This window comes from Leptopilina boulardi, unplaced genomic scaffold (assembly GCF_019393585.1).
Source record: "Leptopilina boulardi isolate dan_hultmark-lab unplaced genomic scaffold, ZJU_Lbou_2.1 LbouV2_352, whole genome shotgun sequence".
In the NCBI taxonomy this organism is placed as follows: domain Eukaryota; kingdom Metazoa; phylum Arthropoda; class Insecta; order Hymenoptera; family Figitidae; genus Leptopilina; species Leptopilina boulardi.
The window spans coordinates 865,460-1,009,638 of NW_026137921.1; the positions used below are offsets into that span (position 1 = coordinate 865,460).

General features: G+C 26.5%; 4 protein-coding genes across 5 annotated transcripts; 1 reads left to right on the forward strand and 3 right to left on the reverse strand.

Moving 5' to 3' along the window:
* Nucleotides 1–5,554: 5,554 nt before the first annotated feature.
* LOC127286304 (eclosion hormone) lies at nucleotides 5,555–11,579 on the reverse strand. 2 transcript variants are annotated; one of them, XM_051312689.1, is made up of 3 exons: nucleotides 11,518–11,579; nucleotides 7,809–7,898; nucleotides 5,555–5,848 (listed from the first exon to the last, which is right to left on the reverse strand). In XM_051312689.1, exons 2-3 carry the CDS (start codon nucleotides 7,894–7,896, stop codon nucleotides 5,685–5,687), a joined length of 252 nt encoding a protein of 83 aa, XP_051168646.1. In that variant the 5' UTR covers nucleotides 7,897–7,898; nucleotides 11,518–11,579; the 3' UTR covers nucleotides 5,555–5,684. The 2 variants fall into 2 exon arrangements, with proteins under 2 accessions (XP_051168646.1, XP_051168645.1); XM_051312688.1 differs by lacking the exon at nucleotides 11,518–11,579 and adding an exon at nucleotides 8,437–8,951.
* Nucleotides 11,580–12,856: 1,277 nt separating this feature from the next.
* Nucleotides 12,857–17,304, reverse strand: LOC127286318 (myb-like protein X). The gene is made up of 2 exons (XM_051312704.1): nucleotides 16,370–17,304; nucleotides 12,857–13,650 (listed from the first exon to the last, which is right to left on the reverse strand). Exons 1-2 carry the CDS (start codon nucleotides 17,181–17,183, stop codon nucleotides 12,857–12,859), a joined length of 1,608 nt encoding a protein of 535 aa, XP_051168661.1. The 5' UTR covers nucleotides 17,184–17,304.
* A 739-nt stretch (nucleotides 17,305–18,043) lies between these two features.
* On the reverse strand, nucleotides 18,044–72,082 carry LOC127286291 (peroxidase). The gene is made up of 16 exons (XM_051312671.1): nucleotides 71,760–72,082; nucleotides 59,150–59,344; nucleotides 44,318–44,397; nucleotides 41,366–41,459; nucleotides 37,631–37,822; nucleotides 33,965–34,161; nucleotides 31,499–31,751; nucleotides 30,549–30,694; nucleotides 28,227–28,468; nucleotides 27,158–27,290; nucleotides 26,946–27,073; nucleotides 25,472–25,581; nucleotides 25,297–25,389; nucleotides 24,603–24,772; nucleotides 24,333–24,441; nucleotides 18,044–23,222 (listed from the first exon to the last, which is right to left on the reverse strand). Exons 1-16 carry the CDS (start codon nucleotides 71,768–71,770, stop codon nucleotides 23,093–23,095), a joined length of 2,283 nt encoding a protein of 760 aa, XP_051168628.1. The 5' UTR covers nucleotides 71,771–72,082; the 3' UTR covers nucleotides 18,044–23,092.
* Nucleotides 72,083–87,044: 14,962 nt separating this feature from the next.
* On the forward strand, nucleotides 87,045–89,240 carry LOC127286300 (uncharacterized). Its single transcript, XM_051312684.1, has 4 exons — nucleotides 87,045–87,371; nucleotides 88,522–88,778; nucleotides 88,857–89,034; nucleotides 89,116–89,240. The coding sequence occupies exons 2-4, from the start codon at nucleotides 88,527–88,529 to the stop codon at nucleotides 89,238–89,240; spliced, it is 555 nt and encodes a 184-aa protein (XP_051168641.1). The 5' UTR covers nucleotides 87,045–87,371; nucleotides 88,522–88,526.
* Nucleotides 89,241–144,179: the final 54,939 nt, after the last annotated feature.

Here is a 144,179-nt window from a genome sequence, read left to right on the forward strand (position 1 = left end):
TGGAAAAATTAAGTTTGCGAGATATCTGCTCCTGAATACCACCAATAAAATAGGGAAAAAGTCTCGAACAAAAAATGTATGGCGCACTTTTTGATTGGTCCAGCGGATGCTGAGCTACACTCGAATCAATTTCGGAAAAAATTTTGAAAAATTAAATTTTTGAGATAATTGCTCCGGAATATCTCTAAAGTAGTTAGAAGAAAGTTCTGAATGAAAAATGTATGGGGCACATTTGATTGGTCCAGCGGATGCTGAGCTACAGTAAAAAACAAATTTGGAAAAAATTACAAAAAATTAAATTTGCGAGATTATCGGTCGGGAATACCGCCAATAAAATAGGGAAAAAGTTTCGATCAAAAAATGTATGGCGCACTTTTTGATTGGTCCAGCGGATGCTGAGCTACAGTAAAAAACAAATTTGGAAAAATTAAATTTGCGAGATAACTGCTCCTGAATACCACCAATAAAATAGGGAAAAAGTTTCGAACCAAAAATGTATGGCGCACTTTTTGATTGGTCCAGCGGATGCTGAGCTACAGTAAAAAACAAATTTGGAAAAATTAAATTTGCGAGATAACTGCTCCGGAATACCGCCAATAAAATAGGGAAAAAGTTTCGAACAAAAAATGTATGGCGCACTTTTTGATTGGTCCAGCGGATGCTGAGCTACAGTAAAAAACAAATTTGGAAAAATTAAATTTGCGAGATATCTGCTCCTGAATACCACCAATAAAATAGGGAAAAAGTTTCGAACAAAAAATGTATGGCGCACTTTTTGATTGGTCCCGCGAATGCTGAGCTAAACTAGAAAACAAATTCGGAAAAATTTTCGAAAAATTAAATTCGCGAGATAATCTTTTGGGAATACCGCCAAAAAAAATTTTTGGAAAAAAGACGATAAAAATTTTTTTTTGAGGTATTTTTAAAAATCCTTTGGTCAGATTTGAGATATTAATATGATAAATGAGACTACGAAATTTTATCTAAATCCATTAAAACCTGTTAAAGTTATCTTCTAAACAAAAAAGGGATCTTCACACACACACACACACACATACATACATCCGGACAATTAATCAGGATCTCATATAACATGTTTCTATAAAGAAAAAAATTTGTTTCCGCCACTTTGAAAAGTTTTATAAACGAAAGGACTACAAAGCTCCCTCCACGAGGAACCAAAAAATTCAATTTTTCTTAGGCGGACGATTTTATTGCATATTCTTGCACAAAATACACCGAAAAGTGTAGAAAAAAATTTATACCCTGATCCGAGTAGAGGAAGACACTTTTTATGACCAAAAACGCATCCAAAAGCATGAAAAACTTTCCTAAAAATTCAATTTTTCTTAGGCGGACGATTTTATTGCATATTCATGCACAGAATACACCTAAAAGGGGCAGACCACTTTTCGCCGCCAACTCATCCCCGTGTACCTGCTCAGCGGCAAATTTTCGTCCCCGTATGTTCCCCCACTACCGGCCGTACTGTACCCCTCCGTTCAGTTCATTTTGGGTAACAATTGAATTTTATTTGATTTTAAATTGAAAATTTTAATAAAATACATTTTTTTAGTATAAAATGTAGATCTTCTTCAGATCTTCTTCAATTCAATTATTTAACAAATTTTGAACTAAAATAATTCTTCATTAAATTAATTATTTTTAATAATTTTAATGAAATTCATCACAAATTCAATTATTTCAAAATTATTTTTCAAAAAAAATTTTTATAAAATTTAACAATTGTTTATAATTTTTAAAAAATATCGCAATAAAATTGAATTATTTTCAAAAATTCCATTTCAAAATAAACTAAAATTAAATTATTACCCAAAATTTCAATTAAAATTTAATTATTATCCAAAATTTCAATTCAAAATCAAAGAAAATTCAATTATTTTCAAAAATTTTCAATTTAAAATCAAATAAAATTCAATTGTTACCCAAAATGAACTGAACGGAGGGGTACAGTACGGCCGGTAGTGGGGGAACAAACGGGGACGAAAATTTACCGCTGAGCAGGTACACGGGAGACCAAGGAACTATGCAGGGGCCATGCTTTCTCTGCATCCTCCTTCCTGTCCTTCAGTCTGAAAAAAGAAACATTTAAAAATTAAAGACAAAATTAAAAATTACAATTTTTCATACAATTATGTTTTTTCAATTATTATAATTATAAAATATAAAAATCTTACCGTGGACACCCTTCGCCCATGCCCTATCTCCATCCCGGAGCGGCACTCGAACGGTGGTTTCCAAATTAGTAAAAAAAATCACTCACACGCGGTTTTAGGAATTTCGCACACTCCCGGACCGCGTGTTAACTTAAAAAAACTTTCATTTAATACGATCGCGGTTTTAAATATTGCGAACACTCCCACCAATTAAAAAATTATTTTATTTTAAACAAAAGTTGAAGGAAAAAAAATTACTTCCTTAATAACTCGATCGCGGGTTTAAAGAAATTGCGAACACTCCCGGAAGCTAACACTGACTTGAAAGAATTAAAAATTTTAATAATAGCTTCATGGTGATTCTTTCAAACTAAATAGCCCTCGGAGATCCCTACTTTCAAGTTAAATTTCCATTCAAAAAATGTGAAAAATAACTGTAAAAATAGACCAAGTTCTAAAAAGTCTGAAAGAATTTTGTGTAATTCAAAGTTAAGATACCCTTTTTAACTTTCGCCCTTATCTTTGAAATGAGTAACACCACAAACCATCGAGGAAAAGACGTTGTCACGTCAAAAAATTCAACCCATAAATATTACTTGATCGCGGATTTAATAAAATACGAAACACTCCCATAAGCTAAAACACTGATTTTATAGAATTAAAAATGTTAATTTTCACAAACACGTGGTCATCAAAAATCGAAACGCCCGATGATAACTTGAGATTTTGAACAGATATATATGACCGACGCTAGAGAAATGATCCCCCACCCCATGAAATTGATGAAGCACAAAAGTGAATTTGAAACCACGTGATCATACTAAATTTAGGCGCGCGTGATAATTTTGATTTTTGCACCAATCACGTTAAAGCCAATGTTGGGGATGTAAAAATGAGAGGGTAGAAACGCGTCTATTGTTTTTTCTCTCACTCTTATTTATCTAATATGTAATTTTAGATTAAATATTGTAATATTTAACATTAAATATATAAACTATGCAACAAAAAAATATTTATTTTTTCAATTAGAATGTATATATATATAATAATATTACAATATAAGAATCAAAAAAATATATATTTTGAAAAAAAATTTATCCCCACCATTTCAAATTAATTAAGAGGGACAAAGATAGAAGAGAAGCACGCCTGAATTTCTTGCGACCACGTGACAAAATTGACGCAATTTGATTTTAATTAACTTTAAATGTGACGTATTGAAATTTTTTTTTACTACAATAAAAATTAATATAATGCAATAACAATACTAGAAATAAAATTTTATAATTTTCATGAAATTTCTTCGAATTAATTTTTTTCAAATTTTTTTTATAATAATGCGCGAGATTTGACTGTGTCAGTTCATCGAGATATTTCGAGTTCAAGATATGACGTCAGAGACCTGGAGGGACAACAAACAGACGACACAAACACAATGTCATTCTTATAGGGAAGAAAATTTGTTTCCACTTTCATCGATTTTATTCATATTTTAAACATGGAAAACGCTTGTTGACATATAATAAAATTAAAATGTGTGTTGATAATTAACTTTGTTATATATTTGATTCAATTGCATTGATAGATTCTCTCAATTCGTGATAAAATATAAATTTTGAGGTTAGGGGTGTTTGTTTACTATAATCACATTTTACATTTTAACAACATTATTAAACAATATCCAGTATGCATGTTATTAAAAAAGATATAAAATATATATTTTAAGTGAGAATTACCGCAGCAGTAAAAGATTTAAAGTTAGTAAAGAAACACCCCTAACCTCAAAATTTATATTTTATCACGAATTCAGAGAATCTATCATTGCAATTGAATCAAATATTTATAACAAAATTAATTATCAACACACATTTTAATTTTATTATATGTCAACAAGCGTTTTCCATGTTTAAAGTATGAATAAAATTGATGAAAGTGGAAACTAATTTTCTTCTCCATAAGAATAACATTGTGTCGTCTGTTTGTTGTCCCTCCAGACCTCTGACGTCACACCTAGAATCGACTCTTACGTCACAAGTGACAGAGCCTAATACAGAGTGTTCTAAAGACGGAAAATTACGTCAAGAAGAGAAAGAAGATTGCGGTAATTTACCGGTAAATTACCGCTTCGTTTTTTCTCCGAGAATTTACAAATTCTTTAAATTACTAATATTTCCAATTACAAGGACCAAAGTTATTGAAAAAGCAATGCAAAGTGGATTCATTCGAGGAGAGCAATATTGATTCCGATTTAGACCTTTAAAAAGGTTATTTTTTATTTCGATTGTTTTAATTTTATTCTAAAGTTTTTCAAACTATTTAAAGATTTTAATTTAAAAATTTCGATATTTTGAAATACTGAGATTGCGTTTAAAAGTATATGTTTAAAGAGGTTAAATATTAAACAAAGTTACTATTTTAAATCACTAAAATTGTTAGGTAGGTAGAATTTGGTACACGTGATACAGACTTTTGAACGGCTATGTAAATGAAGTTTTATTTTTTAAACAAATTTTCTAGTCAAATAATTTGACAACCAAAGATATGGTTATTTAAAAGATTTATTTTATTGATTTTAATTCTTCAGGAAGGCCATCGTGGTAAGATTTTTACAAGATAAATTTTTTTGTATTTTTACATTTTTAATCTTTATGTACATTCACATAATAACACAAATTTTTTCAGGTTGCTAATAATTGTTAATAATGAACATTTTTCTGCTTCAGATCGATAATAATGATTTTTTTTTCTTTTTCTGGTTTCTAGAAATCTTCATAAATGAGGAATTTAAGAGGTTTTAAAGGGTTAAATTAAATAACAATATAGTAAAAAAAAAATTGTTTCCAACGTAAATGACAATTGAAACAACAGTCAATTCACTTCTCTCAGATTTTTTTGAAATGAATTCAATTATTATTAAACTAAATTAAATGAAAGAAAACCAATATATGTTTAAAGGAATGTTATTTTGAGAATGAAAATAAAATAGTCCATTTATCAGTTACATAATACAATCAATTCTTTAATCTATACTTTTTTATTTTCTCTTGCGATTCATGTTACAATATAATAAATTAGTTATTATAATTATTTATATAAATTTTTTTTTAAGAATTGCTAGCCTCAAATTGTACCCTGTTTTAGAAAACCCTTAATCTCTGTTTTTTTGTTTAAATCATTAAAATTTCGAAAATTATACAAAAAATTGTAAAATTTAAATAAAAATTAAATTACCCACTTTTTATTTTTTTTTTTTGAAATAAAAATTTGTCAAACTTAAAATTTTACATATCAATAAAATATATATAAAAAATAAATTAAAATATTATAAAATAGTATAAAAACATATTTACAATTTTTAAAATACTAAGAATTGTATGGCAGTTTTTTTTTCATTGCATATGCAGTTTAAAAAAAAATATGATCTTAGCGAAAACAATTTTCAAAAAATTTTGTATCAAATACTTTTTTTCTAATATGCATTTTTATATATATATATGTTATAAATAATTAATCTTCATCTGGCCTGGTTATAAATGGTTCAATAGAGTTGACATCCTCACAGTCGGGAATAATTTTACCTTTTAATTTCACACAAGTATCGGCGCATAAACTACCCTCAAAGTATGGTCCAAGCATTTTGGTGCACTGCGCACAATTTCTCAAGCATGTACCTAAACATAAAAATTTTTGTTTGTTTTTAAAAACAAAATAATTAAATTAAAATCAGAAAATAAAATAAATGTAATTCTCAGTATATATGCAAAAATATATTTTAAAGTTACAAGCAAAAATTTTGAATATAATTTTTAGGGTAAATGCACTAATTACGGCGCGATTCGAGTCAATACACCCTTGAAATAGAAAATTTGACATTTTTATTGTATAAAGCCAATTATGGCTTATTAAGACTTATGTTATTTAGATATTAAAAAAAATTTTAACTTTATAAAAATCGATTATTTAACCTTCGCCGGACTGGATACTTTTTATATACACGGTTGACAAGATCCCACCCAGGGTGGGCCAAATGTTTTCTTCTTTGTATATTGCAATAAAAACTTAGAATCATTCAGTTTTTTTCCAAAATTGTTATATGTTACCAAATAATATATTTTATTAATGTTTTGTTGATTTTTTATTTGTTTAAACAATTTATTATTAATAATTTATAACTTTTTCAAATATACATACGACAGTAGAAGAATTTTATAAATTTGTTACCTTTTCTTCGTAGTTATTAATTCAAAGGTTATAAATAAAATAAAATATATAATTCAATTTGCAACAACTATTATTATAAATTGTTTAAACAAATAATTGTTGCTATTTATTAACTTTCTTTATAATGTTCCAAGAAAGTTGCAATTTTTTTCTAATTTTGCAACTTAACGAGCTCAACATAATAACACAAAGATTTTATATGAATTTACTATTTAACCAATTGTTTAAACAATTTATTGTTGTTATTTATTAACTTTCTTGTAGTGTACCTAGAAAGATGCAGTTTTTTCCTAATTTTGCAATTTATCAAACCGAATATAATATAGCCAGACAGATTTAACATAAATTTACTAATTTAACAATTGTTTAAACAATTGTTGAATTTACAATTTTACATCAAATCTATCTTTTATTATATTCGGCTTGATGAGTTGCAAAATTAGAAAAAAACGGCAACTTTCCAGGTGCAGAACAAAAAAAGTTAGTAAATAACAACAATAAATTGTTTAAACAATTGTTGAATTAATAATTTTATATCAAATCTATCTTTTATTATATTCGGCTTGATAAATTGCAAAATTAGAAAAAAACTGCATCTTTCTAGGTGCAGAACAAAAAAAGTTAATAAATAATAACAATAAATTGTTTAAACAAATGAAAAATGCAATATAATATTTTTTATATCTATTATTTGACATCATAAAACACTCACAGTGAAAAGTCTGCATGATTTCAAGTCTTTTTGTAAAATAGAATTAAAAAAATATCTGAATCATCCCGGTTATCTCCGTACATACATTGATAAAAGTTATAAATAATCAAGAAGAAATTTTTTTTAAAAATTTGTTTTTACATTTTTTGAAAGTTCTTAAGATTTTGTTCAGTGACTTAAAATCGCAATTCAATTAAGGCAAAACTTTAGAAGATATGGCAATTTCAATTTGTCTGGCCCACCCTGGGTGGGCATCTTGTCAAGCGAAGGTTAAACAAATATGAGAAATTAAAACTATTACCGTAATTTTCTATTACGGCGCGTTTGTATCAGTTTCGGTGTATCAATTACGGTGGACCATAATTACGTATATTTTGAAAATACTTTCCCCGCCGTAATTGAAGCCAATGGAAATCTTAAAAATGTTTCAATTACGGGCCAGGAAAAAAATTTGATCTCAAATAATTAAATTAATAATTTAAATGTGCATCTTTATTTAGTAATTGTATCAAAAAAAGATTAAAGTAAGTTTTTTAAATCATTTTCCAGCAGATTTATTAAATATAATAATAATAATAATAATAGTTATTTTTTATGAACGCGCCGTAATTGGTGCACTTACCCTACATTTTTTAAAAAAGAATGGAAAATAATAAAAATTAATTAACGGGAAATTTTGTGTTTTTTTTTGTACTAACCAACATGAGCCAAACTTGCTGTCGTTGTTAAAATTAGTGAAGTGAAAGCGATGATACATATCAGTAAGATCTTTGCCGAAATTTTCATAACTGTAAAATCAATTAAATTAATAGAAAAATAATAATGTATTATTTAGGTAGATACTTTTTTTTTACATAGCCTTAGACAATAATGAAATTTTTAATTATAAATTAAAATTAAATTTCCTTCTCTATCATAATTTTCCTCACTTCATAAAATTTCGTAACTATTTCCTCTTAATGTGCAAATATATATAACATTTTCCTTATACAAACAAGGAAATGATTTTCAATATTTACTTTACAACTTCAATGGCATTTCCTATCGTAAGGACACCAAGTCGAAGACATTGACTTTTTGTGTATCATCAATAACTGTCAAATGCAACTCACATTAAAATTATCTCACTATATATAGACAATTATTCTTGTTGTAAAATAATTACTTTGAATAATTAACTTATCATCTTAATTTAATTTTAATGACAATTTGAGAAATTAATTTTTCAATTTCAAAAGAAACAGGATTTCCTTCTTTACATCGTAAAGAAGTATAATAATAAATAACAAAAAAAAAAAATATATAAAATATAATAAAATAACTCACTTATTTTGGTTTTTGATTTTCTGTATTCAGATGAAAATTTTCAATAAAATCAGTTCACAATTTTCCAAATCGTTTTCACATTTTTTTTTCAATTAAAAAAAGGAGAATTTTTCTTAAATTATAGAGGAAAAAAAAATTAAGAATCGAAGAAATTGACGAACTAAAAAAATTCCATAAATAAAAAAAAAGAGCAACAAATTTTTTTTTTTTTGATTCAATGGTACATTTTTCATTCACGTATTGAACTACAAATTGAACTTGATTTCTCTCTCTCTTTCTCTGTCGTTGGACTCAAGCACATACACTTGAGTCTTCCCGAAGAGACACAAAACGATATTGGAATATATATAAAAGCGAATGTTGAATTAATAGTTTGAATGTAACTGCTTGGGAGGATCATCTGAAGGCTGTTTACCTGCTCACACTTATATCGGTAATGGTCACCTCCCTTTTTTTTTTACATAAATACTTATATGCCGTTTATAACCGGAATTCCATGTATTTCCGTGTTCACCTTATCGGCCATTGTAAAGACATTAAAAAGATATTGAACATAAATGAAGAATACACCAAAAATTTTATGTATGTGCAAAATGTCAAAATCTTAAATTTTGTCGTAATGTGAATATTGTCTACTTCCCATTTTTGTGATGTGTTAAAAAAATAATCAAAAAAAAAAAAAATCGAAAATAACCGAAAGCAGTAAAATATATATATGTTAATTTGATAATGAAAAAATTTGTTTACAAAAAACTATGAGCCATTTTTAATTTGGTGGGAAATAGAATTTTATTTATAGTATTTGCCATTTCAGTGAGTTAAATTAAGATACCGTCTAACCGGGGTAATTATTACCATCCCCAGGGGCTATTATACCCATCAACAGTTTTGCATAAAAACAAATTTTATTTAAAAATATTTAACCTTTAAATTACTAGGTGCTAAATAATTATGCTAAATACTTTTCCCAGTCTGTCAGACCGCTATTCCTTTTTTTCGTTTTTCTATAGTGATTTGAAATTATAAATAATTTCATTTAGGGTCAGCCGGGGTAAATCCAAACGCTTTTAGTAAGTTTCAACAATAACATAAGTTTTTTCTTTTAAAAGACAATACTTCCAGTATTCTGGTGCATGAAGTTGTTACTTTACTTCCATAGAACAATTTTATGGGGTAGCAAAAATTTTTGATAAATTACAATCGCAGGAAACTTAGCGTTCGTATTTACCTCGATACTTTGCAACTTTCCTAAAATACCGGGGTAAATACGAACGCCACTGTATTACAGAAAAATCTTAGGGAAAATAAATTTAAAGTATTGCAATTGTTAAACTTATATAAAAACTCAAAAAAAAATACGATAATAAACCTATTATGTAATAATGCATCATATATAAATACAAAAATCAAACAGGTTAAAAATTAAAATGCATTACACAATTAAAACCTTCAATAACTTTATCAAATCATAACGGATTTTTGCAAAACTTGGTACAGAAAGTATTTTGGAGTGATTGAATGTAAATACAAAAATAAAAGTCAAATTTTTTAAATTCAAAATGGCGGACTTTCCTAAAACTTATTTTTAAAAATGATCAAATTTGCTAACTCCAAATTCGTAATCAGCGACCCTAAAACACCCCGAGTAACAATTTTCGAGCGAATCCAATGAATTTTTTAATTCTCGTCCGCCATATTTGATCCGCCATTTTGAATTTTGAAAAACTGACTTCAAATTGCTAATCAGCGACCCCAAAAACCCTAGAATACCAAATTTTATTAAGATCCTGAAAAACTATTTTCAACAAACCATTTGGCAAAAAAAAGTGGAATACTCCTTCGAGAGAACAGAGATTAAGTTTCTGCTTATTAATTACTAACGAGGATACATATAGAAAGAAAAACTTTTTTCTATGTACTTTTATAATGTTAAAATAATAGTGTTATCAAATAAAAACAATTTTGTGTGCCTCTGATATAAGAAAAAATTATTGAAAATACCGTTCGGATTTACCCGGTTTTCCAATTTTCCGGGGTAAATACGAACGGTCTGATATTATTAATAAAATTTTACAGAAGGCAAAAATGAAAAATAGTTTCTGTTCTAGTATTCATAACAAACAATTATAAATAATAAAATGAATTTTTAGCTTCTTTTTCTTTAAATACGAGACAAAATACTGAAAGAGTGTCATCTTTGATTTTCAATCTTTTTTGCAATACTCGATATCTTTGTTTATGCTGTTGCTAATTAACAAACGAAAAATGGAATAATACTTAGAATCTCTTGAAGAGGATCTGAGGTAAAAATTCTCATGTCTAACTTTTTTTTTAAAATTTTAATTAAGCTGAAATAATTAGCGTTCGGATTTACCCCGGCTGACCCTATCATAATTATTTTTGAGCCAAATTTTTATTTGCTTGAATTTTCATTTAACATAATAGGCATTTTAAAGAATTTTTATTGGGTAGAATTTCATTGCATAGAATTTTCATTTCATTCTTTCAGATGAATTTTCATTTGTTCGAATTATTATTTCATATAATTTCCATATAACCGATTTTTCATACTACAGAATTTTTACTTAACCGAAAAATAATTTAACAGAATTTCTAATTGATAGAATTTTCATTTGTCCGAAATTGCAAATGACCGAACAAACAATCGATTTTGGCGCGATTTTTAAAATCAACCAATCACAATTTTATGGATAATTTTTGATTGGTTGATTTTAAAAATCGCGCCAAAATCGATTGTTTGTTCGGCCATTTGCAATTTCAGACAAATGAAAATTCTATCAATTAGAAATTCTGTTAAATGATTTTTAGGTTAAGTAAAAATTCTGTAGCATGAAAAATCGTTTATATGGAAATTATATGAAATAATAATACGAACAAATGAAAATTCATCTGAAAGAATAAAATGAAAATTCTATGCAATGAAATTTTACCCAATAAAAATTCTTTAAAATGCCTATTATGTTAAATGAAAATTCAAGCAAATAAAAATTCGGCTCTAAAATATATTGTGGCAAATTAAAATAAATGAAATTGAAAATATATAAATTGTCAAGTACTTACTGATTTTTGAATTTTTTTTTTTTTTTGTTCAATTCACACTGTCTTGAGCGATAAAATGACGAATAGTAATAGAATGGAGAAAACGAAATCTTATATACTATTTGAGAGGAAGTAACACAACGTGAACCCAACGGGTGATCCCATCGTCTTCATTAGATTTACTTCGTTTTCTTTATTTCCTACACTCACCGTTGTTGTTTCCTGGTTATTGTATTTAAAGAGAAATGAAATCGGATATTGGCTCTCTCTCTCTTTCTTTTTCTCTGCAGGTTTGCTGAAAAATCTCTAATAAAAATGAGAAGCTTTTTTGTTATAATTGTATAAATACAATTTATTTAATTTTGATTTAACAAGAAGAATTCAACAAATGTTTTCTTATTCATAAATTATAAGAAACAAAGAAAAATTATATACATATAGGTCTTAAAAATTTATTTCTTATTCATTAATTAATGAATTATGATTGTTCTTTTCTAAAACTTCATCCCCTAATTTCAAGTAATCTTATTTAAATTATCGATGAAAATGTAACAATTGAAAAAAGTTAGTAACTTCATTTTGTGGTTTTAAAAAAATATTTTTTTTTTACCAATCTGTGCTAATTTTGTGCTTAGTGCTGCAAAATTTTTGTTGTAAAAATAATAATTAGGGCTTAAATTTAAAAAAAATCTTTATGCTCACAAATGCTTAAAAATAAATAATTGTGCTAGGCCAGAACAAAAAAGAAATTCTTACAACAATTTTCAAAATTTTTAATAATAAATTATTCAAAATAATTCAAATTTAAATTTAGAAAGAAATATTCAAAAATTATTATTTTTTAAAAACGAATTATGTCCTGAATTATGCTATTTGAGCACAAAAAGAAACAATTAAAACATTTACGAAAAATTAATAAATTTTCAAAATAATTCAATTTTAAAATTCAAAAGAATACTTTTTTTTCTTAGAAATATTAAAAAATTATTATTTTTCAAAAATAAATTTTGTGCTTAGCTTATTTCTTTATTTTCCAAATAAAATAAATAAATTTTTCCAATTCATGATAATTCAGCACAAAATTTGTTATTGAAAAATAATAATTTTTAAATATTTCTAAGTAAAAAAAAACAAATTTTTAAATTTTACAATTGAATTAATTTCAAAAAAATTGGGAAAAAAATTATTTTTTTTTGAAAAAATAAAATGTCGGTGCTAACTTTTTACAGTTGTTATATTTTCATCAAATTTTAAAACAAAATAACAATATTAAATTTAATATTTAATATTATTCTTTATTATAAATTCACAATATATTAATTAATATCAAAACTATAATTACTATAAAATTTTTTCTAACTCAGATTCTTTTACCATGCTTCTTCTTTTTTTTTGTTTTCGACAAAATATCCGAATAAGTTCGTAACTTATTTCTCTTGTCCTTCAAACGTGATGTATATTTATTATCAAAAATTCCTCTACGATTAGGAATCTCACGCTTTCGATTCTCTTTTTTTTCATTATCATTATCATTAGAATAATATTCGTGTGAACTAATTTCCCGTGAATTCTCAAAGAAAGGTTTAAAAAAATCTTTATCCCCATATTTAAATTCCTCATCAGTAATTCTTATTAATTTTGCATCCTCATTTGTATGATCATCATCACCTACTTCGGTCGATTTTTCACGTTCATTATTATTGTCATTGAAATTTTCCCCTGAAGAATAAATTTCTGAACTTGAAGAAGATTCCTGAGATTCATTTTTATATTTATCAGAATAGTTTCCTTCAACATTGTCGCCTTTGTCGTTTTCATTTAATTCTTCTTTTTCTTCTTCTTCTTCTTCTTTTGTTTCATTAAAATCGTCCTCATTATATGGTAAATTTAATTCCTTGAATAATTCCTTGAAGCTAAATGGCCGTTTATCTTCAGCAGATGATTCCTTTGGTGTTTGTGTTTCTTGAGATAATTGTTTTTGAGATGTATCTTCAGATTCTTGAGTTTCATGAACCGGAATTTCTTCCGTCTTATCGAACTCATAAGCATCCTTGACAGGTCGATAGTCCTGAATATCAACGTACGGCGTCTGAGCACTGACTTTGGGTTTGTCTGTAGTTCCTTTCACTGCCTCAGCTTCATTAGTGTTGTCAACTGTAGAGGTTTAAAAATGGAAATAAAATAAAAATTTTATTCTCAGGGTTCACCTTTTTTTTGGAACTTAAACATAAATATAAACAAAGTAAAAAGACTTTAAAAGACCTCTAGTTTTGTTTTGAAAAAAACTACCCTTAAATATAAAGAGAATTAAACTATCGTGGAAAAATTGAAATAACAGATTTTATTCTAATACAACTATAATTTATTGCATTTTTTCTCCATGGAGAAAAAAAAGATGCTATAAAATTAATTATTATATTTCGTTAGTTAAATTTTTTTGAGACAGTCAAAAATCAAAAATGCCATTAAAAAAAATTGCTACTCGGGGGTTTTTGGGGTCGCTGATTACGAATATAAAGTCAGATTTTAAAAATGCAAAATGGCGGATCCAATATGGCGACCAAAATTTTTTAAAAATTATCAGATTTGCTTGAAACTTGTTACTCGGGGGTTTTTGGGGTCGCTGATTACGAATCTAAAGTCAGATTTTAAAAATTTTCAAAATTCAAAATGGTGGATCCAATATGGCGACCAAAATTTTTTTAAAATTATCAGATTTGCTTGAAACTTGTTACTCGGGGGTTTTTGGGGTCGCTGATTACGAATTTGAATCTCGATTTTATAAAATAAGATTGGTAGTTCCAAAATGGCTAATAAAGTATTTAAAAATTGGATGGATTCGCCACCCTTAACTCCATAAACCACCCCTTTCACATTATTCAATTAGTTGTTTTAAATTTTTCTTCCATACAAATTTAGGCTTCATTTAAAGGATCTTAAATATATCATAAAAGTAATTTTTCAAAATACTACCCTTAATCCCCAAAACTACCCCTTAATATAGAAATTTAATATTTTTTAAAATTTACTCTACATAAATCTTTTACAATTTTACCTAATTTGAGACTTTTAAATAGCCTTGAATTAAATTTTGAAAAATCTACCCTTAACTCCAATTTGTTCGACATATTGGATCCGCCATTTTGAATTTTGAAAAATTTTTAAATCTGACTTTAGATTCGTAATCAGCGACCCCAAAAACCCCCGAGTAGCAAGTTTCAAGCGAATCTGATCAAATTTTAATAAAAATGTCCGCCATTTTGGATCCGCCATCTTGAATTTTGAAAATTTTTAAAATCTGACCTTAGATTCGTATACAGCGACCCCAAAAACATAAGATTGACCCATTATCCAACAAGTTGCAATTATTTTCTCAAAGTAATTAATACATTTGTTTGCTGAGTTAGTAAAAAAATTTGCAAAACATGGTACAGTAAGGACGCCATTTAGAATTTTTTAATTCGCCACTTTTTATTCGATGCAGTATGAGCTGACAATTATTTTGAGCCGTAATAAGTTGATTTTCGTTGATTAGAATTTTGGATGGAGCTCTGGGCCGGTTGACGTGAAACGTCCCATATTAAATATTATTTAACTACAAATTTCAACTCAAAATAATTTTTTGGTTTCAGGTCAAAGAATTTGATTCAGATACTGCATGTTCCACAAATTTTAATGCAAATGAAACTGGTGCTATGACCTACGGAAATCTGATATCGATTATTTTAGAAGGCGAAGAAACTGAACAAATTGTATAAGACGGATCAAAGCTTTGTTAATACAACAAATTGTATTGCGGATTTAACAATTTAGTTTTGTTATTTCAACTGTTCCATAACAATTTTGCTTTGTTCATTAAACAATTCTGTTTGTTCACCGAACAATCCGAATAATTTTAATAACAATCCCATTTTAACAATTTTTTTGTCCCAAAAACAAATAGAACTGCTGGTTCTATATGGAATTTTTTTTTAAATTAAAAATTGCGAATTTTCTATGGAAACAGTATTTTTTTTAAATTTATCAAATTCATTTGAAATTGTTACTCGAAGGATTTTTGGTATCGCTAATTACGAATACGAAGTCAATTTTACAAATTTAAAAATGACAGATTCAACATGGTGAAAATTTTTTTTTAATTGATCAAATTCGCCTGAAACATGTTATTCAGAGGTTTTTGGAGCCGTTTCTTACGAATCTAACCTCAGTTTTTCAAAATTCAAAATGGCGGATCCAAAATGGAGGGAAACTTTCTTTAAATTGATCGAATTCCCTTGAAACATATTACTCGGGGGTTTTAGCGATCACTAATTATGAATCTGATGTTGATTTTTCAAAATTCAATATGGCAGATCGAAAATAACGAAAAAATATTTATTTGTATCAAATAATTATTATTTGAGTCAATTAAATGGTATTTGTTTCAAATACAGAAATTATTGGTTTAAATAAAATTTATTTAATTGAAATAAAAATTATTTGTTTCAAGTAAATTTGATAATAGTCAAGTAATCGAATGAAATAATTTTTTTTCAGTGTTCAAACTTTGTTACTCGGTGGTTTTCGGGGTCACTAATTACAAATTTAATATCGGATTTGTAATTAACAATACTGAAAACCCCCGAGTATCAAGGTTAAAGAAAATAAAACACTTTTAAAATTTCTTCGACGCCATATTGGATCCACCATTTTAAATTTTGAAAAACTTACCTTATATTCATAATTAGCTTTCCTATTACTATAAAAACAACTACAATATCTCCATTTTTTCCCCGTGTTTGAAAAAAGAGTTAAAGAATCATTTTTTTAAATTGACTCAAAAATCTTTGAATAAAAACATTAATGAGTGATTTTTTATTAGAATTTATCTCACCAGAAGAAGTTGGATCAATAAAATCCTGATTCTCATAATCCTTGAATTTTGTTCTTGAAATTTGTCCATCATTTTTATCGAGACTCTCTTCTCTTTGATCCGAATAATCAGGTACATGAACATAGGGTATAATATCTGGATTATATGGTGGAATATCAGCTGGATAACCTGGAACTGTTTGTCTCTCGATTTCTTTCAATAAATCCTTTCGATGATCCAATATATTTATATATGTCGCATTTGTAGCATCCTTAAGAAGAGGAGCATTTGGTTTTTTTAAAATTTCTCTTTGTTTCTTAATTTTCCACGTATTTGGTGATGTCGTGCTAATTATTGGATTATCTATTTTTGATGATGTTTTTATTCGTTTAATAATATAATTTGGCAATTGTGGTGAAATATTCAAATTGTCCACTTCAGTGGCAATTGTGTCATTGTAAGCTGAAATTGGTAATTGAAGAAATGAAAATGGATGTGGTACGGGAAGAGATTTTGTCTCAAAAACATTGATATTTTCATTTTGATCATAATTCAAAATGGGATTATTATTAATTTGACTGGTGATTAGTGGTTCCTCTGTTGTTGTTGTTGTTGTTCTTGGAAATCGATAAAAATTTCTCATTAAAATTGTCGATGGAGCATCGTTTGTTAAATTTTGTGGTTTTGCAACAATAGAAAGAGATCTTCTTGTTTCTCGTTTAGAGCGCAGTTTAGATTCTTTTGTTTTATTACGCATAAGTTCCACGACGGTAGTAATTTTTAACATTTGAATTGTTTCATTACTAGGTGTTTCCATTTTTATTTCTGTATTCATATTTATTGAATTTGGTTTTTGTATTTTGGTAGAAAAAATTTTTTCTTCTCTATTTGATTCTTTTTGTTGTTTCTCCTCAATGTTGTCGAGATTGTTTAGAGTAAATTTTGAATAAAGTGGCTTTTCCTTTAATTCCTGAAAGAAAAATAGCAAAGTAATTAGAAAAGAAAATTTAATATTAATATGGAATATTACATTTTTTTTAAATTTGATAAAAAATAATTTTACTTACCTAATGAAAAGTTGTTTTAAATAAAATTATTACTATATTTTTAATTATATTCATAGTTATAATATATTATAATATAAAAGTTACAATAATTGTTGTTGGAAATTTTTAAATTAATATTAATTCTTATTTTATTAAAATTCATAAAAAAAATTTTACCTTACGTGTGCAAATAATTATTACCGTGCTTGATAATACTTTTCATTCGACTGTAAACATTATTTGCTTGATTCAACAAATTATTAGCTATAAATATAAGTTTTGATCTAATTTCAAATTTTAATTTCTTTTTTATATTTTTCAAATTATTGATATTTTGTTGAATTACTCTCTAAATCTGAATTAGCTAAACATAATTATTATTAAAATCTTGGCTGATTATTTTGCTTTAGCGATCAATAAAAAATAACTAATTATTAGTAAAAAGTAAAGAATTTTCAGTTGTAAAAAAAACTGCAAAAATAGTCAAATTTGATTAATTGAATTATAGTTACCCTTTTTATTATAACATAACCTAAAAGTGAATTTAACAAATAATTAGTTATTTTCAACTAATTTAAATTTAGAGAGTAAGCGAATAATTTTTCTGGTGCTGCAAAAAGTGAAAAATACAACAATTATTACGCAGTGATTATTTATGAAACTGATTTATTTTACTTATTGAATTTATGTACATTTTTATATGATATTTATCGAAAAAATTATCTACTGCTTCAAGAAAACATGAAAATTTAAAAATTAAATATAAAATATCCAATTCAAAATTTTGTAGAAATTAACAAAGAAGAAAGGCACTCTTTTTGCTCTGAAGAAAGAGACATAATAGCAAAAAATTATAAGTTATGAATGTAATGAAATTTATCAATAAATTATAGGTTATGTCTACAAAGTATAGTTTTTTCTTAATTAAAACATTAAAAGTAATTTTCAATTATTATATAGAATTAAAATCCGTTTTTATTTTTGACGTAATAAAGATTTAAACATTTTTATTTTGATCGTCTTTGTGTATTTTTATTTTAAATTTCATAAACATAACCTATAAATTTTTGCCTCTTAGCTCGCCCTCTTCAGAGAGAACAAAGAATTTGATAATTTTAATTTTCTATCATGTTTTCTTTATTTATATTAAACATATTTACAATCTACATTCGGTAATACTTTAGTTAGGCAAATATATTTACTTAGCAATATATGTGAAGAACATACTTAAAATAAACAATAATTGCATTCATGTTTTCATTAAATTGCAATACGTGAATAATCAGTGTCGATAGTTGATTAACATTTGCTAAATAACTTAAGTTAAAATTGTTATATGTATGTATATTCGTCATCTTATAAAATAATGAGAAACATATAAAACCATTATAGTAGTACTTAACGTAAACTTTGATTGTGAAAAGGTTATAAAAGTTATAAAAACTTATTTTTATTTTTTAAATTAAGTTTCATTAGAAAAAAATTAAAATGATAATTTCCCTAATAAAAGGAGCTAAACTTAATGATGACTAAATAAGATAGCACTTTTTTTATAAACTAAAATCTAGATTACTTAACTACATAGAAAACACATAAGGTTGAAGTGAATTATTTTAAAAATAAAAATACAATAATAACTTTACTAATCTACCATTTTTGAGATTGCTGATTACGCATCTGAAGTCAGAATTTCAAAATTCAAAATAGTGCATACTGTTAGAACCGAAATTGATTTAGGCAACGGAAATAAATATGATTACGCGTATGTGCGATAAAAAGTAATTTATTATAAACATAATCTTCAAGAGATTATAAAAGATACAACAAATTTCATATTATCTGAAATATTCGTATGCACTGAGAAAAATAATATCGTAATAATAAGAAAATAATTTAGTTAAGCATTTTTAGTTGGCCTTACTAAAGTATGGTTGTCACAACAGAAAAGAAAGTGGCAATCAATCGAAAAATTTAGTTTGCTCTACCAAAAAATATTTTTGAAGGTTTCATGTCTACGAACTAAACAGTTTGGTTCTCCGTACTAAATCGCTGGCACGCAGAATTGCGCACGCGCTGTTCTCGAAAATGTGGCGTCGGTCGTAGGGCCTATAGTCAGTCGTGGACCTCTTCCGCGTTATGCTTATCCGATCATTTATGTCATGTGTTTTTATTGTTCGGCTGGTCTATTATCGTAGCAGTGTCATTAAAGTTTTATAAATATTTATTTTTTAAAAGTGTACTGAAAGTGTTTCTTTTATTTCGAAAGAATGGCTGACGAAGTGACAAAACGTTTGCTAAGAGAATGGGGGTTAGAATGCCTCGTGGCATTCTGTATCAACTTTTGAAAACTTGCTCCTCAATTTTATGCGATATCATTTTGAGATATTTCATGAAACGCGCGTAGTGTGTACTTACGGGAAGATAAATTATTTTTGTAATGTCTAAGCATAATGAATTTAATAAAGTTATATTATCAATCTCATCTCTCTTGAATTAAAATACCTTATTTTTTATACAAAATCGTAAAAATGACCAAATAAACTATTTTATATAAAATAAATTATTTAGTTATTTCTACAAAAAAATTTTTTTTAATCAACGAAAACAGTAAGTTGAAATAACTAAATTTTATTTACGCCAACAGAACATTTTTTTTCATTCTAATAAATGTATTTATTACGTAGACTAAATTATTTGGTTACACCTACTAAATAATTCAATTGAGCGAAATTTAACGGTTGGACAAATAAATTTAGTACTCCCAACCAAACTGGTTAGTTGCACATATATCAAATAAAAAATTTGGTAGGGACAACCAAACTTTGATACATGATACCAAACAGTTTTCTCAGTGAATTGATATGGTGCAAAAACTCCATTTCGTTACTATATGCATGAAACTTATTTTACTCAAAAAATAAATATTAGGTACTTTCAATTTCAAATCTAATTTTGTCATTTGTCTATCAATATTGATTAATCATTCGACACAAAGAAAACTCTATTCCGTGATCGCAGTAAATTTTGAATTTTATTAAGGGGTTATATACCTTTTCATGGGTCAAAAAATCGATTTTTTTTCATTGCATATATATGTCGTAGGCCGATAGACATTTCAGGCCGTTAGCCAAAATCCTGGCTTATTCTCTAATGGCCGGCCAGTAGAATACTGCGCTAATGGGCTACTAGACTGACATTCTTCAGGCCGTTAGAAGAAACTCTGTTTACATTATAATTCAACACACGTTAATTAATATAAATATTAGTAATTGCCTAATGAGGAAACGAGGTAGGTATTGTTCTTACATTTACCAAAGAGAATAATTTTGAAAATAAGTTTTAGTTTTCAAATAACTTTTGTTTAATTCAGTCACAATATGACCGAAAATATTGTAAATCGTGGCGCATTTGAAGCTAAATTGTTCACCTTTTATGACAAAAATGCAGCAAGTAATAGGTCAGTGTGGAATAAAATGCACGAGTTAAACGTTATTACATCTCTTATAGAATGTGAGGGAAAAAAACAAAAAAAAGTGCTTGTTTTAAGGCAAATATTTTGTGCAACTCACGATGCCATTTGAGTTCTTCGTGTTGCAATAAATAAAATTTAAAATAAAAATAGAAATTTGAACATGAAATCGTTAAATTATTATTGTTTCCTATAAATTGTTTCTTTTAATGGCCTAAAAATTGTCAGGCTAGTAGCCATCCAGCAAGTTATTCGGCTAATGGCCTATGCTATTGTCTACTGGCCGGCCATTAGAATATAAGCCAGGATTTTGACTAACGGCCTGAAATGTCTATCGGCCTACGACATATATAATTTTGAATTAGTGACTATTCGCTTATTCCCAGCTGCATAATCTGGGCTGATTAAAATAGTGACTATTCGCTAATTTTCACTATTTAAATTAGTGAAAATTCGCTAATTACTAGCGAATAGTCGCTATTTTGAATTAGTGACTATTAACTTAATCCCAGCTGCATACTCTGCGATAGGAATAAGCCAATAGTCACTAATTCAAATTTAGAGAGTAATATTGGAAATAAAATTTAGTTTGTCTCTGCCTGCTATTAAGTGACAGTCAAATTTTATCTTTTAAAAATGGAAAACGTTTCCGTAAATAGAGAAGAGTTTGAAATTAAATATAAAGAAGCACTTAATAACACTTCTCTTCAAAAATAAAAGTGCTATCTTATATCAGTCATATGTACCAGAATTTGAGCAAAGAAAAAAAAACTAAACAAATATTTTTTTCTCTCTTCTTTTTTTATTTCTTAGTTTAAAAGTTCTTTTCTCTAATTTTTATTGAAAAAACATCTTTTTATATTAGAGTATTCAGCAGGTGAAAAAAATTATATATTCATTTACTATATTTTTCTTATCTTGTTTAAAAACAAAAATTCTTAATTGTTAATTATATATTAAAAATATTATGATTCATTACATTCATTCTTAAAATGCATTTTATAAGTTTATCATAAATAATGAAGCATTATTAACAATTTTAGAATGATCATTTTCTAATTATACTTAAAATACTATCAATGTTTAAAAAAAAGAAGAAGAATCTATTTATACAATGGCGTAAAAATATAAATATTTATAATAATGGAATATAGTAATAAATAAACAAGTATAAAAATAAAAAAGTAAAAAAAAAATTAAGAGAAATGCCTATTAAAATTTTTTAGTTTGATTTTTCTACAGAAAGCTGTTTTATTTTAACTGTAACGAAATTGCCACAAAACAAGATATTAAAAGAAAAAGGAAATTATTCAATAATCTAAACTATAACTATGGCAAAAATAATTAAAAAAAAATAATCTTACACTTTATCATAAGTTCTAAATTGCTACTTAAATTACACATACATATATAGTAATTATCATTATATTTATAAACATTTATATGGCAAATCATTGATAATAAGACTTACAAAAGAAAATTACAAACTGAAGTTTGAATATAATATGTCAGTCATGTTTTTTTTTTTGATTAACAAGATTTGAAAAATTTTACTTGTATTTTTTTAAACATTTAAGAAAAAAAAATTGTGGCAATGCCCGTCAAGTATAAAACTGGCAACATTCTAGCCCACTTAATTATTAATTCACTAACTACAATAATCTAAATCTTAAATTTTTTTTGTTTCATAAAGTTGCAAATTTTAAAAAAAATTTATATATATATACAAATTTTTTTTATAAATTTTACATTTATTACTTGTAATAAAAAAAACAAAAAAATTGATTCTCAAAAAAGGATATATTACTTGTGAAATTTTTTTGTGTAGAAAAAAAAAATATAAAAATGATCATTGTGACTTGAAACTGATTTGCACACTGCTGTTTACTTGTCTTAAATTATTATTATTATAATAATAAAATAATGATTCTAAATTTTTATTAGTATAGGAAAATATTTCCTTTAGATTGTTAAACGAAATATGTATCCTATTTATATACTATTCTACTATATTTGTGGATTGACTTCATATTATATTTAACCATAAGAAGAAGTATATATATTCGTGAATAATTGAGTTTCTAGATAGATAAATAATTAATCTATAAAATTGATTCAGTTTAAAATTATTATTCATCTAGAAACTTAATTATTTTTAAACAAATTTATACTTAAATACATGATGAAAAGTGCTTATTATTTACCTACTATTGTGATAAATTTCTACAATTATTTGCCCAAAAAGCCATATTGTCCTGGTACATTACTCACGTATGCAGATGCTCTATTGGGAAATTCAGCCCATTTGGAAAAATCAATTCCAGGTAAAATACCAGTTCGACATGGAACTCGAGGATTTCTGTAAAAAAAAAAGTTAATACAAACAATCAATTATTATGAAACAAAATAAAATACATTCATAGAGGAATATTAATATTCCAATCGAATATAATGAACAAGAATTAAATGACAAAAATATTTTTCCCAAATAGTAATAAATTCTAACAATTTATTTGTTGAAAATAAAAAAATTTCTCCAGTTTAAACAAAAAATACATACAAATTTTAAGAATTTCCAAAAAACAATTATGTGCCTCACCTTCTGAACGTTCAATTGAACGAAATTAAAAAATTGTTTTTAACGCAAACAAAAATATAATAAATATGAATTTCAAACAATTTTAAAAGACCTAGATTTACTCCTTTCGAAAAAAATGATTTTTTTCCAAAATATTTTGTTAATAATTATTTTTTTAACATTTAGTTTTTTTTTCTTTTAAATCAGACAAAAATTGCAATTTTTAACTAATTTTTATAAACAAAAGCTCATTTTACTGAGTGAAACATTCTCTACAATTGTTACCTTTTTTATATTCTAATAAGTATGCGTTCTTAAAAAGTTATAAACAATTAAAATTTTATTTATTAAATAACTTTTTAAGAACATACTTATTACAATATAAAAAAGGTAACAATTGTAGAGAATGTTTCACTTAGTAAAATGAGCTTTTGTTTATAAAAATTGGTTAAAAATTGTAATTTTTGTCTGATTTAAAAGAAAAAAAAACTAAAAATTAAAAAAATAATTATTGACAAAATATTTTGGAAAAAAATAATTTTTTTCGAAAGGAGTAAATCTAGATCTTCTAAAATTGTTTGAAATTAATATTTATTATATTTTTGTTTGCGTTAAAAACAATTTTTTAGTTTTGACAGGTTTTTGAGGTTATGTTGACCCGCCACCCTCCTTAAACATTTAATAAATTTATAATTTATTTTTAAAAACAAAAAGTAATATTTTAGAATAAAATTTGAAGTTAAAAATGTAATAAACTACTTTTTTTGTTCAAATTTCAGTCACATAAAACAATTTTTTTAAAAAAAAGATAGATTTTGAGACGAAAAATCGCTTTAAAAAACAAAAATTTTTGAAAATTAAAAAAAATTCGTAATATCCTGAGTAGCTTACATTTCATGATCTGGCAATACCATGGGATAAATTTGAATGGTGTCAATAAGATCTGTATTATCGCAGATTAATCGAGCTAGTCTTGTTTTTCGAAGTTCAGTCAATTGTTCTGAAAAATAAAAATATCAAAATCTATTAAACACTCATACTGAAAAATATTCTTTCAATTCATGAAAACAAAAATTATAAATTAACTTTTTTTAGTCCTCAAAGGGTTAAATTATTTTTAAAAAATATATAAAATTATTGGTTTAAAAAATATAATCATACCAGGAGTAAAGGACGACGGTTGATTTGGAAGTTCATACCAAAATCGATCACCCCGCCTTGAGTTACTAAATTGTGTTGCAATAATGCATGCAAAAGTTGGTCCCAACATGCTACCTGGAAGAGGTCTTTCGGATACTCCTCCAGACCAAAGATCAACATCGTCTGGACTTCTGTAATTGCAAATTATATATATTTACATTTAATTTAAACTATTATATAGAAATTCAAATATAGGTGCTATAGAGGTGATAGAACTGATTTTTGTTTGTTTATTGCACCTACAGTCATAGCGGAGGCATTTTCATTGCATAAAAGGGGGACTATATAACATTAGTTTCAGGTAAAAGGTGCAGATGTCGCCGTTGTGGATCACGGTTATGCGCATGTGCAAATTTGAAAATTCAAATTATGCTTTTTATTTTCATGATTATAATTGTTTTATTAATCATTTTTGTGTCTTTATGTAAACCACATATGAGAATACAAAAAATTATTAATAAAACAATAATAATCATGAAAATAAAAAGGCATAATTTGAATTTTCAAATTTACACATGCGCATAACCGTGACATCTGTACCTTTTACCTGAAACTAAGGTATTACGATAGTATTACGATTTTTGAAATTATTAATTTTCTTTTTAAATTTAAATACTATGTATTCGTTCTTTTATATCAATTAAAATAATCTTACTCGAAAATGGAGCTGTATCGACGAATAGTTTCATTTGGCATTGATCCAAAAAGTTCTTCAAAAGAGCTTGCACCCGGAAGCCCACAGAATTTTCTATAAAAAATTAAATACCATATAATGTTTGAAAAAAGAACAATATTAATCTACATTAATTTTTTTTATTTAATTTATGTACCTGAATTCCATGTAACTTGGTATACCAAATTCACGACCTCGCTGCATATTAAATGAAACCAAATCCATGCCAAATTTAGCACCGACTTTTTTAAAAAGATGATTTGTTACCTGCAAGAAGAATCAGACATAATTAATTTTATTTATAAAAATTATTATTTTCTTCATGACATTTATATTAATAATTTTCAATTTTTTTTATGAATGATTTCAAATTGAAATTAAAAACATTGTGAAATGTATACTTTTTTGTACTGTTTTTAGAAATTTGCTACATACTATGAAAAAAAGTATATTTTTGCGCACTGTTTTTATAACTTTGCTGATTACTATCCAAAAAAGTATATTTTGCATTATTTTGATAACTTTGCTGCGTACTGTGCAGAAAAATATGCTTTTCTGAACTATTTTTATAACTTTATTGTATAGTGTGCATAAAGTATACTTTTCTACTCTACTTTGTTAACTTTAATACTCATTTTACAGAGAGGTAAATTATTATGCAATATTTTTATCTTTTGTTGCATACACTGAAAAAAAAAATTTATTTGATTCAAATAATCGATTACTTAACTGTTATCAAATAAATATTTATTTGTATCAAAGAATTATTTTTTGTCAATTAAATGGTATTTGTTTCAAAAACAGAATTTATTGTGTCAAATACAGTTTATTTAATTCAAATAAAATTGTTTGGTTCATAAGTAAATATTTATTTGATAATAGTCAAGTAATCGAATATTTGAATCAAATAAAATTTTTTTTTTTAGTGTACTGTGAAGAAAAGTATATTTTTTTGTACTGTTTCTTTTACTTTACTGTACACTGTGCAGAAAATTACATTTTTCTGCATTTGTTTTATAACTTTGCTGCGTATTACATAGCAAAATATACTTTTATATACTGTTTTTAAAATTTTGCTGTACAGTGTGAAAAAAATACTTTTCTGCACTGTTTTTAAAACTTTTTGTCGTACAGTGTGCAAAAAATATACTTCTCTGCATTGTTCCTTTAACTTTTCTGCGCACTATACAGAAAATTATACTTTTCCGCAATAATTTTTGTAAATTTTCTGAGCACTGTACAGAAAAATATATTTTTCTATGCTGTTTTTATAATTTTCCAGTACAATGTGAAGAAACATATACTTTTCCATACTATTGTGATTATACTTAAAGTAAAAAGAATTGGCTACAGTTTGTAATATAAATTTATGACTAATTAATTGTGCCGAAAAATTAATTTTGTCATAAAATTTCAAGTAATCTCTTATTCATCAAATAATATAACCAGATCTCTAATGTTGACGAAACAAATCAATAAATTCCCCGGAAGGAATCCCCCTAGAGACTTTGATAATAATTTCCGTTAGAATTCCAATGGAATACTAAGGGGAAATTTTTCAAAATCTTCCATTTATAATTTGTAGTTCTATACTGTATATATATATATATAAATGAGATTAAGTCACTTACTTCTTGTGTAATAGAATCGTCCATAGCCTGAGCAACTTGATTCATCAGTCCCATGAAATATTCATCGATAACACCGGCACGATAGAGATCATAAGGTCTCCTAATGAGATCTGACAATCTCTTTGAAGCTATTTTCAAACATTAAAATTATATCATTACATTTTTTTTTTTGGTAATTGAATTATAATGCTAATTTTTCAAATAAAACATACCGATGAATTTGTGTGCCTTACTCCATCTCTCAACAGCAGTTGGTAGTAGTGAATGTCCAAATCTAAAAGCTGCCGAAGCGAAGGCATCAATAACAGTGGGATTAACTTTTGAATCATATCCATTCCAATGTCCCTGTTGAAAAATGGTAAATAAAATTTTTATTATTTAAATTTTGAATCTATGTTTCCAAAAATTCAACATTTTTTTTTTATTTTAACTAAAGAATTTTTTAATTCATAAAAATAATAAGCTACCGTCGACCGGGGCTATTTTACTCACAGCTAGGGGCTATTATACTCAGCGCCAGTTTTTAATTAATAAAATATTTATATTGAAATGTTTAAACTTGGTGTAAATATTGTTTAATAGTTTTATTACAGAGGGCGCTAAATTTTGTTACTTAATTTTTTTTATCAGAATGCAGAAAAAAAATTCATGAAGTCGTGAAAGTCTGCAAAAAACTTTTTTTTCCTAAAATAACTGTAAAAGCTTGTTAGAAATTATATTGAGTTGTTTATTTAATGTTAATTTAAAAAAAAAAATTTACCTCTTTTAATAAATGTAGATTTTAGTAAAATTTCAATGTTTAACTTTATTTTATAAATAAACAAACTTTGCTGAGAATAATAGCCCTAACCGTGGGGCTAAATGTTAAACTTTAAAATTTGTTACAACAATTGTATACAAATTTTTTTTTAATTTTTTATCGTAATTTAGACTATTTGCAGAAAAAATTTTATATAAAAATAAATATAATAAAAATAAAATAAATAATAAATAAAATAAATATAATAAATAAATATAATAGCCTCAACCGCGGGGCTATTATACTCACCACTAAAAGTTTTCATGACTAGTAAAAAAAAAAATTTTTTCTCGTCTAACTTACAGGATACCTTCAGACAGATGTCCACAACATAACACAAGAGTTGAAATTTTTTTTTTTTAATTCTGAATTTTGGTGAAGCACTGAGTAAAAAAGTAGCGTTTTTTCGAGTATAATAGCCCCAGTTTTAACGATAATTATATTTCTTGTTTTCATTTAAAAAAAATAAAATAAACTCCTACATTTTTTTGTAGTAGTAATCCAAATTTCTCCATGACATCTTTGCCCAATAAAATAGGTAAAAATTCATTATATGTAACATGTTGTATTTCAGCAATGACAATACGTCGAGCTTCCTGGAAGAGAGTCTCATCATCCCAATGAGGATTTACTTTAGTCAAAGCTTTTGCAGCTCTATTGTGTTCTCTAGCCATGAGGGTATGCATACAAGCGAGTACCAATTGTTCGTTTACTCGAATTTCCCCTATTAAAAAATAAAAATTACTTTTTTCCATTCTTCGTATTATTCAGAATGATTTTTATGTTCCGGACCTTCGAAAAAAAATTTTTAATCTCTTTTTTTTCTTTTTTTAAACAAAAAAAAAATTTAAAAGGTCTCGAACATAAAAATCACTTTAAATAATAAAAATAAAATTTTGCTTTCAAAATTATAATTTCTAATTGACAGAAAGATAATAATTAAAAAAATAATAATAATAAATATAAAAGTAGATATAATAGAAATGATTTAAAATTTTAAAACGTTGACGGCAAACCTAAATAAAACAATGATATCTCTTATATAAATAATTGTGCGTTAGGTGATTGAAATCAAATATTTTCATCACGCATAAAGGTGTGTCTCGTGAACTGGGTTTCTAAATCATCGAAAGCAGTACCATTAAACAAACAAGAGCAAATCTGTCTTGGGGCTGAATTTCGAAAGAATCACAAGTCGCATAACGCAATTTTATATATCACGAGGAACCAATATCTAATGATCTCGTATTGATTATTGAATCACTGCGTTTTATATTATATTGACTGACAATTAATATTTAATCCAATTTCACAATTAAAAATTACAATTTATTTTAACAAATCTATTCAATTTGAAATTTTATTTTATTTTGTTTGAAAACAATTTTTCCAAATGTCAACCTTTTTCTTATGTTAAAAAGAAAGTTTCATTGGTTCTTCGTTTTATATAATTTTCTATATTATAATTTTATAGTTTTCTTTTTTATTAGTATTTAAAAATGATAATTAAATACTATGATTGATGCGAAATTAAAATAGTCAATGAATCTTAATAGAAAGAATCGGGAAACTTTCAAATCTGTTATATATTTAATTATGTCCTTAAAGTTTTTAGCGTTCAAATAAATTTTGTTACTTTTTGTAAGTTTGGATTTTAGTACATAATATTAATTTGCACATTAAAAAAAGAATTACTTTATTAATAAATGTTGAATTTATTTTTTAATTAATTTTATTAGAATGCAATAATTTTAGAAAATATCTAAACGGGAAAAATAATTTTCCTTCATTTTAACGTTCAAAACTTTAGAGAGACATATTTAACTATTTCACACACAGGTTTGTATTTTGCATATTAAACTTGTTACTCTGAGATTTTTTCATGATTGCTGATTATTATGAATATATCAGTTTTCAAATTAAAATTTGACAAAATTTATTTTTTAGTCGAATTTTTACTTAACATATTTTTTTGGGATCGAATTTTTAACAGTTAAAAATTAAAAAATTAAAAATTAAAAAATTAAAAATTAAAAAATTCTAATTTAACCAAATATTAATTTTAGCAGAATTCTCATTCAACAGAATTTTTAAATAACAGAATTTTCAATTCACCGAATTTTAATTTGTTCTAATTTTTATTTAACAGAATTCTTCCTAATATCGAATTTTTATTTATTTATATTTTTATTTGAACGAATTGAATTTTTTTTTTTTTTTGACAAATTTTCATTTATTCGAATTTGGTAGAAATTTTATTTTAAAGAATTTCTTCTTACACAACTTTTTGATTTAAAAGAATACTAATTTTAACGAATTTTAATTAAGCAGAATTTATAATTTAATATAATTTTAAGTGCTTGGGATTTTTTAATGCTAGAATTTTCAATTCATTGAATTTCCATTTGTTCAAATTTTTATTTCATAGAATTCTTAAAACGCCGAATTTTCATTTTGTTTGAAATTGCAAATAGCCGATAAACAATCGACAAAAAAAAACGGTACGAATTTAAAAATTAAATAAAAAATTAACACGAAAATTGTGATTGATCAATTTTAGAATTAGCACATTTTTTTTGTTGGCCATTTGCAGTTTCGAACAAATAGAAATTCGGCATTTTAAGAATTCTATTAAATAAAAATTCGTGCATATATAAAGATTCAGTGAATTGGAAATTTTGATATTTAAAAATTTGAATCGCATAAAATTCCATTGAATGAAAATTCAAAAGGGATGAAAATAAATGTTTTATTGATTTTTAGTTTTCTTTAATTTTAATTTAATTTAATTTTTAAAAACTCACCAGCCTCGAAGCAGAACATTGAATCATTTGGTCGTGTGCAGCCTTCATCGGGAATGTCTAACTTAAGGGGCAACAGGTCCTTCAGTCCATATTCAGAAAATACTGGATTCATCCTCAAAAGTCCTCCATAGCCAGTTCGAAGTTTTCTAATTAGAAATAATTAATAAAAAAATTTATAATAATTCAAAATAAATAAATATAAAGACATTAAAATCAAATTGTCAATCAAATAAATAAAATTAAATACTATTGTCACAATTATTATATTATAATAATTAAATTAAAAATAATTAAAATAATATAATTATTATTATATTTAAAATAATATTATTTTCTTTTGTAATGAAAAGAAAATAATCGCCTATGTATGCTAAATCATCGATGACTTTCAATTAACTGAATTATATGTTTCATTTATTAATATGTCTTGAGAAAATTATTATGAATTGTAAATCAATTATAACATTTATAACTATAAAGGTAATTCACTTTAACAACTATAATTGTTGATTTGACGTAAAACAAAAATTGTGTGGTCTCACTGAATAACTGTATAAGAGAGAAGATTATATATATATATATATATTGATTGAGTAACTCAATTCACATGACTTGCAGAATAGAAAGTGTTTAGCCCTGCTTTATAAATACGGGATTCACAATAGTGATTTATGGCCTCTTAATGGCGTAATATAGAACTCGCAATAAACTGGAGTACAGCGAACTTAATTTTCTCTCTCTTAACATTAATTTTATAAGACAAACATTTTTCTAATATAAAATAACAAAAAAAAAAATATATATATATTTCTGCTGGAAAAAAATGATGTGAAAGTTTTCCATTGAGCTGAATAAATTTTAATATATTGACAATTATTATTATATTTGTTTTTATAGAAAATTATTTAATAGAAAATTATTAAAACACTCGTAAATTTGTCTTTATATACCTGGCATGAAAGTCTGTTACTCCATAAACAGTATTCCCGTCGAGAACACCTGTAAGTAGATTGAAAGGAACTCTACTTCCAAGACGGCAGCCTGGACGTACTGATGGAAAAGCGCGAACAAAATCCATACAACGAACATTAAATAGACGATAAAAATAATCATCCTCGGGAATATGAATTTCATTGCAGTATGGATGCTTTTGATGTGGTGGTCGATTACAACATTCTTCCGGATCATTACGATTAAAAGGATCTGAAATAATTAATATTATTAAATCGCACTATTAATATCCATGAAGTTGGCGTCGACGCTCAGCGTCGAAATTTTAATTTTCACGAGACCAAAAATATCAAATGATTTTTAAAAAGATTTTGGGACCACATAATATCTTGAAAAGTATTTCTCAAGGCTTGAAAATCTTAAAAAAAATAATTTCATACTTTTGGTCCTGTGAAAAACAATTTTCGGCGTTGAGCGTCGACGCCAACTTCATGGAGGTCACTATTAATCATTTGTATATATAGGAGGTATTCTACGCCAAAATTAGTTACCATTTTTGCATTTACATTGCCGATTTCTTTTCTTTTCTTTTAGTACTAATTCAAACTAGCTTTCGTGATTTTTTTTCAATTTTTTTTTAGCAAACCAAACAAGATATGAATTTTTCAGAATTTTAATGCATCAATTTTAAAAGTTCTTTTTTTTTTTTTTTTGAAAAATTGTGTGTTTTTACGTAAACTTTTCAAAAATTCAAAGCAAAAAATTGTGGAAAAATAATTTTTATTACATTTTTTGCAATTTAAAAATTAAAATTTTATTTTTAAAACTGAACGGTTGCCATTTTTTTTTTTTTAATAAATTAACAGCCTTGTAGCATTATTCTTATTTGCTTCTGAAATTATTATAAAATTATTAATAACAATAAAAAATTTTTTTGGGTACCCATTTTTTTTTGCAAATTTCTTTGATATAGTGTTTTTTCATATAAAACAGAAAAACTATATTTCAACAAGAAATAAAATTCTTATTCAGTAGATTTTTTAAAATTTTTCAAAAAAAAATTCAAAAGATACAATTTTAAAAATAAAATTTTATTGCTTTAAATTGCAAAAAAATAGTAAATTATTTTTCTAGAATTGTTGCTTCGAATTTTCGAAAAATTCTCGTAAAAACACACAATTTCAACAAAAAAAGAATTTTTAAAATTGTTGCATTTTTAAGGAAGTTATGACCATTCAAAAGTAACAAATCATTAAAATTTAGAAAATTTAAAAACATTCATATCTCGTAAACAGATTGATAAAATTTTTTTTTTTTTTAAACCATTGAAACCATTGAAATCAGTCATTCAGTCATATTTCACTTAAAATTAGTAGAATTCTTTACTGCTTGAAACAGTCAAATCTGTTTTAGCGATTAATGATAATGTAGATTTGACTGTTTAAATCAGTTATAATTCTACTAATTTTTAGTGAAATATTCAGCGGAATTCCTACTGAAGTGATTCAGTTTCTAATTTTCAACTATTTCGTCAGTGAAATCTAACTGATTCAAATTTAGCCAAATCAAAAATGTCAAAATCAACTATATGTTGGAATGGCATAGATTATTTAACGTTTACCATTAATTTTTAAATAATTTTTTTTTCTATTTTATTAATAATTCTTTTTATTTGAATTTATATCTTCCTTTTCTTTCTATTATTTTTGCTGTTTACATTTTCATTATGTTACCTATGAATGTCTTCTCTCTCATTCTATTATTTCAAAAAATATATATCTCTAAATTCAAATTCAATATTTAATATTATTTTATGTTTAATATTTATTAATTTATAATTTTTATAATAATTTTATAAAATTAAAATTTTTGACTATTGAAATACGATTTCAATGCCCCCTTAAACGAATCAATTTCTTAATTTATAAATAAATTCATTTGTTTAATAAAAAAAAAAAAAAATTATTACCTATATACAAATTTTTTGGAAATTAACGTTATTTATTTTAAAAAAAACCACCTGGAACAAATAGAATTGTGAAAAAAAAAAATTTATGGAATCATAAAAAGAGTTTACTCTTACTAGCAAAGTGGAGGTGCAAAGATGAGACATATTTTATCAGCACATGTCATGCATATTGAGAATTGTGAAAAAAAAGAGGAAAAATAGATACTCTCTTCTCTTATGGAAAAGTTAATATATCTACATTTCATTACATAAGATCAAACGTTGTACTTTCGAAACACATTTTTCCTATATGTACGTATGTATATATATATATATATATATATATATATAAAAGATCCCCTCTTGTATGAATTCTGTCCTTTTCCTCGCACATATCGAATTATGTAATATGAAGAAAAAAAAAAAAAAAAAAATTCCGGCTACTTGATTAACCGGTACAGACACACGTATATTTTAAAAGAGAGGTGTCTCTGCGGGGTAAGTTATACACACTTACCGAGAGGAGTGGCAGTGAGGGTATAGTCGTGATCCATGAATTGGCCCCAAGCAATAACCATGACGGTTCCCGCGTGATCGTGAAAACCATCGTCAGGATGCATAGTACGTGAGACAATACGTGATAGTGGCAAATTACGACCAGATTTTGCTATTCTTGGCGCTGACATTCCATCCGCAAAACGAGGAGGCAGCAATCTGCAAAAAAAAAAAATTTTTTTATTATCATTTTCATTATCAGACAGATTCAATTTTTTTTTTTTTTGTTATTTTAAAGAATTTAATTCGATATAATTACTTTTTAGACGAATTTTCTTTTTTCGAATTTTAACAGAATTTCTTTTTAAAATAAATTTTTAATTAACAAAATTTTTAGGTGCCAAATTTTTATTTTACAAAATTTTACTTTACACAAAGTTTTATTTAAAAATTTTTCTAACTTAAATGAATATTAGTTTAACAGAATTTTCATTCATACAAAATTTTAAGTTATTGAATTTTTTAAATACCAGAATTTCAAATTCATTGAATCTTTATTTATTGGAATTTTTTTATTTTCATCAATTGTTATTTATGATAAAAATTCCTAAAATACTGTATTTTCATTTGACCTTAATTAAAAATCGCCAACCAACAATCGACAGAAAGATGATTCTAGAGTCGATTTAATTTGGTTTTAATCTCAAAAAATCGAATTTTTAAAAATTACAATAACCATAGGACCGAATTTTGAAAAATTCGAATTATCATAGTATAAAATATCTAAAAATTCGAATAATCAAAAGATCGAATTTTGTAAAAGTTCGAATTTCTAGAAGACTGAATTACAAAAAGGACAGAAATTTTAAAAATCCGAATTTTTACAAAATCAATTTTCTGAAAGTTTGAATTATTAAAGAATGAAATTTCTAAAAGATAAAATTTTTGAAATTTCAAATTACAAAAAGATCGCAATATTAAATGATATTTGCAGTTTCCAACAAATGAAAATTCGACGTTTTAAAAATTCAATTTAATAAAAATTCGGTGAATTGGAAATTTTGGCATGTAAAAATTCAGATCACTTAAAATTCTGTTCAATTAATATTCGGTTACATGAGAATTTTTATTATATAAAAAGTTGGGTAAAGAGAAACTTTGAAAAATAAAAATTCTGTCAATTAAAAATTCGATACCTAAAAAATCGGTTAAGTAAAAATTCATTTAATAAGAAATTACGAGCCAAAAGTTTTGAACGTTCAAATGAACAAAATGTATTTTGCAACTTCTTTAATTATGACTTTTATTATAAAATATTTGTTTTAAATATTTAAAAAGAAGTTATTAATTTAATATTTGTTTAATTTACTGCTTTATTTTACATTGACATTATAATTTTTAATAATTTATAGATTGAAAAAAATATTTTGTCCATTTGAACGTTCAGAACATTTGGCTCATAAGAATTTATCAAATGCTAATTAAAAAAAAGAAAATTCGTCCAAAAAATAATTATATTTAACCCATTAACGCCCAAATGTCAACAATTTTTAACTTAACTTCAATGAAAGAATTAAAACATTAAAAAACCAGATATTTTAATGCCCATAAGTTCTAGGGGGTATTGGGTATCGCTCTTTCAGATTTTGAGGTCAAAATAGAGATTGGTCGACCAGAAAATCCAATATGGAGAATAAAATAAAAAAAAACCCAAAAAATCATTGTTTTTTTTTAAACATTTTTTTTGAAGCCGAAAACATTTTTTCTAAGACATCTAACCTATCCTATTGGTGGATAAAATAGTTGTACTTTTAAACTATGTTCATGAGAACCTTCAATTTCAAGATGGCGGACTCAAAATGGCGGAAAAGTAAATGCAATTTAGTAGATATGAACAGAATATTGAACTAACAGTTAAAAAGTCATTAATTCTGCCTCAAAATGGTTACTCAGGGGTTCTCGGGGTCGCTGATTACGAATCTGAAGTCAGTTTTTCAAAATTCAAAATGGCGAATCCAATATGGCGGATTATTTTTTAAAAATTCATTGAATTTGCTTGAAACTTATTACTCGAGGGTTTTCGAGGTCGCTGATTACGAATCTGAAGTCAGTTTTTCAAAATTCAAAATGGCGGATCCAATATGGCGGACGATTTTTGAAAAAACTTCATATATTTGTCTGAAAATAATTACGCGGGGGTTTTTGGGGTCGCTGATTACGAATCCGACGTCAGTTTTTCAAAATTCAAAATGGCGGACGACTTTTGAAAAACTTATTAATTTAAATTAACCTGTTTATCAAAATTATGCGTGCAAAAAATGTTTCACTCCATACTTTTTCTTTTTAGAATTACCAGATTACGAGTTACAAGCCAGATTTTCAGAATTTGACTATTTTAAAGAAATATCTTAAAAATTGTAGAATTTTAAAAATTTTGACTTTAGATTAGTTTTCAATAATTCAAAAACTTCTGGAATTAAAATTTAATAAAAATCGAACAATTTTTTAAAAATTCGTTTAATAGATTAAATTCGCACATTTTCAATATGAAAAACTGACGTCGGAATCGTTATCAGTGACCTACAAAGTTACCAAGTAAGTAGTTTCCAGTGATTTTAAATATTTGTCGGCCATATTGGATCCGCCATTTTGAAATTTGAAAAATAGACTTCAGATTCGTAATCAGCGACCTCGAAAACCCTCGAGTAATAAGTTTCAAGCAAATTCACTGAATTTTTAAAAAATAATCCGCCATATTGGATTCGCCATTTTGAATTTTGAAAAACTGACTTCAGATTCGTAATCAGCGACCCCGAGAACCCCCGAGTAACCATTTTGAGGCAGAATTAATGACTTTTTAACTGTTAGTTCAATATTCTGTTCATATCTACTAAATTGCATTTACTTTTCCGCCATTTTGAGTCCGCCATCTTGAAATTGAAGGTTCTCATGAACATAGTTTAAAAGTACAACTATTTTATCCACCAATAGGATAGGTTAGATGTCTTAGAAAAAATGTTTTCGGCTTCAAAAAAAATGTTTAAAAAAAAACAATGATTTTTTGGGTTTTTTTTTTATTTTATTCGCCATATTGGATTTTCTGGTCGACCAATCTCTATTTTGACCTCAAAATCTGAAAGAGCGATACCCAATACCCCCTAGAACCCATGGGCATTAAAATATCTGGTTTTTTAATGTTTTAATTCTTTCATTGAAGTTAAGTTAAAAATTGTGGACATTTAGGCGTTAATGGGTTAATAAAATTCTTTAAAATGAAAATTTTAACTATTATGATATATATATATGATGACAAAAATGTTATATTTTATAAAAATGGCTCATTGATACTAACAAAAGATTTATCATCAATAATTCAAAATCTACGGCATACATTTTTGAAAAAAAAAAAAAAAATTAAAATGTATCTGACAAGAATGAAAAATGACTTGATTTTGTATTCAATAGTGTATTTTCGTATGAATATATAAGAACAATATTTATAACAGTTTTACTTATTACTATTTGTGTGTATATATTTATGTACATGAATTGTTCTTCGCATGAACTCAAACCCGTTCACCGTGAGACTTTACGAAGGCTGAAAAAAATTCTTTAGATGAAAAGAAATTTCTTTAAGAATACATTGCATGTAGATATAAATATTTTTTTTTTTTTTTGAACTTCTCACCTCGCAAATGGCGATAACGATGCACCCCATGTAGGGTTCTCCAAGTTTGTACAGAGACCATCGAAGCGACGATATTTACCAGCTCGACACTCTACATCTCTTAAGAAAGGTGGACACACCTCGTAAATAAGAGTCTTGGATGTATCGATCAGCGGAAGACGTGTTTCAATTTCTTCCCTTGTAAGACCGTACCTACAAATATTTCATATTTTTTTTTATGTAAAATATTTATTTTTAAATTTATATATTTAGAAGTAATAAAACAATGTTTAACACTTAAATCCTTCAAAAATATATGTATATTTTTATATCTTACAAAATTCATCATTGAATATTTTGTATATTAATATTATTATTATTATTATTTAATCTCATGATTATTATTTTTGAAAATTTGGAATAATTAAGGAGAGGGACCAGTGAAACTTCAGCCTATCGAAATTAATATTGTTAACTTTTTTTCTGGTATTATTTAGGATCAAAAAAAAGTATATAATTAATATTTTTTAAAAATTATTTTTACCGATTTTGGAAATTTTATTTTCTGCAAAAATTAAAATTTTTTAAACCCATACGATTGTTCAAAATCATGAAGAAAAAAAACGTATAAAAAATTCGGAGATGAAAAATAATCAAAATTGTGGAAGAAGTTGAATTTTTGCAGAATCACCAGTAAAATTTAAATTAATCAAAATTAGCCTTGTTTAGAGGGAAATAATTATTTTTGTTTTCTTGTTTTCAGAACCTGAAGTCACATTTCACTATGAAAAATGAAAACAGTAATTTTAAACTATTTAATCCTTTGAGGACCAGTATTAATTTCAAGAAACATTAACATTTCTTTGTTAACTGATGATTAACTTTTTGGAATTTTAAAAATGAATATTGAAACAAAGTATTTTATTTAATCTATTAAATTTCCTATTTCAAACACTGGTTTTTCGACAAAAAATTTTAATTAGTTTTGCTAGAACAAATTTTTTTTATTTTTCAAAATTTTCATTTTTTGAAACAATTAAAATTTTTCAAATTTATACGCTTGATTGTTTAAAATAATGAAAGAAACCTATGAAAAATCGTCAATGAAAAATAAGAAAAATTGTGAAAAAAATTCTATAATTTAAACTTTTTGGGAATTTTTATTTTTAAAAAATATATTAACAAATTAATTGTTTTTTTTAATTTTTCAAATTATATTATAATTTTAAATACTCAATATTGTCAGAAAAAAATTGACAGGCCTAAATAACATTAATTTTGATGGATTAAAATTCCACTGGTCCACAAAAATATAGAATTTGGAGAGCATGATTATCTCATAAAAATCACTAGTTAGAATTATTATTTTCAATAATTTTATTAAATATAATTATTATTTTTATAATAATAATTATTATTATTATTTTAGGTACCAAATTTTTATTTCACAGAATTCAACTTGAATTTTAAGTGATTCAAATTTTTAAATGTCAAAATTTCCAAATTACTAATTTACTAAATCGTCAAAGAAATAAAAATTCGTCGTTTTAAAAAGTCTATCAAATAAAAATTCATACAAACAAAAATTCGAACAAATGAAAATTCCGTGTATTAGAAATTTTAACATTTAAAAATTCGAATCACTTAAAATTCAACAGAATGAGAATTCTGCTAAATTAAAATTAAAAATGTTGCCAATTAAAAATTCGATACCTAAAAATTCTGTTAAATATCAATTATAAAAATCAAAATTTGTTTAAAAATTAATTATATCTAATAAAATTCTTAAAAATGAAATTTCTAATAGGGTCAGCCGGGGTAAATCCGAACGCTTTTAGTAAGTTTCAACAATAACATATAAGTTTTTTCTTTTAAAAGACAATACTTCCGGTATTCTGGTGCATGAAGTTGTTACTTTACTTCCATAGAACAATTTTATGGGGTAGCAAAAATTTTTGATAAATTACAATCGCAGAAAACTTAGCGTTCGTATTTACCTCGATACTTTGCAACTTTCCTAAAATACCGGGGTAAATACGAACGCCACTGTATTTCAGAAAAATCTTAGGGAAAATAAATTTAAAGTATTGCAATTGTTAAACTTATATAAAAACTCAAAAAAAATACGATAATAAACCTATTATGTAATAATGCATCATATATAAATACAAAAATCAAACAGGTTAAAAATTAAAATGCATTACACAATTAAAACCTTCAATAACTTTATCAAATCATAACGGATTTTTGCAAAACTTGCTACAGAAAGTATTTTGGAGTGATTGAATGTAAATACAAAAATAAAAGTCAAATTTTTTAAATTCAAAATGGCGGATTCAATATGGCGGACTTTCCTAAAACTTATTTTTAAAAATGATCAAATTTGCTAACTCCAAATTCGTAATCAGCGACCCGGAAACCCCCCGAGTAACAATTTTAGAGCGAATCTAATGAACTTTTTAATTCTCGTCCGCCATTTTGAATTTTGAAAAACTGACTTCAAATTGGTAATCAGCGACCCCAAAAACCCTAGAATACCAAATTTTATTAAGATCCTGAAAAACTTTTTTCAACAAACCATTTGGCAAAAAAAGTGGATCACTCCTTCGAGAGAACAGAGATTAAGTTTCTGCTTATTAATTACTAACGAGGATATACGTATAGAAAGAAAAACTTTTTTCTATGTACTTTTATAATGTTAAAATAATAGTGTAATGAAATAAAAACAATTTTGTGTGGCTCTGATGTAAAAAAAAATTATTGAAAATACCGTTCAGATTTACCCTGGTATTCAAATTTTCCGGGGTAAATACGAACGGTCTGATATTATTGATAAAATTTTACAGAAGGCAAAAATGAAAAATAGTTTCTGTTCTAGTATTCATAACAAACAATTATAAATAATAAAATGAATTTTTAGCTTCTTTTTCTTCAAATACGAGACAAAATACTGAAAGAGTGTCATCTTTGATTTTCAATCTTTTTCGCAATACTCGTTATCTTTGTTTATGCTGTTGCTAATTAACAAACGAAAAATGGGATAATACTTAGAATCTCTTCAAGAGGATCTGAGGTAAAAATTCTTATGTCTAACTTATTTTTTAAAATTTTAATTAAGCTGAAATAATTAGGTAGCGTTCGGATTTACCCCGGCTGACCCTAAATGATTTTTATGGAATAATCATGCGCCTCATTTTAATATAATAATTTAATGAAAAAATGTTGAATTTTAAAATACTTAATTTTTGTATAATTGTCTGGAGATAAAGACGGCTTAAAATTTTTTTTTACTTTTTTTTTTCTTAAGGTATTCAGCTTGACCGCAGACGATCGGCAAGTAGTCAGACAGTTGTGGTCAATACTCTTATAATTTTTTTTTTTTTTGACCTTCTGGAAAAGTGATCGTACAATCGTTCGAACGATTCGTCTCACTTTCATTAAAGTTATCACTTATACCATCACATTATTTCTCCTTCCGGAAAAAATGTGTATACTTAAGACTTGGATATAATTACTGTAACTCTAAACTTGAGAAAGTTAAAAAATATTGATGATATAATTTACAGAATAAAATTGTATTTAGAAAGTAATAAAACTCCCACTGCCACAAAAAATAAATAAATAAAAAAAAAAACATGTTCTGACAATATTAAATATATGGTAAATGCTATTTTTCTCCTCAGACTTGTATAAGTAATACCAACTAACGAAAAAAGAAAGAGAATAAATTTGTAGCAGTAAAAATATATTACTTACATTTGGGCAATTTGAGTCGAAATGTCCAAAAGTAGTTCACCAACTGTTGCCAATTCATCGGGTTTCCAAATATTTGTTTTGGGTTGAGCGACTCCTATTTAAATCGTAAAATGAAAAAATATAATTTTCTATTTTGTTAATATGCATAAATATTCTCCACATTAGACTTGTGGAAATTTTTGTCGAGTCGAATTAACCCTTCACTGGCACAATTCCGCATTCGAACGTAAATGGCACAATGGGTCTGCTGGACCCGACGTATTCAAACGTGTATTGTACAGTCGGTATTGAATAGTTTTGAACAAAAATTTAATCTGAGGTAGCTTATGATGTGTTTTATAAAATTTCATTAGTTTTACAGGGATCAATTTATTTTAAGTTAGTTAAAAAAAATTGTGAAAAATAAAAACGAAAAATTGCGTGTTTTTACTTAAAAATTCATGAGTTATTTAAATTTTAATATTAGTACTTAAAAAAATTTAAGGTTATGATGTATATTATTCTTTAAGGAAAAAATTACCACATGGTCTACTGGACCCATGTTAACCGTTAAGTGTTAAGAATTATCGAATTTTTATTTAGCAGGATTTTATAAATTGAATTTCATAATGAACCTAATTTTTATATTAAAAAATTCAGCTTGTAAGTAGAATTTCTCTTAAAAATGACAATTCGGTGAAATAAAAATTATTTTTTATGAAAATTTTGCTAGAAATAAATTCTGTTAAATGGAAATTGTATATTATTTGAAAATTGAATGTATGAGAAAATCTGCTATACAAAAATTCAGTAAAATGGAAATTAGTATAAAATCAGAATTTAGTTAAACAGAAATTCTGCGATTTAAAAATTAGGTTCATTATAATATCCATTTTATAAAATTCTGCTAAATAAAAATTCGATAATTTTTAATTCCACATCACACAAAAATTCCGACAGGTCTAATGTGGAGAATATTCGAGCGTCTCGTTAAAACTATGGAAAAGGTTAAGAATAGGTTAAAAAATTCACTGCAAAATAAAATTTCAAAAAAATTTTTAAATTGTTTTCATTCATTAGATGCACTTTTAATCTCCTTTGGAATACAATTTTTTGTTAGATTGTTTGGTTCCTACATTTATAAAATTCTTCTAGCTATTGTAGTTGAAAGTATAGGAACGTCTAATGAATGATAACAATTTAAAAAAATTTTAAATGTTACAATGTGAACTATTCTGTGATTTTAATAAATTAATTTTAATAGGTAAGAAAATACTTGAATCTGAAATTCTTGCGTTTTTTAAACTTTTTTAACGAATAAATTAAATTATAAAATGTACCTACAATATTTGAATATACATACAGGGTGTTCCAAAAGTATGGAAACTTACAAATATCTCGAAAAATACGAATTTTCGTAAAAAATGTTCAACACAAAAGTTGTTCCAAACAAAAAGATCTACATTTTTGAAACCAAAAAATTGGGCCCGGAGCCCAACGTTGGGCCCTACAATGAAATAAGTGGTTTTCTTAAATGAGACCACAAATTTTCAGTATCAAATTCGAAATCCCCATGAAATTCTGTGCTCAGACATGTGGTATAAGTGCCCAAAATATTGGGCCCAATCTAAGATAATGGGCCCAAAATTTTTCTACAGATAAATAAATTTTGAAAAATCAAACATTGGGGGTTTTTGGAGTCGCAGGATTAGAAATTCGAAGATAATTTTCAAATTGGGCACGGAGCTCAATGTAAGATTCCGCGGCCCAATTAAAAAAAGTTTCCTCAAATAAAACCATCTAATTTTCAGTATCCATTTCATAATCATAGTCTCATCCTCACATTTTTACTCTCCCTCCTCTTTTCATCAAATTCACAAACATAATACTAATTTTAGTGATGTCATTTAAAAAAAAAAAATTTTACTGTGGCCCCCAATTGGGGTAAAAAATTTTACATTTGGCTCTAAGACTAATTTGAAAATTAGCTTCAAAATTCTCATCATATAAGCCCAAAACCCCCCCCAATGTTTGATTTTTCAAAACTTATTTATCTGTAGAAAAATTTTGGGCCCATTATCTTAGATTGGGCCCAATATTTTGGGCACTTATACCACATGTCTGAGCGCAGAATTTCATGGGGATTACGAATTTGATACTGAAAAAAATGTAGATCTTTTTGTTTGGAACAACTTTTGTGTTGAACATTTTTTACGAAAATTCGTATTTTTCGAGATATTTGTAAGTTTCCATACTTTTGGAACACCCTGTATATTGTCAATTTCAAGTGAAATTTAAGTCGACCACTCAAAAATTCGATTGAATATATATTTTTCTATTTTTTAAAATTTTTCTTTTTTTTAAAAAAGTGCCCGAGTTGTCAATTTTTTCAATTTTGGTCTTTCAATGTTGACCTTCTTTCAAAGGCATATAACACTAAAAATATTGAATTTAGCAAATTTTTGACAAAAAAAGGAAAAGTTTCAATTTTTCTTCAACTTTTGAATAATGATCAAAAAAAATTTTTTTTTTCAATTTTTATTAAAGAATTAAATTAACAATTTTTTAGAAACAAATTGCTATTTAAAAAAAATTGAAACAAAAATTTTTTGTTAACATTATTCAAAAGTATTAATAATTGTATTTCAAACATTTAGGTACTTAAATATTATATATAATAATATAGCTTTTTAAAATTATAGTAGAACGTTACTGCAAAATATTTCAGTAATATTCAAAACAATATTACAGCAATATTAAAAGAAAAATATTCTATAACTTTGAAACAATTTTCTTTGAATATTTTTTTATAATATTTCTGGAATATTGCTTGGAAATATTACTTGAATCATTTGTGTAACAAAATCATATTTTTTAATTTCATATAAATCAATAGTAATTATAATAATAGTAATAATAATAAAAAAAAAAATAATAATAATAGTAATAAAAAATATTGATAAGAGGACTCACGAATTCGCTTCTTGGCTTCGAGGTAGGCATGGTTTATGGCCTCGTAAGTAATGCACGAGTGTCCACCAACATTCGGTGGGCTGTGGAAAAAAATAAAAAGGATGAAAATAAACTTGTGCGTTGAGATATCAGATTGCTGTTACAATTGCCATTCTCTTTCAATTTCATTATTATTTCCGCCTCACGTGTATACGAGAGGTCCATGATATACTTAAATATATACTGACATATATATATATATATATATATATATATATATACATATAAGAAATTTATTCATATTTAATTTATCCTGTCACATTTCTATATTATAAATATACCTATAACTAATAAAAAAAAATATTTTACTCTCTGGCATGTTCCATTAAAATAAGACAAGAAAAATATTGTCTATTGTTTACCCAAAAAAAATTTTACAATTCTATCTAGGTGTAGGGGAGAGTGACAAACAGTAGGACAGTTTAAACAATAGGACACTTTAATTTTCTGCAAACCTACTTAAAGATACTCGACCAAAATTTATATATGTAAACCATGTTTATGACAACACAGTATCTCAAAAAATTTTAGCCACATTGATTCATTATTTACAAAGAAAATTGAACAAAAAAACTGTTTTTGACGTACCCCCATGCAGAAATTGCCTGACTTTGCCCTATTTAAAGTAAGGCATTGATAAGGGCCTTATCAGTTTTCCCTGTTTGAGTAAAATGTGAAGAAATTAAATTTTTAAAGTTTTTCCTTCATAAAGTGTTATTAACAATAAAATAAAATCGTTTTACAATAATTTTAGATATTTTTTTATTTTAGTGTTTTGACCAGAATTCCCGACCAAAATCCCAACTAGGGTATTCCATATATGGCCCTGTCAAGGACCTTTTCAGTTTTCCCGGTTTAAAAAAAATTCAAACTAATTAAGTATTTAAAGTTAACATTTCGCAAAAATGTTATTGTAAATTAGTTAAATGATTTCGATTTTAAATAATAATTTATTTCTTATTACCAAAATTTTCTTATGGGTTCCTGTTAAATTCCCTAAGTATATAACTCTTCATAGTTACAACGGAATTGATACATTTTTCAGAACGATGGCGCAAAAAAAAAATTTTTATGTAAAGTTTGAGAAGTATTAATTAACAGAAGATAATAACTATTAAAAGTAGCAAATTACATTGGATAAAATAATAATTTATAATTTTTTAAATTTCCATTGGATAGTAAAATTAACTGGATAGTGACAAGAATGTCCTCAAATATCATGCAAGCCATCCTAGCGTGCGTGCGTGGTTAGTTGGTTAAGTTGTCGGCTTACGAATGTTAGGGTCGCGCGTTCAATCCCCAGCGTTTCGGGATTTTTCTCTGTTAGGTATATAAATTTAAATATTTTAGGCATGTACAAACGAAACTAGTAGGGGAGAGGATGAAAAAATGGATCTCAATACTAATACTTATAATAATAAATTTACTACATTGAATAGTTTTTTTTTTTACTAAATTTTACAGTTAATCTTACAATTTTTACATAGTTGTTTCAACTATTGTTTGTTATAGGCGCCCCCTGGAACTAGGAGAAATGTAGTCAATGTCAATTAAATGTAGTCAAATTTACCATGAATTTTTTTGAGTTTATATAATATAAAAAATAGGGTATGCGTATGGAAAACTGGTAAGGCCCTCACTAGTTTTCTTTACCTAGGGCATTGGTGAGGAAAATCATTACACCCTTGTGAGGCTCTGATCAGTTTTCCCGACAAGGCCCTTATTAGAGATCGGGAAAACTGGTAAGTACCTCATGAGGCCCACATCACGATTTCTGCACGGGCCAGAGTAAATTTTTTCTTGAAATACAATACTGATTTTTATTTAGATAGGACAGTTTTAAAAAAAAGTGTAATTGTTACTTCGTTTACTTATGTTTTTAAATATAATATCCAGTAATTTAAAATATTTTAAAATTTCACAAACAATTTTTATTTAAATAATTTCTTACGATTGCTTAATTTAAACAGTGGGACTATCAACACTGGGACAGGCAAAAATTTAAGTTTATGAAACGTGGATTTTGGCAACACTGATTATAAGTTGTGTCAGCTATACGCATGCGCATTTATACTTTACTTACACAGCGACTAAAAATGTGTTTTTTTATGCTAAAAAACAATAAAAAATTCAAAATTTATAATTAATAATTATTACATACAATTATTGTTCGGCAACATTTAAAAAGTAACACTTGATAAGAGAACGACTATTTAAATTTTCCTCCAAATTGTTTTTAGGTTATGACCAAATTATGACGTATATGATCAGCAGTACTGTAAACGTGAAAAAAAATAATAGCAATTTTTTATATGAAACTTGACATAGTATTATAAAAATGTAAAATATTATTAAATTATGAGTGTTTTGCAACATTTGTTAACGTTATTTAATGCAAAATATATATATTTACAAAGTATGAAGCAGCAGAATATTATTATTAAAATAATTATTCGGTTCTTAATAATAGGTGTCCTACTGTTAAACACAAACCGTCAAAACAAGAAAAATGAATCAAGACTCAAAAACTTTAAATTTTTTTATTTAATCACAATATAATCTTAATAAAATATGTGCATTGTGTAGAAAAGAGTTCAAATTTTATGGTAATACCAAAAAATGTTCAAAAATATATAAAATTGACATATTAATATGTCTTTGAAAAAAGTGTCCCACTGTTTGTCATTCTCCCCTAAATTTTTTTTTTTTAATTTCAAGTGAATGTGCAAGTAAAAATAATTTTCCACATGACAGAAAATTTTTTCTTTTTTGTAATGTAAAAACAATTATTCAACAATAACAAGTACACGGTTTAATTGTTACAATACATTCCAGAAGTGTTATTTGAAAAAACGTGTTGAAATTTTTTTTTCAAATTCAGACTAATTCAGAGCTGCACAAATGACAATTATTTAAAACCTTTTTTTCTTATTGTTATAAAGTGTTCCTAGAATTTCGAATAGTATATTAAAATATTTGCTGTTAAAATAAGATTTTTTTTTTAAATGTGAGTTTTTTAATAATAAATTTCTTAGTATAATTTTACATAGGTATGAGAAATGGGTCAATAATAATTTAAAATTGTTCTTAGAAGAAAAAAATATAATGGCAATAAATAATAATAATTTTTAACATGAATTGCTTATAGTTGAAAAATTAGATAAATTGCAACTTTTATTGTTTACAATCATACGTTACGACTAGTAATTATTCACTTTATGATTTAAATGCAACAATAATACAATTCCACATTAGTTACAATGACACGTAATAGAACAATGTGACAATAATAATAATTGATACGTATATGTCAATGGAGAGCATAGGTCTAAAAAAACATTAAGTTTTTCTTGCAATGTTAAGGAAAAATTTTTTTTTTCTCAATTTTATATAAAAAAATAACGACAAATTAATTTTTTTTTACTTTGGGCAATATTTTTTACTTTCTTAAAATTTTTACATACCTGGAAATATAAACTTTTTGCAAAATCTTCTTAGTAATTCCTGGAATGTAAAAATTCAAAAAATAGTAAAAAAAATCGTGCCCAAAGTAAAAAAAAAAGAAATAAATTTGTTATTTTTTATACAAAAATTGAAAAAAAAATTTTTTGTTAACATATTTTGAAAGTCGATGAAAACCAGAAAAATTTTTTTCTTTTGTCAAAAATTACTAAATTCAATATTTTTAGAGTTAGATGTCATTAAAATTTATTTATTTATTTATTATTATTATTATTATTATTATTTATCCAAATTTAAAATGTCAGGTAAATTTCAGGCGGAATCGTCCATTTATATTTTCACTTTTCTAGTGATTTTAATAGCAAAAAGTACGCTGATTTATAAATCAAATGTGAGTATTTAAAAATTTAAAAATTCAAAATGTCGAATCCAATATGGCGGAAGATTTTTTTTTTTTATTGATTGAATTCGTTTGAGACTCGTTACTCAAAGATTTAAGGCCATGTGAGAAACTCTCACGTGATCTACTATATGAGAAAATGTGTTTTGGCGAAAACCGAATTTTTTCTTAAATGAAGAAATATTTTGAGCTAAAATTTTTTAAAAATTAAGAAATTTATTTTCAAATATAAAGAAGGGTACAAAGAACATTGTTATTTTTCTGAAAAACATAAGATTGCGTTAAATTATTAAAAAATTAAGTTTAGAAAGTCAGAATTTTAAATAAAAATGTCAACAAACATTGCGGAGCATACACAGACGTTGCGCGTGAGTGTGTCAGTGCTCCAAGAGGCAGCGCCAATTCGAACTAGTGGCCGCTGATTAAACTGGAAAAAACTAGTTTACTATTTCCTGCTTTATTTTTATTATTTTTTCGTTAAATTATAGAAAATAAATAAAAGAGCGATGTTTCCTTACACCCTTGTCTATCATTCCACAAAAAATGTAACCTCAAATATTTTTTCATTTCGGAGAAAATTTCAGAGTTCTAAAAAATATCTTTTTTCCACATGGCCTTAACCCTCAACTAGCACAATTCCGCGTTCGGACGTAAATGGCACAATGGGTCTGTTGGACCCGACGTATTTAAACGTGTTATGTATAGTACAGCTGGTATTGAATATTTTTGCACAAAAATTTAATCTGAGGTACCTTTTGATGTAGTTTTTAAATAAATGTAATTAGTTTTACAGGGATTAATTTATTTTATACGTCAGTTAAAAAATTGTGAAAAATAAAAACGAAAAATTGCGTGTTTTTACTTAAAAATTCATGAGTTATTTAAATTTTAATATTATTACTTAAAACTTTAAGGTTATACTCTTGATGTACTATTATTTAAGAAAAAAATTACCACAACAGCAGGACTTACAAAAAAGGTATTTATTTTGTAGAATAGAATGTGACTTTTTAGGTTAAAATTAAAAATTTATAATTATTATTGTTTCAAACTAATTTATTCTTTTGTATCGAATTAGTTGTATCAAAAAACTTACAAAATTACTAAGAATATGTCAAAATATTTTATTAAAATATAAAAAATATTCAAAAGCTACACAATAAATTAATTTAATGGCGAAAAAATGCTCGGGTCTACTAGACCCATGGTACCAATTAAGGGTTAAGTTTAAATTTTTGAAATAAAAATTTTTTTCCACGTAATAATAAAAATTAAAAAAAAACAGATGTTTTGTGATATATACAGTGCGATATGTTCAACAATGTGATTACGCAAAATCGCGGAAGAAATGACGTATAAACCGTTACAATTAACCACCTTCTAGGAAGAGCACATATTATGAAATAGTCTCGTAAGATGTTAGCTGACACCAATTACGTAATACACACATATATATATACACAAACGCGTCTGTGATGAGTACAGAACCACGTGCTCCTCTTGTATACAATTTCCCACTTTATGTCAAGTAAAAGCATCTTACAATACCCTCACGTATGTGAAATGCGTAATTTAATGAACTTTCGGTCACTGTATATTTTTTTTTTCTTCTCGAGTTAAAACGCTCATACTCTTAAGGCAGTATGTAACAAAACTATAAATTTATATATATATATATATGAACACTATGTGTAACTCGTAATTTTTTTTTAGAAAAGTTGTTTTGATGACTAAATAAGGAAGGATCATAGTGTGCGGCGTGGTCGCAAAGATTGCGTGTTTTACCATGTATTTCTGGTAGCACTTTAATTTTCCCTTCAATTTAGGTTGAAATGTCTCCGCAATTTTTTTTACGATATATATATATGTGTCCTGACGCGGTGAAAGGGACCTTATGGTCCAATTGGAAATTGTACTTTAAATATTCCTAATAAAAAATGAATTGAACAAAATAATTTCTAATTTTTGGAAATCAAATTATTTGAGTTGCTCTTTCATTTCCAAAAACTAGAAATTATTTTGTTCAATTCATTTTTTATTATGAACATTCAAAAGTACAATTTGCTATTGTACCATAAGGTCCCTTTCACCGCGTCAGGACACATATATATATATACTGATCTCTTAAACGGTTAGAAAGTATTTACATGATTGACTGGTATACCATATATAGACAATATATGGATGATTCTTCAGAAACTGGTCATTTTCGAGGAAGAATTTTTTTTTTGTAAAAAGGAAATTCGATTTCTTCAATTACTATTTATTGGCATCAAATATAGTTATTAGGAGTGACTACAAAAGTATTTTCAAGGCAGTTAGAAGACTTTTACTGTCAAATTTTTTTTTACTTTCAGCTGTCAATAAATAAATCGGTAAACCAACCTCAATTAGTGACCAGACACGTAACATTAAGGGGTAACACCACTCTAGAATTTTCAAAAAAACGATTTATTTTTTTTTTGTTAAAATGTACTTTAGCATTGTAGAAACAATAGGCAGGTGATCCTATGACGAAAAAAAATTTATTAACCCTTTGAGTGTCACTAATGCATCATATAGGCACTGAACAACGCCTTTGAAAAAATCCATATTTTCAAAAAAAAAAAAAAAATTTCAAAATCTGACTACAGATTTGTAATAAGTGACCCCAAAAACTATAGAATTCGTCATGAAAAGCTTTAAATTTGTTGTACTCCGGAAATTATGAATTTTAGAACATTGTAAAGGTTTGCTGGCCCATTGTGTGTTAGTTCTACTTTAAACGCGTTTTTCTAGAAACCACTTTTTTCAAACTGGGAGGACGGATTACTCGAACACCGTTGCATGGATTGATCTGAAATTTTAACAGTAACTACACAATAACCTTCTTTATGGAACTACGTAGCCGTTTTTTGATTTAATGTAAACTTTTTTTTTTATAAACAATTTACTGCTTGTTTTTTGGCAAAAAATCGATTTTTTTTCAAAGTGCTACCATTTGTACAAATTTTGATTTAAAAAAAAACCCCTACGTAGTTCCATAGTCAATAGGGTATTAGAGATTCAGAAAATTCTTGGATTTTTGTTCTAGGTCTTACACCTTCCTAGAAAATCGTCCTCCCGTGTAGGTGTTTTAAAAATTCAAGATTTTTGAGCCGGACTCTATAGCCGCCATTTTATATTAAAATAATAATATTAAATTTATTTTTTATACTTGAATATGTGTTAAATAAACCTATCTGAAGAAAAATCCTATTCCTTTTATCCTACTGCAAATATAAATCGTCAAAGTTAGGCTATTTTTCTTACCGCTAGAGTGGTGTTACCCCTTAAGGGGTACTGATTTATCTTCTTCTAATAATGTATTATTAAATAAATTATTTGCTTCATTTTTATCGTTTTTTAAATTATATATAAATAAATATAGAAGGAGTAAAAAATATCACGTTTATTATTTATTTTAAAGAAATTTAAAGGGGGGAGGGGGTAAGGGTTTCAGCATAAAGAATAAAACATTTCTTTTGTGAATTTTTTTTTTAGAAATATGGATAAAGCAAATTTATCCAAACCTTTTGTACATTATTAAGTATCATTTGAACAATATTCTGTAATTTTTTTAAAAGAAAATATCAATAAAAAAGCCGTTGGTAGAGCTTTTCCAAGAACGTCTTTAAAAAAAACCGATTTGCGGTGTTCACTATGCCCTGTGCAGAAATCGTGATGTAGGCCTCATGAGGTACTTACCAGTTTTCCCGATCTCTAATAAGGGCCTTGTCGGGAAAACTGATCAGAGCCTCACAAGGGTGTAATGATTTTCCATACCAATGCCCTAGGTAAAGAAAACTAGTGAGGGCCTTACCAGTTTTCCATACGCATACCCTATTTTTTTTTATATTATATAAACACAAAAAAATTCATGGTAAATTTGACTACATTTGATTGATGCATTTAATTGACATTGACTACATTTCTTCTAGTTCTAGGGGGCAACTATGAAACTATGAAGCAACTATGTAAAAATTGTAAGATTAACTGTAAAATTTAGTAAAAAAAAATATTCAAAGCAGTAAATTTATTATTATAAGTATTAGTATTGAGATCCATTTTTTCATCCTCTCCCCTACTAGTTTCGTTTGTACATGCCTAAAATATTTAAATTTATATACCTAACAGAGAAAAATACCGAAACGCTGGGGATTGAACGCACGACCCTAACATTCGCAAGCCGATAACTTAACCAACTAACCACGCACGCACGCTAGGATGGCTTGGATGATATTTGAGGACATTCTTGTCACTATCCAGTTAATTTTACTATCCAATGGAAATTTAAAAAATAATAAATTATTATTTTATCCAATGTAATTTGCTACTTTTAATAGTTATTATCTTCTTTTAATTAATACTTCTCAAACTTTACATAAAAATTTTTTTTTTTGTGCCATCGTTCTGAAAAATGTATCAATTCCGTGGTAACTATGAAGAGTTCCATACTTAGTGAATTTAACAGAAACCCATAAGAAAATTTTGGTAATAAGAAATAAATTATTATTTCAAATCGAAATCATTGAACTAATTTACAATAATTTTTTTGCGAAATGTTAACTTTAAATACTTAATTAGTTTGAATTTTTTTTTAAACCAGGAAAACTGAAAAGGCCCTTGACAGGGCCATATATGGAAAACCCTAGTTGGGATTTTGGTCGGGAATTCTGGTCAAAACACTAAAATAAAAAAATATCTAAAATTATTGTAAAACGATTTTATTTTATTGTTAATAACACCACAGTAAACTTGGTTGTATCTTTTTCTATTGCAACGTTTTGATGCACATAAGTTATATCAAAAAGAGATCGTTTTGTTTATCATTTTTAGAAATGATACACGAAACGGTCTCATTTTTTGATGCAAAAAATTTAATCAATTTATATCAATCATGGCCGAATTGAATCGACTCAAAATTAAACGAATTTTTTTCAGTTATTTTGGTAATAGTACAATTGCGGAGACCATTTCACTATTTAATTTGAAAATGAAAATAACAGAAAATCAAAGACAATGTGCAATTCGATAATTAAAAAGTGACAGCTAATAAACATAACCTAAAATGCATGAGAAAAAATTTGTCGATAAAATCAATATAGCCGAGCTTTTTAGAAGGTAGATGGCAGCACTCATCTATTTTCTTTCTTTAAATTTTTTCTGAATCGTTTTTATAAAAAGCAAAACTGCCATCTACCTTCTAAAAAGCTCGGCTATATTGATTTTATCGACAAATTTTTTCTCATGCATTTTAGGTTATGTTTATTAGCTGTCACTTTTTAATTATCGAATTGCACATTGTCTTTGATTTTCTGTTATTTTCATTTTCAAATTAAATAGTGAAATGGTCTCCGCAATTGTACTATTACCAAAATATCTGAAAAAAATTCGTTTAATTTTGAGTCGATTCAATTCGGCCATGATTGATATAAATTGATTAAATATTTTGCATCAAAAAATGAGACCGTTTCGTGTATCATTTCTAAAAATGATACACAAAACGATCTCTTTTTGATATAACTTATGTGCATCAAAACGTTGCAAAGATTTTATGCAATTTTTGGTCTCAATTTGATACTTTTAGGAAAACTGTGACTTTATGAAGGAAAAACTTTAAAAATTTAATTTGTTCACATTTTACTCAAACAGGGAAAACTGATAAGGCCCTTATCAATGCCTTACTTTAAATACGGCAAAGTCAAGCAATTTCTGCATGGGTGTATCTCAGCTGGAAATTATTTTAAGTGAAAAATCTTTAAAATGTAGTCAATGTAGCAACAAAGCCCCCCCCCTACGATCTTCGATTTTAATTTTTTTCATTTGTAAATTTTTTTGTGGTCATTTGAAGTGAAAATTGATATTTTTGACGAAAAATTCCACTATTTTGTCATTGAAATACCCCTTTAATGTAAAAAAAAAAAAATTGAAAAACTCTTCGTAGGGGGCAGGTATTTTATGTGTAGAAAGTGTGTACCAAGTTTAGAATAAATCGGTAAAGTAGTTTTTAAATATCAGTGAACACGGAGTTTTAAAAAATGATTATGAGAAAAACACGTTTAAAGTGTTAAAGGCTAAAACAGAAGGAAAAAAATTATTTTTTCAGCTTACACGGAATCATTTATATTCTAGCTCCATAGAGTAGACTCTCTACAATAGTTTCGATGTCTTAAAGCCTCTTTTTTCAAGTATTTGCCTTATATTATATCACTGAGAACAAACGCTCGTTCCAACGTACATAACTAACTGACGGAAATACAGTTTTAAAAGCGAAGGAACTAACTTGTTAATAACTTTGTGAGTTTTGCTCTAATTGACTTCAAATTTTGGGAATATATTCTTGAGATATTTAACTACAAGAATATCAAAAAAGAAAAAATCGATTTTTTGAAACTGGAAACCCTTACCCCCCCCCCTTAAAGGCACGGGCGATATTTTTTTTTGCTCCGCGCCTGCTTCGTAAATTGATAATGAGAACTAGGTTATGATATCCAAAATTTGTACAAAAAAAATTTAAAATACAGCATTTGCAGGGGCTATTCCGGTACAACATTAAAAATAATTATTATACGAAAATTTATTTCCTAATGAGTAAAAAAAACTTCTGTGTTTCGATTTTATATACATAAATGACTTATTTTTGTGTCAGAAAATTGAAAATAAGTCAATTATAATTTTACAAAGTGTACAACATAACCTACAAAAAGTAACATTAATTTAACATGGTTTCAAGTTAATTAAAAAACTATTCGATTTGAAATATCTTAAAAAACAATTATGAGCCTTATTAAGTTATTATTTAAAATATCATTCCTAACCTAAAAAATTCAATAATTGTCATGAAATTCCTATAATAATAATAATTTTTCAGCTTTTTAAAATTTAGATACAGAATATATAGTTTGCATTTCCATATTCCACAAATGTTTCTATGTTAAGTTTTAATAATATAATAATAATTTCAATGATTCATTTGTAATTATTTAATTAATTTATTGACAATTTGAAAAAATTAATTTTTTAATTTTTTATATAAATTATTATTTAAAAGGATTATAACCTATCATTAGATAAAAATTTTTTTAAGTTATGTAGTTATTTTGTTATCACAGTCTTAATATATTTAAGAAGCAATATTAGGTAAAAGATTTGTAAGTGGCTGTGCGGTCAGAGTATCTGGCTCGCGTCTCAAGGGTCCTTGATTCGAACCCTATGCGCGTGGGATTTTTCAAAATTATTCTTGTGTTTTATATATACTGTATATATAATAATTTTATATTGATTATAAATTAGAAACAAAAAAAAATTGTAAAAAACAATCATTTATTTAAAAATAACTAAACCTAAAACTATATCGTATTAAAACTTTTTCAATCGTTAAATCAAATATTTTTATTTTATTTAATATTTTAATTTCAAATCTCAACATCTTAAATGACATTAAGACCAATACAACTTAATAAATTGCAATAAAAATGTTTGTTTAAACATAAAAATGTTCACTTGTAATATGTCATTAAATCAACAATTAGTCCCTCTGTCAAGCTATATATCATATATACACGAACATTATTGACTAAATAACCAATTTAAATAACATATCCAATGTCTAATAACACATCTCATATCTATACCCTATAACTATAATAAAACATCTAAATAATATCCCATAATCAACAAAAATGATTAATTGCATCAATTATATACAAACTTCACGAATTGAAACGCTTATAATTTTAATGTTTAGAAAATAAAATAATAATATACCCTTGAAAAATTGTGGAAAGTAAAATCATATTAATTATAAACAGACTCTAGTGAACTGTATGAAATTAGTTATGATACCCATCACGAGAAACAATTTTTAACTAAGCAATTATTTTTAAACCTAAGTAACTGAGAACTAACAATATATAAATAAAAAAAATATATATCCAAGAACATAATTTAATTGTATGATAAATTGTTCATATTAATTAAAACCATGATGCATTTTCATCTATTATTATATATATATAGGTGTAGATTTATATCTAGGTGAAACGTGAGAGACTGCGCTATTATGAAGATACCTTTCATTTAACCCTCAAATCCTCCAATCCTTTTCAGTCACGCTTCGTAATAATTGTCAGACATTTCACTTGCTTACCTTCACACTATGTCAAAGCCATTAATTTTACAGACACATTATGAGCGCATTAACCTGCGACGATTTTTCATTTGTCAACAAATAAATATACACAAGAATTGGCTTGTAGTTGATCAATTTTTTAATTAATTCAATGTGACAAATCGAATTGTCAAATTTTGATAATCGAATATTACTATATGTTTAATACATTAATTCTTTTTGATTAAACGATTATGGTTACGATTTTTATGTTTACAAATTAGTTACACCTACTATTTCAATTAATGTTTGTTACTATTTATTTTGAGAAAGGTGATTCAGGGTTCTTTTGGGTGTGTGCTAACAAAATTAATTAAATCTGTATGAATCTAAAAATATTGATCGTATTTGTTTTGGATGTAGTTTCAATCTTATAAATCTTTTAAAGCTTATTATCTATACACAGTAAAAACCTGGGTTCATTTTTGCTGCGTATCATTCTGAGTTCCGGATCAAAATGATTCATTGGCAAACTTCAAGTGAATCAAAATGATTCGCGCCAAGATTATAATTATTAAGTTGGTCTAAGTAATAGGGCGCCATCTAGTGATTAAGAAACAAAGCAATTCAAATTTAATATCAAAATTTAATTTAACAGCATTGACAATTTATTTATAAATGACAATTGAAACAATGAAAAAAAGTGTATAATAATAAAAGTCAATAAACATTATGTTATTATTAAAGATATTTATTCCGATGAAAATTTAAGTTTAAAAATTAAGTGAACTGGTTTGTCAATTTCTACTATTACTATTTAAAGAATTAATATTTCGATTGAAACTAAAATTATAATATTAAAATAATAATATTAAATAATAATTTAATTTTAAAAATTATTAAATAATTATTTTAATTATTAAAAAACTATTATTTATAATAATAATTTAATTTTAATAATTATTAAACAATAATATTAAATAATATTAAAATTTTTAATTTGTCAAAAAATTAATGATAATAGTTATCATTTTTTTTTTAGTAAATTAAAAATAAACAATAATAATTAATTAAAAAATTAAATGAAAATAATTTATCATTATTACTACTTTTGTTATATAACAATTAAAAATATTTAAGAATAAGAATTTTTTAGATTTTGATTGTTCCTTAATTTCATTGATTTAAAAATAATTTTGTTTATTAAATTATTTTAAATTTCAACAATTATTTATTTTTAATTAAATTAATTAATTACACACTTGTTCATTCAATTTATTTCAATAAAATAAAATCATATTAAAGCCTAATATAATTTAATCAGCGCTGACACAAGATTTTATTTTTCGCTGACTTTTCTCTGATTTCCAAACAGAATTTTTCCTTTTTCTCTGATCTCGATGAAACAATTTAAAGGGGTGTTAAAAAAAAGAATATTTTTTATGTAAAAAGTCAAATTAAAATATTTAGTGTGTTCAGCTGCTTTAAAAAAATGTATGGCCTTTACAACGGTTTTTAAAGTTTTAAATAAACTTTTAAAAGAATTAATATTTCGATTCAAGCTAAAATTAAGAAGATAACACAGAAAAAATGTAATATTTGTTTATTTGTAAATAACTTCAATTGTGACTCTTTGTAAAACTCAATTATTTTCAAAATTTTCATAAAATTAATAATAATTCAAAAAAAGTGATTATTACGATTAAAGTAAAAAAAATTTTAATTTTGAAATTAGTTTATGTCTTTTTCTTTTTGTAAGATATTTTTAACTAATTTTATAAAATATTTATATTTTTTCATCTTTTGAATTTCGCGCCATTATCTGTGGTTTTTAGACAGTAGCGCCGTTAATATTTGGTTTACGTTATTTGTAAACATAGTGTGAACGTTGTCACTCATGACCGTTCCTAACCTAAAAATCTAGTTTACTTTATTTAATAAATACAACAAACTCGGCAATAAATATTAAAGTTTTTCCAAGTGCAGTGTGTTTGCTTATTGGAAACAATCATTTTAATTCATATTTTTTTTGAATCATTACTTGTTATTCGATAATAATTGTCATTTTGTCTTTGAATCAAAATGATCCTGATCCGATTCATTTTTGCTGCGTATCAAAATGATCCCGGTAGCCGGATCATTTTGATCCCAGATTTTTATTGTGCAAAGATAGATTTTCAAAATTCAAAATGGCGGCTCCAAAATGGAGGACAGTCTTGCTGAAAAATTAACAGTTTTGTATGAAACTTGATGCCTAAGGGTTTTTAGGTTCGCTGATTACGAATCCAAAGTCTGACTTTCGGTCGACTTGTTATGGAAACAGTTGCTGTGGGAACGGTTACTATGGAAACGGTTGCTATGGTAACTGTAATCATGGCAACCATATGAGTGTACGACGGACGGACGGACGCCAAAGCGAAACTACCTATAAGGCTTTCGGGCTTGAGCCACGAAACCCTACAAACATATCCTAAAATTTGTTGTCCCTTTTTTAGGGTTTCGTAGTCCAGGGCTGAAAGCCTTATAGTTACGCTTTGGCGTCTGTCCGTCCGTCGTACACTCGTATGGTTGCCATAGTAACAGTTACCATAGCAACCGTTTCCATAGCTACCATTACCATGGCAACCGTATCCAACCGCTTATCATAGCAATTCACAAATAATGTAATTATAAATTATTTATTATATACAAATAACTTTTGATCTGAATTTAAAAAGCCATGAAACCCTAGATGCATTGCGCCTGCTTCTTTTCCTGATTTTCTTTTCATAATTTTTAAAATTATATTAACTGTACTTACTACGTTCCTCGAAGCAAATTGAAAGTGTAATCAAATGTGCTTGTTCTTCCAGGACCATCAAGGACTAGTGCACATTCTCCCCCATCACTGTAGTACTCAAGAGGTTGATATTGTATTCCACTAATGCCAACATTAAAATTTCCTATCAGTAGTGCACAAAAAGTAACGGACACCAAGATCCGAGTGATTGTGAACCTGAAATGATAAGAAAAAAAAGTTGCTTTGATTATAACCTTTTATTTTGTTTCAAAACGTAATGCAGATGGTAATCGTACATTATTACATAATCAAGAAAGTCAAGATTAAGAGACGCGGAAGGAGACGTGGAAAATAATCGAAAACAGAAAATATCTATTCTGACTACATTACACTATTACTCACACTTTCTATAAAAAACATTTTTTTTTTCATACTTCAAGCTCTCTCCATCCACACATGTATATGATGCAATCATTGACTCTTAATAAATCATCTAATGTCAAAAAAAAAATTATAATCCCAACTTTTGAGTTTATTACGTTAAATAAAAACAAAATCACAAAAAATTAATGGACAAAAAGAAATTAGTTTTAATTCTAGCTTTGAATAAACTATAATTTCAACTTTTGATTTTTATTTTCAAACTCTTATTTCGTTTCAGAAATAGAAATTTAGAAATAAAAACAGAATCATAAAAAATTAATGAATAATAAGAAACAGTTTAATAATTTTAAATGTATATTATTATTTGACCCTTGGTATTTCAATTTACTTATGTCTTTTTCCATTTTTCATTAATGTTATAAATTGAAACACAACTATTACTTTCTTTTCTCAGCTGCATTATGATATTTTTTTTTTAATATCTGTCCGTCAAGACATAGTGTATATGCAATGTATTAATATTTTTAATTTTTATATAAATCTCGACGTGAATCAAATATGAGATTTTCTAATTATTTATGCAAACTTGATATAATATTGAAGTGATGCAATTTTTGTAATAAACACATTTTTGCATACAATTTTTTTTTCCTGGTGTGTGAAAATGTATATATAAATTCTTTATCTCGTAAGACACTATATGCCCTATCAATTTTCAGTATCATTCTATAATTACCGGAATAGTGAACAAAAGTAATGTTCTCTTATAATCGGTCACGGTAAACGACCCACGCTGAACTAAATATAAATTGTCAAGGACGATCGTGTTCCTATAATATACATTATAAATTATAAGTAAATAGAAAAGTCATTCACTTTCGTTCTACTTCCGATTGGAATTAATCTTGTTTCAATTCTATAATGAATTATATTATATATCCCTGTATATTTCAAAAATATCTCGCCACCACTGCTTTGAAGGATTTATATGCTTTTAGGTTTGTTAGTATTTTAGTCCTGATTTTAACCTCAAACTCAGCGATTTTTTGACCTGAAAATTGATCTGATTTTAAGGTTATGTTCGCCGATTTTATAATCTCAAAACCAGCGGTCTCTTGACCTAGAAATTGATCTAATTTTAAGGTTATATTATCAGGTTTGATAGTATTTTGGCCCTGAATCTTTACAGGTCATAAGTCAAGAGACCGCTAGTTTACAGTTTTCCTAAAAGTATCAAATTGAGACCAAAAATTGCATCAAATCTTTGCAACGTTTTGATGCACATAAGTTATATCAAAAAGAGATCGTTTTGTGTATCATTTATAGAAATGATACACGAAACGGTCTCATTTTTTGATGCAAAACATTTAATCAATTTATATCAATCATGGACGAATTGAATCGACTTAAAATTAAACGAATTTTTTTCAGATATTTTGGTAATAGTACAATTGCGGAGACCATTTCACTATTTAATTTGAAAATGAAATAACAGAAAATCAAAGACAATGTGCAATTCGATAATTAAAAAGTAACAGCTTATAAACATAACCTGAAATGCATGAGAAAAAATTTGTCGATAAAATCAATATAGCCGAGCTTTTTAGAAGGTAGATGGCAGCACTCATCTATTTTCTTTCTTTAAATTTTTTCTGAATCGTTTTTATAAAAAGCAAAACTGCCATCTACCTTCTAATAAGCTCGGCTATATTGATTTTATCGACAAATTTTTTCTCATGCATTTTAGGTTATGTTTATAAGCTGTCACTTTTTAATTATCGAATTGCACATTGTCTTTGATTTTCTGTTATTTTCATTTTCAAATTAAATAGTGAAATAGTCTCCGCAATTACACTATTACGAAAATAACTGAAAAAAATTCGTTTAATTTTGAGTCGATTCAATTCGGCCATGATTGATATAAATTGATTAAATTTTTAAAAATGATACACAAAACGATCTCTTTTTGATATAACTTATGTGCATCAAAACGTTGCAATAGAAAAAGATACAACCAAGTTTACTATATTGAGATTAAAATATAACCTTAAAATTAGGTTAAAAAATTTCAGGATCAAGATCACGAAGTAGTACACAGTGCGAAAAAAATGACCCGCTGTTGGCAAAAATCTGCCGACAATACAAATCTAAACCGATTTGAATAATTTTTTTTTAAATACTCGGAGAGGTTTTTCCTATAACGCACAACTGCCCACAAATTTGATTTATTTCAAACTAACCTTAAAAATGACATTAATATATGAAATTTTAATATTAAGATGGTTTAAAAAATAATTTATTTTGGTATATCAGAGAGTATTATAAACCTTTTTTGATCACTGAATGCAAATTTGACATTAAAATTGCAAAATTTTTAAATTCAAAAAGGCAAATGCAATATGGTAAATTAAAAAATTAAAAATTCATTGAATTTGCTTGAAAGTTGTTACTCGAGGGTTTCTGGGATCGTTGATTACGAATCTGAAGTTAAATTTCAAAAATTCAAAATGGCGGATCTAACATGGCGGATGAAAAAAATTAAAAACTCATTGGATTTGCTTGAAAGTTGTTACTCGGAGGATTTTCGAGTCGCTGATAAGATACTAATAATAATAATCAAGATACTAATAACAAACCAAGATTTTAACTTCAAATCCAACGGTATTTTGGTCTAGAAATTAATCTAATTTTGAGGTTATGTTAGTTAACAAGTAATAAAATGAAAGTGAAAAAAGAAAGTGTAACTCAAAATGAAATTACATTATTGAACCACAAAAGTTAGAAAAAACTTGTTTCCAAAAGTAAATTAGTAAAATTTACTTTTACTGAATTACTTTTGGAAACAAGTTTCTCAATATTAACAAATAATAAATGTTTATTCTTACAAAAGAATTTCATTTACGTGAATAAAAAGTATATATATGTAAATTCTTGTTCAATATTAAACATTCAGCTTATTTTCTTTTCATTAACACATTTTTTTTTCTCTTTACATTTCAATTAGTTTTTATCATATTAATCGTGATGTTAATATATTTTGAAATGTTTTCTTGATTTTTAATTTAAAAAAAAATGCAATCCTTTTTTCTCTACAAACAAACTTATTGACAGAAATGTGTACATGAAGTTTCATAAAATAAATTATTATATTCAATCCCAGAATAAAAAGGCAAGTTGCACTAGGTAATTTACAGAATATTATTTATATAAAATCTAGGTTATCATTTAAGGAATTATTTCTCAGTGAGATTTTTTTTCTGCTAGTGATAAATTTATGTTGTTAATGGAATGCAAACAAAATCGACAGTTAAGAAGATTTTATATTCTAGATTATATATTTAGAAAGTAACCAAGGCCATTATTATTAATTATATGAGTAGTTTTCATAAGGAATATCAAAGTTTAACAAAAAGTATTTCGACTTTTATTAATTTTATCAAAATATTATCGAAATTTTCCCATTTCAGTTACACCTCACATTTAAGTGCCTATCATATAATATGGGTGATTCTATAGAAACTGGTAATTTTCGATAAAGAAATTTTTTTTCCAAAAGTAACTGGAAATTCGATTTTTTTTCAACAATTATTACTATATTTATTGGCATTAAATATATAGTTATACTTGAAGTGATCATACTACAAAATTATTTTTAAGGCCAGGTCCAAATGAGGCAGCGCCATCTATATTGAAACTAAAATTTTGGAAAATTTCCAACAGCCTTTTCTTGAAAACAAGAAGGTAAAATGCTTTTTTTTATGGATAATTGATTATTAGCAAGAAATACACCAGCTAAAACTTTTTTTGGGTTAAAATGATGAAAAAAATTTCATGTCAATAAATTAAATATGAGCACTTTTTTCACAAAAACTGTAACAGTACTTTCTCAGAAATTACAATCAAAAATGCAATTTCCATTTGGAAAATTAATAAACGCTAAAAAATACACCACCTAAGATTTATCAATCACGAAAATAACAAAAAAAAAAGTTTTTTAACATAACATATTTAACTAATTATGACAGCCGTTTAGCAGGTTATATATGTCAGCAGACGTTTCGCGATTTTGCCGACAGGAGGAAATTGGCGCTGTTACTAACCATCTGAAATACATAATCTACCAAAGGGCTGTCACAATCAGTAAAGCAGTATCAATATGTTAAATATTTAATAAAATTTTTTTTTGTTATTTTCGTGATTGGTAAATCTTAGGTCGTGTATTTTTTAGTGTTTATTAATTTTCCAAATGGAAATTGCATTTTTGATTGTAATTTCTGAGAAAGTACTGTTACAGTTTTTGTAAAAAAAAGTGCTCATATATAATTTATTGACATAAAATTTTTTTCATCATTTTAACTCAAAAAAAGTTTTAGCTGGTGTATTTCTTGCTGATAATCAATTATCCATAAAGAAAAAAGCATTTTACCTTTTTGTTTTCAAGAAAAGGCTGTTAGTAATTTTCCAAAATTTTAGTTTCAATATAGATGGCGCTGCCTCATTTGGACCTGGCCTTAAGCAATAGTTTCCTGTAATACTTATTTAAAATTGTCTAAAAAATTACATTTAATGTTTAATATTTTTGAAATTTCGTACAACAGAAATTTTTTTAGTTTTCTATTTTCTCTATGAAATCCCAGACGTGCAGATTGATGTCTTTTTAATTCCTCTTTTTTTTGCACACTCAACACATAATAAATTCATTTAACATTTTTCTCTAAACAATTTTCAAGTAGTTGTATATATATATAAATAAATAAAAAAAAATGAAATGTATCTCGACGTAATTTGACATTTGTTGCGTCACGGTAGAGCATGTGTTCTCTAATTATCGAATAGCGCGCTCTAATCTTTAGTGCAAAAAACCATATAAATGTCTCTTGGCGTCAGAAGAAACGATTGTACATATATATATATAAGTGAAACTCAAGTTTATTTCGCCCGAGGCGATACTGTCACGTGTTGTAAGTGTAACGCATTGAATGATCCAATAGTGTCTTTAACCATATGCATCAATGGATCATGCTAGAACTTATTGCAAAAATCACTCAATATATATCGATTGTGACAGATTCACACCATATGCTTTATTCATCCCTCTCTATATATATATATATATTGCAGCTAATGTGAAACACTATAATCTAGCTGTAGATTTTTTTTCTATAATATAGAATAGAAAACCTCAGGGTATATATCGAAATGTCGCAAACAATTGATAACTATTATAGTCTTCAACTGTTTACATCATATTTTCTCTCATATGCAATTTCGGTGGAAATTCATAATATTCTCTTTTCTCATTTGTTGTGTAACTCTCAATGGACATATATAGTTTATCAACTAAAACACAGTAATTTGACATATATTGATAATATACATATATATATATATAGAAAAATATTCGAAAACATTTCTCTTTTGGTTTAATGTTTCTTTTCAAGAGAAGCAAGTTTACTCATTTTTTGCCTGCTACCAACTTAATAAGATAATAAAAATTAATTTTTATTATTTTATAATCATTACAAACTTTCAAATGCGTATAACTGTGTGACAAAAAATGGATTTTAATTTGTAAATAGGGTTTTTTTTAAACATTTTTCGTGTAGTTCTTAAGCTAAAAATAACAATTCCTGAAATTAATTTGTTAAGATTTTTTATTTAATAGAATTTCATTAGATAGAATTTTCTTTTAGCTGAAGTTCCATTTGTTCGAATTATTTTTTGACGGAATTTCCATTAAACCGATTTTCTATATTACAGATTTTTTTTACTTAATCGCAAAATTTATTTAACCAAATTTCTATTTGATCCAATTTTCATTTGTTCGAATTAACTTTCCAGTAGAAATTTTTGGTAGCTAATTTTTTAATAAACCAATCAGTAATTACCCAAAAAATTGTGATTGGTTAATTTCATTAGATATAATTTTCATTGGTTCGAATTTTATTTGTTCCAATCACTATTTTGCAAAATTTTCATTAACCCATTAACGCCTGAATGCACTGAATTTTTTGTCTGACTTGAAACTATGATATTTCTTTAAAAACTGGACGTAGATTTTTTCGGAAACGACTTTTTTTTATGTATTAAAGTGTCCTCTACCCAAATATGATGTCAAAAAATTAATAAAAAATTGTTTAACCCTATTTTTTTTGCTTATAATTAAAAAATTGCACGATTTTTTTATAACTTTTTACTGAAAATCCTTAAATTTCGATAGTAAAAAAATAAATCGTGCACTCGATTGCCAGACTATCAAAAGCAATGGCAACTTTTTGAATATAAACTTTTTTTTTCAAAATGGCGCCTGAAAACTCAAAAAATTATAAAAAATTTTAATTCTTGGATCGATACATAATTTTCTCATAAATTTGGCTTCAAATTGTTTCCTCGGGGGTTTTCTGGGTCGCTGATTGCGAATATGATGTTAGTTTTTCAAAATTCAAAATGGCGGATCCAAGATGTCGGATAAAAAAAATTAAATTTTATTAAATCCTTTTGAAAATGACTACTCGGGGGTTTTCGGGGTCGCTGATTACGAATATGATGCTGGTTTTTCAAAATTCAAAATGGCGGATCCAATATGGCGGACAAAAAAAAATTTAATTTCATTCAATCCTTTTGAAAATGCCTACTCGGAGGTTTTCGGGGTCGCTGATTACGAATATGATGCTGGTTTTCAAAATTCAAAATGGCGGATCCAAGATGGCGGACAAAAAAAATTAAATTAAATTAAATTATTGGGTAGAATTTCATTGCATAGAATTTTCTTTCGGATGAATTTTTCATTTGTTCGAATTATTATTTGATATAATTTTTATATAACCGATTTTTCATACTACAGACTTTTTACTTAACTGAAAAATCAGAATTTCTAATTGATAGAATTTTCATTTGTCCGAAATTGCAAATGGCCGAAACAACAATCGATTTCGGCGCGATTTTTAAAATCAACCAATCACAATTTTATGAATAGTTTTTGATTGGTTAATTATAAAAATCGCTCCGAAATCACTTTGTCGATTATTTGTTCAGCCATTTGCAAATTCGGACAAATGAAAATTCTATCAATTATAGAAATTTTATTAAATGATTTTTCGGTTAAGTAAAAATTCTGTAGTATGAAAAATTTAGTTATATGGAAATTCTATCAAATAATAATTCGAACAAATATACAAATTCTGACAAATAAAAAAATTCGTTCAAATAGAAATTTTGTGAAGTAAATTTGTCGGTTACATAAAAATTCTGTGAAATAGAAAATCAGTTTAATGGAAATTTTGTCAAAAAATAATTCAAATAAATAAAATTACAGCTAAAAAAATTCTATCTAATGAAATTCTGTCAAATAAAAATTCACACAAATTAATTTTAAGCATTATTCATGCGTTTCAAAAAAAAATCATGAAAACAATTCATAAATTTGGGTTCTGGTATATATTCTAAAAATAACAATTTTTATAAAATTGAAAATAAAAATAATAAAATAATTCTAAAAATTGAAACTTACAGGAACTATGATTTTTTGTTAATAAAAACAGATTTTAGAGGATTAAAATAATTGTTCTCAAGGAACATTTTCAAATAAAATCAATAAACCTGAAAGAGGAGACCGGAAGTATTGTTTGCATAATGTAATGTTTGATTTTTAAAAAAAAATAAGTAACTGCAACTCTTAATGTATAGTTAAAAAAAATTATGTAAATCGGAACTATCAAATGACAGGAATTAAGTTACATTGAAAATTTTTGCATGCAGAAAGTATTTGATCATGTGTATCGAAGCGTACGCAGTTTTTATTTTCTTCTTCAAAATATGCTTTGTGTTAAAAACGAAACGAAATTATTACTTTTTACATTTTTTTTTGGTCACATTAGCTCGCAATAATTGTCTAGCGTGTTAAGTTTCATGAATGGAGAAGCATATAAAAAGTGATGCGTAACAACTCGGCAAGATGCGGACAGATAGAGTGCTCGATATAAAGCACAGAGAGTACTTTCTCGCAGTTGCCTTGATTCTCCTTTCACTTTACACAGGATCCTTAGCAAAAATTTTACTGACGATACACACACATACACAACAACTAAAATACTAATGTCCACTTTTGGCATATTATGTATACACTACATTTTTGTCAAATAGGGAAATTTTTTCCCATGCCAAAGAAAAACGTTTTGTTAACGTTTCTGTAAAATGTCTCAAACTTGAGTAAAATTTTTTTTAATTTTTTGGTAACTTGTCTATTTTATGAGAATATTTTTTTGATTTATTGAATTTAAAAATTTTTTTTTACATTTTGGGTCATTCCACGTGAAATTTCCATTTAAAAATTTTTTCTGACTGCAACATTTTTTTCCTGAATTTTTATTAAAAATCAGAAAATACCTATTTTTGGATTTTGGATAACAATCATGGAAGTTATGATTTTTTTTAAATTTAAGGTCGTTAGAGGCCGAATACATTTAAAATGCGTTTTTCTTTGTCTTACTAGGAAATAAAAAGTAATATTGTATATGAAATTTATGTGGAATTTCATTAATATTTTAAATATGTACCCTACCAAAAATTACCAGAATTAACTATTGGTACCAGTACCAAGTCGGTCCTGCGCCAGTAGTTAATTTTTGATAGGATAGTAAAAAATAACGTAACTACCACAGAAGCAATCAAAAAAATTAAAAATTAAGTCTAAAAAGTTATTTTTCCCTAAAACCGAAGTGATCTGATTTTTGAAATTTTTTTTAATCTAGTCTCTAATAAATAAGGAACTTTTTCCAGTTTATGCAAAAGTAAACACAGAAAACTATTTCTTTAATTTAAAAAAGTATTTCTTTAATATAGAGTCAAAGAAATGTTTTCTTTAATTTAAAGAAATTTTTTTTTTGATTTAAAGAAAACATTTTTTTGTTTTAAATAAAATTTTGTTTGGAATAAAAAACGAAGGTATTTCTTTAAATTAAAGAAAACTTTTCTTCGACCATATATCAAAGAAACATTCTTCATGGTGCTTTTTGCAGTATTGTTTTATTTTTCATAAAAATTAAAAAAAAAAAAAAAAGTGTTTCAGTAAAAAAAAATTGAATGAAAATCTCACGTGGAATGCCCCACGTATAACGTAGAAGCAAAATGATTTTCTAAATGACTAATATTTCACATAGAAATTTGTTTAAATTTTTAACACTGTATTATATACACGTAATTACATAAGACGTGAAAATTATACAACAGCGATAAATTTTAAATAGCGAATAAAATTAACTGGTTATAAAGAACCAGAAATTAGAAACAATATTGTCAGTTAATATGGATAAATAGTAATTTTGTAGGTGGAGCTAAACTATTCATTTCACAATAAATTTTTTCAAAAATCTTTCAAGTTGCACGCATAAAATGTATTTTTCCAATAAAATGTTTTTAAAACTTTTTTTTAATAACTATATATATAATATTTGCTGTACCTGTACTTATAATTGCTATCTTCAAACAATTTTTTTTTTATATTTACTTGAATAAGTAATAATTATTTGAAATTTATTTTTAATATTAATAGATATATAAATAATACATATATTTAAAAAAAATGTAATTAATATTTATTACAAGCTCTCTAAATTTAAATTAGTTAAAAATAACTAATTATTAGTTAAATGTATTTTTAGGTTATGTTAAAGTAACTTAAATTCCTGATAATTTCGTTAGTTAAGTTTTTTTTAGAATAATTATTTTTACTATTTTATTTTTCCACTAAAAATTAATTATTTTTTTTGCTAATAATTATTTTTTTTGCTAATAATTATTTTTTTACTCTCTAAATCTGAATTAGTAAAAATGTTTACTAATTTAATTTAGTGACTCAATTTTTGCTTTAAAATTAGTAAAATTTTAATAATTATTAGTAACTTTTACTAACAATTAGTAAAATTAGTAAAATTACTAATTTTACTCACTTTTACTGACAATTAGTAAAATTTAATTAATTCTAAAGCAAAAAGTGATAGTTATAGTTATTTTTCCATTAACAATTAATTATCTTTTTTTACTAATAGTCAGTTATTTTTTATTAATTGTTAAAGGAAAAATGAGCCAAAATTCTATTAACAATTAATTATTTTTAACTAATTCAGATTTAAAGAGAAGAGTATAAAGTGAAAAAAAATTTGGTTAATTAAAAGTATAGTAAAAAATTTGCGAAATAAAAAAAAATCTTCATTTTGAAAAATATATATTTTTTCCAAATCCTATATTTGTTAACAACATTTCATTTTTTCTGTTTTCTATAAAAATAAAATTATTAAACAATTTTTAATTTTCTTTATAAATTTTCTAATTATCCTTGACGTTTTAAATTTTTCAATTTCAATGGGGGAAATTTTCATAAATCTTCTAATAAAAGTTAAAAATTTTCGAAATTTTTTTTTCATATATTAATAGAATTTTTAAATTATTTTTGAATTCTTTTTTTTATTATTTTATTATTTTTAATATGCGAATTATTACATACAATTTTAATTCAGTTCCTCTAATTTACTACCTTTCGCTTTTTAAACTCAATACACAAATATTATACATATTATAAAAGTGTGGTAATTTAATGAACATTAATCTTCAATTTATTCCTGTACTCTGCGCGTACAACGAACCAAAGAAGTGTCAAGTTCAATCGAGATGACATAATTATAAATAACATTTATAAGAAAAAAAAAAAAAAAAAAAGGTGCGAATTAATTATAATGAATAACGTAATCAATTAAGAAAGTAACTGAAAATATAATTTTAAATTTAGCAAAAAAAATTCTTTTTTTTTTTTATAATACATTACCATAATTTAATGATATTAATTAACAGATATGAAAAAAAAATTAAATAATATATGCATTAATTTTTAATGAAGAAAAAAAAATTAATGTTTGCAGATTATAAGTGTTACCCAATTTTAAAGTCGGATTCCCTTGCACTCCTAATGAAACTTGATCTAAATTCCTGCTAGTTTTACGTAATAGCCCTTGGAAAGCATAAACGAATCAACTATCGCGCGCAATGTTCTCGCGTTGTCCCCGCGCAATATTATTACCGCTTAGAAAATAGAAACTATAAATTAACATTCATTTCCGCATTTAATAGATATTTTTAATTTATGTATATATATTTTTTTTTTGCATAAGAATATTAAGTTTCATTATTTCTTAATTGTTTAAATTTAATTGTTCATTAATTGCTTTGATCTGTTTTTTATTTTGTTCATTTTTATTATACAATTATAGATTATACAATTTAATTGATATTAAATATGTTTAACTATTAAAATTATTATTTATAAATGAGAATTTAACTGCTTTTTATTGCTGGCAATTTTTATTTTTTAATAAATTTAATACCGATAATAATTATTAAAATAATAATATTAATAAAAATAATATAGTAAAAATAACAATAAAAGTAATAAAACAATAAGAAAGCTAATAAAAATAATAGTAAAAATAATAGTAAAAATAATAGTAAAAATAACAATAAAAATAACAATAAAAACAATAAGAAAAATATGAAGAAAATAAGAAAAATAATAATAACAAAAATAACAATAATTAAAATTAGTTTGTTACATACAAGTTTTTAAAATAATTTTTTTTTTTAAATAACAATAACAATTAATAATCTGTTTACGATAATTGTATTAATTAATATAATATTTATTACACTAAAAAAAAAAAATTTATTTGATTCAAATACTCTATTACTTGAATATTATCAAATAAATATTTACTTGAACCAAATAATTTTTTATTTTTAATTAAATAAATTGTATTTTAAATATGAATGAGAAATTCCCTTCCAAGTGTATATTTTGATAAGAAGTAAAATTCGATCAATGGAAGGCAAAGAAAACACATATAACAGATTTATGTTATTTTGTCAAGTTGCGACGTTTCGATGGTTTTAGTTAACCATCTTCTTCAGGCTAATTTATTAAACAAAACACCAAATAAATAAATACACAAAATTAAACACATAAATTAACACTAAATAATAATAATACCTGAATATTTAAAATAATATTACATTGCAACTAGTCAATGTTAGAATTTCTGTATTTCAAACAAATACCATTTAATTGACTCAAATAATAATTATTTGATACAAATAATAATAATAATAATAATAATAATAATAATAATAATAATAATAATAATAATTAATAAAAAAATTGTCTTTCAATATATTTAAATGAGTAAAAAAAATTGTTACTCACCGTTTTAACATTTTCTCCGAAAGTGTTACTAGCAACACGTATCTCTATTAATTTAAATTAATTTACAATTAAACACAAATATATATTTAGTTAAAAAATAAAATTTTTAAAATTTAACACAACACTCGCGCACAATAGTAGCTTAAATAGTTAATCATAATCAAGAGTTGGAAGAAAAAAAAATATTTGTCCTTTTCAAACAAATATTGCTCGCAAGATATATATGAATTCGACTGATGAAACTCTTTTAAAGTGTCGACCCCCGTATCTTAGCGCCTGTACTTGAACATAGTTCTTTATCGAAAGAGAGTCTTATAGGGTGGGACGCAAAAGTGAGCCCCCAAAAGTAACCGTAAAAGTAAAAGTCAAGTAAGTCTTAGCGCGCGACTAAGAGGGAGGACTATATACGTGAGTGTTGATTCAAAAGAAGGGGAAATCCCCCTAAACTAAATTGTACAGACCCAATTTGCTCTGGCTTTATACATAAATTTATTCCAAATCTTTGCATTAATCTCTCACATATCAATCTTCGTTGCTGCTGTCTATATTTACTAATTAATTATCGATATATAATTTATAATTTGGTCATATATTTTGTTATTGATTGTAAATCAATCTTTTTCAATTTATAATTTTTTTGTTTTCTAACTGAAAAAATGAATTATAATTTACTTTCAAAATTTCTTTGTTTCATTCTCGAAAATTTTTTTTCGTAACTTATTTTAATTAGACAAAGTGAAATACACTAACCTTTATATTTATATTCGTCACAGCAGATTTAAGTTTCAGTTCCTAATCACAATACTTGAAAATTTTTCATTATTTTTATGGTTCAAATGATAATCAACAATTTAATAATTAATTATAAATGACAAAAATTAAAATATTGCATTTAAATATTGTCAATTAATGCAATTAATAATTTCCTGTCATACAATATCTTAATTGCCAGATAACATTCATAAAAAAACAGGGTTGGGTAGCAAGAGTCCAAAATACACTCGTGGCCAGGGTTGGTTTCCATTGTCCCAACTCGCCATTTGTTATAATTTCCGTCAACTACCGCACCTTGCTCTAGTAAAGATTTAGTGGCTTTTTAGTACACTCGTGGTCAGATTAGGCTGTGTCAGTTCATCGAGATATTTCGAGTTTAATATATGACGTCAAAGGCCTGGAGGGACAACAAACAGACGACACAATGTTATTCTTATGGAGAAGAAAATTTGTTTCCACTTTCATTAATTTTATTCATATTTTAAACATGGAAAACGCTTGTTGACATATAATAAAATTAAAATGTGTGTTGATAATTAATTTTGTTATATATTTGATTCAATTGCATTGATGGATTCTCTGAATTCGTGATAAAATATAAATTTTGAGGTTAGGGGTGTTTGTTTACTAACTTGAAATCTTTTACTACTGCGGTAATTCCCACTTAAAATATATATTTTATATCTTTTTTAATAACATGCATACTGGATATTGTTTAATAATGTTGTTAAAATGTAAAATGTGATTAGCAAACAAACACCCCTAACCTCAAAATTTATATTTTATCACGAATTCAGAGAATCTATCATTGCAATTGAATCAAATATATAACAAAATTAATTATCAACACACATTTTAATTTTATTATATGTCAACAAGCGTTTTCCATATTTAAAGTATGAATAAAATTGATGAAAGTGGAAACTAATTTTCTTCTCCATAAGAATAACATTGTGTCGTCTGTTTGTTGTCCCTCCAGGCCTCTGACTTCTGACCTAGAATCGACTCTGACGTCACAAGTGACAGAACCTAATATATGCTTACACATTTTTGTCGTTTTCTAACACACGTGTTGCCATGACAACACATGAGTTAGAAAAGGACAAAAATGTGTAGGCATATCTAACCACGAGTGTTACTTTTACTTTTTTTAACAATAAAATCACTAAATTTTCACTAGAGCAGGGTGGGATAGTTGACGAGAATTATGACAAATGGCGAATGGGGACAATGGAAACCAACCCAGATATGCCTACACTTTTTTGTCCTTTTCAAACTCATGTGTTGCCATGACAACACATGCGTAAGACAAGGACAGAAAAGTGTACATATTTAACGTTATCGTTTTGTAAACATAGCCTAAACAATTAAATACACTTGAGGCGTTTTCGGTAGATGCTCCGGAGTGCTCTAGAGCATTTTTTGATTGACTGGATCCAATGGAATTAATAGGAGATTAGACCATAAAATGCTCCGGAGTATTCCTTGGAGCATCTGCCGAAAACGCCTTTGGTTGGTTTCCATTGTCTCCAACCAAAGTTCCCACTCGCTATTTGTCATAATTTTCTTTAACTACCGCACCTTGCTCTGGTGAAAATTTAATAAATTTAAGGTGCTTTTACACCTGCAGTATTTTGATCAAGCAATCGGATAGATTATATTTTCACGGTTGTATCACTGAATTTGATTGACTCTGACAAATATTATATTCTCGATTATATTTTCACTGAGAAAATTGAATTTTGTTAGAGCCAATCAAATTCAGTGATTCTCCGTGAAAATCCAATCCAGCCGATTGCTTGACCAAAATACTAAATTTTCACTAGAGCAGGATGCGGCAGTTGACGAATGGCGAGTGGGGAAAATGGAAACCAACCACTTTACGAAAATTATAGTTAGACAAAATTTCAATACTACCCAACTCTTTGCTTTGTGGACAAACATATTTTGGTTTCTTGCTTCCCAACCATGTTTGTTTACAAATGTCATCTGGCTGTTAAGATATTGTGTGACAGGAAATTATTAATTGCATATTAAATTAATTGACAACGTTTAAATTTTTTTTCATTTATAGTTAAATTATTAAATTGTTGATAATATCATTTGAACCATAAAAATAATTAAAAATTTTCAAGTGTTGTGATTAATAAATTATGAATAATCTAATCGAGATTAATTTTTAAAACTTTTTCTTTAAAAGAACATTTTCCTTTATTCTTTACTTTATTTAAATTATATTCTTAACGACCACTCGATATTGATGTATATTAGAAAATGTATTATTTTAAATAAAAAGTTAAGTAAAGAGGTGAAATAAAAAAAATTTGTACCTAACCTATAAAATAGTTCCTACATCGTCTGCTTTCTAATTACAACATTTCGAGAAAAACTTCAAACTATATTCGTCATCTTTCGGAAACGTTCGGGGATACTATATTAGTATTTCTTACGGACCTCTGTATTCAGTTTTACAAACTACGAAACACTCATACTAGAAATTCAATTAATTTTCTCTTTTTAAATTTAAATGGTACTGCATTAAATTTTCAAAAAAAGATTCCCGGCATAGTAGTATTTGAAAAAACTGTAAAAATCTCAATCTTTAGGAAAAATAATATTCGACTAGTTATTTTTTAATGTGAAATTGTAGATTTTAAAATAGTAGACCCCATACAGTAATTTAAGCTATACGTATTTATAAATTATACAGTCGACTGAGTAGAAAAATGTTTCTTTACCATTGCAGACAAGTCTATATTTGTCTGCAAAAGCAGATTGGCATGACTAGACACTGCACTGGGCGGAACGGATTCAAAACAAATTGATCGGCAATCATCGAAAGAAACTCGACTTACCTAAAACGTATTTGCTACCAACTATATATACATATATATCAAATACCAGTAGTTGAATATAAGAAAAATACGGAAAATCCTTTATATAATGCATTAATAGAGAAAACCAATTAAATATTGCGATAGGTGTTTAAAGCTTAATTAATTAGACGCTCAAACATCATTATATATATATACAGATCACTTGAAATATTATTTAAAAAATAAATTTACAAAAGCATTTTTATCACCTTTTTTGTATTATTTTGACAATTTTCTTTCTCTTTTATTTTATTGGCAAGAAAAAAAATTCCCCACATAAATCTAATAAAACTATTATATATCCGGATTTACAATTAGTAAAAAAAACAAATGAAATGAACTGTTTTCTTTCGATAAAGAAAAAAAAAATAAAATGTTGAACAGTGTAGGCGGAAGTGGTTTTATGTATATTGTAGCTCTAAGCAGTAAGCACGTAACTAAAATACAAGAAATTGAAAAATTTTTCATCCAAGTCTAGACATATTTTTATTGTCGTTTTATTTTAATGGTTACGCTTTCTATTAAAATTTAATTTTAATTCATCAGTTTATAATTAGTAGCCCAATTTTTACAAATTTAAATTTAAATCTTATTTTCTGCATTGTACTAATTTTTTTTATTTTCTTTTATTTAGCACATTAAGTACGTATATATACATGTAAAAAAATAATTGAGTACGAAATTTTAACAAAATCAAGAAATTGTGGTCCATGCGTTGTGTAATAATTACAATAATAATTATTGTAACTTTTAAAAGCCTCTTGAAATTTATTATATTATCACACTTTTACGAGCACAAATTTAAATGTTTTTCACTTCAAATGAAATGCCGTAAATTGTTTATATATATATATGTATGTGTATGTCAGGTCAGAAAAAACTTAATTCCAGAATAATTATAACATTTAATTGATTATTATGTACAAACTTAATTCAAAATTTATTATCACACTTTATATTAAGACGAAATCATTAAAAAAAACAATATTACAATTATTAATAAATTGTAAAATTTAATAATTAAATTATTAAAACATAAATAACTAATAGACCTATATTATTAAAAGGGACGCATATGATTATGTTCTAAAAATCATGAGTTAGAATTTTCATATTATGTAATTTCATTTGTCATAATTATTTTTAAGCCGAATTTTCATTTGTTCGAATTAGTATTTTGCAGAATTTTCATCAAACCGATTTTATATATTACAGAATTTTTATATAATCCAAAATTCACTACATAGATTTTTTATTTGTTCGAATTATTATTTGATATAATTTTCATATAACCGATTTTTCATACCACAGAATTTTTACTTAACCAAAAAATCATTTAACAGAATTTCTAATTGATAGAATTTCTATTTCTCCGAAATTGCATATGACCGAACAAACAATCGACAGAAAGATTTCGGCGCGATTTTTCAAATCAACCAATCGCAATTTTATTGATAATTTTTGATTGGTTGATTTTAAAAATCGCGTCGAAATCTTTCCGTCGATTGTTTGTTCGGTCATTTGTAAACTCGGAGAAATTAAAATTCTATCAATTAGAAATTCTGTTAAATAATTTTTCGGTTAAGTAAAAATTCTGCAGTGTGAAAAATCGGTTATATGGAAATTATATCAAATAATAATTCGAAAATTCATCTGAAAGAAAATTCTATGCAATGAAATTCTACCCAATGAAAATTCATTAAAATGCCTATTATATTAAATAAAAATTCGAGCAAATAAAAATTCTAACAAATAAAAATTCGAACAAATAAAAATTCTTTGAAGTGAATTTTCGGTCATTTAAAAATTCTGTAATACAGAAAATCGTTTTGATGAAAATTCTGCAAAATACTAATTCGAAGAAATAAAAATTATGCTCAAAAATAATTATGACAAATGAAATTCCATAAAATAAAAATTCTAATTAATGATCTTTAGAACATTAATCATGCGTCCCTATTAAAATACTAAATATTAGGTACTATATAGTAATATTTGAAAGACTGTATACAGTCAAAAATAGGGTCAAATATAGTCAACTATAACCTCTGGCATAGTTATATTACCTAAATATTTAATTAAATATAATTAATCAATTATGTTATAGTCAATATTCGAAATCAATTAGTTGTCATATTAATTAATAAAATTTTCGAAATTACTTGAAAAATAACTTAAAAGTTGCACTTGACAATGATTTTAATTTAATTATAGGAGAGAGTAGACAACAATGGATCACTGTTTACAATGGATAATTTCAATTTTCTGGAAAATTACTTTAGAAAACTTTGCCCAAACTCTGAATGTAAATTAGATCTATACTACGTTCAAAAATTTGTGCAACATTTCGCAAAAAAATTTTTAATTACTTTATTTACAAAGTGTACGAATTATTGAAATATTTGTTAGGTAATAACAAATTTGTTCACCTAATACAATATATGTTTGTAAATAATAATTTATAATTTTGTATTTCAACAGTTTATCATTGTAATTAGAAAAACACATAAAGACTTTCATAGTTTCATAATGTCAAAAGTATTCTCATGTGATGGGTTGCTAACATAATGCTATTGATTATTCGTCAGGTAGATTTAGATCATGATCATTATCTAGGAAAGTGTAACTTATCACGTCTTGTTCCCGGGTTACAAAGATCAAAGTGAAGATACTTTCACCTCGACCACGTACAAGAAAGTATGTACATATATACATATATATACTACAGTACTAATGTAACAAGTGTTATAGTATCATTTGAATTAGTTAACAATAGTCACCCCATCACTTGTGATGTAATAAATTTTACAAACATATATTATAATATATATATATGGAGACATTCTTTAAATTATTTTCATTCAAAATTTCTATTTGATTGGAACAATTATAAATAAGGAATTTTTTCCCCCTTTTTCAAACAGTGGTACTTTTGTCGTCTAAATAGTGTTCAAGATTTTTTCGCTCAGCTTTGCGTTAACGTAATGCTTACTATTATTTTCACTCTCAGTTTCACACATTTTTGTTTTTTCAATTTAAGAAAAAATTAATAACACTATAAGTGAAAGTGAGAATGTAAATTTTTTTTTCGAAAGCAAAAATAGGGGAAACAATAAAATTTGGAATAAGTAAAAAAAAATTTTCCGAAAGTGATAGAGAGAATGAAAGTGAGAATAAGGATGTAAACAAATTTTTCGAGAGTGAAAGTGAAAGTGAAACTGATAGTGAGAGAAAGTAATATTTTTATTTAATTTTAATTTTTTAAGTACTTCCATTCTAAAAATATTTTTTTTCTTGCATATTTGAAAAAATTTGAGAAAATTCCTACAAATTTCATGGAACATATTATTTTCAATTTTTTCATTATAATAATGAAAAATACATATGAAAAGTATAAAAAATAATTTTCAAAAATTAATAATTCAAGTAATTTACATGAAACTGCGGAAAAGAGAAAAAATTAATTTTTTTCAATGTATAATTGAAAAAAAGTATGTTCCAATGAAATCTAAATTTTGAATGAAAATAATCCAAAAAATGCCCCATATAATATATACACAATCATGTATTTCTCAAAAATTTAACATGTGAAAACACCTTGAATGTCTTTTGCTCCACAAAAGGTTCTGGAAACAGTTCAAGTCCTTGATCTTTTCGACGTTCGAGATTGTATAGACTAATTTCGATTCGGTAATATTTTTTTATTGCTTCAACTCACACGTCATTTATATGATTTATTTCTATATACGCCCGATAAATATAACATAAATATCTATTTGGATAATGTGAATCATAAACGCATTCAATAAACTCATATCTTTTATATAATGAAAACTTATTTATAACTGACATAAACAACAAATTTTCATATTGTATTCAATAATTATTGTGGAAATTTTTTTTTCATTTCTCGTCTTTTTTACACTGGAGAAATTAATTTTTTTTTCCAAAGAAAGCAGATTGTTTTTTCTTAAAAAAAAACTTTTTTTCTCTTTTTTTGTAACATAGAAAGTTGCATTGTTTATATTTTAGAAAGTGACGGCATGTTTGTTGGTTTCTTTTTTTTCTTCTTTTAAAAATGAAGACTCAAAATTGATTAAAAATTTTTTACTTATTTTTTTCACTAATTATTAATTGACAAAGTTTTTATCAATATAAGGTCTTGAGGGCCAAAAAAATGTGATTTTAATTTATGATGAAAGCACACATTATTATTTTATGATTGCGATATACATATATATATATATATACAATATTATATCTATTGTATACTTTTGACTATAAGATAATCATCATTAATTCCGTCAATTCAGAGGCTATTCAATAAAATTGATCGGTAGTTGGATGCTTATAGTGATAAAAAAGAACTCCTTTCTCTTGTTATGTGTAACTGTATATATCCTTGTTCTATATATATATACACAATTCAGGATCGATCTCCGATCAGATTTCCGTTTGTTCCTCTTGTGAAACTAATTTATTTTGGCCAAATTAATTAGTACAAATTTTATAACTTAAAAATTTATTATTATAAATTTTAAACATTCTTTTAGACAATAATTTTTAATTATATTAATGCGATAATAAAGAATTTAAATAAATAAACGGTCAAATAATTAATTTAATTAATTACAAATGATAGTACATGGAGAATTTTTTTATATAACATCCGAAAGTATTGAACTCTAAAATTTTATCAGTGACCCCAAAAACCCCCCCAAGTAACAAATTGAAAGCAAATTCCCGACCAATAACCTTTTTTGGGAAAAACTTATCAGGACCTTCACAGTTTTCCTAAAAGTCTCAAATTGAGACCAAAAATTGCATCAAATCTTTGCAACGTTTTGATGCACATAAGTTATATCAAAAAGAGATCGTTTTGTGTATCATTTTTAGAAATGATACACGAAATGGTCTCATTTTTTGATGCAAAAAATTTAATCAATTTATGTCAATCATGGCCGAATTGAATCGACTCAAAATTAAACGAATTTTTTCAGATATTTTGGTAATAGTACAATTGCGGAGACCATTTCACTATTTAATTTGAAAATGAAAATAACAGAAAATCAAAGACAATGTGCAATTCGATAATTAAAAAGTGACAGCTTATAAACATAACCTTAAATTGCATGAGAAAAAATTTGTCGATAAAATCAATATAGCCGAGCTTTTTAGAAGGTAGATGGCAGCACTCATCTATTTTCTTTCTTTAAATTTTTTCTGAATCGTTTTTATAAAAAGCAAAACTGCCATCTAACTTCTAAAAAGCTCGGCTATATTGATTTTATCGACAAATTTTTTCTCATGCATTTTAGGTTATGTTTATAAGCTGTCACTTTTTAATTAACGAATTGCACATTGTCTTTGATTTTCTGTTATTTTCATTTTTAAATTAAATAGTGAAATGGTCTCCGCAATTGTACTATTACCAAAATATCTGAAAAACATTCGTTTAATTTTGAGTCGATTCAATTCGGCCATGATTGATATAAATTGATTAAATTTTTTGCATCAAAAAATGAGACCGTTTCGTGTATCATTTCTAAAAATGATACACAAAACGATCTCTTTTTGATAGAACTTATGTGCATCAAAACGTTGCAATAGAAAAAGAGAAAACCAAGTTTACTGTGTTGTCAGTTTTCTTCTAAATTGTTCTATTTTGTAATATTATTTTTATTTTAAATGAATGACAGTTTTCATTATTTTTTATTTTCTAACTCATAATCTATTTAAAATTAAACAGTATATATATATATATATATAAATATATATATAGTTATTTTATACAGTATATAAAACACTAAAGAATAATTTTGAAAAATAACGCACGCTTGGGGGATCGAACCCAGGACTCTTAGGACACGATCCGAATACTCTGACAACGCAGCCAAGTTGACTTACAAAATATTTTATACCTATCACTACTTTTTTAATAACAAAACTTAACTACTTTATGTTTGTGGTAACGAAATAAATACATTATCTTTACATTTTTACATGTACACGGAGAGACCGCCAGTTGGAAAAATTACTAAAAAAATTTACAAGTAGCGGAAATAAGGTTGCATTGTCAAATATTGCTGTAGGAAATCGAAAATTCTACTAGCAGCATACTTAATAAAACCTGTAGACTATAGTAAAATTGTACACAAATTGGAATAGAAATTACTATAGTCTACAGTTTTATTAAGTATGCTGTATGACAAAGTAACCTTATTTCCGCTACTTGTAAATCTTTTTAGTAATTTTTCCAACCGGCGGTCTCTCCGTGTAATAATACACTGAAAAAAATTTTGCCGAGAAATTCAACTACCATTGGGTAGTTGACTAGAAAGTAGTTAAAATAACTACTTTTTTAGTTAATCTAATCATGTTCATGTAGTTAATGTAACTATTTTTAAGAAGTTAATAAGTAATAGTTGATTTTACGTAAATATGTAGTTAAAGTACAACTACAGGTCGGTAGTAAAATTAACTTTCTTAAGGTAGTAAAAACAAGTGGAATTGTAGTCAACTCAAAATTTGAAGAGTAGTAAATCCAACTACTATTCACCAATAATATGAAATGTAGTAAAAGGAATTATTTTCTTTAGTTAATATAACTGCTTTTTGAGTAGTCAATTTTTTATTAATTTCTATGATTTTATAGGCTTCAATAAAATTCTTGTTGTAGAATTAATAATTCGTCTGTAATTAAAACTACTACTTTCACACATTGGGGAAAAAATGACCCTCTGTGGACAAAAATCTACCGACAACACAAATCTTAACCGATTTTAATATTTTTTTTTTTTTTTAAATACTCGGAGAGGTTTTTCCTGTAACGCACAACTGCGATAAATTTGATTTATTTCAAACTAACCTTAAAAATGATACCTATATATGAAATTACGTTATTAGGATGGTTTAAAAAATGAAAAAATGATTCATTTTGATATAGCAGAGAGTATTGTGAACCCTTTTTGATCACTGAATGCGAATTTGACATTAAAATTGCAAAATTTAAAAATTTAAAATGGCGGATGCAATATGGCAGGCAATGTTTTATAAAATTCACCAAATTCACTCGAAAGTTGTTATTCAGGGATTTTTAAGGTCGCTGGTTACGAATCTGAAGTCTGATTTCAAAAATTCAAAATGGCGGATCCAATATGGCGGATTAAAAAAAAATTAAAAACTCATTGAATTTGCATGAAAGTTGTTACTTGGAGGTTTTTGGGGTCGCTGATTACGAATCTGAAGTCAAATTTCAAAAATTCAAAATGGCGGATCCAATATGGCGGATGAGAAAATCAAAAACTAATTGGATTTGCTTGAAAGTTGTTACCCGGGGTTTTTTGGGGTCGCTGATTACGAATCTGAAGTCTAATTTGAAAAATTCAAAATAGTATTAGATTAGAGTATTATATTATTATTAGATTATTAGTATTCCCTGTTGAAAATTCCTATGTGAGAACACATATGGGATCCCATCCAGGATCTCTTGTGAGTTCTTATGTGGGTTCCCATACAGGTTCACACATAAGATCCTGTATGAAAAGGTTCCTGGGATGAACTTGCGTGAGATCAAGCGCACGATCTTATGTCTCTGTAAAAGCAATAACACAGGATCCCATGAGGTTTCCTGTGTAGGTTCCTATATGAACAACACGATAAATAGGAACACACATGGGATCTTATCCGAGATCTTGTATGAGTTCTTACATAGGTTCTCACATAGGTTCTCACATATAAGAAGATTAATAGCAGCTTAATAAGATTTGATATAAAATCTTATTAAGCTGCTATTAATCTTCTTATATGTGAGAACCTATGTAAGAACTCATACAAGATCTCGGATAAGATCCCATGTGTGTTCCTATTTATCGTGTTGTTCATATAGGAACCTACACAGGAAACCTCATGGGATCCTGTGTTATTGCTTTTACAGAGACATAAGATCGTGCGCTTGATCTCACGCAAGTTCATCCCAGGAACCTTTTCATACAGGATCTTATGTGTGAACCTGTATGGGAACCCACATAAGAACTCACAAGAGATCCTGGATGGGATCCCATATGTGTTCTCACATAGGAATTTTCAACAGGGTTAGATCTGCCATCTCAAATTTAAAAAATTCGACTACAGATTTGTAATCAGCGAACCCAAAAACCTCCAAGTAACAACTTTCAAGCAAATTCAATTTGTTTTTAATTTTTAAATTCGCTCTATTGGATCCGCCATTTTGAATTTTTCAAATTAGACTTCAGATTCGTAATCAGCGACCCCAAAAACCCCCGGGTAACAACAATTAATAAATAAACAATTATAAATAAAAAATAATTTTATTTTCCTATTTTAAGTAGTAAAATCGACTACTTAAACTAGTAGTTTTAATTGCAAAAGATTTATTAATTCTACAAAAAAATGTTCTTAAAGCCTATTGAACCACTTTCAGTAGTAAAGTTTACTATACTTAAAGTAGTAGTTTCAATTGCAAAATATTTATTAAATGTACCAAAAAAATGTTCTTAAAGCCTATTGAACCACTTCAAGTAGTAAAATCTACTACTTACATCTTGAGTTGTTTTAACATTTTTAAATTGAGTTAATACAATCACAAAATGTCATTTTACCAATTACATTTTTCATTGGTTTAACTATTTTTATATAGTTAATAGAACCGTTTAAATTCAGTTGAGGACCTATTGTACTACTCAGAGTAGTTAAAAAGTATTAAAACTTACTAGTTTTTTTTCAATGTAGCTTTCAATCCTTTTAAATAATTTATTTTAAGAAACTAAATTTTTTTCAAATTTTTAATAAATTAATTAAAAAATTACATAAATTGACATTTACGGGAATTGTGCCAGTTAAGGGTTAAATAGGGCAAACTGAGGTAATTTCTACACGGTTAACGCATGTACAAAAATTGAACTTTTTCCAAGAATCATCAAGTAAGAATATAAATAAAGTAAGCTTTCAAAATGTTTAACAAAATATAAAAAAAAAAGAAAATGTATTTGCAAATCATTATAACGATTGTAAATAGTTTTCATTTCGATTATCATAAAATGCCTTTAAGCAAATAAACATTTTTTTTTATAAACAGCAAATAAATAGAAATACCCCGTGTCATAAGATGAGAGAATAAAAATGGAAACAGCACCATGCATAGTATTTTTATTGCCATCATTATTCTACGTTTAAGTGCAAGTTAAAATCTCAATTATCCAATAGAGTTGCCTTTATGACTACACTTAAATACATATTTAACTTTTCATATTTATATATATATATGTATATATATACAGTGTTAAAGTAGCAGTAAAAAATGTCAGGAAAAAAAAAGAATTTGTAGATATATCTATATAATATAATAGAAAAATGCAAATTAATTCACAACATATAATTGTAGAGTTACAAAGTGTCAAAAGGAGATGTCGAAAAAAATTTTTTTTTTTAAATCAAAGTGAATGGAAACACGTTAATTACATTAAACTGCTATTTGTATATGTTCTCACTGTAATCTATATATGTACACAGAGTTACGACATAATTAAAGCAAAGAAAGGCAATGGGGAAGGGAATTGTGAGTGTGACCTTGGCTTTTCATTATATTATTGAAAGAGTTCTTTTTTACACTACTCATCGGCACTCTGTTTTGTTCTGGATCACTTCACTTTCGCAAAATATTCCAATATCTAGTTAATACGGAAATCAATCAGCAAACGTAACCTCAAAATTAGATCAAAATTTGAACATAACCTCAAAAATTAGTGTTATTGGTTAATAGCCCTATTACTTTCAACCTCCCTTCAAAAATTAAGGACAGAGACAGAAGAACAAAAAGCGAACATAACCTTACAATTATGTCTAAGATTGAAGATTAATAAGCCAAAAGACAAACATAACCTCAAAATTTAAGTCAAAGGACATAGCCTCTTCGTTGATGACTTTCAATTTTTTGTTTTTAAATTTCTTTTTTGAATTTTGAGGTTATGTTTTTAGGTTTCTTTGTAATTTTGACAATTTTGTTATATACACATTCTTGACTAGAATTTGCGATACCAGGTGTGTTTAAGGCAGACGTCCATTTTAGAATGCAAAATTAATACACTTATTTATTTTATATTTTTTCTCATTTATTTTTATTCTACATTTAACAAAACCTTTTACATTTAAAAAATACAGTATTTTAATTAAAGTAATAATTTTTCTCTTCTGTTTAAATTATTCTTTATTGTTTCCAGAGGGCGCCAAAGGCAGAATGTAAAATTTGTAATTTTTGTACATAACCTCAAAATAATTAAAAATTATACAATTGGAACCTTCGAATTTCGGTGAAACCAATTTTAAGTATACTTTTTTAGTTCTGTTAAAAACTACTTTTACGTTTGAGGTTATGTTAATAGTTTGAACCTTCTTAATGAATGCAATTTATTTAAATAAATAAATAAATAAATAAAAAAATATGGTTTGTTTGATTTTAAATTATCAGGGACTGCTCTATCGGGGGCACCTCAAAAAATTACAAATTTTATACTCTGACTTTGGCGCCCTCTAGAAACAATAAATAATAATTTAAAAACAAAACAAAAAATGTTTCTGTTTGTTAAAATGTTATATTTTTAAAAGTAAAAAGTTTTTCGCTAATTTAGAATAAAAATGGGTGAGAAAAAATGTAGTAAAAAAGTGCCTATTTTTTGCATTCTGAAACGGGCTGCACAATAAAATAAAGATTTTTAGTATTATTATTCAATTGTCACTTACCATGAGAAATTTAGATGTTCAGAGTCGTTGTCGCTGGATCTGAAACAAAACAATAATTTTTAGGTTAATTATTAGTCGCAAACATTACCCACTTTAGTTCACAAGAATCTTAACAAAAATTTAATTAATTATTTTCTTATTCTAAATGTACTATTATTTTTATAATATAGAAGAAAGACAACTAATCTGAAATTTTTGAGGTTATGTTCGTTTTAGCCTATGTTTCTGACATTTGGTATTAAATTTGGAGGTTATGTTCGTTTTAACCTGTTTTTGATATTCGGTTTTGACTTTTGAGGTTATGTTCGTCTTAAATCTAGGTTTATAACATATTTGCAAAAAAGGTATAATATAATTTTCAGTTTCAAAAATGGCTCTTTTTATATTCATTAATTTTATTCCTATACTCACCCAAGTAGAAATTTCCGTAGCTCGCCGTAATTAAACACCGGAATGGTACTGATCCAATACTGGCTGTCAGTATTGACTTTCAGTAGTGGCAGTGTACTGACTCATACATCGAATCAGTATTATGTCGGAGGTAAAAAAATATTAAAATCAGTACTGGCATTTCACTGTCATTCACACCGAATCAGTACTATGTCGGTTGTAAGAAAACATTAAATATAAAAAAGTCTTTAAATTATTCCAATAGGTACAAAACGATAATTTTTTTTATTAAAAAATATGTTTTTAAAATTAAAATTATTATTTATTTGAATAAACATTTAACTAATTAGTTATTATGTAAATATCAAAAAAAAAATTTGTATCGTACATTAATAATTACATTTTTCAATTTATATCAAGTTTGTCACACTATTTCATACTTTCTAAAATATAGGCATTCAATTATCTGTTAACAGATGAAAAAAGTTTATCGTTCTTTGATGAATCTAGCACTTCAACGGCAAGAGAAGATTCTTTAAAGAAAAACTCAAAGAAGAAAAACTGGCATAAAAAGAAAAGTCAAGGAAATGTATATCAGCGTTTAGAATCTTCTTCGAGTTCAATACATTCTACAGCTTCTAAACCTAAAGAAAATTCAAAAAAAAAGATTCCACTCTTTCACCTCCACGTAACGGCAATACATCGGCTGTTTAAGTCAAGAAATCAAAAAAGAAAAATTCTGTCAAAGCTAAAAATAAATCGCCTTACGATTTAAATTTAAATCATTTAATTACATCTGAAGGCAATTTAAAAGGTCAGTAAACAATAAATTGTTTCGAATTTTTTTGGTGATAAAAATAAATAAATAATTAAATATTATAGTTATATATAATACATATAATTATTAATGTATATATATGGGTGATTCCACGTCAGATTTTAGTTCAAATTTTAAATTCGTCCAAAATTTTTTTTTTTTCATTCTTCATAGTAAAAAAACGTATACGTATTTTTTTTTGGTGCCAAAATTTTTGAGTTATGAATTTTCAAAATTTTGGTTTTTGAAAAGTAGACCTATTTTCAACGACCTACAACTTGAAAACTATTGAATTTAGAAAAATTTCATTAAGAGAAAAAAGTTTCGATTTTTTGTCGACTTTTTAATAATGTCAAAAAAAAAATTATTTTTGAATTTTTATTAAAAAAATAATAATTTTTTATAAACAAATTCATTTTTTTTCAATTTGGACATTTTTTTTTAAATTTTTTTTTTCATTAGATAGGTACCTGAAAATAATAAAAAACGTTTGCACAAAGTTTTGGAGTGGGCCTGATGAGTTTAATGGGTGAAAATGAATTTTTGAACTCTGCGTGCAAGTTGAGCGCGCGGCGTTAATAATTATATTATCAGTATCTAATGAAAAAAAAATTTTTAAAAAAATGTCCAAATTGAAAAAAAATGAATTTGTTTATAAAAAATTATTATTTTTTTAATAAAAATTCAAAAATAATTTTTTTTTTGACATTATTAAAAAGTCGACAAAAAATCGAAACTTTTTTCTCTTAATGAAATTTTTCTAAATTCAATAGTTTTCAAGTTGTAGGTCGTTGAAAATAGGTCTACTTTTCAAAAACCAAAATTTTGAAAATTCATAACTCAAAAATTTTGGCACCAAAAAAAAAAAAAATACGTATACGTTTTTTTACTATGAAGAATGAAAAAAAATAGTTTTGGACGAATTTAAAATTTGAACTAAAATCTGACGTGGAATCACCCATATATTATTTTTTTCTTGTAATTTTTTACATTCTGATATTTATATTCAATTGTTTGTTAACATTATTATAAATTATTATTATAAATTATTTATTATTAAAATTAAATTATTATTATTATAAATAAAAGAATTGAATATAAAATATTAAAAATGTGTTTAAATTAATGTCAATAACTTTTATTACAGGTGATATGTCCGTACAAGAATTTTACATCATGATAAATGTGAAAATTGTTAAGGGATTTGAAACTTTGGAGAGAAGAATGCTTTACACTTTAAAAAAGAAGTTGAATATGATTGCCGATGCTGTTAAAGTGAATGAAGTTGCGTCTTCTATTGACAATCTTTTAAAGAATCCGATCCTACAAAATCTTCCTAAAGATAATCTTGCAAATTTTAAACTTTTGGATTCAAATATTTCAGGCGATAATCAAATACACGTAGTATGTATATTAAAGTTTGTATCTAATTTAAATTTCTTTAATTCTGCATTTAATTTTATCACTTTGTTTTTTTAACAGATTGAGTACATGACCCTTCGTTCATCTGGTGCAAAGACAGTTAAAAGCGCAATAAATGATGTATTACCATCGTTTTTAACAAAAGAAGTTCAACTTCAATACAGTGGTTGTGGGAAATTAACAAAAGGAGTTAGAAAAGAAAACTTTTCTCAAACTAATATTCACCGATGTTTGGAAGGTGTGTAATTTTATTTAATATTATTCTCAAATTTGTCTACATAGTTTAAATTTTCTATCTAAATATTACATTATGTTATAGGTGTGATTTTAAAACTTCTTACAACAACGAAATCGGAAATTGTGTCAACATTAAGTCGCTGGCTATCTGATGCAGTGGACAGAGATGGAGGAAAACAACAAAGACAATTAAAAAAAACAAGATGAAAATCAAAACATTCCAAATTAAAAATTTAAAGTTTTTATTCATTTTTTATCAAAAGCATAATTAAATTATGCATTCAATGGAACAAATTCAAACAAAAATGTAACGAATTAAAAATAATATTGTGTATTTTATTATTAATAAACAACAAATAGTTAATTCTTTGTGTTTTCATTTTTGCTGTTAAAAGTAGAATATCTCTAATTTATTATTACACACCTTAATACTAGATAGTTCTTTATTATTTCACCTTAAAAAAAGTAATCTTCATTCTAGAGGATTCCTCTAAATGTAATGCATATTTTCCTCTTAATTTTGGTATCAAAAGTAATAATCTTAATTTAGAAGGATTTTCCTCTCGAAAAAATCCTCTTAAAGGAAGAATAATATTCTAATATTTTGACAAGTTGAAAATAACCGTATTACACAGGTTTTGAATAAATTATTAGACAATAATGTTTATGTATTGATAATAAAGTACAGTTTTGACACATTGAATTAAATGTTGATATCAAAACCTCAACAAAAAAAATTCCTAGTGTTATTAATGTCAAGAGAACCAATAATTTTTTTAAATTTGAATAATATAATAAATATTTAATAAGATTTAATTATTTACATTCAAAAAAGGTAAATTATAATAGATTCCTGTAATAAAGAATGAAATATTGGTTTTTAATTAAACATTTCTGAAAAAAATTTCTTGCTTTATGCTGAGCATCAATACATTAGATTTAATTACAATAATAATAAAAAATGCTGTAGCCAGTTGCAAATATCAAACAAGTTCGACGCAAATATTTAAGAAAATTAGTAAGAAATGAAGATTCATCGAGAGGTTATATTTTCTGTATTTATACCTCCATTCAATATATCCACCCAGATTTAAATCATTTAGTAAATCTTCGAGTCTCTTTTCCATTTTGGTCTTTCGATTTATAACACAACATTATTATAACAAAATACGAAAATTGACAGTTTCGAAAAACAAAAGCACAAATGTCAAACAGGAAAAAAATGTAATCGATATCATATATTTACTTTTCCTTTTTTCAAATATACTAAATTTAAACAGGAAAATCGTAATTGAAGAGGAAAATGCAAAGGTACTCCTTTTGTCATTGTTCCATTACAACAAAGAATAAAAATATTCTACAGTGAAATGGAATATTCGTACTTTAAGAGGAAATATTCAGAGGATTTTAGAAGAGGAATTTTCCTCTAAATTTAAGATTACTTTTTTTTGGGTGTTGATATATTTTATGTATTCTTAAATTAAATTAAAATTTTTTTTATCATTTATATTTTATAGTCGTCTTTTATTAACTTATTTTTAATTATGTAATTCATCAATCATTTTTTTCTGTTTTAATATTATTTACGGTAAAAATAATTTATTAAAAATATTTAACTGAAATTGATATCCAGTTTTATTTCATTAAATCTTTGTAAAAATTGAAAAAATTTTGTGAGTTTAAAAAATTTAAGAATAAATTCATTTTATTTTCGTGATCAATAGATAATACAAACTTTGAAATCAAAACTTTTGTATTAGGTGAACTACTTCAAGTCAGCACTTCAAGCCAGCGCGGCTGTGCGGTATGCGTATCTGACTTGCGTTCTAAGGGTTTAGGGTTCGATCCCCCATGCGTGCGAGATTTTTCGTTCTTAGTTTTAAGTGTTATAAGTACAATATTTGTTCATGTGTAATATCAATTATTAAATAATTATTAAATTAAGTATAAGTGCAAAGTAAAAAAAATTAAATATTATGAATTTAAAAAAATAAAAAAATTTACAACACAAATTATTTTTTGTAAAATAGTTTATTAAAAATAAAATAATTTAATTAATATAAATGATAATTATTATTTTAATTATTTATTGTTAATAATATTTTATATATTCTAAATAACATTAACTATTATTGGCTTCACATTACCTGTTCGTGGTAAAAATGGGAGTAATAAACTAATAAGGATGAAATTTGCATTGGAAAGCGTGTTTTAGCATTTTGTAAAAAAGTGAGATTTTAAGTCCGGATAAGTACTTTGCCAGTATTATGCCAGTATTATTCTAGTACTACGTTAGTACTGGTGAGCGGGACAAAATCAGTACTGGACAGCGTTACCAGCCAGGTCTGGTCCACTACTGGCCCAGTACGGCAGTCAGTACTGTTATACTGACTGGCAGTGTTGGATCAGTACTATGCCAGGGGCACATTTCTACTTGGGCATTGTCGGTTTCGATGCATCCAATAAAATATTTTTAGAAAAAAATTCCCACAGAGAAAGTAGTCATGCGTAAAACAAATAAAACATAAAAGTATACATCAGATACCGCGGGAATTAATTAAATTATAAAAGTAAACACTTTTCTCTTTTATATTGTATATAGTGGATAAGATGAGAGGGATAAGATTTCAGAGGAATTGTTCCAGGTGTATTGTTGTTATATAAATTTCATATATATGTATATACAGAGCTCTACATAGAGTGTCTAATAATTGCGTAATGTCGATTACAGCACCGAAACTCGATCACCTGCGTCCTGATTGTAGAATAGTCCCTTTGGGGCGTTCACCAAAATTCATGACTTGAATGGAACGACGACGGTGAAATGTTGAAAAAGAAATTTTTCTGCCGAAAGTAGTATAGTAAACCTTGGCAATCTTGGTAATTGTGACCTCAATGTATGTAATGTACTCATGTGACTTGAATTTATCACATATATGCACTTTTCAAATTCTATATCAACCACAACTTTTTATTATTATTTGCACTCTCTTTAAGATTCATTTATGAGACTAAGAAAAAAATTGATTTCAAATTTTTTCATCTGAAACAATTAATCTTAACCCTAAACGACCTGAGGTAGAATTGTGTAATTTCGCACTTTGAGTAAACGGGAAAAAATTTTCTGGTAATTCTTTAACATCGATTTAGAGATTTTACATGTTCCTAAATCTGTTAATTCTACAGATATTTTCTGTAAGGATTTAACGCATGCGCGAAAACAATGCAGTGATTCGACTAAGGCTGAGTACGATTGAGTGCGAGAGGTCAAGGCGAATTTAGTGTTTTTATTATTATCATAGTGTCGGCAAGAAAGTTTAATTAAAAAGGAAACGTCTTAAGTATATAAACATTATTATAGAAATAAATTATTAGAAATTTTTTATTTTAAAATTAACTGTAGTGATTAAGTGAGAAAAGTCGTTTGTTTCAATTTCTCGACATAAGAAAAAGTGGATTTATCATAAGTTTTGAAAACTTGCTCCTCATTTTTTTTGTTAGAAAATTATTGAAGGATGAATTTATTTACATAGAAGTTATACTAATTTATACAATAATGTTCCGCGAATTTAATGTATTCGGAGGAGAATATAACCTATAAAAATACTCTACCAAATATATATTATCCCCATATAGTATACATAATTTGGTCACTCAACAGTTTTTAAGAACTGTAGCTCAAACTTGTAGAATTAACAGATTTTAATGCCAATGATTCTACATATTTCTCTATTTGGAGAAACATCAGTAGATGGCGCAGGAGTTTCTGTAAATTCTACAGAAAATTTTTTTCCGTGTACCTTCTCCGCTTTGATTTTTGCTTTGATTTTCATTTTTCAGTGGAAAATTTCAGTTAAAATCAAAATAAAAGTCAAAATGAAATTATATACAATTCGCACCCCTGAATTTTATTTATTGTCGTAATAATTATAAATTTATATAATCATTTAAAAAAAATTTTTATATATATATATATATATATTCATTTTAAAAAAATTAGGCGACGAAAAAACACAATTTCCGATTCCAGTCATTGTTCTGCAGCCGCAAAACATTTCCTCTTTGCCATCACTTTTCTTGATGGCCTTCTGGCTTAAGGTCACCTTCAACGAAACATTCCCGTTTCTATATTAAACTGATATATTGGATAGTATGTGCCAAGCTATATCCAATCAAGCTGCGTTGTTAAGAAAATATTGCTAAAAGGTTGTAAAACATGTCCAAAATGGTAAAAAAAAAAAAAGTTAAAATTTACAACAAAATAAAAACAAATGGTGTTCTCAATTTGTTCCCGTTTGTGCAAAAATACACTTTGGGACCATTCATTAATTACGTAATGACGATTTTGGCTAATTTTGATCCCCCCTACCCCCATGTAAGAATACATAAGATTTTTCGGACCCCCCCCTCCCCCTTCTTACGTAAGTTTTTAACAATATTAATGTAATTTAAAAAATTAATTACAATAATACAAATGAAAAATACTTGGCAAAATTTTACGTAAGAATAGCTTCTACACAGAAAATTAAAAGGTATTAAAATAAGCTGCTACGCTTATTATTTTAATCCAATTTTGCTTATTTTAATTCCAAAATGGATTAAAATATGCAAAATTGTATTAAAATAATAAGCGTTGCAGCTTATTTTAATGCCTTTTAATTTTCTGTGTACCCACCGACGTAAGACCATGTAGAGATTTTATAACCCCCCCCCCCTCCCCCTAAGGACCCTTACGTAATTAATGAATGGCCTCTTTTTGAAAAATTCAAAATTCCGGGCAATAACATTTTATTCACAACTTCAAAGTGGCTTCAATCAGAAATTAACAATTGTGCTCATTTTCTTTTAACATATTAAAATTTCTGTTATAACTTACTTCTGTTCTGAATTTTGTCAAATTTATAAAAATCTGTCTGGTAACATAAAATTTGCCATATGTTATTTAAGGTTAGTAAAAAATCCTGACAATGAGCAATCAAAATGAAAACAAAAATTGCGATTTCTAAGAGACTAAGTTATTATTTCCCTAAAGGATATTCTTTCCAAAATATGTTTTTTTAATAGTCATTTTTTTTCAAATTTTAAAGTGCAACTTCAAACCAGAAAATATTCATTTCTTGTTATTTTCTTACAAGGAAAAAATTAATTCAGTAAATTTTACAGAACTCATTGTCAGTTTCGTAAAGAGCTGTATTCGATATTCCGCAACAGTTTTCTAAAATATATTGAATTAATTTTTTTCGCATAATTAACATTGACATTCGACGTGCGCTATTTCCGAAATTATAGTGAATAATTAAATAAAAAAAAAAATGGCTGAACTAATACAAGACGAAAAAAAAAAATTTTAGTTTACACTTTTATGATGTTAATTTTTATAATTGTAAGAAAATAATTATATTAATGTGTTTTTTTTATATTATAAACATTCAAATGAGAAGAACAATGTGAAATACATTTTTGGACATTTGAAAGCCATCGACTGAAATTTATTGCGCAGGCGTAACTAAAATAAAAAAATTACTGCGCAGAATTTTAACTCTCGTTGCCGAATTCGGCAATTTTACATTTTATACGTAAAGCAATCGGAGGCATAGCAAAAAAAAAAATTACAAAAGTTACTTTCGCTCCCTCTGGAAACAATAAATCATAATTTAAAAACAAAAAATGTTTTTTTTTTAGTTAAAATATTATATTACTAAACCCACTTGGAAAGATTCCCCCGAAAGTGCCCCCTGGAGGTACTATCAGAATTCCGCCGGAACTTCCAACGTTATTCCGTCGGAATTCCATCGGAGTTCCAAAGAATTTCCGATGGGATTCCGACGAAATTCCGATTAATTTTTTCAAAATTTTTAGAGTCCTACATTAAGAAAATTATTATTATTATTATAAAATAAAACTTTTAACATAGAAACTTTACTAAAAAATTATCTTAGTATATGTCTCAGAAGATTGAATTATCAGAGAAACTTTGTAAAAAAATGTATTTTTGATGGAACATTTCCGACTTTAAAAGATTCCCCAGAAAGAGTTCCCTGGAGATTTCATCGGAGCTTTCTACAGAATTATATTCTAATATATAAGTAATCAATGATCAGATGATTTTTAAGGCCAGGTCCAAGTGAGGCAGCGCCATCTACATTGATACTAAAATTTTGGAAAATTTTCAACAGCCTTTTTTTGAAAACAAGATGGTAAAATGCTTTTTCCTTTATGCATAATTGATTATTGGCAAGATATATACCAGCTAAAACATTTTTTGAGTTAAAATAATGAAAAAAAATTTCATGTCGATAAATTAAATATGAGCACTTTTTTCACAAAAACTGTAACAGTACTTTCTCAGAAATTACAATCAAAAATGCAATTTCCATTTGGAAAATTAATAAACACTAAAAAATACACCACCTAAGATTTACCAATCACGAAAATAACAACAAAAAAAAATTTATTAAATATTTAACATATTGATACTGCTTTACTGATTGTGACAGCCCTTTGGTAGATTATGTATTTCAGGTGGTTAGCAACAGCGCCAATCTCCTCCTTTCGGCAAAACTGCGAAACGTCTGTTGATATATATATAACCTGCCAAACGGCTGTCATAATGAGTGAAATATGTTATGTTAAAATACTTTTTTTTTGTTATTTTCGTGATTGGTAAATCTTAGGTCGTGTATTTTTTAGCGTTTATTAATTTTCCAAATGGAAATTGCATTTTTGATTGTAATTTCTGAGAAAGTACTGTTACAGTTTTTGTGAAAAAGTGCTCATATTTAATTTATTGACATGAAATTTTTTTTATTATTTTAACTCAAAAAAAGTTTTAGCTGGTGTATATCTTGCCACTAATCAATTATCCATAAAGGAAAAAGCATTTTACCTTCTTGTTTTCAAGAAAAGGCTGTTGAAAATTTTCCAAAATTTTAGTTTCAATGTAGATGGCGATGCTTCACTTGGACCTGGCCTTAATATCTTTTTTAAGGAGCCTTGAAAACAAACAGCCTTGCAATAATTATTATTTCCAGTTGTTTAAGAGTAAAAATGTTGATAAAAATTATAATATTATTAATTTATATTAATAAAAATAATTTCTTGCAAGACTAACTTCTAAAGTTTAATTTTACACATGGAATACCGAGGGGGAATTTACTTAGGGAGTCAATGGTACACTCATCTTGTAATAATAGTGTAATAACGTGTAATAATGCGTTATTACGTAATCGTAAAATCCAAAAATCCCATGTAATAACTCTGTAATAAACAGTAATACTTAGTAATAAGTGTGATCAGAGCGTAATAAGTATGTAATAACAGTGTAATAAGGGAGTTAATGGTACTCAACTTGTTATTATTATTATTATTATTATTATCAAAATGAATCATAATTTAGAAAAATAAATTTTTTTCTAGATGCTTGTCCAAATGAATGCTGGACAATAGAAAGCCAGTTGATTTCTAAATATTTCATAAAAAATAAAATTCTTTTTAGTAAGGTTTCTATGCCAAAAATTATATTTTATAATAATAATAATAATTTTCTTAATGTAGGACTCTGAGAATTAAAAAAAAAATCAATCGGAATTCCGCCGGAATCTTATCGGAATTCCGTCGGAATCCCATAGGAAATTCTTTGGAACTCCGATGCGATTCCGTTGGAAGTTCCGACGGAATTCTGATAGAACCTCCAGGGGTCACTTTCCGGGGAATCTTTCCAAGTGGGAATGCAAAAAATTTTTTTTAATTTAGATTAAAAAGAAGTGAGAAAAAAATAGTAAAGATGTGCCTATATTTCGCTTTCGCAAACGGACGTCCGCCCGTTAAAAATTTTTGTCTAGAAATTTTTATTCTGGACATATTATAGTTTGGGACATTCTACTTTTGAAATTTTTTACTTTGGAGAAATAAATTTTGATTCTTTTAAATTTGAAATTTTTTCTTCGTGCTTTCGGTTTGGAACCTTGGTTTTATGAGACATTGGAAATTGAAGAGATATGGAGAAACAACAGAGATTGTGTCTTTTAACATACATGAAGCATATTCATACATTTATATTATAAAGAAAATTGAAAACATGTGTTTATTAAAATAGTGTATTATTAATAATTGATTTCCAATAATTATAAATATAGTTATTAAAGCGCCTACCCTTGCCAGAGGCATTAAAGATTGCCATTAGTTGATAAAAATACTACTGTTCATCTTGCAATCATTGACCTCAGATGCTCGCATTCACATGCATTTTTCTAACTCAATTTTAACTGCAAGCAGTACCGTTCACTAATTTCCAATGACGTAATCTCCATGTATAACGATCCTCTCATCTATAAGAGTGAATATCGGCTAACCGACCCTGATCGTACCATCAACAACACTACATTCTGACTTGCAAAGATCAACTTTCGCTTCGTCACATGAGTTTTGCGCAATATATATATGAAGTCCTGCGAATCACGAGATACCGCCTAAAGAAAATCTTTGTCTTTATAAATATACGTGTGTGTGTATGTTTGGTAACCACACTCTCGATGAGTTCAATTCGTCATGTGATTCCAATTGCTTTACTTTTTCGCAATATGCTTTACTTTCCTATATATATATATATATATTCAAAGGCGAGAAGGAAAATGTTTTCCAAAATTTCCACTTTCTATTTCTTTCATCACTATAAAGTGAGTACAATTTTATATTAATAATTATTGAATTACGATTACTATGCAAATTTGTATTGAAATTTGTATATTTTCAATCTATCCCCAATTGGGGACAACAACTTAGGCCTGCATTTGTCAACTCTACACTGCAAATGAGAAGTAAAACTCGTTTATTTCAAAAAGAGATTGTCCGCAGACAGAATATTATGTGTACGTCTGAGTTTGATATGTATACACATTCCAATTCTAGTTGTTCTCCGAAATTCTAATAAATTTCTAACAAGAAATGTATATTTACATTTAGAATTTTCAGCACTAATTATTATTTGTATGGAATAATTAAAATGTTTCACAAATAGATTTACTGTATAACGTCAATTATTATTTTTTTAATAGATTATATATTATTACATAGGCACACAAAAAAATCATGTTCCGAGCTCTAAGTTAACCCTTAACTGGCACAATTCTGCGTTCTAACGTAAATGGCACAATGGGTCTGCTGGACCCGACGTGTTTTCAAACGTGTATTGTACAGCCGGTATTGAATATTTTTGCTCAAAAATTTAATAATGAAGTAGCTTATCATGTGTTTTTTAAAATGTAATTAGTTTTACAGGGATTAATTGCTGAAATCTTGGAAACCTTGGAAATTTTTTTTTAATTTTACTGATTTTGGACCATTGCTAAAAACTTGCCAACCATGGGAAAATTAATTTTTTTAAATTTACAGTTTTTGGACCATTGCTAAAATCTTGCCAACCGATGGGAAATAAAAAAAATGTTTTTTTGATTTTGAACCATTGATAAAAACTTGCGAACCATGGAAAAATTATTTTTTTCATTTTACTGATTTTGGACCATTGCTAAAATCTTGCAAACCATGGGAAAATTATTTTTCTTAATTTACGAATTTTTGACCATTGCTAAAATCTTTTGAACCATGGGAAATTTTTTTTTAAATTTACGGTTTTTAAACCATTGCTAAAATCTTGAAAACCATGGGAAAAAGTTTTATAATTTTTTTAATTTTAAACCATTGCTAAAATCTTGCGAACCATGGGAAATTTTTTTTTTCTATTTTACGGATTTTGAAGCAGGGTTAAAAACTTGCGAACCATTGGGAATTTTTTAAAATTAATTTTCCATATTTTGCATGATTTTTGCAATGGTCAAAAATCCGTAAATTAAACAAAATAATTTTCCTATGGTTCGCAAGTTTTTAGCCATTGTCCAAAATCCGTAAAAAAGAAAAAAAAATTTTCCCATGGTTCGCAAGATTTATGCAATAGTCTAAAATCCATAAAATTAAAAAATTGTTTCCCATGGTTCGCAAGTTTTTAGCCATGGTCCAAAATCCGTAAAATTAAATAATATTTTCCCATGGTTTGCAAGTTTTTAGCCATGGTCCAAAATCCGTAAAATTAAATAATATTTTCCCATGGTTTCCAAGATTTTAGCAATGGTTAAAAATACGTAAAATTAAAAAAAAATTTCCCATGGTTTCCAAGATTTTAGCAATGGTTAAAAATCTGAAATATTAAAAAAAATTTCCTATGGGAAATTGTACCATGGGAAACGGACATAAGCAATGGTTTTTGAGATTTTTGCCAAGGTTTAAACCATGGGTCTAATCGTTTTTTCCTTGGCAATCGATTTCGCCCATGGTTTTTATGATTTTACCCATAGTTTCATTTCCACGCGGGGACTTAAAAATTTAAGGTTATGATGTATTATTCTTTAAGGAAAAAATTACCACAACAGCAGGACTTGCAAAAAAGGTATTTATTTTGCAGAATAAAATGTGACTTTTTAGGTTAAAATTAAAAATTTATAATTATTAATGTTTGAAGCTAATTTATTCTTTTGTATCGAATTAGTTGTATTAAAAAACTTAGAAAATTACTAAGAATATGTCAAACTAATGTATTAAAATATAAAAAATATTCAAAAGCTACACATTCAATTAATTTGAGCTGGAAAAAATGCTCGGGTCTACTGGACCCATTGTGCCATTTAAGGGTTACACTATGACTACTTAATATTTTTAGAGTCACTGAAACCGAATCTGAAGTCAGTTTAATCCCATCACATCAGATATTTGACATAACCTCAAAAAATCTAAGAATTGGTCTTTAAATTTAAAAATTTTTAAAATTCGGATCTATAAGTCTTACAGTGATTATTATATGTTTTTAGTATCGCTGAAGCCGAATCTGAAGACAGGTATTTGACATAACCTCAAAAAACCTCAAAATTCGTCCTCAAAATTTTAAAATCAAGAAAATTTCGGATCTATAAGTCTTACCATGTCTACTTTATGTTTTTGTGGTCACTGAAACCAAATCTGAAGTCTATTTAACCTCATCACGTCAGGCTTTTGACATAAAATTAAAAAAATCAAATTTTGAAGATTTTTTTCGAGGTTATGTCAAAAGCCCGACATGATGGGGTTAAATAGACTTCAGATTTGGTTTCAGCGACCCCAAAAACAGAAAATAGTCATGGTTTGACCTCGAGCTCAGAATATGAAATTTTTTTTCTGTGCCTGTGTTATATATATATATATGAAATAATATTATACCTATATGTTTCAAATATTACAATTTTTTATTTATTTATTTTTAAAATTTATTTAAATTTACGAAGCTGAAGTACGCAACGTTTAGGATAAACGATTTTTAAAGAAATAATTTTTTAAAATGAAAAATTCTATAATTTTTTGTCTAAAAAATATTTTCTATAATTTGTTGATTATTGAAAACTACAAGAAATATTTTCTAGGCAAAAAATTATAAAATTTTTAATTTTAAAAAATTATTTCTTTAAAAATCGTTTATCAGATAAACGTTGTGTACTTCAGCTTCGTTTAAATTTTACATTTTGATTTTATTATATAAACACACGTTCCTATTAATTAATATACAATTTCATAATAGAAATAATTTTGTTCAGTGATTATAAATAACAGAAAAGTAAAAAAAATTAAAAAGGATCTTCAGTTGTTGTTGATGATGATACTAATTGTCCTAATCCAGCTAATACATCGCGACATTCTAAAGAACAAAAGAGATTTCCAAAAAATAAAAATCCACTTCTCGGTAGACAATTTCGAATACAAGTTTCTCTATGCACTGCATCGATTGTTTGCTGTGAAGCTCCAAGACTTCGTAAAAATCTTTCCTGCCAAGTTCCCCAAAATAATAAGGCCTAAAGCGAAAAAAAATTTTATCAATTTTATTAAAATATTACACAGTGTTAAATTAATTTCAAGGACAAGAGTCATGACTATATATAAATAAATTAAATAATAAATGAATAATAATAATAGATGAATATAAAGGAAAAAAATTATCTAAGTATTTCAAAAAAATTAACGATCCCTTTAATTTTAAATTTAAAATTAATGACAAACAGTGGTTCAAAAATTAATTTAATTTTTCTAAAATTTACGATTTTTAACTGATTTCAATAATTTTTTTTAAAACAAAAATAAACGAAAAATTTGTTAACATTATATTAATTTTCTATTTTTCTACCTAAAATTTTTAGAAAAATATTATTTTGTTTAAAATCACATGAATTTTAGTGCCGGAAGTTTAAAAAAAAATGAAAAACAATTGTTAATATATGTAAAAAAAAATTGTTACAAACAAGTTACATAAATAAATTATTTATTAAAACACTGACTTTGATTACAATTTGTTTATAAAAATTTTGTTTTAACCTTCGCCGGACTGGATACTTTTTATATACACGGTTGACAAGATCCCACCCAGGGTGGGCCAAATGTTTTCTTCTTTGTATATTGCAATAAAAACTTAGAATCATTCAGTTTTTTTCCAAAATTGTTATATGTTACCAAATAATATATTTTATTAATGTTTTGTTGATTTTTTATTTGTTTAAACAATTTATTATTAATAATTTATAACTTTTTCAAATATACATACGACAGTAGAAGAATTTTATAAATTTGTTACCTTTTCTTCGTAATTATTAATTCAAAGGTTATAAATAAAATAAAATATATAATTCAATTTGCAACAACTATTATTATAAATTGTTTAAACAAATAATTGTTGCTATTTATTAACTTTCTTTATAATGTTCCAAGAAAGTTGCAATTTTTTTCTAATTTTGCAACTTAACAAGCTCAACATAATAACACAAAGATTTTATATGAATTTACTATTTAACCAATTGTTTAAACAAATAATTGTTGTTATTTATTAACTTTCTTGTAGTGTACCTAGAAAGATGCAGTTTTTTCCTAATTTTGCAATTTATCAAACCGAATATAATATAGCCAGACAGATTTGACATAAATTTACTAATTTAACAATTGTTTAAACAATTGTTGAATTTACAATTTTACATCAAATCTATCTTTTATTATATTCGGCTTGATGAGTTGCAAAATTAGAAAAAAACGGCAACTTTCCAGGTGCCGTACAAAAAAAGTTAGTAAATAACAACAATAAATTGTTTAAACAATTGTTGAATTAATAATTTTACATCAAATCTATCTTTTATTATATTCGGCTTGATAAATTGCAAAATTAGAAAAAAACTGCATCTTTCTAGGTGCAGAACAAAAAAAGTTAGTAAATAGTAACAATAAATTGTTTAAACAAATGAAAAATGCAATATAATATTTTTTATATCTATTATTTGACATCATAAAACACTCACAGTGAAAAGTCTGCATGATTTCAAGTCTTTTTGTAAAATAGAATTAAAAAAATATCTGAATCATCCCGGTTATCTCCGTACATACATTGATAAAAGTTATAAATAATCAAGAAGAAATTTTTTTTAAAAATTTGTTTTTACATTTTTTGAAAGTTCTTAAGATTTTGTTCAGTGACTTAAAATCGCGATTCAATTAAGGCAAAACTTTAGAAGATATGGCAATTTCAATTTGTCTGGCCCACCCTGGGTGGGCATCTTGTCAAGCGAAGGTTAAATTAACAATTACTTTTTCTTTCTTTCAACTTTTCTCACAAAAATTCATGTGATTTTGAAGAAAAGAATCTTATACAACAAAAAATTTAGTAATTTAAAAAAATTTAATTGGTTTAAATATTTATAAAGTTACTTTTAAAATTTTTAAAAATCTGATATTGAATTCATGATCAAATGACCCCAAAAAACCTTCCGAGTAACACGTTTCTTAAAAATCAGTGAAAATCAATCAATTTGTTTACATAATTTGTTTATAATAATTTTTTAAATAAATTATAACAATTGGTTTTTCATTTTCTTAACTTTCAACATAAAATTGATGTGATTTTAGAAAAAAGAATCTTTTTCAAAAAAAATTTAGTAATTTAATAAAATTGAATTTGTTTAATTTACAATGTTTAGCATAATTTTTCAAAAATCTGACCACAGAGATCTTTTTCAATCTTTATATTATTTTTTTAAAAAAATTATTGAAATCGGTTGAAAATTGTAGGTTGTACATTTTGATGTCATTCAGACCCAGTGTGCGACATATGTACGTATTTAACTAAACCATGAAAAGAATCGATAGAAAATTTTTTATAAATAATATTAAAACTGTTAATAAAAATTAATTTTATACAGAGCACAATTTCTTTTACCTGAGAAAAGCCAAATGCCAAGAAGAGAACGGTAAAAGTTAACTGGAAAGATAATTTACTCATAGCTGTTTCTTATAAATGTTTTTCAATATAAAACAATATTTCTATTTCAATGTATCTTAAAAATTGTTTTTAATTAACTTCTTCAATTATTAGCAGCTTATATACTCCATTTAACTATAAATGTTTCACGGTCATTGTTGTGAATATGCATAAATTATAAAGCAAAAATACTTATGCATATTTAACACTATGTGTAACATAATAACTGATAATATGAACAATTACTAATGTTTTGTTTTGACAAATGGTTTGGTACAATAACACTGATGTGTCATTAAAATAGTTTACATGTCATATATAAGCAAAAATACACGTATGAAAAAACAAAAATTATTGTAAACAATATCCAACAAATATTTTTTAAATAAATTTTTTTGAAGCTACTATATATGTGGGGCAAAAATTTCTCTAGTGCTCCAACATCAAAAGTGTGTACAGTGGATTCTTTAAAAAATCCTAACTATTTACAACAAAAAAAAAATTTTAATTATAAATAAAAGTTTAAAAAATTTTAACACTATACATGTTTGTAAAAAGTCTTTTCTTGTATTTTTCTATTAGTAACAAAATTTTTTCAAAAAAAATCTAAAATTTAACCCTTTTTTTGAAAATTAAAAATATTTTTCCCCTTTTTTCCAAAATCGACATTTTTCTTAAATTTAAAAAATTTGTTTTATAAAATTTAAAATATGCAATCTCAATACAAAAAATATGAAAATGTCCCTTTTTTATTTTCGAGATAATATTTAATTAATTAATGTTAATAAAAAAAGGAAATATTTTAGAAAGAAATAAAGTTAATTTCGAATTTCCCAATTAAAATATTTATAAAATTCCGCATCCAACAAGTTAAATATGAAGTATTTTGGATTAATGGATTTTTAATGAACAATTAATTATTATTACAATTGTTTATTAAAAATCCATTAATCCAAAATATTTTATTTTGAGCTTATTGGATATGGAATTTCATTTGCTTTTGATTTGTATAAGTTCAGAATTACGCTTTCTCTATTTGTCAATCAAAAAAAAAAATATATATATATATACAAATACAATTTCTAAAAAAGTACTATAACCTCCTTAGAAGAATGATTATATCCACAAATGACATTAACTTAACCTTTAGATTAGGGATCTATGGATCAATGATCTATAAATTTGAATATTCAAGGATTTATCAATGAATGAACGGCTGATCTAAATTATCAAAAATCTTTACATTAATGATTTATAGATCCAAATTATCAAAAAAATTATTGATCTATGATCTATATATCTGAATGCTCAATGATCTGTAGATTTAAGTTGTCGCATATATTATAGATCAGTGATCTATAGATTTAAGTGATCTACAAGGTAATGATGTATAGATTCAAATTATCTATGAACCAATGAAAATATGGAACAATGACCTATGGATCAATCATCAATGGAACAATGATCTATGGAACAATGATCTATGGAACAATGATCTATCGAACAATGAGCTATGGAACTATGATATATGGAACAATGATATATGGAACAATGATATGTCGAACAATGATCTATGGAACAATGACCTATGGATCAATCATCTATGGAACAATGATCTATAAAACAGTGATCTATCAAACAATCACCTATCGAGCAATGATCTAATGTATAAATTCAAATTATCTATGAACCAATGAAAATATGGAACAATGACCTATGGATCACTCATCAATGGAACAATGATCTACGGAACAATGATCTATCGAACAATGATCTATCGAACAATGATCTGTGGAACTCCGATCTGTGGATCAATCATCTATGGAACAATGATATATGGAACAATGATCTATGGAACAATGATCTATGGAACAATGATATATGGAACAATGATATATGGAACAATGATCTATCGAACAATGATCTATTGAAGAATGATCTATGGAACAATAATCTATGGAACAATGATCTATGGAACAATGACCTATGGATCAATCATCTATGGAACAATGATCTATAAAACAGTGATCTATCAAACAATCACCTATCGAGCAATGATCTAATGTATAGATTCAAATTATCTATGAACCAATGAAAATATGGAACAATGACCTATGGATCACTCATCAATGGAACAATGATCTATCGAACAATGATCTATCGAACAATGATCTATCGAACAATGATCTATCGAACAATGATCTGTGGAACTCCGATCTGTGGATCAATCATCTATGGAACAATGATCTATTGAACAATGATCTATTGAAGAATGATCTATGGAACAATGATATATGGAACAATGATCTATCGAACAATGATCTATTGAAGAATGATCTATGGAACAATAATCTATGGAACAATGATCTATGGAACAATAATCTATGGAACAATGACCTATGGATCAATCATCTATGGAACAATAATCTATCAAACAGTGATCTATCAAACAATGACCTATCGAGCAATGATCTAATGTATAGATTCAAATTATCTATGAACCAATAAAAATTTGGAACAATGACCTATGGAACAATGAACTATAGATCAATCATCAATAGAAGAATGATCTATGGAACAATCATCTATGGAACAATGATCTATGGAACAATGATCTACACTATAAAAAGAAAGTATTAAAACAGTACCTATTTTAGGTATCAAAGTAGTACCAAATGTCAATTTAGTACCTAAAGTCGGTATTAATTTATTACCTTTCGTTTTACAGTGTATAGATCAATTATCAATATAGATTTTAATTGTCTATGGATATTATCTATAAATCTAAATTATCAAAGATTTATGGAGGAATAATCCATAGATCTAAATAATCAAAAATCAATTATTATATGAATCAATGATCTATATGTTACTAATATTGAAATTAAAATGATCTATGGATCAATATATGATCTATGCGATCGATGTACGTAAATAATATAAGGATTTAAATGATCTATATATTCAAAATCCGTCAATACTTATAGGTATATTTAATTGTGGTTTATAAATATGTTTTAGGACCCGGATCAAAATAAAATTAATGAGAGTAAAAAAGTTTTACTGGTATATGTTAAAAAATATAAAGAATAATAAGAAATCTTTGAAAAAAAACTATTGTAGTGCCATCTACTACGACAGATCTTTACTATACTTTCTGCTACTCGGATTACGGTTCAACATATGGTAACTCAAGACTGGTTTATAGACAGAGCTCACTAATATTACCAATGGTCGGTAATGTAACACTATTTTTATTTTTCAAATATTTACCACTCGCACCCGTTGCAAAGTTCAACAACCGCGAATATTTTATCATGTAAAGAAAAATCTTCTTTACCTACAGTCAATATGTCGTAATATAGAAATATTTAAAATTTTCGATTTTCTTTTTTCAATTGCAGTGTTTAATCAAAGTTCTACAATGCTTAAACTTTAGTAGTGAACTTATCAAAATTTTTCTTTTTCTAATTATTAAAAACTATATTACATAATTTGTCCTAACATTTATTTTTTATAAACATAATTTTTTTAACTGTTTTAAGTATTTTTTTTCAAATTTAAACTATTTATTCGAAAAAAAAAACAAAATTAGTGAAAACAATTTTTAATAATTAACTTTTAAATCCAGATAAAAATCAGCTACATATGCGAAACAAAAAAAAAAGGAACAATTAAATTAAAATGAAAATCAAAAGAATATATTATGAAATATCGATTATCTGCCTAATATTTTCTTTAGAGCAAACAAAAAAGATTTAACATGTATATAAAATCTGTGATTATAGAAATGTATGCGCAAAATAGACTATTATTATTATATTAAAAAAAAAAACATTGGTAAAACAGAATTAATACACCTGTGACCTTTCACGCTATATTTCACCTGTTTTATGTTGATGGCCTGTATTACGGCGCTGAGTGGCTGCCGTAGCGATTGATATCACGTGATTGCGCTACCAAAATGGATCGATAACAATGAGACCTGCTCTCTAGAATATTCCCAGATCCTCCATTTTAGTCCAAATATCTTTTCGACTTCACTATATATCACAAAATCTTTTTTTAAAAAACCTACAATTATTATTTCCCCTCAAAAAAAACGTCAATCTGTTTGTTAAATAATTCCTGAAATTATAATAACTGCTAAAAAATATTTTTCTATTTTAATAAAAAAAGTTACAAAAATTAAAAGTTTGAAAAAAATAAATTAAAATTCTAAACATTTTCCATAGAAATATAAATAATAATAATAATAATAATAATAATAATAAATAAAATTCGATTTTTAATTACTTTTTTTAAAAAAGTATAATTTTTAAATATTTTTCCTAAAATTGAAAAATTTAAATTACTAAATATTTTTAGTTAAATTAAAATTGAATAGTTTTGTTATTGAATTTTATAAATTAATATGATTATGAGGTCAATTAATTTAAAAAAAAAAAAAAAATTGAAGCAGATTTCAAATTTTCCGACTGAAGTTATTAAGATAGGAAACTACAATATCTGCATAAAGTAGTGCAGATGTTAAAACTCAATGAACATTTATCTTCTTTTCTCTCCCCAACGATCGATGTCGTTCAAGACACCTTCTGCACATGTGCGGGCATCAAAGATATTAAAACTTTTTTGTACACAAACTGTGCGTGTGTGTATAAGCTTTCTAAGAAACACCATTGATATATGACGTTTGTATTTTCTAACTTTTGTCACTTTCCAATATTTAAAAACCAAACCTTGTCAATTCCAATTTTTTGCTAAAATTCGCAGTAGTAATAATAATTTATCAATAATAGTTTAAAAATAATAATAATAATAATAATAATAATAATAATAATAATAATAATAATTAATCATCAAATGTGTTAATAAAAAAAAAGTAAAACATATTAATAATGTAAAATAAAATTCATTATTAATTCATTACTAAATTGTTGTAATTTTTTAATAATCCTGATCTTTTTACAACTCCTTACCAAATTCTTCTATAAAATTAATTTTTTTTTCATTAATTCTTTAAAAAGTAGGTAATATAATTTTTAAATAAAACAGTTTATTTGGATCTTTAATAAAATTAACAAAAATGTGTTTTTCATTCAAAGTAAATTTTTCGTTGAAATAAAAATAAAAAGTTTTTTTTTATTTAAATAATAAGAATTTTATATTATAATTAAGTGAATGTAAAATAAATAATATATTCAATCAGCAATTAATTTGAGTGAAAATTATTTTTAAAATAATACACTTTTAGGGGAATTCCAATACTAATGCACCATCTGGTGCCAAAAGCTCGAACTTTTACAACAGTCGTTTTGTTTCAAGACTATATAATCAGAAACTTACAGAAACTATTTTAATGAGTGGTTTTTTTTTCTAAATACATAAAACCATTATTGATTTTCAATAATAGTTTTCACAACAAAAGATCGCTAGATTAAATTTGTAACTTATTATTTAAAAACACCTAATAAAAATAAATGCCATACAAACTCCAATATAATGAAATGTATTTTCTGTTTTAAAAAGTTAATTAATAAATCCAATTTTTATCAATTTTTTAAGAATTTATAAATATTACAAATATTGATTTCTTTTGAGATGAATGCTTTTAATGGTTTTTGTTTTTGACAAATAAACGATTTATTTTATTCAATAATTTTCTCGATGAGTTACATGTGATAATAAATTATTTAGAGAGAAAAACTAAAATTAACAAATATATATCTCAAAATTCCACGCAAGTATAGATATAAACCCTTTAAGTCACACATTTTTCTTTTTACTAAATTGGCTTGAAAATTGTTACTCGGGGGTTTTCGGGGTCGCTGATTACGAATCTGACATTAGTTTTTAAAAATTCAAAATGGCGGATCCAATATAGCGGACTTGGAGTTAAAAATTAACTGAATTCCCTTGAAAATCGATACTCGGGGGTTTTCGGGGTCGTTGATTACGAATCTGAAGTCAGTTTTTAAAAATTCAAAATGGCGGATTCAATATGGCGGACTTAGAGTTGAAAATTAACTGAATTCGCTTGAAAATTGTTACTCGGGGGTTTTCGGGGTCGCTGAATACGAATCTGATGTCAGTTTTCAAAAATTCAAAATGGCGGATCCAATATGGCGGACATGAAAACTAAAAATTGACTGAATTTTTTTGGAAATCGATACTCGGGGGTTTTTGGGGTCGCTGAATACGAATCTGATGTCAGTTTTCAAAAATTCAAAATGGCGGATCCAATATGGCAGACATAAAAAATTAAAAATTGGCTGAATTTCTTTGAAAATTGACACTCGGGGGTTTTCAGGGTTGCTGAATACGAATGTGATGTCAGTTTTTCAAAATTTAAAATGGCGGTTCCAATATGGCGGACTTGGAGTTGAAAATTGATTAGATTCGCTTGAAAATTGTTACTCGGGGGTTTTCGGGGACGCTGAATACGAATCTCATGTCACTTTTCGAAAATAATAATTTCATTTTTTTATAACAAAAAAAAGTATGATCGTAGGACACTAGCACAAACGCTCTAATGATTCCCTCAAAAGATAAGTATTGGACTCATTGAAACAAATGAGGATCGCCAAAAAAAAACGTCAATAAAACAAATGACGATCGTGGCAAAAAAAAAGTCAGTGAAACAAATGACGATCGTTAACAATCTTTATGATAGTAAAAAAATGTATACATTGGATTCAGTTACAAAAACATAAATGCTAACAATTTTGTAAATAACAATACTGCTGAGTGTAAAAAACGTTTATTTTTACAGGTTACTAATCCAAGGGTTGTCAGGTAAATGATTTAAAGATAAGCATCTATTATTTCTATTTAAACATTTAAAATTCTGAAATTCTATTTTTATTTTTTTATTCAGCGATCCTGAAAACCCCCGAGTAACGATTTTCAAGCGAATTCAGTAAATTTTCAACTTCACGTCCACCATATTGAATCCGCCATTTTTAATTTTTTAAAACTGACATCAGATTCGTATTCAGCGACCCTGAAAAACCCCCGCTACCGATTTTCAAGCGAATTCAGTAAATTTTCAACTTCATGTCCGCCATATTGGATCCGTCATTTTGATTTTTTAAAAGCTGACATCAGATTCGTAATCAGCGACCCCGAAAACCCCCAAATATCAATTTTCAAGAGAATTCAGTTAATTTTTAACTTTTATGTCCGCCATATTGGATCGGCCATTTTGAATTTTTAAAAACTAAAGTCAGATTCGTAATCAGCGACCCCGAAAACCCCCGAGTAACGATTTTCAAGCGAATTCATATGAAATATAATTGTAATATAGTGAAAAACCAAAGGTGGGTCGCTGAGCGACCCACTGTGACGCAAAGGGTTAAATATCTTTGTTTATTTAGAGTCAACGGGTAATAATAATGCTTTTACATGAATAAAATAATTAAATTAAAGTGGTACTAAATTAAACAAAATTTTTAATTAATCCATCATTGAATATAATATAAATTTTTAATATAAGTTTCCATAATAACGAATAAAATAATGGAAAAACATACATTTAATTGTAAATGTATAAAGAATTTTGAAAAATATAAAAAGATCACGATTTTTCAAGAAACATGGAACTCGATAAGTATTTCGAGGTCGTTGATGAAGAATCTGATGTCAGTTTTTCAAAATTCAAAATGGCGGATCTAGTATGGCGGTCAAAATTTTAAAATTCATTGAAATTTAACAAAATTTGTTACTCGGGGTTTTATAAGTCACTGATTACGAATCCAATGTTGATATTTTCAAAATTCAATATAAAAAAAATTTTAAAAACGATTTGATTTGCTTAAAAATCGTTATTTTTGGGGGTTTTTGGATCCAGTAATTACAAATTTTTAATGTCAAATTCGTAATCAGCGACCTCGAAAACCCCCAAGTGAGTTTTAAGTAAATCCAAAGAATTTCAAAAAATTTTCCGCCATATTGGATTCGACATTTTGAATTTTGAAAAACTAACTTATAACTTATTTATAAATTATAAAGAACCCCGCACTTTTTACATTGAAAATGGCTTTCAGCCAAATCTTTTGAAACTTTGTAGTTTTGTAGTTTAAGGCTTTCTGAACAAAAAATCCTTAAAACCAAAATTCAATCCTATGAGTAGTTTTTTAGCTACAGCACTTTAAAGTTAAAAAAATAATGTATTTATGAATGTTTTCTTTTTCACAAATGAATTAAAATCGCTCAAAATCTGTTAATCGGGGGTTTTCGGAGTCGCTGAGTACGCATCTGTGCTCAGAATTTCGGAATTCAAAATGGCGGATCCAATATGGCGGACGCGCTTTCGAAAAATCACTCGAATGCAACGCCGGGCCTGATGTGGCCCTGATTAGAAAATCCATATTTTCCCGTGGCCCTGATCGGGGACAGATTATTATTCACTACCAGGGTCCTGGTAGGGAAATTTATACATGGGTAACTTTATTTATTATAATAACACGTGGAAATTTATGTATGCAATTTTTTTTTGTATTTACAACCAGTTTTAACTTTATAACATTCTCTTATAGTATAATAGATTATTTAAACATTAAAAAATTACAATTAACCCATCATTAAATATAATATGAATTTTTAGCATGAGTTTCCAATCTACATTCCGTCGGTAAAGTAGAACAGACAAAAAAAATGTATTATTTAAACATGATTAAGTAAAAAATAGAAAAAAAAGCAGTAGGGTTTTTTTTTTAACAAAATGTAACATTCTTAGCTTATTGTTAATAATTTAACAATTACTTTTAAGGAAAATTACTCGTAAATAAAGGCTGAAAAAGATGTTATACTCTCTAAATCTGAATTAGTAAAAATATTTACTAATTTAAATTAGTGACTCATTTTTTGCTTTAGAATTAGTTAAATTTTACTAATTGTTAGTAAAAGTTGCTAATAATTAGTAAAACTTCACTAATTTAGAAGCAAAAAGTGAGTCACTAATTCAAATTAGTAAACATTTTTACTAATTCACATTTAGAGAGTACTTGCCGAAACGAATATATCGACACAAAAAGTTTCATAAGATGATTTACTTTTGATAAAAAAAATGTATTTTCTTTTGACCTAATATTTAAAAGTCGCATAAAATATAATAAATAAATTTTTATACAGCGCTTATATCATTAAAATGATTTTGGTTGTAATATGGAAATACCCATATCATTTAACCTGTAGAATTGAAAATTGTTAAAAAAAACATGATTTTTGGAGGGTTTTAACCCTAATTTTCTTAAAATCCTGACATGATAAAAAATTTTGGTGATCAGATTTGGATTCAGTGCACTAACAACTATACGGGAAATGAATTCCTGATCTCAGATAATCGATTTTTTTCTTGCAGACCCTAAAAAATCATAGCTTTAACACATAAAATTGCCGAAGTTCGGTAGCAAGAGTAAAACTCCTGCGCACTAGTTTTCTATTTCATTTACGCCTGCGCAATAAATTTTCATATTAACTTACAGCGAATAGAAAATGTTTTCAATAAAAATTTTTCATCTATATACAAAACCCCTCCAAAAAAAACTTAATTTTCAATAATATCAATCATCTATGTAAACTTGATTAGTAAATAAATTATCCCTCATAACAAAAGGATATCCCTAGCATATCCCTAGGATATCCCTAAGATATCCCTAGGATATCCATATCAATGGTCGATTACCTAGAATGGTCCCCAGGATATCTTGGGATATCCATAGGATATCCAAACCGCCGGTCTGTGGGACATCAACAGGACATCCATAGGATATCCACAGGATATCCCTAAGACATCCACAAAATATCTATTGGATATTATATCGCAAGATATCCATGGGATATCCTCAGGATGTCCGTGGGATATTCTTAGGATATTCACGGGATATCTAATATAATGAATAATAATATAATAAAAACAAAAATCTTATGAGCTTCTAATTTATTTTAAATGAAGATTTGAAACGCATTTTTCAAAGTTTTTAAATAAACTCATGCATTTAATGTATAATTAATATTAATAGTTATTCGTTATTTGCGGGGAAGAATTTATATTGTTTAAAGCCAATTTATTTTCTGACAATATTAAGCATATGAATAAAGGAATGAATCACGAATGAGAAAAAAATTAGTCAATAATTTTTCAAATTAAACAACTTTCTCGAAAAACAAGTTGCATTTTATTTTATTTATATAAAATTTAATTCACAGAATATTCTCACTCGTAGTCTCATAATGACTTTAAAAACGCAGTATCCTGAGAATATCTTCTTGACATCCAAAAGATATACTGAGAATATCCTGAAAATATCTGTGGGATATCATGACGATATCTATGGGATATCCTGATGATATCTGTGGGATATTTGGACGACATTTATGAAAGTCTATAGAGATATCCAGAAGATATCCTTAGATATCCATGGGATATCCAAAGGATATCCAAACCGCCGATTTTTTTGGATATCCTTAAGAGATCCTTTTGATATACATAGGACATCCCTAGGATATCTGCGGGATATTATCAATATATCCCAAGATATCTTGTGTTATTAGGGATGATAATATAAATATTTACAAGTGTAATGTAATATAACAAAAAAAATAAAATAACGATTTACTTCAATTTTGAGTATATATATATATATATATGAAATTTTTGACATTTCGATTTTTCTATATTGGAAAATGAAAAGTGATGATGGGGAAAACTGTCCACAACCATTCTGAATCCATGGAATGGTATCTTCACTCAGACCTCGAGCACTTAAAGCATTTCTCGACGGGTTAAAGGGTCACGACTTGAGCAGAGCGCGTGCGTGGGATGATAGAGGAAATTCTGTGCAAAGGGTACTAAGTCGCCTCCTCGACGTATCTCAGGGGGTTGATGGTAGTATAGGGCTGCGAGTGGCGTGGGGTGCATATCACAAGGAGTGAGAAAGAGAAAAGCTGAGACGGAGAGAGAGAGAGAGAGAATGGGGTAGAAGTTCGTGGCGTTGGTGTGGTCGGTATGGATGGAGTCGAGGGTGGCATAGAAGCCTAGATGGATGGGACGACGGGGGTGTCGAGGAGAAAAGAGAGAGAGAGGGGATCGAAATAGAAGAGAGAGAGAGAGAGAGAGAGAGAGAGAGAGAGAGAGAGAGAGAGAGAGAGAGAGAGAAAGCAGAGGATAGAGGAAAGCAGAGAGTCGAGTCGACGATATGAGGGTGTCGCGCAAGCCAGTCACGCCGAGGTTTCCATGGCAACGACAAGCGATAAATCAACCCGCAACATCCCCGAGTACCGTCAGATAAAATCCCATACACGTTTGTATGTGTTACCGACTGGTAACTGTTCCCAAAAAGTTTTCACCGTCGATTTATGCTCTCATTCTCTCAGCACACAGCCTCTCTGTATATGAAGAAACGGAGAATCAGATCATGAGAAAGAGAGAGAGAGAGGGAGAGGAGGGAGATTTTCTTTCTACGCCTTTGCCTCCAGTAGAATTCCACTTTAACGCACCTTATTGTTCGCCTTTCATTTCGCTCACTTTCCTTTCATCTATATATCTATATATGAGAAGGGAAACAATTTATTGAAGGGTAAAACCAATGCTCGTGCAAAACCATTAAACCCTTTGTTTCCTTTTCAAAGTTATCAGAGGATATTGTGATTTTATCAAAATATGTCGTCGTTCTTCTATTTCGCGAGGACTAATTTTCCGGGTCACTCGATCGAAAACTAGTCACACTTCTATTCTAGTTGTATATATATATATATATAAATATATATAGATACTGTATATTATGTATTAGATGTTAAATATACCGCAAAATCTGTGACACTTAAATATTGATTTTTCTATAAAACAGAAAAGTTGTATTATTTCTATTGGTGAGAAATTTTATAATTCTTCTAATTGTAGAACAAAATCGATATTATTTTTTGTGATAATTATATCTTATATATATATATATATGTTTCTTGGTCCTCGTACAAAATTAATTGGAAATTTTTCCTTATATTTAATTAAATTAAATAGTTTAGCTTACGAGTCGAATTTCTAGATGTTGAACAAATATTCTAGAGCCACAGGTTGGATATACCCATATTTTGAAATTAGAGCGCAGATTTTCAACTTTTTTTTTATTCTTTTATTTTCTTTGCATATAACTTTTTATTAAAAAAAAAAATTTAATTTAAGCGAATTTTAATGAAACAGAATTCTCATTCAATTGAATTTTATGTAATTCGTATTTTTAAATGACAGAAATTTCCATTTTCTGAATTTTAAAATTAATAGAATTTTTAAAATGACGAATTTTTTATTGGTTCGAAATTACAAATATTCGAAGAAACAATTGACATAAAGATTTAGGCGCAATTTTTGAAAATTCAACCAATTAGAAATTAGCAAGAAAATCGTGATTGGTTAATATTCAAAATTGGCGCCGAAATCTTTATGACGATTGTTTGTTCGGCCATTTTTGTCATTTCGGATCAATAAAAATTCGGCGTCTTATAAATTCTATCAATTTAAAAATTTGAACAAATTAAAATTCGGTGATTTGAATTTTCTGTCATTTAAAAATTCGAATCATATAAAATTCGATTAAATTAAAATTTTCTTAAATAAAAAGTTATGTAAATTAAAAGACTATAAATTAAAAATTTTGTCAAACAAAAATTTAGAAGCTATAAAAATTTTGTTACGTAAAAATTCGTCTAAAAAGAAATTTTGTCGAAACCTACTTTGAAAAATGAAAATTCGTCAAAAAAAATAATTATTTCTATAGTCAAATATTTTAAAATAAAAATTTTAATTAATAATTTTTTTGCGATAATCATGCGCCCAAAAATTTTTACCTACAAGGAAAAAAAATTTATTTGATTCAAATATATAATTGGTTGAATTAAACAAAATGTATTTCAACCAAAAATTCATGTCTTTGAAACAAATATAATTTTGTTGACTCAAATATAATAATTATTTGATACAAATAAATATTTAAAAAATAAAAGTAAAAAAAAAAATAAATTACACGGATAATATTAACCTCTTCATTGCACATGCATATATGAGACACAAGTGTATAAGTAACGCGCAATAACAATTAGGTCTACAATGGGTCGCGTTAGCTTTACATACTGTAGACCTATACGTAAACAAACACAAACATTAAAGGTCTGTCAACAATGCGAAACTAACGCATCGTTATTTTTTATCGAATTTAAAGTTTTTCTTTAAATATTAAACAATATTTAAGAAAAAAAAAACCCTTTGACATAACCTCAAACTAAAAATTTTTTTTAGAACAACAAATAAAACTATAATTAAAATTAATGTCATGAAATTTTGAAATATTCGGTTATAGAATTAAAAAAAAAAATTATTCAATAATAATTATTATTTATATAAACGAACTAAATTTTATTTTTTCAATATTAAAATTTTAAATTGTTATTAAAATTTTAAATTGCATAACAAAAAATTTTTTTGTTGTGCTCCAAAACAATTCAACTTTGACTTTAATTGTATTTTTGCAATAAAATATATACAATTATTGTTATCTGAAATTAGAAATTGTGGGAGTTAAATTTGACCGATGACCTTCTAAAGTGAAAATTGCAAACTATTCTTTTGCCCTTTTTTTTTTTGTTACATTAAACTCACTATATGGTAGGCGGAAACACCCCTTCAAAGTTGATTTTGCAGCACCCACTATATTGACGTCATGGAGACCCTCTCTCTCGTGACGTAAAACTACACCAACGCGTCGTGACGCATTTTAGTATATATCACCACTTTCAAGATCTCTCTGGATATACAAATCTTCCATGTATAATTTCTTTTTCTCCACCCACGTTCATTTACCTTTTGCGCATTATATTTTCTATAAGGGAAATATTATCTCTCTCTCTTTGTCTCTCTATTTAGTTCAATAGATATATATGGGGCATTCCATGTGAGATTTTCATTCAAAAAAAATTTTTTTTACTACATTTTTATGAAAAATAAGAAAATAAATATTATTTTAATTTTTGATTTGATGAAAATTATGGAAATTTTGATTTTTTAAAATTTGAAGGGGTTTCCTAAATTTTTTTGGTCAAAAAAATCGAATTTTTTTTTTTTCATTTTTTGATAGGAAAGTATGTTAAGAATGTGTGGTTAAATCATTAGATCGTAATTCGCTCATAATCTTAAGTTATTTAACAAAATACATTTATATATATATGCGTCTACAGATCGTATAATTAACCCTTTCGTGCCCACGATAAACCGAGCGAATGGATTTGCTTGAAATTCGTTACTCGGGGGTTATTGGGGTCTCTGATTACGAATTTAATGTCAGATTTTAAAAATTCAAAATGGCGGATCCAATATGGCTGACAAGTTTTTTAAAAAGTGTTTAGATTGGCTCGAAATATCCTACTCGGGGGTTTATGGGGTCGCTGATTACGAATCTGGTGTCCATTTTTCAAATTTCAAAATGGCGGACGAGTTTTTTAAAAAATGCTTGGATTTGCTTGAAATTTACTACTTGGGGGTTTCTGAGGTCGATGATTACAAATCTGAAGTAATATTTTAAAAATTCAAAATGGCGGATCCAAGATGGCGGACAAATTTAAAAAATGTTTGGATTGTCTCAAAATTCTTACTGAAAGGGTTTATGGGGTCGCTGATTACGAATATGATGACAGAATTCGAAAATTCAAATATAAGAAAGGTTTTTTGGTTTGCTGATAATAAACCCGATATGGTCATGGACCCAGTACGGACAATTCATCATATTCATATCATTTCATCATTTTCGAGCAAATCCGATTAGTATTAAAATTTTCGTCCGCCATATTGGATCCGCCATTTTGAATTTTTAAATTCTGACATCATATTCGTAATCAGCGACCCCAAAAACCCCCGAGTACCAAGTTTCGAGTAAATGCAATTGATTTTTAACTTTCATGTCCGCCATATTGTATCCGCCATTTTGAATTTTTAAAATCTGACATCATATTCGTAATCAGCGATCCCAAAAACCCCTGAGTAAGAATTTTCAAGCTGATTTAGTTACTTCTGCTTGACTAATTATAACCTTTTGATATCAAAACTTTAAACGCTTTTTTCTCAAAACACTATATTTAAAAATGGTAACCAGTAGAACTCAAAAACCGTTTGACCGATTTCAAAAATTCAAGTTGCATTCGATTCAGTGGAAGTTTTTGCAGGTCCTAAACCTCTAATATATTTAAAATATTCAATAATCAGGTTTTTGTGAGTGATTGATTGTCAAAAAAATGGTGTTTTTTCAGTTTTTTGGGTTCCAAAGCTTGTCATTTTTTTAATTTTTGATTTTTTTTAATATCTCGAGGTTTAGGACCTGTATTAGGTCTTAAACTTTAAAATCACGTTTGATTTTTTTATTTTAGATGATTCTGCGATGAGCTACAGTGGTTACCGTAAAGGACCTTGATTTTGACCAGTGTACATAGCGACCTCTGTAGAAGGAGCATAATAATATTTTTTTAAATCGCAATTTTTTTTTAAATAGTTCTTGACGTATATAGTAACATGTAAAAACTTTTGATCAATTATATTTTAAAACTTATGAGTACACGATCTTTTAAAAACCTTCTATTTTAGGGCAAAAAAATTTAGGAAACCCCTTAAGGGTATGTGGGAACTTCCCACGTGATCTAGTATGGGAAAATGTGTTTTGATAGTATACATCTTACTCTAAAATGAGAAAAGATTTTTGTCTAAAATTTTGAGGGATGATAGATTTGGGTACAAGGAATCTCGCTGTTCTTCGAAAAATAAATAATTTTGCGTTAAATTATTAAAAAATGAAGTTTAAATGTGACATTTTTAAACGAAAATTAAATCGAACAGGGCAACGCATACACAGACGTTGTGTGAGTGTGTCAGTGCTTCAGGAGACAGCGCCAATTTGAGCAAGTGGCCACTGAATAAACTACGAATTAATAAATTATATTATTTTACTATTTAATGCTTTTTTTTATTTTTGCGTTAAGTTATAGTTATAATAAATAATTTTTCCTTATTTTTCAGACTGCATTCAACCCTTAACTGGCACAATGGCTCCAGTAGAGCCGAGTATTTTGTCGAGCTCAAATTAACTGAATGCGTGTAGCTTTTGAATATTTTTTATATTTTAATATATTAGTCTGACATATTCTTAGTAATTTTCTAAGTTTTTTTTATACAACTAATTCGATACAAAAGAATAAATTAGCTTCAAACATTAATAATTATAAATTTTTAATTTTAACCTAAAAAGTCACATTTTATTCTGCCAAATAAATACCTTTTTTGCAAGTCCTACTGTTCACTGAAAAAAAATTCTAGTTAGAATAACCAGAATTCTGGTTAGGGTATATTTAACATTTTGATTCTGGTTATGTTAATCAGAATTCTGGTTATTTTAACGAGAATTCTAGTTAATTCAACTAGAATTCTGGTTAACATAACTAGAAAGTAATGTTAAATATAGCCTAACCAGAATTTTTTTTCAGTGTTGTGGTAATTTTTTCCTTAAAGAATAATACATCATAACCTTAAATTTTTAAGTCATAATATTAAAATTTAAATAACTCATGAATTTTTAAGTAAAAACATGCAATTTTTCGTTTTTATTTTTCTAAATTTTTTGAACGAACTTAAAATAAATTAATCCCTGTAAAACTAATGAAATTTTAAAAAACACATCATAAGCTACGTCATTATTAAATTTTTGAGCAAAAATATTCAATACCGGCTGTACAATACACGCTTGAATACGTCGGGTCCAGCAGACCCGTTGTGCCATTTACGTTCGAACGCGGAATTGCACCATTCAAGGGTTAAAAAAATAATTTTTTTTAAATCCATCACTTCGATTTTGAGAAAAATTACTTTTTATACTTTATTTCAATTTTTCAGATAATTTTGTTGCATATACGTTATTTTTTACTATATATTTAAAAAGTTAAAGAAGAATGGAAAAAATTTCCAGAATATTATTTTTTTATCTGTTAGTATGACAGAAAAATCGCATTTCAATATTCTTCGGCTTCTGTCGATGTTAAATTTAAAAAAATTATAATTTCTATAATTTTCATCAAATCAAAATAATAATAAGAATAAGTATTTTCTTATTTTTCATAAAAAATTCGTAAAAAAATTTTTAAGTTAAAGTAAAATTAAACATAACCTTAAAATTAGGTTAAGATTCGGGTTAAGATACAAAAATATAACCTCAAAATTCAAGGACTAATGCTAATATCATAGGTCGCTAAATTTGAAGTTAAAATCGCTAAACATAATTCCAAAATTGGATCAAAGGTTTGGTTCACGTAACGAACATAACCTCAAATTTAAAGTTTAATGTTAAAATCATACACTGTAAAAAATATTTTTGGAGTTTGTACATTCACAATTTGTATTTGTGTTAAAATTTGTAAAATTACTATATTCAATAAGGTTATGTTACTACATTAAAAAAAGCACTTTTACAATTTTCTGTAAATTTACTACTTTCAAAGTGGGTAATAGGTGAAACATAATTAGTTGTTGCATCCGTCATCTATTACCTACTTTGAAAGTAGTAAATTTACAGAAAATTGTAAAAGTGCTTTTTTTAATGTAGTAACATAACCTTATTCAATATAGTAATTTTACAAATTTTAACACAAATACAAATTGTGAATGTACAATCTCCAAAAAGATTTTTTACAGTATAGATCGCTGAATTTGAGGTTATATATAATAATAAAATAAAATAATTCAATAATTCAACACAGCAATATAAAGTTCAGACGTTCATAAACACAGTAAACTTGGTTGTATCTTTTTCTATTTCAACGTTTTGATGCACATAAGTTATATCAAAAAGAGATCGTTTTGTGTATCATTTTTAGAAATGATACACGAAACGGTCTCATTTTTTGATGCAAAAAATTTAATCAATTTATATCAATCATGGCCGAATTGAATCGACTCAAAATTAAACGAATTTTTTTCAGATATTTTGGTAATAGTACAATTGCGGAGACCATTTCACTATTTAATTTGAAAATGAAAATAACAGAAAATCAAAGACAATGTGCAATTCGATAATTAAAAAGTGACAGCTTATAAACATAACCTAAAATGCATGAGAAAAAATTTGTCGATAAAATCAATATAGCCGAGCTTTTTAGAAGGTAGATGGCAGCACTCATCTATTTTCTTTTTTTAAATTTTTTCTGAATCGTTTTTATAAAAAGCAAAACTGCCATCTACCTTCTAAAAAGCTCGGCTATATTGATTTTATTGACAAATTTTTTCTCATGCATTTTAGGTTATGTTTATAAGCTGTCACTTTTTAATTATCGAATTGCACATTGTCTTTGATTTTCTGTTATTTTCATTTTCAAATTAAATAGTGAAATGGTCTCCGCAATTGTACTATTACCAAAATATCTGAAAAAAATTGGTTTAATTTTGAGTCGATTCAATTCGGCCATGATTGATATAAATTGATTAAATTTTTTGCATCAAAAAATGAGACCGTTTCGTGTATCATTTCTAAAAATGATACACAAAACGATCTCTTTTTGATATAACTTATGTGCATCAAAACATTGCAAAGATTTGATGCAATTTTTGGTCTCAATTTGATACTTTTAGGAAAACTGTGAAAAGATAACGTCAAAATTAAGGAAAGATTTTTGCTGAAAATCAAACATAAATTCAAACTATGTACCTAGCCATATTAAAAATACTACATACTTAAAATTTTAGCGTATCTAAAATTTGACGAAATATAAATTTAAAATTAGGTTAAATGTCATGGGATAAATATAAATTTAGATGGCTTTTGGATAAAGGGTAAATATAACCTTAATAATTTCGACTATAAACCTTATTTAATAATTGAAAAAAATTATTAAAATATACCATCTAATATCAGCGGAATTTTATATTGTATATATATATATATATATATATATATATAGTTAAGCACGTTCAATGATCAAGACACCTGTTGCTCTTTAATGCAAAGTACATAAAGTGCAATCGTATAAAAAGCAAATAATATATCCTAATTAATAATTGAGAATAATTCAATTCCCTTGAAAAAAAATTTTTTTTTGAGAGAAATATAAGCATATAATTATATTTACTTATATTATTATAGTATAAGGGCACTTGATTATTTACTTTTAAGTAATGTAAAGTACCTTTTACAGGTATAACGGATTCAGTCAAGTATATATGAGTTACTTGTTCACTAAGCAAGGACATGGTAGACATAGCATGAATAAACTATTAATTGCATTGAACAAAATGACGATATATTTAATGTAGATATATATATATAAAAAATAATAAAATAATTTTTTTCACGTTTCATATTACTATAAAGAGAACTTTACTTTCCGAAGCTGATTTACGACAATTTACAATTAAAAAATTAAATAACCGAATTTTTAGGTTAGAAATTTAGTGAATTGACAAATAGTACAAGTATACCAACTATGTAACACAAAATTGTAGAAAATGGCGCTAAATTTAAAAACTGTTGAAATAAAGTGACTATAATTAAGGAAAAATTATATTAATATAAAGAAATTTTTAATATTTTTAAAAATTTTATTAAATAAGTATCTAGAAGATATAAAATATTATTATATAAGATATTTACTATCATATTTATTTATATTATTACTCTAAGATAAGGTAAAATATTATCTTAAGTTATTTACCCTAAAATTTGTTCTGTTACATATTATATACTTCTACAGATCAATATAAAAATATAACAATCTGGAACATAACCTCAAAATTCAAATCAAATACAGGATAAGAGACGAAACATAATTACACAAAATTAAAGGTTAAATAACAGATATATTGGTCAAAAGGTGAACATAACCTTAAAATTCAAAAGCTAAATGTTAAGCTTATTCTATTCTACTCTATAAACTTATATTATTTATTATCAGTTCATAGGGCAAACATAACCTCAAAATTCAAGTCTTATAATGCAAAGCCAAGAGAAGAAAATAACTTAAAAATGAAATATTAAGGTTATAGGCTAAAGGATAAATATAACCTCAAAATTCATACGAAATTTTGGTTGTAAAGTTTCATAAAATTAATGAAACTTTAATCTATGAAAAATTGAAAATTTCAATCTTTCAATGAAACGTTTTCATGACTCACAACCCTTAAAAGAAAGTAAAAGAGCAAACATAACCTCAAAATTTAGGATTAAAGATCAATATAAAGTTTAATTGGAAATACGACTTAATGTATTATTCAATGTAGAAAAATATTGTTAAAATTTGGTTAGTCAAACACAGGAGGAGGGGGTGGCAGCTTAGGGGGGCGAATTGCCCCTAGTATATATATATAAAAGTAAAAAATTGTGAAAACGATTGGTACCGAACTCCCCTATATGATGAAAAGGCACGTGACCTATAACAAAAAATTCACTCCCCTTTGCTAACACTGTGGAAAAAAATTGATGTTCTTCTAAATAAAAACTAGCCAATCGCATACACGCAGGAAAATATTGGGTTCAAATTGAGTATATAGCTTATATATAAACTATTCGCTTTCCAGCTGGAAACAAAAAATGATATAGATTCGAATAATTTTAGGCTTAAAACTTTTAAATAAACCACATTTTTAGTTTCATTTTGAGTGCACAATTAGATTCATTTTGATTTCAAGATTCCATTTTTATTGTGGAAAACTAAATTTAGAAATTTTTGTACCAGATTGTTTTTTTCAGCTTTAAAAAAAATTCTTAATTTTTTTTTCAATCTATAAAATTTATTTAATTAATTTTCCAAGGTTAGAATTTCTCAAACAAATCACCTAGAATTAATATATATAATTTAATTTTCAATGTTACAATTTTTTTACTACTACAGTGATCAAAATAAGTTTTTGAAAATATTAAAATAAAAAACTTTGTTTGTTAAAGTTATAAATAATTGGACTTTTAAGTCGTCTTAAATGAAAAAAAAAATTTTTTTCGAGATTCAGTTTACGATTAATTATTTAGAATAAATAATAATTATTATTGTTTTTATTAAATTCTAAATATACCAATATTATTGTATTAAATAATTATGATAAACATTTTTCTAATTGAGCGACATTTTTTTTTCAGAAATGTATTTCTGTACTTATTAATTTTTGTATTATTATCCATTTTTTTTTGTTTTTAAATTTGTCAACTGGACCTCGGGAAACATTTTTTTTTACTTAAAACAGCTAAAAATTTCAATTGTTTATAACTTTAACAAACAATTTTGTTTGTTCTAATATTTTTAGAAATTTGTTTTTACTGTATTATATAAACACAGAGAAAAGATTTCTTTAATTTAAAGAAACCAATTTCTTTAACTTATTTTCTTTCATTCAAAATAAAATTTTCTTTGAAACCAAAAAAGCTTCTTAGTTTGAAAGAAAATTTTCTTTGAATGAACGAAATTTGTGCATCAAATCAAAAAAAATTCTAACATTGATATAGGATCAAAGAAACATTTATTTGAATTAAATAAAAAATTTCTTTGAAACGAAGATAATTTTTTTTTGAATCAAAGATAATTTGTTTGAAACAAATAAATTTTCGTTGTATCAAAAAAAAAGAATTGTAAAAAAAATGGATTCCTTTAAATCAAAGAAATTCAAAGAAATCTTTTTTCTTCGGTGTAAAAGTAAAAAAAACTAATTTAACATTAAAAATTAACTTTTTGAAAATTTTAACTTATCCTTTTAAGTAATTCCAATCAAATAAAAATTTGCCAAAAAAATTGTTTCTTTTTTGGAAAGAACTATAAAGTTCTGCCAAATTTTACTAAGTTATTATACAATGAAAAATTTAAGTAAAGAAAAAAACTAAAATTATAAATTATTATTGTTTAAAATTATAAAAAATTTCTTGTGAAAAAATGTACGTTCTCAAAAAAATATTTTATTGAATTAGAAAAAAAAGGAAAAAAATTTTCGTAAAGTGAATTAAAACTTTTTTTTTCGAGTTTAAATTATAATTGGAAAAAATTGATTGATATGCAATTGATTTGAACACTCATAGAATTTCATATAATGGTATATATATATATATATGTATGTATACGTTTGAAATGGACTATTTCAGTTTTAGTTAGCGCGGTATGCAGTATTATAACCAGCTTGAACTTGACTTAGTTATAAGCTACGGCTAAAGCTATAAGCTTCGTTGAGTGTAAGTTAAGCTCTAAGTTGTTAGTATAAAGCTGCAAAGCTTGATAAATCAATCTACTCATGACAAGTCAAGTAACTCATCTTTAAATGTTTAATTCTCATGTAAACAATAATTGTTCGATCCAATAAGATTATATCTCGACTCCAATATTAATATATATATATATAGTAATTAATTGTGTATTTTGATAATAATCAAGTATAACCGTCTATTTGAATTTTGATTTTAAAATAAGTTTTAAATTTTACTTATTGAAAAATTTTTTATAACATTTTTTTTTGAAAAGTTAAAAAGTGATGGTAAAAAATATTTATTCTTAATAAAAAATTGATTTTAGAGTTTCTATTTCATAACTCATTTTTAGGGTCTTTGAAATATTCGTTTTATTTTGACCTCGAAGGACTTGAAATAGGTCAATCGATTCACCTCATTAAGAGTCATAAAATTTATAGTTTTAATATAATTTAAATACTAGAAATAATGTGTTAAAATTGTACCTAATTCAGAAATTTAATTTTCTGTGAAATAATAACCAGCAACAAATTTTACCCTAAATCTGAGTTAAATCTTATGGGTTTTAGCATTGGAGAAAATTACCCGCAACAAAAATAACACCATAGCTTTTTTCTATGTGTTATCTTCAAAAATATGTATTGATATTTATCATTTCGATAAAAAAATATTTTTAAAGTTTCAAGACACCAAATCGTGTGCTACGCGGAGAATCACCCATATATTTTGGCAAATTACATTTGAAATTTCCTTATCTCATTTTTGTAAAGTAAATTTTTCTAAAAATTTCTATAAATTTTTCAATCGAAAAAATCATTTTTTTCAACAATTTTTAAAATTTAGCGCCATTATTCATAGTTTTGTGTTATATATAGTTGTAGGGCACTTGTAAGATTCCCAAGGGGTCGTTCACATATCACGTGATACATATTTTAGGTATTTGGAACCCCTTCCCATCCCTGCTTGATACTTTTTCTATTGATAAAAAATTAAATTTCCATGGACCGTGATAGTTTTCCTACCCCCCTCCCAGCCCCTAAAGATAACGCGTGATATGTGGATGACCCCTAACCTAAAAATTTTTCTATATTTAATTAACAAATTTCTTTTTACAAATTGCGGTTAAAAACATTCGCTTGTTGAGAATTTTTAAAATATAATTTTATTTATTTTAAATTTAATTTATTTTATTAAAAGTACCTACTCTAAATGTAAAATGTAATTAATTCTTTTTAAAAGACAATTTCGCGGGCTTTAGAATGCTAATTTGCTTTTTATATAAAAAATATAGAATAATATTTTAAAAAATTTTTAGCATAAAAACAATTATCTCTTACCTTAAAACCTGCTAACGATGTATTATAAGTTTCGGGTGATGAGATCTGTTGAAAAAACACACGATTTAAAAAATTTTGAATACTGCCGATACCATGTTTAAATTTTAAGAAGAAAACGATCTATTTTTCTAAAGATTTAAGCGAACGCGATTTTCAATAATTTCGAACACTCCCGGGACAAAAAAAATTAAACTAAAATTCTGAAAAAAAATTTAATTCACTAAAATTTTTTCATTTGCGAATTATTACAAAATTCAAGCACTCCCGAAGCTAATTATTCACTTCAAATATTTGAAAATATTTAATAAAATGAAAATTTAAAATTACAAAAGTTAGTCTCACATTGAACACGTCTAAGCAGGTCAATATACGAATTGCAACTGATTTAATTATCTTTCGGATTTTATGACCTTCGGCTTTAGGTGGCTTTTGTACTTCAATGTAAACATTGCTCGGGATGCAGGTATAAAAGTAATAAAATTCCAATATCGCTTCGACTCAATTAAAATAGTTTGTAATTTGTAATTTGCAAATTTTAATTAAATATTTTATGCAAAAATAATTTTACAGTTTTTTTTTTTGCAATTTCGACATTTTTTATTTAATTTTTTTTTTAATTAATAGGCTGAAAAGAAAGATGAGGGATTTTTTCAAAATAAATTTGTAAATATTCTGGATGGAGAAAATAAAATTATAAAAACTCCATTTTTGTCTATGTCTATTAAAAATAAAATATATTTTAATTTCCAAAATTGCAGAAACAACTTTTTGTAAAATTTTGCTATAAAATTTTTCTTTTTTTAAAAACCAAAATTCAAAATGTCGGATCCAATATGGCTTTACTTGAAATTTGTTTCTCGAGGATTTTTGGAGACACTGATTACAAATCCGATGTCAGCTTTTCATAATTCAAAATGGCAGATCCAAAATCGTGGTCAAAGAAATTTTAAGGCCAGGTCCAAGTGAGGCAGCGCCATCTACATTGATACTAAAATTTTGGAAAATTTTCAACAGCCTTTTCTTGAAAACAAGAAGGTAAAATGCTTTTTCCTTTATCAATAATTGATTATTGGCAAGATATACACCAGCTAAAACTTTTTTTGAGTTAAAATAATAAAAAAAATTTCATGTCAATAAATTAAATATGAGCACTTTTTTCACAAAAACTGTAACAGTACTTTCTCAGAAATTACAATCAAAAATGCAATTTCCATTTGGAAAATTAATAAACGCTAAAAAATACACGACCTAAGATTTACCAATCACGAAAATAACAAAAAAAAATTTTATTAAATATTTAACATATTGATACTGCTTTACTGATTGTGACAGCCCTTTGGTAGATTATGTATTTCAGGTGGTTAGCAACAGCGCCAATCTCCTCCTTTCGGCAAAACCGCGAAACGTCTGGTGACATACATAACCTGCCAAACAGCTGTCATAATGAGTAAAATATGTTATGTTAAAAACTTTTTTTTTGTTATTTTCGTGATTGGTAAATCTTAGGTCGTGTATTTTTTAGCGTTTATTAATTTTCCAAATAGAAATTGCATTTTAGATTGTAATTTCTGAGAAAGTACTGTTACAGTTTTTGTGAAAAAAGTGCTCATATTTAATTTATTGACATGAAATTTTTTTTATTATTTTAACTCAAAAAAAAGTTTTAGCTGGTGTATATCTTGCCAATAATCAATTATCCATAAAGGAAAAAGCATTTTACCTTCTTGTTTTCAAGAAAAGGCTGTTGAAAATTTTCCAAAATTTTAGTTTCAATGTAGATGGCGCTGCCTCACTTGGACCTGGCCTTAAAACCTTTTGTATTTGCTTTAAACTTAAGATTTGTTAGTCTAGGCCGTCATATTGAATCCGCCATTTTGTATTTTGAAGAATTGACATCAGATTTGTTATCTGCGACTCCGACAACCCCCCAGGTAACAATTTACAGATAAATTGGATCAATACACAGTGGGCCAGGAAAACCGATTTTTGGCCTAAACTCCACCATTTCAAAATTACACAAAATCTTAAATTCATGAGACATGTTGTTATAGTTTGTTAGGTTGCTAATTCCAAATTTAAAGTCAGATTTTCAAAAAACAAAATGACGGATCCAATATGGCGACCAAAATTTTTTTGGGGTGATTTCAAATTTGAAGTCAGATTTAAAAAATTCAAAATTGCAGATCCAATATGGTTAACCAATATGGCGGAAAATATTAAAATTGATTCGATTCGTTCAAATTTTGGTACTCGGGGGTGATAATTACAAAATTTTTAATTATTTTTTGCAATATAGATTTTTTTCATAAAGTAGAATAAAGTGGATTATGAGCATTGAACAATCCAAAATATTTCAAATTTTTGTCGAAGTTATGAATTTTTGAAATAAAAAGAGGTTTCGATCGAAACTGCTGGGCGTTATTAACTAAAATTCAATTAAAATTATTTAATTAATTATTTTGAAATTTGCATGTAAAACAACTGCATTAAATTCGCAACATTATAAATTTTATCTGGTTCAAAAATTTAAATTAGAAAAGAATTTAAAAAAATACGAAATCTTTATGTATATATATGAAATTTTAGTGCACAACAATCTGGAAACAAAAGATAATTACAAATTAACACACCTATATAAATTCTTATTATTGAGGACTTATAACGGATTTTTATAAACAGATTATATACAGATTAACATTTTTGACCACAATAATTTCAAACAGATTTTGCACAAATCAAAACTCATGAATCATTTTAGAAAGCAAATATTTTAGCAAGAATCCTTAATCTTGGAAATTGTTGCGAGCTGATTTTAGATTATGTGACATATTCAAAATCAACCCAGACTAAAATCGGTATGTTGCGTTTTAACAGATTTATTACATATGTATAAACTGCAGATTATTTTTGAACTGATCTCGAATTTATCTTTTTTGCACGGAGAGTGACTGATGTGGACTAATGTGAATTATTTCAGTCTCTTTACGAATTCAGAATTTTGTATATATATAGAGTATACGCGACTACCGATTTTGTATGTATGTATACAAATTCCAGAATTTCCCAGAATCAAATTAGGATATGTTTGACTAAACTAAATCCAGTAAGTTGCGAACTAGCAGATTAATTACATTTCAGAGACTATTTTCGAACTTGAATTTGTATTTTCGTACGGAGATATATTTCGTATATGTAAGGAACTAACGCGAATTATTTCCCGATTCTTTTGATAAAATTGTGGGATTAATTCGAAGTTAAATTTATTCGGATTTAATGAGGAATCAGGTGAAAAATTTTAACGAAATTTTTGTTAAGAAATCGTATGATATAACAAAATTAAATTAAAATTGTTACAGGGTAAGAAAATTTGAAAATATTTTTGGTGCAACAAATGTTAAAGTTAATTCTGTTAGGTTTTTTCTTCTAATTACGAATCCGTTAGTAAAAATTTTCAATCAGCTATAGTTTTTAAGAAAAACTGAGTCGAAGATTCAAAAAAATTGCGTTTTTGGTAATGTTTGAGTATCTCTACCGATGAAACAAAAGGTGCTAGAACCTTCTAGTTCGTCTCAAATTAAAGTTTAAATTTCCGACTACAATCCCTTAAAAGAAAATACCTGTACCTTTGACTTAAAATTATTGGTAGCCATTTTTCGAATAGCAAAAAAATAATTTTGACCAAAAACGCCATTTTTTGACTTTTTGACTCTGTTTGTCTTATAAAAACTAATGGATTCGTAATCATTAGAAAAGCTTTATTACTCTACTACAGGGCCAGATTTTAATTTATTTAATTTTCCACAATCTAAATTTTCAGAACATCTTAATCGATTTTAATTAATTAATTTGAGTTTGTATTTTAGCTATACATTTGGTTACCCATTTATGGTTCTTAATGAACTGATGCGGGGGTATGTATCTCAATAAATAAATAAACAATATTATATGTCTGTATTAAAACCACCACTGGTGGTTGGATTAGCCAAAATTATGGCTGCCCTACTACGAAATTGCCAGAGTTTACTACTGGCACCGCACTCTGCCGTATAAAGATCAGGGACCTTCACGAAATTAGAATTTTGATTTTGTTTTGATATTTTTATAGTAACGAAACAAAAATATAATGTACTTTTGATTCCGTTTATTGAATGAAACAAAAGTAGAATATGTACTTTTGATTCCGTTGGGTGAAACGAACGGTTTGATTCCAAATGGAATCAAAACTAAGTTGATTTTTGATTCTGATTTCAGAATCAAACTTAAATGAATTTTAGACTCTCTAAATTTGAATTAGCTAAAATTTCACTGTTTGAATCAGCGAATAAAGTTTTCACTGCAAATCAGCGGATTTTAGCTAATTTAAATTTAGAGAAGATACAAGTACCTGAATCAAAACTAAACAAAGATGGCTTTTTATTCTTATATTTGTCCAATCTACACTGAAAAAAATTTGCTTCGCATTAATGACTATTAACCATAGCATCTTTAAATCTAGTCAGCGTAACCAAGCATCCCAGTCAATTCAGTTAAATGTAGCTTGGTTAATATTGTCAAAGTCGATTTAGTAGAATTGACCCCTTGTTTCTTAGTTATATTAACTAAGGTGTTTGGTTAATATTGCATGTATCTATAGTCAAATTTGCTAAAGTTTAATTAGTCAAAGTGATTTTAACCAATGTTGTTAATTGTCAAAATCAACTTTGACCAAGATTGCCTAGTGGGTTCCTCTCATAACCAGGAAAATTAGTCAATTCCTGGTATACGGGGTTAGGAATTTTTTTCAGTGTAATTAGTCGAAAAACAAGGCATATCATGTTTTAACTCAGGATCTTAATTTTTTTTGCTTAAACCCTTCATTTTGGGGTAAAAATATAAAAATCAGGAAAAGAAGCAGACGCAAAGTGCCTAAATCTAGGGTTTCGTGGCTTTTCAAATTCACATAGAAAATTATTTGTTTATGGAAACGGTTGCTATGGAAAGGGTTGCTATGGAAACGGTTGCTAACGTAACGGTTACCATGGCAACTATACAAATGTACGACGGACGGACGGACGCTAAAGCGAATTAACTATATAAGGCTTTCATCCCTGTCCACGAAACCCTAAAAATTGGTGTATAAATTCTGAAAGTAATTTGATAAAACAATTAACTCTGTAGCTCAAAAATTGACCAAAATATAGCTTTCGCAAAAAAACCCATTCTTTTCGTGATTTTAGTCAAAATTCGGTATTTTTCAGCTAAAATCACGAAAAAATTGGGTTCTTTTGCGGAAGCTATATATCTCGGTTAATATTTGAGCTACAGGGTTCATTGTTTTATCAAATTACTCCGAATTTTATACACTAATTTTTATGCTAAAATGTCATGGAAAGCAGCAATTTGTAAAAAAAAACTTATTTCTTAAAAACTTTTTAGGTTCCGGTAGGAGTTTGGAAGTACCAAATTTAGGTACTTTATTTTTACCCCAAAATGAATGGTAAAAGTAAAAAGAAATTGAGGTCCTGAGTTAAGGGGTTACATGGGTCAAAACTGTCAGAAAAAGTATGTTTTAAAAAAAATGATTTTCTTCATATAGTAAATCATTTTTTTCTTTTAACATTTTGGTTTCTTAAACTACACTATAATATAAATAATTCATAAAATTTTTGAAAAAAATATTCAAAAACAGGGCCGTAACAATAGTTTCTTTGAGGCCCCTTCTGAAAAAATTGATTTTGCGGTGGTCACGATATTTTTGGACTGCTTCATTCAAAATCAAAAACCAAAATATTTTCTGTTAGTGGGTGAGTATGGCTCGTGATTGAACGAAGGGTTTTTGAAAAGAATTAAATTTCAATTTTTGGCAGCGTTTTATATCAAAATGTACAACTTTTAGAACCATTTAGACCGTGAAAAATCTGTTCTAATCAACAGAAAACAAAACCCTTCGTTCAATCACGTGCCATACTCACCCACTAACAGAAAATATTTTTATTTTGAATGAAGCAGTTCAAAAATATCGGGACCACCGCAAAATCAATTTTTTCGGAAGGGGCCTCAAAGAAACTGTTGCAACGGCTCTGTTTTTGAATATTTTTTTTCAAAAATTTTATGAATTATTTATATTATAGTGTATTTTAAGAAACCAAAGTGTTCAAAGAAAAAAATGATTTATTATATGAAAAAATTTTTTTTTTTCAAAACATACATTTTCTGACAGTTTTGACCCATGTAACCCCTTAAAACACCTAAAAATGCTAACTTGACTGGACTATATTCCAACCAGAAACAAAAGTGTTTTTGAATTTTATTTTAATTCCGTAAAGGTCCCTGAAAAAGATATATATGTACATAAGCAACAGTACAGCATTGTTGTTTCTTGTTTTCATTTTTGAACTTCAGCTCAATTTTTAATAGACTATATGCAAGAAAAATTTCTTTCAATGTATTTACACTAATATTGCAATAAAAAAAAACAAAACATATCCATATACTTTTACAACCAAATGAAATAAATAATTGAAATACCAAATAACGGATGAGAAAACATTTCCTTTCGTTGAATAATTGACAATGATGAATTATTATTGTTGCATTATAGATCCCCTATCTGGAAAAAAAAGAGGAAAATCTGTTTGACCCCAATAAATAAACGAACGGACCATTTGAAATTTGAAACTCTTATTGATATGCCGGAGTGCAAATATTGTGGACTCATCTCATCTCTGTCACACAAAGGTTCAACTATACATTGCGTGCTCCTTTGACTTTAAAATGAGAGAGAGAGAGAGGGAGGGAGGGAGAGTATATCACTATCGGTTATCCGTATAAATGGCCTCCAGGTTGTCCATTTGATTTCGGGTCCCTCAAAGTGGACGGATAGAATGATAATCTGGAGAAGGAAGCTTGGTATAGTTGGTATACGTATTGATCAGTCGGTTGGGGTGTTACTGCGTGGTATGGCTGGATAGGTGGGTGGTAGTGGGTGCTTGTGCCCTGGTAGGCACGGGGGGGTGGTAGTGGTGGCTTGGGATATGGGATGGGAATGAGAATGGCGATTGGGGTACGAGGAATGGAATAGGGACGCCACTAGCTAGAGTTTCTCCTCGCTCTCTTGTGTGTATATGTTATGTTGAATAACCACAACTATACTATACACAGACTATTTTATAGTCACACATACATACATACAGATATATATACCATATATATCCATCCCTGTGTTTGTTTCTTTATACAATAGTGTGTGTGTGTTCACTCAAACTATTGCACAAAGAAACAAACATATAGCTATATATAGTTACACAAATATGAACCTCACATGTATACATACCTATCTAGACATATATCTATTTATCTTTGGTGTAAATTCTACGGAGATATAGGTATAAAGATATATATATACGTATACAGACAAATAGAGCCGAAAAATACATAAACAGTACAAGGCACCCTTATATGTAGAGAAAAAAGAAATGATTACAGGCTAGAAGTTCAATCTTCAATCCCCCCCATGAGGTGTTTTAGTTGATTTTCCTTTAGCCTGGTTCTTATATATATATATATATAAAAGGACAGAAATAATCGATTCTAGAATTTAAGACATTTGATATGAGCATTTTAGGGAGCTTAGCTGACAAAAATTTTAGGTTATGTTTACTGATAGTTTTACCTTGAGTAAACTCGTTTATTTTTAATTATTTTAAAATTAAAATCTGTTTTTGTATCAAATGAAAATTTAGTTATTATAGTGGTTTGTATTGAGAGTTAATTCTCTTTGTGTATTTTTTAAAAAAAAAATTTAAAACATAACCTGTAATAAACGCAGGCACACAACAAAATTCATGTTCTGAGTTCGTGATAAAACCATCACTACTTAATGTTTTTAAGGTCGATGAAATCAAATCTGAAGTCTATTTAACCCCATCATGTCAGGCTTTTGACATAACCTCGAAAAAATTCCAAAATTTGATTTTTTAATGTTTCTTTCATGTTACGTTAAAAGCCTAACGTGTTGGGGTTAAATATACTTCAGATTTGGTTTCAGCGACCCAAAAAACATAAAGTAGTCACGTTAAGACTTATGGATCCGAATTTTTCTTGATTTTAAAATTTTAAAGACGAATTTTTAGGTTTTTTGAGGTTATGTCAAGTACCTGATGTGATGGGGTTAAACTGACTTCAGATTCGGTTTCAGCGTTTTCTTAAGAAAATTTATTTAATTTACAAAAACAAAATTGTTTAATTTAAAGAAATACTTTTTTAATTTTAAAAGTTTTAGAATAAATTTTTTTTTTAAATCAAATAAATTTTCTTTAAATTAAAGAAAACATTTCTTTGAACCTATATCAAGGAAATACTTCTTTGATTATTATACATAAAACAGAGATTTAAGAGACAAAAATTTATAGGTTATGTTTATGATAATTTTGAAGTGAAAATACCCAAAGATGATAAACTGTTATCAAAAATTGAAAAGTCACAAACATAACCTAAAATGTTTTGTAGCTAAGGTCCGTTTCATTGTAAAACGTCACATATTATGATATCGGGGAATTTATGGTAGATATTTTAGACTTATGTCATCCGAAGAGTGTATTTATTAACAAATGTATATATAATAGGTAATTGACTGATTGTGAGTTCATCGCTAATTCAATTTTCTAGCTCATCAGACCACTTCAATTAAGTGCTCTCTCTCTCTCTCTCCATTTTTTTTTTCATTGACGACTTTCTAACTTTTGAGAGAGTAGACGATATGGCCGCGATGTGATGAAATATATTGGCCTTGAGTTATTTCCTACGCGGGAATTGTGTATAGTTGTTGATTCGCTGGATGGCAAGGACGTCTCGCTACTTATAGGAGGCGATTAGTTTAGTATAGTATAATTTGTATATATATCTATATTAGCCTGTAAAAAATGTGGGGCTAAAATCAAAACCAGAGCTATTCAAGTTCCATCGATTGTATATAATAAAAAATTCAATATTGATTATAGCATATACCAATTGGGATCAAAAATTTATTTTTTCTATAAAATCTATTGTATTTAATAAAAATTATCGTAAATTATTATTATTAATATTTTCTTATAAAAATATTATTATAAATTATTAAAAATAATTTTGTATACATTTATATGTAAAGTTGTGCATTGGATTTAATCATTTAATAGACAAATTTAAATAAGGAAAAACATTTTTTTTTTTGTTTAAAATAGAGATATTAATAATAATAATAATAATAATAATAATAATTCTTAACAATAATAATAATTATTAATATTATTACTATAACATAAATTATGAGTCGGAAAATTTAAAGAGAAACCAATTTATTTTAATCGTGTTAACTCTAATATACCTAAAGTTCTGAACGTTCAAATAAACGAAATAATTTCTTTGACCTATAAATTTTTTTAAATTTACTACAGTAATGAAATATAAAAAAATACATTCAACCTTTAATAGATTATTATTATTTATTTTTTAACAGAAGAAGCAAATATTTTATAATAAAATTTGTTTAAATAAATTTTTTGTTCATTTGAACGTTCAGAATTTCAGATGCACATTAAATTCTATTATTTTTGTATATTTTTAATGCGAATGATTTTTTTTTCACCTCGAAATTAACGCAAGCATACAATTTCGTGATACCTCAATCTACAGGCTATATTTTAAAGTAGGTTAAAAATTGATTTGATTTTACAAATGTAAATTTCATATTTTTGTATATGAGGCAAAATTCCTGAAATGTCCGAACAAAAAATTAAAAGTTCTCGAATTTAATCCATACTTTTATAAAATGTTGTTACTGTTGGTGAAAGTCTAAAAATCAATTATTATTGAATTTAATAAAATAGTTTTTGAATTACAACGTTTTTAATTTTTGACTTTTGAAAAAAAAAATTTTTTCAATGTACAATATTTATAAGTAGAATGCATAAAAGTTAGCATATATATAATGATTTTTAAAGCTTTTTTGACGGGCTACACGCTGTTAATAAAATTTTTTTTTTAAATAACATTTGACCTTGAAATTCAAGGTCAAAATGTTAATTTACGTTTATCTCAAAATCGGATTTTTTAAAATTATTTTTAACTATCTCAATGGAAAGCTTGACTAATTTCCTACAAAACATGTAATTTTCAGAGTGGGATCTTTTAAAGTTTTTGAGATATTAATTAATTAATTAATTAATGTTTATAACAAATGAAATATTTTACAAACGAATAAAGTTACCGTAATTCTGAAGTTAGCAATTGAAACTTAACGTAATTCCGCATCCAACGAGCCCTATATGAAGTATTTTGGATAAGTAGATTGTTAATAAACAATTAGTTAACATTGCAATTGTTTATTAACAATCTACTTATCCAAAATACTTCATATAGGGCTCGTTGGATGCGGAATTACCTTAACTTTCAATTGGTAAGTTCAGAATTACCATAACTTTATTTGTTTGTAAAATATTTTATTTTTTACTAACAACAAGCATCCAAAAGCCCTATATGAAGTATTTTTGTTCAATTTTAGTTAAATAACAATAAAAAATGAAATATCTTACAAACAAATAAAGTTATCGTAAATCTAAATTAACCAATTGAAAGTTAAGCTAATTCTGCATCCAACGAGCCCTATATGAAGCATTTTGGATAAGTGGATTGTTAATAAACAATTGCAATGTTAACTAATTGTTTATTAACAATCTACTTATCCAAAATACTTCATACAGGGCTCGTTGGATGCGGAATTACGTTAAGTTTCAATTGCTAACTTCAGAATTACGGTAACTTTATTCGTTTGTAAAATATTTCATTTGTTATAAACATTAATTAATTAATTAATTAATATCTCAAAAACTTTAAAAGATCCCACTCTGAAAATTACATGTTTTGTAGGAAATTAGTCAAGCTTTCCATTGAGATAGTTAAAAATAATTTTAAAAAATCCGATTTTGAGATAAACGTAAATTAACATTTTGACCTTGAATTTCAAGGTCAAATGTTATTTAAAAAAAAAATTTCATTAACAGCGTGTAGCCCGTCAAAAAAGCTTTAAAAATCATTATATATATACTAACTTTTATGCATTCTACTTACAAATATTGTACATTGAAAAAAATTTTTTTTTTCAAAAGTCAAAAATTAAAAACGTTGTAATTCAAAAACTATTTTATTAAATTTAATAATAATTGATTTTTAGATTTTTACCAACAATAACAACATTTTAGAAAAGTATGGATTAAATTCGAGAACTTTTAATTTTTTGTTCGGACATTTCAGGAATTTTGCCTCATATATATTAAAAAAATGGTAATTTCAAATTAAAAAAGAAAGAAATTAATTTTTATCAATTATAATTATTATATAATAATTAATTAATTGTGAAGATGATCATGTTATGCAAACAAAAAACACTCAACCATAAATAATTTAGTTGCTGAAATACCAACAAAATTTTTTTTGTTAGCCCAATCAAATTTTGGTGGCATGTCATTTTGGTTGCTGAGACGAAATATTTTTCCCAGTGTAATGATTCGTTGTCATGTGCCACAGTGTATTCATATTTTGGCAAATAACAAAAAAACAAAAATTATTAAAAAAAATTGCATATTTGAGAAAAATGTCTAAAATTGAATTAACCAATATATTATTGAAATTTTTTCAAAATAGGCAATTTTTTAAAAATAAATTTTTTTTGACAAAATATTATTATATTCTGGCATATTTTTCTGTTTAATTTTTTATAGCTGCGTACTTATATTGTATAAGTAAAAAAGCGCAATGAAAAAGAAAAACCACTTCTCTGTTTCTATAAATGTATGTTTGAGAACAGCAAACACACAAAAAAACACAGTCTATTTACTTTTACATTCTTGTCACGCATATACATAATATATATTGAAAAATATAAAAATTTATGTTGAAACAATTACCTAACTATCCTCTGTCAATTATGATGAATAATTATCTTTTAATACCAAAGTGATACTTTCACAACGATCAGTCAATAAACTTATTTTCTTTTTTCTTCATCTTAAACTATCAGCTCTATTGAAAGTTTGGTCCAATTTTAACATTATCCTGTCTCCCATATAAGGATTGCCGTTGGGTTCGAGGTTATGTTCAACAATCATAACCTCAAAATTGAAAGTCTAAAGTCAAACATAACTTCAAAATTTAAGGTCATAGGTCAAATATAACTTCAAAATTCAAGGTCATATGTAAAAAATTTATTGGAGTTTCCAGTAATTAATCCAGTAGTTATCTCAATAATTATTCCAGTAATTATTTTTCATAAGGAATAGGTTATTGCACAACATAACCTCAAAATTACAGGTCATAAATCTCTAGGATTGCCGCTCGGTTCGACAAACATAATCTCAAAATTGAAGGTCAAAGTTCAAATATAACTTTAAAATTCAAGGAAATAGGTCAAGGGACCGTTGGGTTCAAGACTCTTTACAACAAATATAACCTCAAAATTTAAGAATTTAATTTAAAAATGTCAAAACCCTTTAAGCCATCTTAAAAAATAAATTAATAAAAAGTTGTTTAGGCAAAAAAAAAAAAACAAAACGTTATTTTTCCAAAAAAAAAACCCTCATAATAATTTGAATACATACATCAAAAAAGTTTATTGGTGTCATTAAACCCATTATTTTAAAATTTCAAAAATTAGGGGTGTTTGTAATCGCTGAATCCAAATTTGAAATGAGATTTAAAAAATTCAAAATGGCGGACCCAATATGGCGGAAAATTTTAAAAGTGATTCGATTTGTTCAATATTGGGCCATTTTGAATTTTTTAAATCTGACTTCAAATTTTGATTTATCGACCCCGAAAACCTTAGTATATCCATTGACATTCAAATCGAATTATGTTTAGTATTTTTTTCTAATGTGGATATATATGTCCAAAATCACAAAGGTGGCACGATTTTTTTTTTTTGACATATATGGGCCATCGACTTTCAAGGGGTGAGGAGAAAAAAATACTGGAAATCCTCAAAAACACGTTTTTTGGGGTTTTTAATATTATTTTTTAAAACAATTTAAAACAATTGAGATTATTATTATTATTATTATTATTATTATTATTATTGTTATTATAACAATTTTGAGATTATGTTTGTTTCAAGACTCTGAATAGAGCAGCAAGTCCTTCCCCCTTCCCTCATCTCTCTCCGTATTTCCCGCCAAAAATGACACAACTTTTGAGGTTATGTTCATTTCAAGACTTTAAATATGTGGATTTGGATTTCCCGCCAAAAATGACCTAAATTTAAAGGTTATGTTCGTTTTTAAAACTGTGAATATAGTCGCAAGCCCCCCCCCCTCCTTCCTTACGTTGAAGGGGTGATGGATTTTTCGCCGAAATTGAACTAAATTTTAAGATTAAGTTATTTTGGCGTGAATCGACCAAAAACAAACATAACCTCAAAATTTATGTTGAACTTTGAAAAAACAAAAATAACCTTAAATTTATGTCAAATTTTAGCTGAAAAATTTAACAAATTAGATAAATTTTGTTTTTAAATTGAAAATAATAAAAATTATTGTTAATAAATATATATATATATATATATATTGCTTCCTCGTGGAGGAAGCTATGTAGTCCTTTCGTTTATAAACTTTTTAAAAATGGTGAAAACAAATTTTCCTCTATATAGAAACATGTTATATGAGATCCTGATCAATTGTCCGGATGTATGTATGTGTGTGTGTATGTGTGTGTGTGTGTGTGTGTATGTGTGTGTGGATCGTTTTTGTGAACACGATATCTTTAACAGGTTTTAATGGATTTGGATAAAATTTGGTAGGCTTATTTAACACATTAATCTCTCAAAAATGACGAGAGGATTTTTAAAAATACCCCAAAAAAAAAATTTTATCGTCTTTTTTCCAAAAATTTTTTTTTAATTGAAAAAATTTTTAAATCGAAAAATTTAAGGTAATATATAATATAATCGTCTTCTTTATGTCAAGATGAATCGATTGATATATATAAAATATAGATTTGATTGAAATTTAAAGAATTAAAGAAAGTTAAAAAATCAAAAATTCTCATTTTAGCTAAAAAATGATGTGTTTATTTAAATTCATGTTTATATATGAAATAATTTTATTCCCTGCATTGAAACGAATTGGTTGGTATATATAAAGTATAGATTTGATTTAAAATTTGAGAATTAATAAAAATTGAAAAATCGAAAATTCATATTTTAGCTAAAAAATTTTGTGTTTTTTTTAAATTCAAGTTGATGAATAAAATAATTGTATTCCTTGCATTAAAACGAATCGATTCGTATATATAAAGTTTATGTTACACTCAAAATTAATTAAAATTTTCTTTATTTTTCCAAAAATTTAATTAATTTAAAACATTTTTAACTCGAAATTTTTTAAATCAATCAATTGAATTGGACAAAGTCATTGCTTCCTTCACGAGGAAGCGAATTTTTTGCTTCACACAATGAGGAAGCATAATGTTTATGAAATAAACATAAAGGACCCCCTCCTTGTTATATATCTGAAGTAGAATAAAAGAAATAAAAAAAATCTGGCAGCCCCCTGCGGGGGCGGCCACATTCTCATCACGCGCTTCGCGCGTAGGGGCTCGCTTCGCTCGCTAGTTTGAGCGCGCCCCGGGGCGCGCGAAGGATAATCGTCCCGCTTCGCGGTCCGATATTATTACGCGCTTCGCGCGTTTTGTTTGTTTATTACAATTCAAAACCTATTAGCATTAATTACTTTTTAACTACACTCTGTAATACAAAAATTTTCCTATTAAATTTAAAAATTGTATTAATTGTACTACCAGAAAGTAGTTGAATGACCCAAGAATCTATTTGGTAGAATGAGATTTTGTAGTTGTTTTAGACTTTGTAGTTGATTTAATTAATTTTGAAGTAAAATGTCAAGAAGAAAGAAATTATTTTTATTTATTTTATTAAAAAGAATAAAATTAATTACACACAGAGTTAAAATAAGTAAAAAAGTAGTTATTTTAAAAGTGGATGTTCATATAATCGACTTGTTTTGAAAAATTTATTAGAAACAACTCATAGTCTTTATTAAAATGCGTTAAATTAAATTATAGAAATAGGTAAGGTTTAAAGGTATTAGAATAAATTTTTTATCGGGCACTGAAGAATGACGGCACTGTAGCTGTTCAAACTTAGTTCCTTAATATTGCGCCGTGGATTGGCCAGGTCTTTGTAATTAACGAAAATCGACAAACCAAATTATTTACTAAAATAAGATATTCCGCTTTGAGCTAATTTCAATTGAGTAAAAGAAAAAATTAATTGAAGTGCGATTCCAGGTGAGATTTTGACTTTTTCGGAGTAGGTTAACCGATTGCAATGAAACTTTGGAATTTTGTTATATATAGTAAGACTAATCTTTAACGTAAATTTCAGCTTAAAATATTTGTTAGTTTACGAGATTTGCAACAATAACAAAAAATGCGAGTTTAACTTATTTAATTTTAATAATTTACGTGTATAAACAATTGCGATTTCTGCTAGTTGACGTGCAGACGTCATTGCGCACGCAGCATTCTCCTATAACTAGCTGACGTGATTCGTGGACTAAATTGGCTACGTGAGAATGCTGCGTGCGCAATGTCGTTAATGTTCCTTTGGAACATTAAAGAAAACACAGGTAAGATCATTTTAGCGTTTGAGTGATTGAATTTTAGATTGTCGCGTGAAATTTATTCAATTATTATTTAATAATTTTTTAGTTGTAAAATTATAAAAAATTGTTCTGAAAGAGATTTATTCCTCTCATTTTCCTTGACATTTTAAAAAAAGTAGACCTCAATCCGATTATTAGAACGGAAGATATAGCACTTTAAAATTTTTTGTTATTATTGCAAATCTCGTAAACTAACAAATATTTTAAGCTGCAATTTACGTTCAAGATTAGTCTTACTATATATAACAAAATTCCAAAGTTTCATTGCAATCGGTTAACCTACTCCGAAAAAGTCAAAATCTCACCTGGAATCGCACTGAAAATTTAAAAACACTAAAAAAAAAGAACTTTAAAGTAAAAGCATTTTTTAAAGCAACAAATTTATTATGTGAGGTTTTGCTCTCATGTTTTTATTCATAAAAATTTTTTTGTACAATTTATATAAGTGAAATTTTTGGTTTTTATAAATTAAATTTCATTTTCTTAAAGTACTTTGACTTTAAGGATAACATTCTCATCACGGCACTCGCGTTTCACGCTCGAAAATTAGAAACATACAATAGGAAAAGGAGGCATGCATTAACCTATTAACGAAATTTTTACAGGTAATTTGAGGCTCTCTCAAATAGTGTACTAAAAGAGCCGAAAATTTTTAAATAAACAATTTACAAGCATTAAAAAAAAGATTTTTTTAGAATTTTTGTTCAGTTTTTATAATTTTTCAAATCTTATCCCTTCAGAATACCTTTAAATGCTAAAAATATTGTGTCAAAAATGTTCCAATACGCCATTTTGAATTTTTAAAAACTGACTTCAGAATCGTAATGAGCGACCTACACACCAAGGAGTAGAAAGATTTATTTAAATTTGTTAAAAAGATTGTTGAAAAATGAATTTTCTCTTAAAAAATATCAATGTTTCTACTTAGTTAATTCATAATTCTTTATAATTTCGCCTGCAACACTTATTATTTTTGTTTCACTTCACAATGCTTTCGTTATAGTGGAAAAAATGTTTTAGGAATACTGCTTCAAAAACTTTAAATCTAGAGATGAAAGTTGCTAAAAGAAAAGGTGGCAAAATAGGTTAAAACTGGGACGCAAAAAATTAATGAGTAAAATAACCGAATTTTAAAATAATCGAATCAATGTTAAATTATTCCGTTATGATGGGCCAGCCATTTTGGATTTTTTAAATCTAACCTCAAATTCGAATTCAGGGACCTCGAAAACAACAGTGTACTCATTGATACTTAAATAGAAAAAGATTTACTATTTTCTTCAAAGGTGTACAAATACGTTCAAAATCACAAAAACGGAACGTCTTTTTATTGGGATATATATGAGCCATAAACTGTCAAGGGGTTAGATAAAAAAAAGGGCTAAAAATAAAAGAAGTTCACTAAATTCAAAAGTTAGCGATCGAAAACTTACGATATTCTAGTAAAAACAGTGCAACATGAACTAATCAGAAACATTATGAAAAAAATTGCAATTTTTGGAAATGGATAGCAATGGTTCACTTATAAAAAAAAAAAAAAAAAAAAAGTCAAAAATATTTAAATGTTTTGAAAATTA

What these genes read in the sequence shown, in the direction of transcription:
- LOC127286304 (XM_051312689.1), bottom strand. Translation starts at nt 7,896, where the DNA reads ATGAAAATTTCGGCAAAGATCTTACTGATATGTATCATCGCTTTCACT. An exon ending in AGCAAGTTTGGCTCATGTTG is followed by an intron (nt 5,849 to 7,808) that starts GTTAGTACAAAA and finishes TTTTATGTTTAG; the next exon opens with GTACATGCTTGAGAAATTGT.
- LOC127286318 (XM_051312704.1), bottom strand. Translation starts at nt 17,183, where the DNA reads ATGAATACAGAAATAAAAATGGAAACACCTAGTAATGAAACAATTCAA. An exon ending in TATTGATCCAACTTCTTCTG is followed by an intron (nt 13,651 to 16,369) that starts GTGAGATAAATT and finishes AAACCTCTACAG; the next exon opens with TTGACAACACTAATGAAGCT.
- LOC127286291 (XM_051312671.1), bottom strand. An exon ending in CGAAGCCAAGAAGCGAATTC is followed by an intron (nt 41,460 to 44,317) that starts GTGAGTCCTCTT and finishes CGATTTAAATAG; the next exon opens with GAGTCGCTCAACCCAAAACA. An exon ending in TCGTTATCGCCATTTGCGAG is followed by an intron (nt 34,162 to 37,630) that starts GTGAGAAGTTCA and finishes TTTTTTTTGCAG; the next exon opens with ATTGCTGCCTCCTCGTTTTG.
- LOC127286300 (XM_051312684.1), top strand. Translation starts at nt 88,527, where the DNA reads ATGTCCGTACAAGAATTTTACATCATGATAAATGTGAAAATTGTTAAG. An exon ending in GCGATAATCAAATACACGTA is followed by an intron (nt 88,779 to 88,856) that starts GTATGTATATTA and finishes TTTTTTTAACAG; the next exon opens with ATTGAGTACATGACCCTTCG. An exon ending in TATTCACCGATGTTTGGAAG is followed by an intron (nt 89,035 to 89,115) that starts GTGTGTAATTTT and finishes ATTATGTTATAG; the next exon opens with GTGTGATTTTAAAACTTCTT.